General features: G+C 47.6%; 3 protein-coding genes across 4 annotated transcripts in view; 1 reads left to right on the forward strand and 2 right to left on the reverse strand.

Annotated features, from left to right (window-relative positions):
- Positions 1–30,632: 30,632 nt before the first annotated feature.
- Positions 30,633–77,349, reverse strand: LOC147107903 (lysozyme C-1-like). The gene is made up of 4 exons (XM_086007289.1): positions 77,220–77,349; positions 76,247–76,438; positions 34,319–34,394; positions 30,633–30,699 (listed from the first exon to the last, which is right to left on the reverse strand). The coding sequence occupies exons 1-4, from the start codon at positions 77,347–77,349 to the stop codon at positions 30,633–30,635; spliced, it is 465 nt and encodes a 154-aa protein (XP_085863415.1).
- LOC147107904 (sperm acrosome membrane-associated protein 3-like) lies at positions 34,595–51,603 on the forward strand. Its single transcript, XM_086007288.1, has 5 exons — positions 34,595–34,745; positions 36,375–36,593; positions 39,377–39,502; positions 48,266–48,341; positions 50,234–51,603. The coding sequence occupies exons 2-5, from the start codon at positions 36,464–36,466 to the stop codon at positions 50,343–50,345; spliced, it is 444 nt and encodes a 147-aa protein (XP_085863414.1). The 5' UTR covers positions 34,595–34,745; positions 36,375–36,463; the 3' UTR covers positions 50,346–51,603.
- Positions 77,350–110,927: 33,578 nt separating the features above from the next.
- The window catches only part of LOC147107905 (lysozyme C-like), a 38,527-nt gene continuing 5,275 nt past the window's right edge, over positions 110,928–144,179 (reverse strand). For both annotated transcript variants that reach the window (XM_086007290.1, XM_086007291.1), the window contains exons 2-5: positions 142,584–142,766; positions 140,678–140,851; positions 139,048–139,126; positions 110,928–112,191 (exon numbers count right to left, since the gene is read on the reverse strand). In XM_086007290.1, coding sequence (XP_085863416.1) covers positions 112,065–112,191; positions 139,048–139,126; positions 140,678–140,851; positions 142,584–142,713 — 510 coding nt within the window. In that variant the 5' untranslated portion in view covers positions 142,714–142,766 and the 3' untranslated portion in view covers positions 110,928–112,064. The remainder of the gene's footprint in view (positions 112,192–139,047; positions 139,127–140,677; positions 140,852–142,583; positions 142,767–144,179) is intronic.

Here is a 144,179-nt window from a genome sequence, read left to right on the forward strand (position 1 = left end):
GGCGAGTGAACGGAGTTCCTGGTGGGGACCAAAAACAATGGCTTTGGTTTTCTCAAAATTTAATTGGAGAAAATTTCTGATCAACCAGCACTGTATGTCGGACAAGCAGACTGACAATTTAGAGACCGTGGAGGGGTCGAGAGAAGTGGTGGTGAGGTAAAGCTGGGTGTCGTCAGCGTACATGTGGAAACTGATGCTGTGTTTATGGATGATGTCGCCAAGGGGCAACATGTAGACGAGAAATAGGAGGGGGCCATATAGAACTTCAACTAGCGTCCTCTCCTAACAACGACCAGCTGTTTAAAGGAATACTCAACACTTAAAGGGAAACTCACCATTTCATGGTCATTGCTGTTGGAGCTATGAAGAGAATCACTGAAACACATCAGGAGACTTTCTGAGACACTTTGTCAGGTCTACACCAACACTCGAGCAACACTTATTCCGGAAATTCTCTGCGGACTTCAGCTAAAGAGAGTGAGTGCGGAGCTACCCCACCTTATTGGACACCTTATAGGAGTCACCAGGAGAAGGGGAGAGCTTGGCCATAGGCAGCTTGCTAGGGGTCCCCCTCGGTCTGGATGAGGAATGGGAGGAGGACATGAGGCCAGGGTGAGCAGCACCAGCTGTTGCAGGAGAGAGGAACAAGAGGGTGAGCTGGCGTCCTTCCCCCTCCGGGTACAGGACATCCCTCCTCCTCACGACCTCCTCCACCAGGACCTCCAGTGCCGTGTCCCAGAGCCTGTGCGCCCTCACCCGCTGTCCCTGAGCCATGCTGCAATGTGCCGCTGTGTGCCAGCCAGAGCACTCCGCACCTTCAGTGGAAGTGGGTGCGAGGAGCCCACATATACTGCTCCACGAAAGCTGCGTCTAATCAGCACTTGAGTGCTAAACCTCCAGGCAAGGTCCCCAGGACCAGCGTGGCGTCCTTCCCCAGCCGGAAGTCGGCGCAGACCGCGCAGGGAACGCAAGCAGAAGTGGGGTAAGAGGACCGGAATCCAAAATAGGCTGAAGAGGGCCCCACACAAACCCTCCCTCCCAAGTATTTTCCTGGCCAACGTCAGGTCACTAGAAAATAAAATGGATGAGATCAAACTTGATCTCTCCTCACAGAAAAGGACAAAGGAATGCTGCGCCATGATCTTCACAGAGACCTGGTTGAACAACGGCATCCCTGACACCACCATCCAACTAGAAGGACGCACGGTCTTCCGCACCAACAGAACTGCAGACTCCAGTAAGAGCAAGGGAGGCGGTTTGTGCATTTACACTAACAATGCCTGGTGCACTAACACGGGCATAATCGATAGATCCTGCTCGGCTGATTTGGAATTCCTCATGGTAAGATGCAGACCCTTCTACCTGCCTCGGGAATTCACGGCTGTTATCATCACTGCGGTCTACATCCCACCACACGCTAATGCCAAACTAGCACTGAAGGACCTCTACAGGGCCATCAGCGAACAACAAACTGCGCACCCAGACGGAGCTTTTATCGTCGCGGGGGACTTCAACCACATAAACCGAAAAACTGTACTACCGAAATTCCACCAGAATGTTTCCTGCCCCACAAGAGGGGAGAACACACTGGATCAAGTCTACACGAGCATTGTAGACGCTTATAAGGCCATTCCCTGCCCCCACCTTGGGAAGTCTGACCACCTCTCCCTGTTTCTAGCCCCGGCATACAAACCGCTCATCAAAAGAGTGAGAACATCAGTGAGATCAGTGAAAGTATGGCCAGAGGGGGCAGTCTCGGAGCTTCAGGATTGCTTCGAACGCACTGATTGGGGCATGTTTGCCCATAATGACATCGAGGAATATGCATCCACAGTGCTATTCTACATTAACAGTTGCGTCGAGGTCGTCACGACCCATAAAAATATCAGGACATACCCCAACCAGAAACCCTGGATGAACGGAGAGGTCCGCTCGCTGTTGAAAGCACGCGACGCAGCATTTAAATCTGGCGACGCGGCGGCTTACAGTGCAGCTAGGACCAACCTGAAAAAGGGTATCAGGACTGCCAAAAGGAAACAGACACTGCGGATAGAGGATCATTTCCACAACAATTCGGACCCCCGGCGCATGTGGCAAGGCATCCAGTCCATCACTGACTACAAGAGCAAAAACACCAGCCCCCCGGTTAGCGATGCCTCCCTTCCGGAGAAGCTTAACAACTTCTACGCTCGCTTCGACAGGGACAACAGGGAGCCGGCTACCAAAGCCTTGCCACCCCCGGAAGACCAGGTGCTCACTCTGTCGACCTCCGACGTAAGGGGTGTTCTACGCGGAGTGAACATACGAAAGGCTGCTGGACCGGATAGCATCCCTGGACGAGTACTCAAGGAATGTGCCGATCAGCTGGCTGATGTCTTCACCGCCATCTTCAATCTGTCATTGGCCCAGGCAGTAGTCCCTACATGCTTCAAGACCGCTACCATTATTCCTGTGCCAAAACAAATGGCTGTGACGTGCCTGAACGACTATCGACCTGTCGCACTCACACCCATCATAATGAAGTGTTTCGAGAGACTGGTCCTGGCTCACATTAAAGCCAGTGTTCCTGCCTCTCTCGACCAACACCAGTTTGCCTATTGTGCAAACAGATCAACGGAGGATGCAATCACAACTGCTCTACACTCTGCACTGAATCACTTAGATGGTAAAGAGACCTACATCAGAATGCTGTTCATAGACTACAGCTCAGTATTCAACACTATCGTCCCCAACAAGCTGGCCACCAAACTCCACACTCTAGGCATGAACACTTCCCTCTGCAACTGGACCCTGGACTTCCTAACAAACAGACCCCAGTCTGTCAAATTAGGTAACCACACCTCCCCCCCCCCGACCCTGAACACGGGGGCCCCACAAGGATGTGTGCTGAGCCCCCTCCTCTACTCCCTCTTCACCCACGACTGTGTGGCTGTTCATGGTTCCAACACCATCATCAAGTTTGCGGATGATACCACGGTAGTAGGCCAGATCACCAACAACGATGAGTCAGCCTACAGGGAGGAGGTCCAGCATCTCGTGAAGTGGTGCGCCGATAACAACCTGGCCCTTAACATCAAGAAAACCAAAGAAATCATTGTGGGCTTCAGGAAGTCTAAAGGCGGAAGTCACACCACCATCCACATCAATGGGGCTGTGGTGGAAAGGGTGGACAGCTTTAAGTTCCTCGGAGTCCACATCACGGAAGGCCTCTCCTGGTCCCTCAATACCTCCTCTCTGGTGAAGAAGGCCCAGCAGCGCCTATATTTCCTAAGGAGGCTGAAGGGATGTAACCTGTCACCCCTGATCCTCTCTAACTTTTACCGCTGCACAATAGAGAGCATCCTGACGAACTGTATCACAGTATGGTATGGCAGCTGTAGCTACTATGACCGGAAAGCCCTGCAGCGGGTAGTCAAAACTGCCCAACACATTACTGGCACCCGGCTACCGACCATAGAGCACATATACCAGAAACGCTGTTTACGGAGGTCACGGTCCATCATCAAAGACCCTATCCATCCCAGCCACAGTCTGTTCGCCCTCCTGCCATCTGGGAGACGCTACAGATGCATTCGCACCCGTACGACCAGATTTAGGAACAGCTTCTTTCCCAGGGCTGTCATCCTACTGAACTCCACAAATAAACTCTAAAGCCTGCACATCTGCCAATGCACTTTATTATGGTTATGTTTATGTTAATGTCTTACAAGCCAAATGTATGCTGAATGTTTAAATGTCTTAATCTAAATGTACACTCTCGGGAGCCGCAAGCCTACATTTCGTTGTACTGCACTTGTGCACTAACAATGACAATAAAGTTGATTATTATTATTATATGATTATTATTATTAATTATAGTAAGCAGCAATTAGGGCCAAAATTGTAGGCTAAATCCAGACTTTCCAACAGGCTAGTCTTATTAGTGCGGCACCTATTTAGCGCCTCTTTTCACCCTTTGGCCAGAATAACCCCAGTCTCTTTAAGACAGATCCAATATTCCAAGGCACTTAGCAAAGGTATTAGGAAAAAACAGACACCGAACCAAAGAAGGAGAGATGAGGTGGGTTTGAAGAAGGGTCTTAAAGGAGAGAAGAAGGTGAAGATGTAGGGAGGGAATTCCAGAGCATGGGGCCGAGGCCGTGGAAGGCATGGCTGCCATTGGTGGGGTAAAGCCGGGAGAGGGTGCACAGGAGGCTAGAGTCACAGGAAAGAGAGTTCAGGGGGATTGTAGGGCTGGAGGAGTTTGCAGAAATAGAGAGTGCTGAGACCATGGAGAGATTTGATACACCGAGAGACTGGGAGCCACTGTAGGTCAGTGAGAGGTGATAGACAAGCAGTGTGGAATGGAATATGGGCAGCAGTATTTTGGATGAACTAAAGTCTAGGCAGAGTAACGGATCGGAGGTGGGCCGGAAGAGCATTGGAGTAATCGCCCTGGAGGTGACAACGGCATAAATGAAGGATGGAGGTGACAACAGAATGGACAGGAAGTGTGAGCAACATGATCAACTTGAATTTAACTAGATTAAAAAGCAGGACCTCCAGGTCAGTTATCTTCAGACAGCGCCCAGTTTTATGTTCTAAGCTAGATCGGGAGAGGTAGATTAAACATATTAAAGGGTGGCTTGGCAGATGATGTCGAAGGAAGGCTTCATCATTTCTAAGTCATTGCAGGGTGAGCTGTTTGCACCTTCGAGTAACAGGTCTCTGGTAGCCATCATTGTCAGGTAGCCTGCTTACTCCATTTCTCCCCCTCCCCAATCCCGGGGGTGCTGAGGCTAATTATAGTGCACCATCAGCTAGATCAGTTGAGCACAGCCCTGTGCTGGAACTAGGACCGCCCGGTCAGTGTGTCTCAGCTCACACCAAGCAGTGAGCTTAACAACTAAAACCATTGAGAAAAACTACACACGATTCACTTCATACTGAATATAATGTAAAGGAATCAGTACACAAGGACAGCACGGTTAGAGCCTGGTGAGGCGAGGACATTCAGAGACAATATACTAGTGCAGAGAACATGAAACTCACACTGTGCCAGACTCAAACCATCATGTCCATCCATTAGAAGGAACGTCAAATGTATCGCCATCTCGCATTTTGGAATATCCTGAAAACGTGCGACTGTGAGCAGCAAACTTAGAATGAGAAAGGTCTTCATCTTGTTGGTAATCACTCAAAGTGCAGTCTATAAACGAGTCTGCTCTAATCTGGAAACATGCCTCGTGTTTCTCCCTGTTTGCAAAGCTCCTGAAACACAATTATTACCAATCAAAATCAAAACACCTCTTCCACTGTCCCCTGGCAGCAATGCTTTAGTCAGTGCTTTTACAAGTTCATCTCTTGCTGCCGTGGGCCTGGATTACCCTCAGTGCCACGCTGGCCGCAGGTCATCAATGGGCCTTCTGTCCGGCCCCTTGCCTTTGCCTCGGCTCAGGGTAATTTATATAATTAGTCTGGGTGACGGGGTGCTCGTGTTCAGGAAGGTCAGTCAGTGCCAGCTGAAATTGCCACTCGGAATATAATGTGATTTATTATTCATTAATTCTTGGGTTGTGGGCATCGTTGACAAGGCTGTCGTCCCAAGTTGCCCCTGAGAAGATAACACTGGGCCTTCTTCCTCAACCGCAGCTGTCCAATATGGCACTGGTTGATTCTCAGGTGTCCCTGGGGTGCAGTGCATAGCCCTGCCAAATGGATCATTTTTTGGCCCCTGTTTTCCGCCCAGAGAATCAGCGTGCTGGTGACCAATTTCGATCAAATACGACTGGTCCCTGACTCCCTCTGCTCCTGAGTTCCTATATAAATTGGTCAATACCAATATGTGCAACAGTTGCATTTGGGTAGCATATTGGGTGAAAGATATTCACAACAGGGATTCAAAAAAGGAATTTGGGGATAAGCGGTGATTTGCTACAATCTGGAATGCGCAGCCTGAAAGGATGGAGGATCCTCTCTAACTTTTACCGCTGCACAATAGAGAGCATCCTGACGAACAGTATCACAGTGTGGTATGGCAGCTGTAGCTCCTATGACCGGAAAGCCCTGCAGCGGGTAGTCAAAACTGCCCAACGCATTACCGGCACCCGGCTACCGACCATTGAGAACATCTACCAGAAACGCAGTTTACGGAGGTCACTGACCACCATCAAAGACCCTACCCACCCCAGCCACAGTCTGTTCGCCCCCCTGCCATCTGGGAGACGCTACAGATGCATTCGCACCCGAACGACCAGATTTAGGAACAGCTTCTTTCCCAGGGCTGTCATCCTATTGAACTCTGCAAATAACCTCTAAAGCCTGCACATCTGCCAATGCACTTTATTATGTTTATGTTCATGTTACAAGTCAAATGAATGTTAAATGTCTTAATCAAAATGTACACTCTCGGGAGCCGCAAGCCTACATTTCGTTGTACTGCACTTGTGCACTAACAATGACAATAAAGTTGATTATTATTATTATTAAGCAGAGTCAATAGTAACTTTCAAAACGGAATTGGATAAATATTTGAAAAGAGCAGGGATGTGGGGTTAATTGGAAAACTCTTTCAAAGAGCCAACACAGGCATGATGGGCCGAATGGCCTCCTTCTGCGCTCTATGATTCTATGATGAAACACTGGAAGAGCCACCGAGATGAGGGATAAAAACCCAGTAAGAGGTGTCCATTAAATTTAAATTTAGAATGGGCAATATTGAGAGAATGTCATTAAGTTATTAACTGTAAGGAATGAACCATTTGAATAAATTCTGATTAACATACTCGGAGTCACTTACCAGATTGGCACAGTTTGTAACCCAGATACTCCCGCTGATTCACTGCTGATCTTGTCGAGACTGATACCCCTGAGAGCGGCTCCCTCAACTGAACCTAAGGCTGTCCGATGGGACTGCTTTATAGCTCAGCAGTCACGCTGCACAACTGTGAAACAGAGCAGAGAAAACAAATATTTTCCAGAAATTAATTATTCAGTTTACTTCTGGAAATCTGGAGCCCAGCCACATTTTTTTTTTAAAGGACAGAACACACTTTGCCAAACCAAAAAACACAGGCGACAAAAATCAGCATACACTTCACACGTGAACATTCAACTGATTGATTTTAATATCACATTAATATCAGAGGGGGACCCGAGCGGCGTCAGCACTGAGGAGGCAGAACAATTACTGTAGAATTGAAAAACAACAAAGAAACGATGAGTGATGTCACAGGACAGTTGGTAGGTGATTGTTTGGTAAATATTACCGTTTTTCTCTCTCTCTAAGCTAGGACAGTGGTTTAAGCTCAGAGCTGGGAAACTATAACGTACTTTAGTAAATTAATAACAACTAGATAAACTAATTAATCTAACTATAAATAATTGTTCAAATAAAGATTTTAACTAATTAAATAAATAAAACAAGGTTAGACTAAGATATGGCAGAGCAGGTTGTGTGTCTGGACTGCAGTATGTGGGAGTTTGTGGATGGCGAGACTGTCTCGAGCGAACACGTCTGCAGGAGATGTCTCTGTCTCGAATCTCTCCGGCTCAGAGTCATTGAGCTGGAGTGTAAGTTGGAGACACTCCGACACATAAGGGAGGGGGAGGAGTATCTGGACAGTTAGCTCCAGACATCAGTCACACCTCGTAGAGAGGTACAGTATCAGAACGGGGTTGGTGTGACCGACAGTGTGCAGAGTAAGGGGAGCCCACGTAAGAAAGAGAATGAGGATCCACAGAAACTAATACTATCCAACAGGTTAAGTGTACTTGCTACATGTAGGGATAAGGATAAAGACTGTTGGAAGGACAGCCAGAATGCAGACCATGGTGCTTTGGAGCAGGAGGCTGTCCTAAGGGTGGAGGAAGGAGGAGAGGAAGCGTGGTAGTTGTAGGGGATCATATAATTAGGGGGATAGATAGAATCCTTTGTAAGCAAGATCGAGAGCCCCACATAGTATTTTGCCTACCTGGTGCCAGGGTGAGGGACATCTCGAACCGGCTTGAATGGATATTGGAGAGGGAGGGGGAGGATCCAGTTGCTGTGGTCTGTGTTGGGACCAACTGTGAAGGAATAAGCCATATAACCTATTCAGAAAAATACACTGTCTCATGAAAGTATTCTGGGCTTATTAAAGCATGACAAACTGGGTTTGGAAATTTAGAAACCTAACGATGAAATAGCTATGAAAGCATTCTGGCTATTGAGATAAGATAGTTGTTGACCCTGAATAAATAACCTTATTGAAACAGAAGGTTAAAGGCTCCCGACAGGCTGACCTTTGGGAACGAAACAATGGTTCACCCTGGATAAGGTGTTCTAATTTACACTTCGTAAAGAAGCCCATAAAATAAGGAACATCTGCCCTCGTAAACATGACATAAAGTAAGAAACACCTGCTGTCACATTGTTTTTTATATGGTAAACTTAGAACACCTCGAAATGTGACATGAGTCTTGCACAGGTCAGCAGAAAAATGACTAGAGATAATTAGCTTACATCAGCAGAAAACCTTAAAGGAAATACCACTGGAAAAGGGTATAAATATTGAACTCTCAAATGGGATAACAGGCTCGCTTTAATCGGGCAAAGCGATTCTCGGCTTCAGAGGCGGCTCTGTAAGTCTCCAACTCTTTGTACCTTGGGAATCAAAGGTATTTGATTTTGGTGGATATCCTGAATAGAACTTTAAGAACTGTAAAACTGTCGCAAAGTTAAGGTTTGAAAGTAAGGTACTCTGATAATAGGATAGTGAGTTTTCTCTTTTTGGAACTGTTAATGTTGCGATTGACTCACCAACTGTAAACTGCATGTCGGTTCCTTAATAAATCAATATATTTTTAGAATTGTCTCATATAAGACTTCTGTATCAAACTCGCAAACTCAATCTCTGTACACTCTTTGGTGAGGAGTTGCAGAATTTTGGGGGAGTTTTCCGGACCCTCATAATATCCGGAACGTTATAGTCTAGCTAAACTTATTAAAAGTGCTTTCTGGAGGACGGTAACATTTTCAGGTTGTTCCTTTCCTTTAGGGAGAGATAGTCCAGACCTTTAGACCCAATTAAGCGTCTTTAGGATTCGGCTACCTCAAACTTTAGTTGAAAGTGAACGTCTGAGAAATACGCCTGATCCGGGGTAGCCCTAAAGGGGCTAGGACTAGTAATTATCCCTTCACAACAACATAAGGAAGAGAAGGCAAGAGGCCCTGTTTGGGGAGTACCAGGAACTAGGAGCTAAATTAAAAAACAGGACCTCAAGGGTTATAGGGGGAGGAATTCCCCATGAGGGCCGTTTGGGGCACTAAGTGAAAAATGTTTGGAAAGTTAGCGCCAGGCGCTAACCTTTTCAAACGTTTGTTAACTTCCCTCTTTTTGCTCCAAGAGGGAAATGGAATGCTAAATCAAGAGGCAGCGAATGTCCCAAACCAGGAGAGACAAATATGAAACAAGTGAGTAAAACATTAGAGCTGAAGGACAGGCGAGGGTGTGTGGCCCAAATAAGCGTTCTTTGCACAAACGCACAGAGCATAAGGAATAAATTGATTGAACTGCAGGCATGAATTCAAATTGGAGGGTATGACATGTGTAAGATTTGCAAAATTTCTACATTTCCCCAAAGGTTTATTAATAAGAAAAGGGACCCTACACGGACACTTTAATGAAAATGGGTACCCAAGATGGCGTCCGTGCCTCGTGGCAGAAAGCCTGTGAGATTTTAAAACTTGGACTCTGCGACACTGGCAGCTTGTGGAGAAATCGAAACCAAAGCTGCAGTTTCTGTGAAGAGAGACTTTGCATTTTGAAAACCAGACAGGACTTTGAATTATGTATTAGATCAAATTGGAGACAAATCAAAATCCAGTTAGGCCTATAGTTAAGGCCATCAAACAGTTTGCATAAATAATCGGCAACAGATTAAGGAAGCCATCGAGGCTGGACAGGCCCATCAAGGTGCATTCATAACAAAATGAGTCAATTATCGGGCCGGTAGATGCAATTACTGGCCATCTAAAATCAGTTAGTATAGATTGCTACCATTATTTAAAATAGCCCGCCAAGATTAAGACAAAGAACTAACCTGATTTGGCGCGCAGATAAGGGTTTTCGAAAGGAGTATAATTGAAGGCCCCGGGTAGCAATCGCGCTCTGCTCTGCTCTTCTCTTCTCTCTGGCCTCTCCCTGCTCCTCGCCCTCATGGCTGTCACTCTTTCCCCGTCCCGCGCTTACCCCCTGGCCTTTGCCAGTGCCTTTCCCCACTCCATCTGGAATCGCCCAGGCACTGCATCAGGCGGACATGGACAATTCAGGCCAGGCGAGGCGGGACGCGACAAAGGCGAGGAGGCAAGATGAACTGAGGAAGACAACTGAAGATAGGCTTCAAATCATCGGGCCTTCAGTCTCAGCTAACCTGTGACTATCTTCATGCAAACTTCAACTGCCGACCGAGGAAGAGGAACCATCAGCCCTGCAGGGTAAAGTACCCAAGCAGAGACTTTAACTTTGGGGTACTCGAACCTGGACAATGCCCTTGCAGCACCCGGAGACCACGTGATGACGGCAGGCTCCAGAGAGCACCAAAAGCGAACCCCGAACCCCACCGCTGTTTTGAGTTCAGCAGACCCCTTTTGATTGGTGAGCATGAATTCTGGCCCTTCATAGCTTAATCTAGTTAGGTATAGGGGGTGGGATAAGGATAAGGGGATTGTTAAGATAGTGATTTTCCCTCGATGTGCTGTGTGTTCCCCATTCCCTGTATAAGTATAGTTATTTGTATTTGCCTGTAAAAGTGTATACTGGTAACTTTTTCATAAGATTGTGCTAATTTCCTCTTCAATAAAAATCTTGGTTTTTGCTTACATCCAACCACCTGGCTACTCGAGTCTTTTCTGTATCGCCACCTTGTACCTAAGTCCAGTGTCTAGAACCCAGGGGCATGGGAGCGATTCGAACCGCTCGTAAACAGTCAGAGGCATAACTGACTGGGCATACGTGCCACACGACACCACCCCCTACACATGGTAGCCATTACTGAGACATGGCTGCAGGACAGTCAGGACTGGGAACTGAATATACCAGGTTATAAAGTCTACAGGAAAGATAAGGAAAATGGCAGAGGGGGAGGAGTAGCCTTCGTGATTAAGGATGAAATAATTTTAATGACAAGTAAGGATATAAAGGGAGAGGTAAGCAGGCAGTGGAGACTTTATGGATAGAATTAAGAAATAAGAAAGGATTTAAGACAGTAGTGGGAGTTGTGCATAGGCCCCCTGGTAGCAGCTCTGAAGTGCTAGATTGTATAAATGCAGAGATTAGACAAGCGTGTAGCAAAGGCAGAGTAATTTTAATGGAAGATTTTAACTTTCATACAGATTGGGATAAGCAGACTAGCACCTGTCAGAAAAGTAGTGAATTTCTTGAGTGTGTCCGGGATAGTTTTCTACAACAATGTGTCCTAGAGGCAAAAAGGGGGCATGCCATATTAGATTTAGTAATGAGCCAGATTTATTTAACAGCCTAACTGTGCATGAACATTTATCCAATAGCGATCATAACATGATCGAGTTCAACGTAGTGCTTGAAAAGGAGAAACGCGAAACAGCTATGTAAGAATTTCGCAATAATTTTGAAATTTCCTACAGTTCCGAAGATTGAATTTTGATAAAAGAATACCTGGGTAATATACGTTTAATAATCCAGGGATCAAAATGGCCGTCAGACCTCGTGGCAGAAGACAAAAGACATTGAAAAGGCAGCTTGTGTGTGTCTGTGAAAAAGGGGTAATCAAAGATGGCTGCCCGACCTTGTGTCAGGACACAGACTGTGGACATATGAATAGGGAAGATCAAAGATGGCTGACTAAACTGCCAATCAAAGGCAGTTCAGGGAGTTCCCCTCCCTGCAGAGACAATCGACAGAAACTGCTACTATGTTGACACAAAGGATTAACCACTTGAGACTGCGGTTTCAGTTTGACCACAGGACAATGACTTTTGTTTACACTAACTTTCAAAGCTGTTTACTCAGCAATTATAGAAAGGCATGCTTTTTTTCAAACCAAGACAGCCCCATTCAAACCCAGTACGATGAATGGGAATACATTCACAAACCCATCACGATAAATGGGTAATTCATCCAAACCCATCATAGACAATGGGGACAGTTTGGATCCCTTTTGTTCAGCCCAGATGCACCTGGATCTGGGCGGGAAGGTTTCGGCCCCAAATGGGGTATAAGATAGCTTCTCAGGAAGTGATCTCACTCTCTCTCTGCCGCCTCGCCTCCGTGCTCTGCCTACAGAAGAACAGCTCAGAAGCCTGCCTAAAGGAGTGGAAGACCAGCAGTTTGCTTTTAAATACTGGGGTATTCTTCACTTTGGGGCAGTGAAGATCATAGACCGTAGGGGGCATGGAGCAGGCATTCATTGGTGAGCATATAATTTTCTGGCCCATTACAAGGCAACTTAGAATAGGTATAGGGGTGGGAATTAAGGGGAATTTTGTTAGAACTGTAATTTTAGTCGATTTTCCCTCGTTGTGTCCGTTCTCTCCTCCCCTATTTAAGTAACAGTGTTACACTAGCAGAGAAGTGCTGTAGTGAACACTGAGTTCTGTATTAAAAGTGCTGTTTTTGAGTAACAGTGTTGCGCTAAGCAGAAAGGTGCTTCAGTGGACACTAAGCAGCTGCATTAAAGTGCTGTATTTAAGTAAAAGCCACAAAGCAGAGGTGCTGTAGTGGGCAAAGTGTACTGTATTAAAGGTGTGTTGCACTAGTTAAAGGTGCTGTATTTAAGTAAAGCCACTAAGCAAAAGAGTGCTGCAGTAAACGATAAGTGAACTGTGTTAAGCAAAAGTGCTGTACCAGGCATAGGTGTGTTGTATCGATTATTTTTAAGTTGTTTCTTTCTTTCGTTTCAATAAATACTGGTCTGTTTTGCACCCGAACCACGAGTCACGTTTTTCTGTCTACATCGCTACCGAATAAGTCCGGCGGTCAGAACCAGGAATAGGGGAGCGCTTCGAAACCGCACAGGGGTCCCTGGAGCAGCTCAGAGGCTTCTGACTGGCCAGAGACAATAACCATAACCCCAACCCCGCTTGTTTAATTCCTACAGCTACTAAGATTCTAGATTTGGGTAAGGCCGACTTCAAAGAGATGAGACAGAGACTGTCCACAGTAAACTGGGCAAATCTGTTAATGGGCAAAATGACAGAAGATCAGTGGGAGATGATCAAAAAAGAAATTAACGTGATACAGAACCAGTTTATATCCCTAAGGGGCAAGAGCTTTACTTGCCAAAGAAAACCAACCATGGACGACTAAAGAGGTAAGGGACAGCATAAAACTAAATGAAAAAGCATACAAAAATGCAAAAAAAAGTACAGATCCTGGTGAATGGGAAAGATACAAAGAACAGCAAAGGGTCACAAAACAGATAGTAAGAGCTACAAAAAGGGAGTATGAAATGAAACTTGCAAGGGATATCAAAATCAACACAAAGAATTTTTACAATTATATTAGGAAAAGAGCGTAGTCAGGAGCAATGTTGGCTGTGTAAAAACTGAAAGCGGTGATATTTTCAATAATAATAAGAGCAATAATAATAAGCATAAGAACGTAAGAAATAGGAGCAGGATTCGACCATTTGGCCCCTTGAGCCTGCTCCACCATTCAATAAGATCATGGCTGATCTTCTACCTCAATTCCACTTTCCTGCACTATCCCTATATCCCTTGATTCCCTTAATATTCAAAAATCTATCGATCTCTCTCTTGAATTTACTCAACGACTGAGCCTCCACAGCCCTCTGGGGTAGAGAATTCCAAAGATTCACAACCCTCTGAGTGAAGAAATTTCTCCTCATCTCAGTCCGAAATGGCTGACCCCTTATCCTGAGATTGTGACCCCTGGTTCTAGACTCTCCAGCCCGGGGAAACATCCTCCCTGCATCTACCCTGTCAAGCCCTGCAAGAATTTTGTATGTTTCAATGAGATCGCCTCTCATTCTTCTAAACCCTAGAGCCCATTCATTGGACCCACTTGCTGCACCGAAATCATAGCATGTGTTGCTTTTACTCATTAGCTTGACATTGCCATAAGCCTAGTAAGGGGAGTGAAAGGCTAAGCTGCATTTTCCGGAGATGTTAAATCGGTAAAGTTTTGTAATCACTTTCTGTGCAATTGATTGGTGAATGATTGGAACCCACTGTCATATATTCACCATCTTGAAGGAACTGATTTAGTCCAGTAACAGAAGTTTTGCTCTCTGATGTAGACATGATCTACACGTCTTCCCATGTCAGTGTGGAGATGTAGTGCCCCATGTGGGATTGAGAGATTCTGGCCAGGAAGGTCCTAGCTTCAGTCCTTCCGTCCGTGCGATGTTAAGAACATAAGAAATAGGAGTAGGCCATTTGGCCCTTCGAGCCTGCTCCGCTGACCTCATCTGCCTATATCCCTTGTTTCCCTTAATATTCAAAAATCTATCGATCTCTGTCTTGAATATACTCAACGACTGAGCCTCCACAGCCCTCTGGGGTAGAGAATTCCAAAGATTCACCACCCTCTGAGTGAAGAAATTTCTCCTCATCTCAGTCCTAAATGGCCGACCCCTTATTCTGAGACTGTGACCCCTGGTTCTAGACTCCCCAGCCAGGGGAAACATCCTCCCTGCATCTACCCTGTCAAGCCCTATATGAATTTTATATGTTTCAATGAGATCACCTCTTCTAAACTCTAGAGAATATAACCCTAGTCTAGTTAAACTCTCCTGATAGGACAATTCCCCCATCCCAGGAACCAGTCTGGTGAACCTTCGTTGCACTCCCTCTATGGCAAGTATATCCTTCCATAGGCAAGGAGACCAAAACTGTACACAATACTCCAGGTGTGGTCTCACCAGGGCCCCATATAATTGCAGTAAGACGTCTTTACTCTTATACTCAAATCCTCTTGCAATAAATGCCAACATACCATTTGCTTTCCTAATTGCAGAATGGATTGCTGCCTGGCTTCAGGACAGAAAGCAGAGAGCCAGAGTAAAGGGGTACTATTCACAATGGCAGAAGTTGGGTAGTGGTGCTGCACAAGGATCAGAGCTGGGATCACTGCTGTTCACAATTTACATTAATGATTTAGACTCCGGAATCAAAAACACAATTTCTAAATTAGCAGATGACACCAAATTGGGGGGTGGGGGGGGGGGTAGTCAATACTGAGGAGGACTGCATCAAGTTACAGGAGGACATTAATAAACTTGCAGAATGGGCATATAATTGGCAAATGAAGTTCAACACAGATAAATATGAGGATTTACATTTTGGTAGGAAGAATCGGGAGGTCACTTGTCACTTGGAGGGTGTGAGTCAGGGTAGGGTAGAGGAACAAAGGGATCTCAGAGTACAAATACACAAATCACTAAAAGTTGTGATGAAGGTTAGCAAGGCCACAAAAAACCAAGCACTAGGGTTTATTTCTAGAGGGATAGAATTGAAAAGTAGGGAAGTTATGCTAAACCTGTATCGAACCTTGGTTAGACCACACTTGGAGTACTGCGTACAGTTCTGGTCGTCATATTATAAAAAGGATAAAGAGGCACTGGAGAGGGTGCAAAGGAGATTGACAAGGACGATACCAGAAATGCGAGGGTATACATATCAGGAAAGTGTGAGCAGGCTGGATCTCTTTTCTATTGAAAAAAGAAGGCTCAGTTGTGACCGAATAGAGGTCTTTAAAATTATGAAAGATTTTGATAGAGTGGATACAGAGAGAATGGGCTGGATTTTGTCAATGGGGAGCTTTTGGAGGCGGGACTCCCACTTGTCGGGTTGTAGTCCCGCCTCCATCGACATCCAGCCAACCCACGCTATTTTCCCTTTATTGACCTTGTTAAGCTCGCCCAGCGGGCTCAGCAGGCCAATTAAGGGACAGCCGGTTACAGGTGATGTCAGCGAGTGATGTTTCATCTGTCAAGAGCTTTTGACAGATGAAAAGTCATCATTTGAGAGCTCTGTGAAGCTGTCAAACACTGACAATCTATCCTTTTAAGTTCAGTCCTGTCACTCAGGCTGAGTTAGAGAGCTCTCCTGAGCAGAAAGTAGAAGACTGCAGCTTTTGACAGTTCAGCGGCCATTCTGCTTTCTGTGACGGTGAGCTGAGGGACTCCCGAGACCAGAAGGGAGGAAGCCTGCAGGAAGAAGGTAAGTAAAACTTATTAAAACACTTTACACATGCCTCACACACTTACCTCTGCATATATGCACCCATCGCTCATCTGACCACCGGACATCTCGGCCCCTCCGACCCCCGCAGACCCATGGCCCACCTCACTGACTCTGGCGAGGTTTGAAGCCGTCGGGAAGCCCACACTTCAGGGCTCAAAATGGTGATTCTCAAAAAAACTGTTAACTACCTATTAACAGGCAGTTAATTGGCACTAATCCCCTTCCCGCCTCGAGGAGACGGGACCCAGCGCGAGTCGGGTACCCGCCTCCTGGGAAGATGGCCCGGAGGCGGGTTGGGGCGGGGTGGGTACCCGCCCCCAGATTCTGCCATTTTCCCAGCAGTCCCGCCTCCAAACCTGCCTCCCCAGGGTTGGCAAAATCACCCCCAATGTTTCCACTTGTGGGGAAGAGCATAACTAGAGGCCATCAATATAAGATAGTCACCAAGAAATCCAATAGGGAATTCAGAAGAAACTTCTTTACCCAGAAAGTGGTGAGAATGTGGAACTCGCTACCACAGGGAGTGGTTCAGGCGAATAGTATAGAGGCATTTAAGGGGAGGCTAGACAAGCGTATGAGGGAGAAGAGAATAGAGGGTTATGCTGATAGATTTAGATGAGGAAAGACGGGAGGAGGCTCAAGTGGAGCATAAACGCCGGCATGGACTGGTTGGGCCGAATGGCCTGTTTCTGTGCCATATCACAGAAATCACAGAAACCTCACAGTGCAGATAGAGGCCATTTCGGCCCATCGAGCCTGCACCAACACATATCCCACCCGATCCCCGTAACCCCATGTATTTAATCCCCCTAACACTAAGGGTCAATTTATCACAGCCAATCAACCTAACCCGCACATCTTTGGACTGTGGGAGGAAACCAGAGCACCCGGAGGAAACCCACGCAAACACGGGGAGAATGTGCAAACTCCACACAGACAGTCACCCGAGGCCGGATTCGAACCCGGGTCCCTGGCGCTGTGAGGCAACAGTGCTAACCACTATGCCACCATGCTGCCCTATGTATCCTATGTAATCCTATCCCCCTGTAATTGCTTGCTGTACCTGCATGTTAACTTTCAGTGATTCATGTACAAGGACACCCAGGTCCCTCTGAACACCAACATTTCCCAATTTCTCACCATTTAAAAAATACCCTGCTTTTCTATTCTTCCTACCAAAGTGGATAACTTCACATTTCTCCACATTATATTCCATTTGCCATGATCTTGCCCACTCGCTTAGCTTGTCAAGATCCCCTTGAAGCCTCTTTGCATTCTCCTCACAACTTACATTCCCACCCAGCTTTGCATCATCAGCAAACTTGGATATATTACATTTGGTCCCCTCATCTAAATCATTGAAGTAGATTGTGAATAGCTGAGGCCCAAGCACTGATCCTTGCGGTACCCCACTAGTTACAGCCTGCCAATCTGAAAATGACCCATTTATTCCTACTCTCTGTTTTCCGTTAACCAATCCTCAATCCATGCTAGTATATTATCCCCAATCCCATGAGCCCTAACTTTGTTCAATAACCTGTTGTGTGGCACCTTATCGAATGCCTTCTGAAAATCCAAATACGCCACATCCACTGGTTCCCCCTTATCTATTCTGCTAGTTACAACATCAAAAAACTCTAACAGATTTGTCATTATGGCTATTAGACCAAACCTGTTAATTTCTATCTGCGCTATTAATTCATCTATTTTGTTGCGAATGCTTCACGCATTCAGATAGCGTGCCTTTAGCTTTGACTTATTTCTATTTTTCCCTGATGTCACCTTAGTCACTGATGCCTTATTACCTTTGCTACTCTCTCTGTCCCTTCCTGACCCACTCTCCTTATTTTTACCCCAAACTCTGCTCTGCTCTAGAGCCTTGACCTTTCTCTCGCTGCTTCTAAATTTACTCTTTCCTGAATTTTTCTTCATTAGTTTAAAGCCCTGTCGACTGCCCTAGTTATTTGGTTCACCAGGACACTGGTCCTAGCCCAGTTTAAATGGAGCCCGTCCCAATGGAACAGCTCCCTCTTTCCCCAGTGCCAATGCCCCATGAGCTGAAACCCCTTCCTCCCACACCACTCTTTGAGCTATGCATTTATACCTCTAATCTGTTTGTCCCAATGCTCAGATAACAATCAGAGATTATTACCTTTGAGGTGCTGCTTTTTAATTTGGATCCTAGTTCCTCAAATTCCCTCAGCAGAACTTCATTCCTAGTTCTACCTATGTCGTTGGTTCCTACGTGGTCCACGACAACTGGATCCTCCCCCTCCCACTCCAAGTTCTTCTCCAGCCGCGAGGAAATGTCTTTAACCCTGGCATCGGGCAGGCAACACAACCTTCAGAACTCTTGGTCGCAGCTGCAGAGAACAGTATCTATCCCCTGATTGTACTGTCCCCTACCACAACTACATTCCCTTTCACTCCCCCCACTTGAATGACCTCCTGCGCCATGGTGCCATGGTCAGCTTGCTCATCCATCCTGCAGGATTTTCTCTCATCCACACAGGCAGCAAGAACCTCATACCTGTTGGACAAGGGCAAAGGCTGAGGTTCCTCCAGCACTGCACCTGAGGTCCACTTACCTGCCTGAGTTGCAGTCACACCCTCCTGTCCCTGATCACTAACCAGACCTGCACCACTACCTAACCTAAGCAGTGTGGCTGCCTCCTGGATCAAAGTGTCCAGGTAACTCTCCCCATCCCTGATGCCCCACAATGCCTGCACCTCAGACTCCAGCTCAAAGACTCTGAGCTGAAGTTCCTCAAGATGCAGGGACTTACTGCAAATGTGGTTGTCCGGGATCACAATGCTCTCCACAAGGAAATGGTGAACATGTTGAATAATTACTTTGAGTCAGTATTTACAATAGAGGAAGAGGCATGTTGGAAATCTGAAGGAAACTAATATTGAATCGGGGACAGGGAATCAATAAAATTAATGTAAGTAAAATAACAGTAATGAAGAAAGCAATGGCACTAAAGAGTGACAAATCCCCAGGGCCAGATGGTTTCCATCCCAGGGTTTTAAAGGAAGTAGGTGAGCACATTGCAGATGGCCTAACTATAATCTTCCAAAGTTCTCTCCATTCAGGAACCGTCCCTTTAGATTGGAAAATTGTGCATGTCACTCCGCTATTTAAAAATGGTGAGAGAGGGAAACCAGGGAATTAGAGACCAGATAGCCTAACATCTGTTGTGGGGAAATTGCTAGACTCTATAATTAAGGATAGGGTGACTGAACACCTCAAAAATTTTCAGTTGATCAGAGAGAACCAGCATGGATTTGCGAAAGGTAGGTCATGTCTGACAAACCTGCTGAAATTTTTTGAGGAGGTGACTAAAGTACTGGGCAGGGTAATGTCTATAGAAGTTATTTATATGGACTTCCAGAAGGGATTTGATAAAGTCCCACATAAGAGACTGTTAACTAAGGTAGAAGCCCATGGAATTAAGGGCAAATTAGGGTAAGGTGCCACATAAAAGGTTATTGCACAAGATAAGAGCTCATGGGGTGGGGGTAATATATTAGCATGGATAGAGGATTGGCTAACTAACAGAAAACAGAGAGTTGGGATAAATGGGTCATTTTCAGGTTGGCAAACTGTAACTAGTGGGGTGTCACAGGGATCAGTGCTGGGGCCTCAGCTGTTTGTAATCTATATTAATGACTTGGATGAAGGGACCAAGTATAATGTAGCTAAATTTGCTGAAGATACAAAGGTGGGAAAGCAAGTTGTGAAGAGGACACAAAAGGCTGGAGTTTGCCATTGGGGCAGGTTGCAGGTGTGTCAGGTAGTTTTCGTGTCAGGACCCCGACTCCGATGTGAAGTGGGAAAAAAATGTGATTTTCCCCTAATTGGGCACTTGATTTCCAGTGTGTGGGAACCCCTGGCCCAATTAGTCTTTCCATTCTGAAAGTCGCCTCCAAAGACATCATCAGTGCTGCTGGATTTAAGGCCTGCGAGCAGCCTTGCTTCTTCTGGAGACTGGAAACGCTTTGGACATTGTATGAAGGACTTCATTTACCGACCATGTCCACCAGCAAGCAAAAGTGTGCACCTCGATTTGATGCGCCCTCCCTCCAAGCTCTGGTGCAGGGAACATGATCTAATAAGGAGGTGCTCTTCCCTTCCTCAGGGAGAAAAAAGCCACCACAACAGACTAAAGCTGTGTGGCTGCAAGTGGCCCAGGAGCTCAATGCCATCTCTATGTGCCGCAGAACCTGGCTGCAGTGCAGGAAGAGGTTGAGCTTCCAGACTCCTCAGAGGAAGCTGCAACCTCTGAGGGCGCTCCGTCAGCAGAATTAAGCACACCCTGCACTAGCGCAGACACTCACACCTCATTGGGACCTTCAGGACATAGAGTAGTGTTGTCACCTGGTGTATCACAGCACACAAGTGAGCATCAGCAGATGGTGGAGACAGGGACAGCAGTGGAGAGTCCTCGTTGCAGTGAAGAGGATGCTCCCAGCTCAGCTCCGCTGCATGTCGACCCTGTGTCTCCGGGTCCATCCAGAAGAAGAGTGGTGCTGGAACACCAGGAACAGGTGCAGGAGTCTCTGGCAGGTTTTGTCTCCAGGGTCACTGCGAGTGTGGAGCGAATGGAGGAGTCCATCGCGAACATGAGCAGAGCCTTTGCGGAGGCGTTGGCGCATGAACGCATCACCACGGAAAGGATGGCAACCTCCTTGGAAAGGATGGCTACCTCCATGGTATGGCTGGCTACTGTAGAGGAGAGGATGGCTACGGTAGAGGAGAGGATGGCTACATCCATGGAGGAGCTTAGTCGCCAGGGTATGGAAAACATGGTAATTGTTCAGAATAGACTGACATCTCTTGAGGAGCGATGGTCAGCTATTGAGCAAACAAACCAGACCTTCATGCAAGTCCTCTGGAGTAGGACATCCAGTGCAGAAACAGGTACTCATGGCCCCCCTGCAGTGCAGCAAGGTGCTGTCCAGCCACTTGCTAGCTCTGAAGTGGGGTGACCCATGAGAGGGATGTTGGTGGCATACAACAAGGAAGTGGGGGATCCTCTCCAAGCGCTCACATGATCATGCCACTGCAGAGCCCTCAGTCAGAGCCCCACCAGATTCCCCACCCAACTGAGATCGGCGTCTCAACCCCTGCACAGCTGCAGGAGCAGCAGACTGTTGCCGAGCCCTCACAGGTTCGCAACCCCAGAGGACACCCGCCAAAGGTGCCGTGACAAGAGCAGCAAGGAAGTGAGCAAGGGGCCTCCACATCTGCTGAAGCCACAGGGGAAGCGCCACGTAGGAGCACACTTAAGAGGAAGATAAAGCACAAGTAGTCACAAGGGTAGTCACTTGGGTGCAATGTGTTTAATTTTGAAAAGCCATCAGTTGCTTATTGTCATAAAAAATTCTGATGGCAAACTGTTGCAGTTGTGGCGTGTGTCATTTCGCTAATGGGACTTCCACATTGAGGGCTTAGGGCGACTTGCAATTGTCAGTATGGTGGTCAGAGTGATAGGAATCCGTAGGTTCTTGGCCATTGTCGGTGGTCTGATAAGAAGGTGCGAGGCAAAAGTGTTTGATTGCGCAGGCTAAGCAAATCTGGCCAAAATGATTGCGTCCCTTACATCCCGGGCAGCAATGTGGTCGCGCGCTGGCGCCTTCTGGCCTGTGCAGCTTCAGGTGGATGAGCAGCAGCTTGGTGCTCCTGTTGTTGTTGCTGCTGTTGGTGGTGCTGTTGTTCAGGGTTCTGCTGCTGCCACGGCTGGTCTTCGTCCGAATCTGATGTCCAGGAGGAAAGGAAATAAATGGTTCCCATGCTTCTGGTATATGCCTCAGTTGAGGAAGCGCTCAGTCAAGGTGGCGAGAGGGGTTTCCCAGGAGGTCACACTGGAGATGTGTGTCAGGCTCCAAACTTCCATAACAATGGGTATGCCTGCTAAAAGTTCCCCCAGACCTGAGACAACAAAGTTCTGCCACCTGCAAATGAAGATTGCTGAAAACTCCTTTTTAATGATGGAGCTCCAGCTGTTAGTAAGCAGTCCACTTGTGATGCTGCCAGGATTCACTGGCGTGTTCCAGAGGAGACGTGCAGGATGGGGGAAAAGTGGTAAAATCAGAAAGGCCTCTCAAAATGGGATTTTAGAGGCAATTAAGTGGTTGTTAAGGGCCTTAAGGGTCTATCCCGCCTCTTGGAGGCGGGATTGAAACGGGGTCAGAAAACACACATTTGGGAAAATTGCTCGGGGGTGGGATGCAGGCGGGATTGGGCCCGCCCGCCATTTTTTGTGATTTTACTACCTCACACGCCTCCAATCCCGCCTCCTCGGGCCTGGCAAAATCGAGCCCAATGAATCTGCAAAGGGATATAGATAGGTTAAGTGAGTGGGCAAAAATTTGGCAGATCGAGTATAATGTAGGAAAATGTGAGGTTATCCATTTTTGGTAGGAAACATAAAAAAGCAAATTATTTAAATAGAGGGAGAATACAAAATGCTGCGGTACAGAGGGACCTGGGGGTCCTCGTGCATGAAACACAAAACGTTAGCATGCAGGTACAGCAAGTAATTAGGAAGGCAAATGGAGTGTTGGCCTTTAATGCAAGGGGGATGGAGTATAAAAGTAGGGAAGTCCTGCTACAACCGTACAGGGCGTTGGCGAGACCACACCTGGAGTACTGCGTACAGTTTTGGTCTCCTCATTTAAGAAGGGATATACTTGCATTGGAGGCAGTTCAGAGAAGGTTTACTGGGTTCATTCCTGAAATGACGGGGTTGTCTTATGAGGAAAGGTTGAGCAGGTTGGGCCTATACTCATCGGAGTTTAGAAGAATGAGAGGTGATCTTATTGAAATGTATAACATTCTGAGGGGGCTTGACAGGGTAGATGCAGGGAGGATATTTCCCCTCGTGGGGAAATCTAGAACTAGGGGGCATATTTTCAGGATAAGGAGTCGCCCATTTAAAACGGAGATGAGGAGGAATTTGAGGGTCATGAATCTTTGGAATTCTCTGCCCCAGAGAGCTGCGGAGGCGGAGTCATTGAATATATTTAAGGTGGAGATTGACAGATTTTTGAACGATAAGGGAGTCAAGGGTTATGGGGAGCGGGTAGGGAAGTGGAGTTGAGGCCATGACCAGATCAGCCATGATCTTATTGAATGGTGGAGCAGGCTCGAGGGGCTGAATGACCTCCTCCTGTTCCTATGTTCCTATATTTATCTTTGTAGATTTTATCAATGATAATATCACAGCTGACATTGTGTGCGAAAAGTGTAGTGTCATCCCAAGGAATGAATGCCTGGTACATTAAAACTTGTTTACTCTTTTGCCTCTAGGTTGTGTTCAAATACCATTTGCATGTAAAAGTAATTGAACCCTGTAGGTTGGTTCAAGAAGGTGGCTCACCACCACCTTCTGAAGGGCAATTAGGGATGGGCAATAAATTCCTGTCTTGCCAGCAACGTCCACATTCAGAGAATAAATAAAAACTAAACCCGAAGCCTGATATTTGCTGTCTTTGTTTATTTATTGCATACAGCTGAAAAATGTTTGCCCCAAGGTGGCGGGTCTGTGGTTTAACTCACAGCTAGAAGCGTTACAGAGCAGAATTTATTCTTGGATTCACTGTGTAATACATAACAAAATGGATTATAAGCAATAAAAGGACTTAGTACAAGGCTGGGGCAAGTGAATGGTTACCATGACAGCCTCTCACTGTAACAAGCTCCAGTGTTAATGCCGCCATCTTGAAGGAGGTTTGGTGTAGGCCTCAGGCCCTGCTAGAGTCACACTGTCCAACAGATATCATTCACGCGACCTGCTACTGCACAAACGTGTGCAACCAGTTCAGTTAGACTTTGTCTGTGCCAACTGTTAGTTAACCAGTTTGAAAATAATTACAAGCAGCAGATGTCCTTGTTAATGAGGTGAGGCCACCACACCAGTGGTGCTCTGGCTGACCCTCTGCTCTGTGCTCGGTTGTTAAGTGTCTCGAGAGGACTGAAGTGCAGTTCACTGTACCAGACGGAAAGAGCTGATTGCTCGTGAGAAATGAAACACATTCTACATTGCGCTGACAAAGATGGATTTACAAATCATACGCAACGTGAGTCAGTTTCCTCTCCCTCTCCCCAACAATTTTACTCCTTCCTCTCTTGACGGTGGTGACTTGAGCTCGAGTCAATTCCACAGGCTCTGGCTGTTTCCCAGTGTGAGGGGACAAGTGAGTATTCTTCCTGCTTGGCCATTTGTAAAGTCTGTGGGTTGTGCAGTTAATAAATACACAGACTTCAGAAGTAACAAACAAACAGGTCTTTACTATTCGAAGGTCCGGGCGAATCTGCCCCAGCAATCATGCCACAACACTTATATACTGGTGTGGTCACTATCGGTATTACAGTATACAGAAGCCAAACAAATAGTGCCACACCTAAAGTAGTTCCCTTAAAGGTGAACGGTTACATTCAATAGTTCCCTTAAGGGTAGACGGGTACATACACTACAATCCTCCCTTTTTAGCTTATTACTTAGAGTCCCCGTTAAACATACATATCTTCAACTTCCTATAAAACAAATTACAGCTATAATCTCGGTGGAGTCAATGTCATATAAAACAATTTACAAATATAATCTCGGTGGAAACAGTTCACAGGTTCCGTCTCTGCGGAAACAGTTCATAGATTCAGTCTCTGATCTTGACTCGTTCCGAACAACATTTCTTTGGGGTAGCCGGTTCACCTGGCTAGCGTGACTCCTCCATAGCCTTTTTCTTGACGTAGCAGCTTGAACTTTCGTCCTGTTGAACCAGCGGTGCGGACTTTGACAACCAACTGGCTGTCTTGACATTTTCCAGTTTTTCAACTAATTTAGCTCCTTTCGTAATGTCCCGCCTGGAATGGTAGAAGTGCTAATATTTTAGACAGTTATTATCTTCTGCTTCTTCTTTTTCTTTTCTGCCTTTTTGAAACTCTCGGAGCTCCTTTCTCGGTTGCCAGCTGTAGCGCCACCAACTCTCTATGTTCCTTAGACCTTAAGTGCTTCATCCGGATTTCAGCACTTTGAGAGTTTCCATCACAAGCTGGGCAAACCACATCCTCGTAATATTCAGTGTCACTCAACAGGTCATGGTAATATTCAGGTTCGTCCTGAGTTAGGCCAGCGAGAGAGACTTCTTCTTCCTCCTCACCCGTCTGGATGTTAGCTGACGGTGGTTCCTTCCCTAAACATCTTTCTTGAAAAGCCTTCTTCATGCATTCATATTCATCCCGCTCTTCCTGGGTTATCTGCCATTCCTTCACGACGGACCTCATTTGTGAGTTCAATACCTTCCTTTCCACCGGTAATTGCGTTATCAGGCTATTTAACCCTTCTACTGAAGTAACGGTTTCCACCTTCTTCTGTTCACCTTGACGTGATTCAACGTACTTTTGGCATCCTTGTAAAATTTGTGTTGCCACCTCAGCTATCTCCGTGACTTTTGAGAGCTCCGAACTCGTTCCCCCTGAAGATTGAAGCTCGTGTTCAGATTGTTCCCCTTGTAGAGTCTTGTCCTTCAGCATATGAAGGAGTTGGCCGACCATTAACTCTTCCCTGGGAACACGGTGGATCAGAGTCTTCTCCATTTCATCCACCTCTTTCTCCAATACTTCCACCTTACGTTCCTCTTGAACTTTGGCTTTCAGCGCTCGGAAAAGTTGCGCCCTGATGCTCTCTAGTTCATGTTCAGGGGCCATTCTTACAGTGTCCTGTTCTTCCACTGCAAGGATTCCCAGTTGAATCTGTTCTTCAAGTTGTTGAACCTCAGACATTGCCGCCTCATATTTGTCTTGGGTGTCCTTCAATGTTTTTATAAGTTCTTGGACATCCTGTCTTTTATGCTCTGCCATGATTTTCACCTCTAATTGCTCATCTATGGATGGAGCTTCTATCGATGAGTCTGTCTTGGCCTTGAGCTCATCAAGAATTTCCTGCAGCCTTTGGACTTCTTGCTCATGTTCAACCTTTAGTTGTTCATATGCTTCTACTGAAACTAGCTTTTCGGAGGCTGCCAAGTTAACCCCCTCCTGAATTGTAGCCTGGGCCTGTTCATACTGTTCTTTCAACTTCTCACACTCTGCTTGTAAGGAGTCGTAAAGAAGAACTGGAATAAAATCCTGGCTCCCTGAAGATTCCTCTTCCTTTGGTTCATTCTGTAAATATTCTAGTTCCTGAACAGCATCAGGGGAATGTGATTGGTATTTGACCATGATGGCTCTATGGTCGCTCTCTGCTTGAGCTAGCTGTCTCTGTAGTCTTTCCAGGTTCCCCCATTCGGTGTCCCAGAACTTTTCCATATTTTTCATCTCCTGTACGAGACGATCACTCAACTGTTCTAATTGTTGTCGTACTTTGACATAAGTTTGCGTCCGAGCTCGGTGTTTTTCCGTCATGGATGAATCCTTTGCTTGAACAGGCTCAGAATTCTCTGTCAACCTGGAGTTCTGCTCTGCAGCTTTATTCTTCTTGGTACCATAAGTCCTTCTGCCTGTCTTCGTTTTCGACTTGGTCTTATCATCATCCATTTCAGAATCTGAGCTAATAGCTTGCACCGAGTCCTCCCTCATTATGGCTTTTAGGTAATGCCATTCCATGTCTATTTTCTTAATCCACTCCCGTCCTAGAAGTGGTGGTCCTCCCTCAGGTAATACGTACAAGCTCATTCTTGGGTGTTCTTTACCCCTATCTCTCACCTTGACTCTTATTTTCCCCACGGGGTATACGTTATGCCCCGTGTATGTCTGTAATACGAACTTGGTATTTCTTAAAGGTATGTGAGAGAATGGCCGGTGGTAGTCCCTTCGGTTGATAACTGATAGAGCTGATCCAGTGTCCAGCTCCATTCTTATTTGGACTCCAGCTATTTTTAGTATGACCCAGATGGCCTGTAGATCCGTTTCTTTACCCACATTGTGGATTCTCAGACTACCCAGCTCCTGGTTGTTTGGGTCTGAGTCTGAATTCTGATCGTCTGAACTCTTCTCAGCCACCTTGTGTACCTTGTTGTACTTTTCTGGTGGTGGCTTCCTTTGATTATTGATCTTTTTCCCGGACTGGCATACCTTCGCGATGTGACCCAGTTTGCCACATTTCCTACACTCTTGGTTCTTAAACCAGCATTGATTCTGGTCATGCGTTGTCTTCCCACAACGGTAGCATTTTGTTGTGCTTGAAGTAATTTGGTCCACCCCGAGTGCCGCCGCCTTTAGTTGCATTTCCGCCGTTCCTTTCGCTGCGGCTTCGTGCGATGCAGCTATAAGGACAGCCCTGTCCAGTGTGAGGTCGTTCTCTTCCAGTAGTCGCTTCTGCGTCCCTTCTTTGGACAATCCGCATACGAACTTGTCCCGCAGCACTTCTGTCAGATTCCCTCTGAACTGGCAGTATTTCGCTAGCCTACGCAGTTCGACCAAGTATTCCGCATTGCTTTCGTCTTTCTTCTGCGTTCTTGCGTAGAATTTGAATCGTTCAGCCAGCATCAGCGGTGTGGGGTTCAAGTGGTCCTTCAGCACAGCCACAATCTCTTCGAAGGTCTGATCCGCTGGTTTATTTGGTGCTATTAGATGCTTCAAGAGCCCGTATGTTTTTGCCCCCATCGAGTTTAGCAATGTTATCGCCTTGTCGTCTTCCTCTATTTTGTTGGCTTCGCAATAGATCTCTATGCGTTCCACGTACGTGGCCCAGTCTTCTATTTCAGAATTAAAGTCGTTAATATACCCTCGCTTAGGCATCTTTCTTCCCTTGGGAGCAGCACCAGTATTCCTTATTTATTTATTTGTTTCTAAGATGGCGGTTTTCCCGCGAAATCGGCGGTTTCCTGCTCTTTCCTTCTCTCCCCGCCCACTTCAATGGCGGTATGTCAATCAAGATGGCGGTTTTCCCGCGAAAATGGCGGTTTCCCGCTCTTCCTTTCTCGCCCCGCCCACTTCAATGGCGGTTTCCCGCTTCTGGCGTCTTCTCCGCCTAATGGCGGCTTCCCGCGTTTCTTCCCGGTGGAAGGGGTACGCTTCCCCCTCAGCGGACAGGTTCAGCCGCTGGCTGGCTACCGCACAGCTCCCCTTACTCGGCTATGTCTTTTCCTCCTGCCCGCACGGCTCTACCGGCGCTGGGTACACCCCGTTAGCGGAGGACAGTTCAGCCGCTGGACTGGCTCTCGCGCAGTCTCTCTCTCCGTACCCGACTCTGTCGCTCTCACCCGCACGTTCGACGCTACCGGCCCTGGGTACCCCGTTGGTGGAGAACAGCTCACCACTGGACTGGCTCTCGCGCAGTCTCTCACCCCGTTTTCGGCTGTGTCTCTCATCCACTCCCGCACGTTCGGTTTTGCCGGCTCTGAGTACCCCGTTGGTGGAGAACAGCTCAGCCGCTGGACCGGCTCCTCGCAGTCTCTCTCTCCGCACCCGGCTCTCACCCGCACGGTTCCCGTTCGCCTCCCCAGCCCTCTCGCAGACCGGTGTTTCCCTCCCCGGCTGCGGCTGGGTTTCTCTTCCCGCGCCTACTCGCAGGCTCAGCGCTTCGTGGCTGCGGTCGCTGCCCCGATTGTCCCGCCGATCGCAGTCCGGCTGTCACCCGACGCCGTTGGACCCGACTTTTGGCCGGCACAGCTCCCCCTCGACCGAGGTCGAGTGCTCTGCCTTATCCTCCGGATGCTTCTACACCTTCCCCTACTCACAGTCTCTTCGGCCGCCTTGTTTCTTGCTGGTCGGCTCACTCCGCACCGTGGCAGAAGGGTAGTCAGTGCCTGTTGCTGATACAGCTTTTGTTGTTAGTCTTCCTGCTTTCTGTTGTTGCAGCCTCGTGTTTTCTTTTGGTAGCACGACGAGGGCGGTTGTCTCTCTTCGACGCTCTTCGTTGCTTTTGGTAGTCTTGCCGCAGGGTACGATCGGACTCGTCACCACTGTAAAGTCTGTGGGTTGTGCAGTTAATAAATACACAGACTTCAGAAGTAACAAACAAACAGGTCTTTACTATTCGAAGGTCCGGGCGAATCTGCCCCAGAAATCCTGCTACAACACTTATATACTGGTGTGGTCACTATCGGTATTACAGTATACAGAAGCCAAACAAATAGTGCCACACCTAAAGTAGTTCCCTTAAAGGTGAACAGTTACATTCAATAGTTCCCTTAAGGGTAGACGGGTACATACACTACACCATTGACACTGGATGGTTGCAGGATATTCGATGGTGGGAAACATTATCCGATCCTCGGCTAGGATAGAAATGATCATGGGGCCTCTCTCTATCGTTTGACAGAAGTTTGGCAGAAGTCCTGTTTAGAATGTTTATCTGGGGTTTCCGCCAAAGTTATGGCGGCCAATGAGGAGAACCCCATGGAAATTCCCAGCGCTAACGCACACATGTCGAGTTTGGTAGCATTGGTCACTGGATGGTGAACAGGGGTGGGAAGTGTGGCTAATTGTTAGGCTCTCTAGCTCAGGGACACTGAAGTACTACCAATAGCCAACATTAGTACTACCTGCCCTGACCAAGACAGTTAACTGCAATTATATAGGGCCCTGGTGAGACCATATGGAGTATTGTGTACAGTTTTGGGATCCTTACCTAAGGAAGGATATACTTGCCATAGAGGGAGTGCAACGAAGGTTCACCAGCCTGGTTCCTGGGATGGGGGATTGTCCTATCAGGAGAGATTGACTAGACTAGGGTTATATTCTCTAGAGTTTAGAAGAGGTGAACTCATTGAAACATATAAAATTCATATAGGGCTTGACAGGGTAGATGCAGGGAGGATGTTTCCCCTGGCTGGGGAGTCTAGAACCAGGGTTCATAGTCTCAGAGTAAGGGGTCGGCCATTTAGGACTGAGATGAGGAGAAATTTCTTCACTCAGAGGGTGGTGACTCTTGTGAATTCTCTACCCCAGAGGGCTGTGGAGGCTCAGTCGTTGAGTATATTCAAGACAGAGAGCGATAGATTTTTGAATATTAAGGGAAACAAGGGATATAGGCAGATGAGGTCAGCGGAGCAGGCTCGAAGGGCCAAATGGCCTACTCCTATTTCTTATGTTCTTATGTTCTTAACATCGCACTGGTGGAAGGACTGAAGCTAGGACCTTCCTGGCCAGAATCTCTCAATCCCACACGGGGCACTACATCTCCACACTGACATGGGAAGACGTGTAGATCATGTCTACATCAGAGAGCAACATTTCTGTTACTGGACTAAATCAGTTCCTTCAAGATGGTGAATATATGACAGTGGGTTCCAATCATTCACCAATCAAATGCACAGAAAGTAATTACAAAACTTTACCGATTTAACATCTCTGGAAAATGCAGCTTAGCCTTTCACTCCCCATACTGGGCTTATGGCAATGTCAAGCTAATGAGTAAAAGCAACACATGCTATGATTTCGGTGCAGCAAGTAGGTCCAATGAATGGGCTCTTTCAGCCGTTACAAGTTGCACTCACGCAGAAAATTAGCAAGATTTCTGCACTTGCATTTTTTCTTCCAGCCATACCTGCAAAAGAAAAGAGTGTCAGACACAAGAGAACATTGGCAATGACTAACGAGAGTCCCTGCAAAACATTCAAATTTCTTCAGTGGTATCAGGGGGGGGGCTAAGAGCATTTTCTTGCCCAAGATTTGTGTCTCCTCTCCTGAGGGGATTGAACCAGGCTTGGAGTACAATTCTAATGATGCTGGCAGGTTTTCTGCACTTCACTCAAGCAGTCGTTCATTATGGGTGAACCAAGGCAGTGTCCAGAACCAGGGGTCACAGTCTAAAGATAAGGGGTAAGCCATTTAGGACTGAGATGAGGAGGAATTTCTTCACCCAGAGAGTGGTGAACCTATGGAATTCTCTACCACAGAAGGCAGTTGAGGCCAATTCATTAAATATATTCAAGAAGGAGTTAGATATATTTCTGAAGGCTAAAGGCATCAATGGATATGGGGAGAAAGCAGGGACAGGGTAATGGATTTGGATGATCAGCCATGATCTCATTAAATGGCGGAGCGGGCTCGAGGGGTCAAATGGCCTACTCCTGCTCCTATCGTCTATGTTTCTATGTGAGTGTGGAGGGTCATTTCACCATGAGTCACTCACCTGATCATGATGGGCAGAACTGCCCTTGCTTGGTTCCATTCTTATGTATCGAAGCTTGGCCAGAGAATCACCTGCAATAGCTTTTCTTCCCACTCCCGCATCGTTACCTATGCAGGCCCCAAAGATCTTTCCTTGGCCCCCCTCCTATTCCTCATCTACCTGCTGCCCCTCGGCGGCATCATCTGAAAATACAACATCAGGTTCCAAATGTATGCTGACGTCACTCAGCTCTACCTCAACACCACCTCTCTGGACCTCTCTACTATCTTTGATTGAGTTTATACATCGCCCTTTGACATTCAAATGGCATTACCATCACCAAATCCCCCACCATCAACATCCTGGGGTCACCATTGGCCAGAAACCTAACTGGACCAGCCACATAAATACTGTGGCAACAAGAGCAGGTCAGAGGCTAGGTATTCTGCGGCGAGTGTCTGACCTCCTGACTCCCCAAAACCTTTCTACCATCTACAAGGCACAAGTAAGGAGTGTGATGGAATACTCTCCACTTGCCTGGATGAGTGCAGCTCCAACAGCACTCAAGAAGCTCGACACCATCCAGGACAAAGCAGCCCGCTTGATTGGCACCCCCTCTACCACCTTAAACATTCACTCCCTCCACCACCGGCGTACCTTGGCTGCAGTGTGTACCATCTACAAGATGCACTGCAGCAACTCGCCAAGGCTTCTTCAGCAGCACCTCCCAAACCCGCGACCTCTTCCACCTAGAAGGACAAGGGCAGCAGGTGCATGGGAACACCACCACCTCTAAGTTCCCCTCCAAGTCACACATCATCCTGACTTAGAAGTATATCGCCGATCCTTCATCGTCGCTGGGTCAAAATCCTGGAACTCCCTATTTAACAGCACTGTGGGAGTACCTTCACCGCACGGACTGCTGCGGTTCAAGAAAGTGGCTCACCACCACCTTCTCAAGGTCAATTAGGGATAGGCAATAAATGCTGGCCTTGCCAGTGACGCCTACATCCTATAAAAATGAATTTAAAAAAAATAATGTTTGTCAGATATCTAATATTGGATGATCAGAAATTTCCTCCAACTAAATATTGGGAAGAATGAAATCAATATCTCTGGTCCTCGCCACAAACTCTGTTCCCTGGCCATCATTTCCATTCCTAGCAACTGTCTGAATCTGAGCCAGACCGTTTGCAACCTTGGTCTCATATTTGACCCCGACCACATATCCACGCCATCACTAAGATCGGCTATTTCCACCTCCAGAACATCACCTGACTCCACCCCTGCCTCAGCTCATCTGCTGCTGAAAACCTCATCCTTGCCTTTGTTACCTCCAGACTTGACTATTCCAATGCACTCCTGGCCAGTCTCCCATCTTCCACTCTACATAAACTTGTGCTCATCAAGAACCCTGCTGCCTGTATCTTAAATCGCCCCAAGCCTTGTTCACCCATCACCCTAGTGCTTGCTGACCTACACTGGTTCCCGGTCCAACAATGCCATCCTCCAGCCCTACAAGCCTCCAAGATCTCTGCGTCCTCCAATTCTGGCCTCTTGCGCATCCCCGATTATAATCGCTCCACCATTGGCGGCCGTGCCTTCAGCTGCCTGGGCCCTATGCTCTGGAACTCCCTCCCTAAACCTCTGCTTCACTTCTCTCTCCTCCTTTAAGGTGCTCCTTAAAACCTACCTATTTGACCAAGCTTTTGGTCATCTGTCCTGATATCTTCTTCTGTGGCTCAGTCTTAAAAATGATATTTATATCGCTCTTGTTAAGCGCCTTGGGACATTTTGCGATTTTAAATGCGCTATATAAATGTAAGTTGTTGTTGTTACAAGACTAAACACTCAAGTAACTGCTGGTTAATAAGTCACCGTCGACAGACCAGTTTGCATCAGACATTTGAGAGCCAGCGCTAAATTGGGAAAGTAAATCGGCTGAGCAATGTTGTCTGTAACACAGTAATTGGACCATACATGGATTATTCCAATGTTCTCCTATCATGTCCCACCCAACATAAATTTCATCTCATCCAAAGCTCTGGTGCCAATATTCTACCCCATAACAAGTCCCACTCTCATATCACTCATATCCTCTGATCCACATTAGCTTCCAGTCCTCCAACGCCTCGAATTTAAAATTGTTCTCCAGGATCTTACCCGTCCCTATCTCAATAACCTCCTCGAGTACAACATCGGCACACTGCCTGAACTCTCCATTTCAATGACGGCACAATTTTCGCCCCACTATTGGCGGCTGTGCCTTCAGCCAACTTGGCCACACATCCAGAATTCCCTATCCATATCCAATCCAGCTCTCCATTTCCCCCGCCTCCTTCAAGACCCTGCTTTATACCCATTTCTTTGACCAAGCTTGTGGTCACTCCTCCTAATACCTCCTTCTTTTGTTTCAAAGTTCTCTTATATCATCATTCCTCTGCGGGACAGTTCTCTGCATTAAAGGTGGTACAAAGTTCTGCTTGTGGTCCCCAATAACCAATCAATAACCCATTGTGGCCCTCCCTTGGGTGCAGTTGGGTTCTTTTTCCTTTCCTGCTCCCTTGGTGGTTGGGAGTGTGGGGGCATGGAACCTCATTGGCTCCACCTCTGGAGGGGTTGGGTGTGGCGTGTGCCAATTTCGTAATATTCAGCACAGTCCAGGGATGGTTAATCCTGAACAGGAGCAGCCTTCTTCATTTTGCCTTGCCCTTTCTTTTTTTTTAGGTGAATTTATCGTTCACTGCAAGAAGTAGAGCTATCAAGAACCGGCTGAGACCAGGAAGCAAGCATGGCAAGCCATGGTGTGACGTTTAGACACCAAGCCCTTGAGGCATTGATCCATGAATGGGTCTATCAAGCTCGGCTTCCCTCCAACAATGTTGAATGGAGAAAAGTGTCTGATTGTTCTAGTGCATTGAAACTGTGGCTCTTATAGACCGTTCGTAGAGCAAGGCTGCAGTGTTTGCAGACACCAACATACAGAGCTCCATTACTTTATGATATTTGAACACAAACTTGGAGGCAAAAGAGTAAACAAGGTTTAACATACCAGGCATTCATTCCTTGGGGTGTCACCACCCTTTTCGCACACTGGATGTCATCTGCGATGTTATCATTGATAAAAGCTACAAAGAAAAATAAAATGTGATATTAAAATCAATCAGTTGAATGTTCACGTGTGAAGTGTATGCTGATTTTTGTCGCCTGTGTTTTTTGGTTTGGCAAAGTGTGTTCTGTCCTTTAAAAAAATGTGGCTGGGCTCCAGATTTCCAGGAGTACACTGAATACTTAATTTCTGGAAAATATTTGTTTTCTCTGCTCTGTTTCACAGTTGTGCAGCGTGACTGCTGAGCTATAAAGCAGTCCCATCGGACAGCCTTAGGTTCAGTTGAGGGAGCCGCTCTCAGGGGTATCAGTCTCGACAAGATCAGCAGTGAATCAGCGGGAGTGTCTGGCTTACAAATGATGCCAATCCGGTAAGTGATTCAGAGTACGTTCACCAGAATTAATTCAAATAGTTCATTCCTTACAGTTGATAACTTAATGACGTTCTCTCAATATTGCCCATTCTAAATTTAAATTTAATGGACACCTCTTATCCCTCATCTCGGTGACTCTTCCAGTGTTTCATCATAGAATCATAGAGCACAGAAGGAGGCCATTTGGCCCATCATGCCTGTGCTGGCTCTTTGAAAGAGTTTTCCAATTAGCCCCACATCCCTGCTCTTTTCAAATATTTATCCAATTCCTTTTTCAAAGTTACTATTGAATCTGCTTCCACCATCCTTTCAGGCTGTGCATTCCAGGTTGTAGCAAATCCCCAAATTCCCTTTTGGAATCCCTGTTGTGAATATCTTTCGCCCAATATGCTACCCAGATGCAACTGTTGCGCATATTGGTAATGACCAATTTATATAGGAACTCAGGAGCAGAGGGAGTCAGGGACCAGTCGTATTTGGTCGAAATTGGTCACCAGCACGCCGATTCTCTGGGCGGAAAACGGGGGCCAAAAAATGACCCATTTGGCAGGGCTATGCACTGCACCCCAGGGACACCTGAGAATCAACCAGTGCCATATTGGACTGCTGCGGTTGAGGAAGAAGGCCCAGTGTTATCTCCTCAGGGGCTACTTGGGACGACGGCCTTGTCAACGATGCCCACAACCCAAGAATTAATGAATAATAAATCACATTATATTCCGAGTGGCAATTTCAACTGGAACTCACTGGCCTTCCTGAACATGAGCACCCCGTCACCCAGACTAATTATATAAATTACCCTAAGCTGAGGCAAAGGCAAGGGGCCAGGCGGAAGGCCCACTGATGACCCGCAGCCAGCGTGGCACTGAGGGTAATCCAGGCCCACGGCAGCAAGAGATGAACTTGAAAAGCACTGACTAAAGCATTGCTGCCAGGGGACAGTGAAAGAGGTGCTTTGATTTTGATTGGTACCTGGAAGAGAATTAATTTGCATCTCGCTCACCCACCGCAGCAGTATTAATCAAACTTTATGTAAAGAATGAATTCTCAGCATCCACCTGCCATGCCGAAAACACGGGTCCCACAAATCTGGCAGTGAAAACAACGTCCGCACAAGTTGAGCGCAGACCATCCCACTGCTGCATAAGAACATATGATAAGAAATAGGAGCAGGAGCCGGCCAGACAGCCCCTCGAGCCTGCTCCGCCATTTGATAAGATCATGGCTGATCTCCTGCCTCAACTCCCCTTTCCCGCCCAATCCCCATATAACCTGATCCCATTAGTGCCCAGAAATCTATTGACGTCAGTCTTGAACATACTCATTGACTGAGCCCACTGGGACAGAGAATTCCAAAGATTCATTGACCCTCTAAGTGAAGGAAGTTCTCATCTCAGTCCTACGTCGGTATGCTTTGCGCCTGATGTATGCCCTAAAATCGGGTGCAAAGCCGACCATGTTCTACCATGATGTTTACGGGATGTTGAGTAGATTCGCTACTGGCAATCAATGCCTCTTTGTTAGTTTTCCTCATATCACATATCGTTAAATCAGTGTGAAGTTTAGTAACCTTGGTCCAATCTAACAAAACTGGTTTCTCTTTACTTGTTCCCGATTGTATTTCAGGAGCTTTGCAAACAGGGAGAAACACGAGGCATGTTTCCAGATTAGAGCAGACTCGTTTATAGACTGCACTTTGAGTGATTAGCAACAAGATGAAGACCTTTCTCATTCTAAGTTTGCTGCTCACAGTCGCACGTTTTCAGGATATTCCAAAATGCGAGATGGCGATACATTTGACGTTCCATCTACTGGACGGATATCTTGGTTACACTCTGCAACAATGTGAGTTTCACGTTCTCTGCACTAGTATATTGTCTCTGAATGTCCTCGCCTCACCAGGCTCTAACCGCACTGTCCTTGTGTACTGATTCCTTTACATTATTATTCAGCATAAAGTGCACCGTCTGTAGATTCTCTCGATGGTTTTAGTTGTTAAGCTCACTGCTTGGTGTGAGCTGAGACACAATGACCGGGCGGTCCTAGTTCCAGCACAGGGCTGTGCTCAACTGATCTAGCTGATGGTGCACTATAATTAGCCTCATCACCCCCAGGATTGGGATGGAGAAATGGAGTAAGCAGGCTACCTGACAATGATGGCTACCAGAGACCTGTTACTCGAAGGTGCAAACAGCTCACCCTGCAATGACTTAGAAATGTTGAAGCCTTCCTTCGACATCATCTGCCAAGCCACCCTTTAATGTGTTTAATCTACTTCTCCCGAACTAGCTTAGAACATAAAACTGGGCGGTGTCTGAAGATAACTGACCTGGAGGTTCTGCTTTTTAATCTAGTTAAATTCAAGTTGATCATGTTGCTCACACTTCCTGTCCACTCTGTTATCACCTCCATCCTTCATTTATGCCGTTGTCACCTCCAGGGCGATTACTCCAATGCTCTTCCGGCCCACCTCCGATCCGTTACTCTGCCTAGACTTCAGTTCATCCAAAATACTGCTGCCCGTATTCCATTCCACACTACTTGTCTATCACCTCTCACTGACCTACAGTGGCTCCCAGTCTCTCGGTGTATCACATCTCTCCATGGTCTCAGCACACTCTATCTCTGCAAACTCCTCCAGCCCTACAATCCCCCTGAACTCTCTTTCCTGTGACTCTAGCCTCCTGTGCACCCTCTCCTTCCTTTACCCCACCAGTGGCAGCCATGCCTTCCGCTGCCTCGGCCCATGCTCTGGAATTCCCTCCCTACATCTTCACCTTCTTCTCTCCTTTAAGACCCTTCTTCAAACCCACCTCATCTCTCTTTCTTTGGTTGGGTGTCTGTTTTTCCTAATGCCTTTGCTAAGTGCCTTGGAATATTGGATCTGTCTTAAAGAGGCTGGGGTTATTTTGGCCAAAGGGTGAAAAGAGGCGCTAAATAGGTGCCGCACTAATAAGACTAGCCTGTTGGAAAGTCTGGATTTAGCCTACAATTTTGGCCCTAATTGCTGCTTACTATAATTTGACCTTGCCTGGAGGTTTAGCACTCAAGTGCTGATTAGACGCAGCTTTCGTGGAGCAGTATATGTGCGCTCCTCACACCCACTTCCACTGAAGGTGCAGAGTGCTCTGGCTGGCACACAGTGGCACATTGCAGCATGGCTCAGGGACAGAGGGTGAGGGCGCACAGGTTCTGGGACACGGCACTGGAGGTCCTGGTGGAGGAGGTCGTGAGGAGGAGGGATGTCCTGTACCCGGAGGGGGAAGGACGCCAGCTCACCCTCCTGTCCCTCTCTCCTGCAACAGCTGGTGTTGCTCACCCTGGCCTCATGTCCTCCTCCCATTCCTCATCCAGACCGAGGGGGATCCCTAGCAAGCTGCCTATGGCCAAGCACGCCCCTTCTCCTGGTGACTCCTATAAGGTCTCCAATAAGGTAGAGTAGCTCAGCACTCACTCTCTTTAGCTGAAGTCTGCAGAGAATTTGCGGAATAAGTGTTGTTTGAGTGTTAGTGAAGACCCGACAATGTGTCCCAGAAAGTCTCCTGATGTGTTTCAGAGATTCTCTTCACAGCTCCAACAGCAATGACCATGAAATGGTGAGTTTCCCTTTAAGTGGCGAGTATCCCTTTAAGTAGCGTTTGAAATCGACATCAATGCCGAGTTTACTCCTGATCAGCTGGTCGCTGTTAGGAGAGGACATTAGTTGAAGCGCTAGCCTCCAAAATACCGTGCAGCCTCTTCAATGAGTACTAGCGGGCATTTTAAGTGGCAATCAGCTGTTTTACAAGCCTCCGGGTGCCCGTTCCTAGCGCTGGCTTCAACTCCTTTACCAAGATGACATCTTGCACTAAATGTGGGCTAAACTAGCTAAACTAGAGCCTTTTACTACTCCTGTGAAGCACCTTGGGTGTTTTACTACGTTAAAGGCGCTATATAAATACAAATTGTTGTTCTAATCTGGGTCATGCTTATCCAGCATGGTATATCTATGTTCTTGCTCAGGCCAACATCCCCAGCATCGAAGCTCTGACCAAGCTCAATCAGCTCCGATGGACGGGTCACATCGTCCGCATGCCCGATACGAGACTCCCAAAATGAGCGCTCTACTCGGAGCTCCGGCACGGCAAGAGAGCCCCAGGTGGGCAGAGGAAACGCTTCAAGGACACCCCTCAAAGCCTCCTTGAAAAATTGCAACATCCCCACCGACACCTGGGAATCCCTGGCCCAAGACCGCACAACGTGGAGGAGAAGCATCCGGGAAGGCGCCGAACACTTCGAGTCTCTTCGCCGGGAGCAAGTGGAAGCCAAGCGCAGGCAGCGCAAGGAGCACACGTCAACCCAAGCACCCCACCCACCCGCCCCTTCAACCACCGTCTGCCCCACCTGTGACAGAGACTGTAGGTCCCGCATTGGACTCATCAGTCACCTGAGAACTCAGATTTAATGTGGAAGCAAGTCATCCTCGTTTCCGAGGGACTGCCTAAGAAAAAGAAGAATATCTATGTTCTGAAATAAAAGCAGAAGAAGCTGGAACCATACCCCAGACTGACTCTGATGGAGCTTGACGGTGAAGTGCAATGTGAGTCGCTTTTATGGTGTAACACACAAATATGCTTTTGTCTTCCTAGGGGTGTGTTTTGCTTTGTTTATACCAGAACCTGAGTATGAAAAAGGGACCAGAATGCAGTCAACATTTAGGTCAGAGATTCAGATGAACAGAAATTCACCCAATGGATGTGGGAGAAGTTGTGATGGTGAGTGATTCAACACATCATTAAACAAAGGGTCATTTTTCATTCTCTCCTAGGATCCCTTTTTAATAATTGCTCTCAGGCTGTATTTGTGGAGCTGAAAAGATGGTGGTAGACCTTCTCCTTACACTGCTGCAGTTCTTGTGCTGATGGTACTCCCACAATAAAGAAAGAAAGACTTACATTTATATCACTCCTTTCATGACCTCAGGGCGTCCCAAAGAGCTTTACAGCCCATAAAGTATATTTTGAAATAAAAACAGAAAATGCTGGAGATACTCAGCGGGTCAGGCAGCATCTCTGAAGAGAGAAACAGAGTTAACGTTTCAGGTCGAGACCTTTCATCAGAACTGGAAAAAAGCAGGAAATGGAAGTGTAGGAGCTGGGAAAGGGGGGAGGGGATGAAAGAACGACAGGGAAGGTCTGTGATAGGATAGAAGGCAGGAGAGATTAAGAGACATTATTCAAGGCAAAAGGAGATGATAGACAGAATGAAAGATGGCTGCCATGTGGGAGAGAACAAAATATGATAGGGGCCGAGGTTATGATCTGAAATTGTTGAACTCTATGTTGAGTCCAGAGGGCTGTAAAGTGCCTAATCGAAAGATGAGGTGCTGTTCCTCGAGCTTACGCTGAGCTTCAGTGGAACAATGCAAGAGGCCGAGGACGGTGAGGTCTGAGTGGGAGTGGAGCAGAGAATTAAAGTGACAGGCGACCGGAAGCTCGGGCTCCCCACGGACTGAACGGAGGTGTTCCGCAAAGCAGTCATCCAACCTGTGTTTGGTCTCCCCAATGTAGAGGAGACCACATCATGAGCAGCGAATACAGTATACTAAATTGCAAGAAGTACAAGTAAATTGCTCTTTCACCTGGAAGGGGTGTTTGGGGCCCTGGACAGTGGGAAGGGTGGAGGTATAAGGGCATGTGTTGCATCTCCTGCGCTTGCACGGGAAGGTGCCGGGCGAAGGGGAAGGGGTGCTGGGGGTGATAAAGGACCGATTTGAGGTCCGGGGCTAGCGCTACCCCTACATTCTTCTGGATCCCATCCCTGCCTTTTACAGCTGCCACTGGTCCGGACCCGTAGGGGTCCCAGAAAATGCCGGTCTGGGCACCCTCTCTCGCCAGTGCGTCAGCTCGCTGGTTCCCCTGACCGCGAGGTTCTGTGGAGGAGTGAGCCTTCACCTTGTGGAGGAAGACCTCACCCTTCTCCCCCACGGCTGCCAGGATCTTTTCCAGCAGGGGCTTGACCACCAAGGGTCTCCCATCCGCGGAAGTGAATCCGCAACGGGACCAGATGGCCAGGTATTCGGTACACGAATTGCATGTGAACATGCTGTCCGAGCAAATCGTGTACGGGGTAGGGAAAACTTCGGGGTGGGCGACCACATACGCCACAGCAGACAGTTCTGCCTGCTGGGCGCTCATGGTACTGGGGAGTTTAATTGCCAACGCAATGTTTGCCGTCGGGTCATAAACTCCAAACCCCGTTTGCCGTTTTCCAGCAGATACCGTGCTGGAACCATCCACGTAGATCTCACGGCCGGTGGGATGTATCCCAGCCCGGAGACCCACGTCGACCTCCCATACCCCTTCTACAGAACACTGATGGGCTGTCCCAGGGTAAGCCAGGTTGGCGGCTAATCTGGGCTCACACAGGCCTTTTACCCGCAGATCCATTTGGGAGAGGAGTAGGGTCCAGTGCGCAATGCGGGCACTGCTCACGGTCCCATCCTTGATCCTCCCATCCAACAGCATCTTGGTAGGCGTGTGGTGTGTGAGGAGGGTGATGGGGGAGGTGCCTGTGAAGATGGCGGATCTTTTCACAGCCCAGTGTGTGGCCAAGAGGTGCCGCTCACAGACCGAGTAGCTCCTCTCCACGTCGGTGAGCACCCTGGAGGAGTAAACCACGGGTCTCAGCTTGCCATGTCGCTCCTGGAGCAACACAGCACTCAGACTGTCCCCGCTGGCCGCCACCTCCAGGAAGAACTCCCTTCCCCCATCTATCGCTCCCAGGGCCAGTGCAGTCTGCAGCTTCCTTTTTAGGAGCTCGAACGCGGCCTGGCATCCTTCATCCCATGACCACTCCACTCCCTTGTGCAGGAGTCAGAGTAGTGGGGCTGCCATGGCCGCATAGTCCTCCATGGAGTCTCGGCAGTACCCGGTTAGCCCTAGAAACGACCTCACACCCTTTATGGTGACGGGGACCGGTAACTCCTGTACCGCCTCCCTCCTAGCCCTATCGATGGCCCTTTCTCCGGTGCGGATGCTCAGCCCCAGGAACTTGACTTCCTTCTGACCGATCTACGCTTTCTTTGGGTTAACCTTAAACCCCCTTCGGGTCAGCAGTTCAAACAGTTCAGCCAGCAGTGGGCCGTGCTCCCCGACCGTGTCGGTAAACAGGAGCAGGTCGTCCACATACTGCACTAACTGAAGGGGCTGACTGAACTCCTTCAGGCTGTCCGCCATGCATTGGTGGAAAATGCTGGGACTATTGTGGAAGCCTTGTGGCAAGCAATTCCAAGCATATTGTTGCCCTTTAAAAGTAAAGGCAAATTTATACTGGTCCTCCCTCCGCACAGGGATTGACCAGAACCCATTAGAAATATCCAGCACCGTGAACGTGGTCGCGGATGCGGGAATACTCCCAATGAGGTCGGCCACTGCCGCCACTGTGGGGGCACATGCGGGGATGTTGCTGTTCAACACCCGATAGTCCACCGTGGCTCTCCAGGAATTGTCCGGTTTCTTAACCGGCCAAAGCGGAGAGTTCACGTGGGTGGCTATAGGCCTTAGCACCCCCTGCTGTACCAGCGCTGATATGGCCACTTCCATATCAGCCTCTGCTTCCTTTGGGAAGTTGTACTGCTTTTGGGGCCGGGCCATGGGATCCCCATCTACCCTAACCTCAAAGCTGACGACTCTCCCACAGTCGTGTTTGTGCGTGGCAAACGCACCTAACTGAGCCTGCACCTTGGCTCTAAATACTACTGGGATACCCTCCATCATTTCACCGAGGTCGTAACTCCCTTTCGGCTTCATGGTACACAGGGTTCCCTTCCCATCCTTTCCTGGGATTACTACCACTCCATTTTCCCTTCCGGTATTGGCCCCCCAAAGGCAATGATTCCTGAGGTCCACGAGGATCCCATGGCCCATGATGAAGTCGGCCCCTAGGATCCCCTTTCCTCCCTCCACGTCCCATCTCGCCAGGACACACGTCCACTTTGTGTGTAGTGTGCCCAGGCAGATCGAGAGCGGCCTGGAGAACGCACCCGTCTGCTCTGCCCCTGTGAACCCCGATAGGACGTATGGAACCCCGTTAGACAGAGGTGAGGCGGTGGGATTCTCCGTATGAATCACGGTGCATGAAGCTCCCGTATCCAACAGATAAGTCCCTGTACCCTTCTCTACCTCCATCTGCACGAGCGGTCTCTTCCACCCGTCATACTGGAGCGCACATAGATAGACGGGCTGCGCAGGCTCCAGTCATTGCGGGCCACTTTGGGAAGGGGTTGGGGGAACCACTGGACCGGTGGTGGCTGCTATCTTACCCTTAGTGAGGGCCAATGACCTCACTGAAGCCAGCAGCGCGTCCAGCAGCTCTTGAGGAGCAGTTGGCTCCGTCTCTTTCTCTGGGGCAGAGGTCGGGGTTGGAGCCGGGGCTTGGGCTGGGGCTGTTGGGACCTTTTCCCTTGTATCCTTCCAGGGATTTTTGCAGTCCCTGCGCCAATGCCCTTCCTTTCCGCAACCGTAGCATGTTTGCCGGCTTTGGTTGGGACGGCTCCCTTCCTGGCGCCACTCTTTACGGGGCTGGTCACCAGGCCTGACCTCACAAACCTCCCCTTTTTGCTGGGGTGTCTCACTCTCCCTCCTGTTTCTAAAGGTGACAGTGAGTTGGCGGATTACCGTTGCCTCCGTGGTCAGAGGGTTTCGGGGGTCGAACCAGGCCATTGCCTGCATTCGAACGCGGGGCAGGGAGTTGTTCATAAGGCACCTTAGCCAGTGAACTAACTGTTCCCCGTTCAGGCGCGCTCGCGCTGGCATTCCCGGGCACGCATCCTGATAGACTGGCCACAGCCTGTCCGCGAACGCCTGCGGGAATTCCCCGGGGAGCTGGACTGTTTTCTCTACCCGGGAGAACAGACTCCCCTCGTTCATCCCCATGGCCTCCAGGATCTCTTCCTTGAGCTTGCCATAATTCTCCTGACCCCTCTTACACTCATCGGGTAGCGTCTGGAGGAGATCGCTACCCAGGGAGAACAGCATCATTTTGGCCTTTTCTGCCTCGTCGCAGTCATTCACACAGGCCGCCTGCTCTATCTCCCTAAAGTGCAGAGAAGGGTCCCCCTTCATGGTGAGCTTGGGGATGTAGCTCACCATGGAACGCAATTGTTGCGTACCGTGTGGCACCAGGAATTGGTTCTGGATGTCCCCAGGTTCCCCGTCGTCACCGGGTGGTCCGTACCTCCGTTGTGTCACGGGGTACACCGGTCCCAGTCCCTGATTCTCTCTCGGGCTACCCTGGTCTACCTTGGGTTCTTCATCCTCCACCCCCTCCTGATCCCAGACCTCTGGAAAACTAGGGGCTAGGGGTGGTGGCTGTGAAAACTCTGGTTCCCTAACCCGTTTTGTTCTGGGGGCTGCCTGCGGGACTTCCCTGCTTGGGTTACCGTTGAACTCAGCCTGGCCGACCTTGGGGCTAATGAAGCATATCATCCCCTTTGCCCTGGCCAATGCCAGATTCAGGCTTTCTATTTCCTGCCTACAGGTGCCGTGGTCTGCCTCCTCAAACCCTTGAGCGCAGGCCAGCTTATAGGCTGCTTTTACTTCGCCTATCTTTTCCTCCTGTGCCTTCAGTTCCCCAGTAAGGCGGCTAATCTCCGTTTTTAATCTCCTCTCTTTCTCCCTGGATTCTCTTGCCTGATACTCTACGTGTTCTACCCTGAACCTAGCGCTCCCCTCCAGCTCAGCTATCTTGCCCTCCAACCTTTCTACCTTCCCCCGATGGTCCCGGACCATCGCTGCCCTCTCTTGGCTTATGGCCTCCAGAGCCACTAACACTTTCCCTTCCGCTGCAACCTTTTCCTGCAGCTCGTGGGACAAATGCTTAATCTTGGTTTCTTTACTGGCCACCGCGTGGTCCAGTACCAGAACCTGCTTTTTATAGCACATAAGCCACACCGCTTTCTCAATGCCCTTGCGGTGCTCTTTACTAGCCGTCCACTGGGCGGCTGCCTTTAGGGGACGCTCGGCTCCTAACAGGTCATACACCCATTTTTTCGCTACATTTACTTTACCACACACGTAGGAGGCTAACCTATCTTCCATAACATCTGCCTCACCCGAGTCTTTGTCCACCACACAAGGTTTCTGTAGCCAGTGTCCCATCTGGGTCGCCATTCTGTAAGGGGTCGTTTTAACGAGCTTATGGTGTGCTAGATCGGTTTTGATTTCGCACTGCTCATGAGCGGTTCCGAAGCGCTCCCCCCTCACTGGGCTTATTGCCAGACAACCTTGATGTGTGGCCCAACTTGTGACTCGGAAGACAAATGGATCAGGTGAGACAAGGTGAGTTTTAAATCAGAAATATCTTTATTTTCAAGGAGAATAAACACAGAGAATGCAAGAATCAATTTAGACAAAAATCATTAGCACGTCTCCCAATGGGAACTAAAATTTAACACACAAGGAATAACTTTGACTACCTTAAATCATACAACAATTCTTAATCAGCGGTATACTAAAACAGGGGTGGGAAAAGCGCACGGACACATCGAGGGATAAATCACACTCCTGAATTACAAAACCCTTAATGTTACAAACCCTCCCGTTGCTAAGATATACCTCAACTATGTCAGTTAGGTAGAGTTGGGCCTTTATGCTCACCAGAATTTTAAAACCCTCCTGGACCTTGGTACTCCTTGTTACGTCCGGGATCTCCAATCTTCCTTATGGGACCGGCTCCTGGACCCGCTCTCCTGCACAAACTTGGAAGTCCTCCGAACTCCTCGAGCCGTCTCCTCTTCCGCACGGTCTTCGAACTCCTGATGGTATCTGGACTTGGACTTCACTGCTTCTGGTGAATCTTGTGGATCTGTCTGAATCTGGCTGAATCTCTCTCCTGCACAATCTTGAAAGTCCTCCGAACTCCTCGAACCATCTCCTCTCCACTCGGCCTTCGAACTCCTGATGGTCTTGGATCTGGACTGAACTTCTGAATCTGCTCTCCTGCACAAACTTGTGGGTCCTCCTCGCTCTGTCCTTGACCTCGTGTCTGTGTGAATCTGTGATGGATCTGTCTGAATCTCACTGAATGAATAGTCTTGCTGTCGATTTTCCCTCAACAGTTAATACTGTTTCCTTGCCCTTATCTCGGCACCAAATCAGGGGTTTTCTTTTGTCAAGGTAATGGGCAGGCTGCTTTGACAAAAGCAAGTACTTTATTTTAATGTCTTGTAAATGAAACTGATGGGATCTGTCCTGTGTCCCTCTGAGTTTGGTACAGATAATGGTTTTTTTTCTGTGCTCAGCGATTTCAGAGATGGGTTTGCGTTTTGCTAGCAATTAACACACCTTGAGGTGTAAATACTTTTGTTTACGAGTTCGTTACTGCTGTAACCATATTATCATATCAATAGCAGTAAGTTCTGGAATCTTCTAATCGGTGATGACTCAGGCTGCTGTAAGATACTGCTGGTGTGTCCTTTTGAACTGAGCCATGAGAACTGCCAACTCCATCTTGTGTTCTCACAATGTGGCCATTTCAGGGGTTTTACCAATCTAGACTGTATTTTCTGGATTTTGCGAATCCTACAATGGGGTCAGAGGAAAGTGAAGGGAAAGACGGTTCCGGAGGGGCATTGGTGTCCAAGAGTTGTTGAAGCTTGCAATCCTTGACACCTGAAAGGAAGAAAAAAAGTTTCTTGTTAAAGTGCCGGATGAGGCGAAGGATGAAATGGAATTGTGGACCAGGACAGCTTTGAGATAGAGTGAGTCGGTGCTGCTGAAGAGAGAGGTCGAGAGTGTTCATGTGGCGTCGCATAGCATTCAGCGTAGATCTCAGGATACGGACCATTTCCGCCACCTCCAGCGTGATCCCACCACCAAACACATCTTCACCTCACCTCCCCTTTCAGCATTCCGGAGGGACCGCTCCCTCCGCGACACCTTGGTCCAGTCCGCTACACTCCCAACACCCCTTCCCCCTCGCCCGGCACCTTCCTGTGCAAGCGCAGGAGATGCAACACATGCCCTTATACCTCCCCCCTTCCCACTGTCCAGGGCCCCAAACACCCCTTCCAGGTGAAACAGCAATTTATTTGTACGTGCAATTTAGTATACTGTATTCGCTGCTCACGATGCGGTCTCCTCTACATTGGGGAGACCAAATGCAGATTAGGTGACCTCCGTTCAGTCCGTAAGGGGGAACCGAGCTTCCGGTCGCCTGTCACTTTAATTCTCCGCTCCATTCCCACTCAGACCTCACCGTCCGCGGCCTGTTACATTGCTCCACTGAAGCTCAACGTAAGCTCGAGGAACAGCACCTCAACTTTCGATTAGGCACTCTAAAGCCTTCTGGACTCAACATAGAGTTCAACAATTTCAGATCATAACCTCGGCCCCTATCCTATATATATTTTTTTCCACCCTTTTTTTTTTGTTTGTGTTTTCTTTTCTTCTCCCCCACATGGCAGCTGTCTTTCATTCTGCCAGCGCAATTCACACTTCAAGAGCCATCTTTTGTTTCTTAACCTGTCCCATTACCATCTCCTCCCGCCTTGAATGTCTCTTAACCTCTCCTGCCTTCTATCCTATCACAGACCTTCCCTTTTGTTCTTTCATCCCCTCCCCCATTTCCCAGCCCCTACACTTGCTTAAAAATCTGTTCCATTTCCTGCTTTTTTCCCGTTCTGACTAAAGGTCATCGACCTGAAACGTTAACTCTGTTTCTCTCTTCACAGATGCTGCCTGACCTGTGGAGTTTCTCCAGCATTTTCTGTTTTTATTTCAGATTTTCAGCATCTGCAGTATTTTCTTTTTGTAAAGTATATTTTGAAATGTAGGAAATTCAGGCAGCCAATCTGTGTTTACCACATACAGCGATGTGATAATGACCGCATAATCTGTTTTAGTGGCATTGGTTGAGGGATAAATATTGGGGAGAACTCCCATGTTTTTCTTCGAAATAGTGCCATGGGATCCTTTACACCCACCTGAGAGAACAGACAGGGCCTCGGTTTAACGTCTCATCCAAAAGATGGCACCTCCGACAGTGCCGCACTCCCTCAGTGCTGGACTGGAGTGTCAGCCTAGATTGTGGGCTTCAGTTCTAGGAGTTGGATTTCAACTAGGAACCTTCTGACTCAGAGGCTGCCACTGAGCAACTGCTGCACATATGGCGCTCGGTGGGGACCCTGAGAGTAGATCATTTAACCTGGCCCCTTCAAAGAGATGTGTTTCATGCATCCAGTGGATCATCACCTGGGCCTATGATCCTAGGCCTTTCTAATTCTGTAAGAAGTCAGCTCAGGCGTCAACATCCAATGCTTGAGAAATGCTTCCAGTATAGCCCCTCCGCCCCCAGACAGCGAAACTCTCCTGGAAGCGAAAGGGGACAGTCGATAATTAAACTCCGCCCCTTCAAAGAGATTGGCTTTGTGCACTCAGTGACTCACCACCTGGGACTTTCTATCTCAGCCAGCTTACAGTTTACACGTCAACACTCAACTGATTGATTTTAATATCATATTGTATTTTTCTTTGTAGAATTTATCAATAACAACACTGCAGATGGAATACTGCATTCAAAAAGGGTGGTGGTACACGAAGGAAGGATTAGCAAGTATGTTAAACCATGTTTACATTTTTGCCTCCAGGTTTGTGTTTGAATACCATAAAGTAATGGTGCCCTGTATGTTGGTGTCTGCAAACACTGCAGCCTTGCTCTACGAACTGTCCATAGGAGCCACAGATTCAATGCACTAGAACAATCAGCCACCTTTCTCCATTGAACACCCCCCAGACATTGTTGGAGGGAAGCCGAGCTTGATAGACTCATTCACGGATCAATGCCTCAAGGGCTTGGTGTCTAAACGTCACACCATGGCTTGCCATGCTTGCTTCCCGGTCTCAGCCAGTTCTTGATAGCTCTGCTTCTTGCAGTGAGCAATTAATTCATATCAAAAAAAGAAAGGGCAAGGCAAAAGAAAGAAGGCTGCTCCTGTTCAGGAATAACCACCCCTGGACTGTGCTGAATATTACGAAATTGCCGCACATCACACCCAACCCGTCCAGAGGTGGAGCCAATGAGGTTCCACGCCCCCGCACCCCCAACCACCAAGGGAGCAGGAAAGGATAAAGAACCCAACTACACCCAAGGGAGGGTCGCAATGGGTTATTGATTGGTTATTGGGGACCACAAGCAGAAATTTGTACAATCTTTAAAGTACAAACATTTTTCACAGAGGGCTATGGGTAGAATGAATGTCAGGTCAGAGAAGCAGATATTAGATAGGGTTTTAAGAGGTTTCTTAAAGAGAAGGGAGCACAGAATCAGGAGGAGGCCATTCAGCCCCTCGGGCCTGTCCCACCACTCAGTTCATTGCTGATGTGTAGCTCAACTCCTTTTAGCTGCCTTTGCTCCATATCCTTTTATAGCATTACCCAACAATAATCTATAGATCTCAGTCTTGAATATTTTATTGAGCCAGCAACCACAGACTTTAAGCAGAGAGAGTTCCAGATTTGCATTACCCTTTTTGTGCAAAAGTGCTTCCTGATTTTACACTTGAACGGTCTAGCCCTCAATATTATCTCTCTTGTTCTGGATGCCCCACCAGAGGAAATAGCATCTCTGTATCTACCCTATTGAATCCCTTTATCATTTAAATCCCTCAACCTTCTAACCTAAGGGAATACTAGCCAAGTCTAAGCAGGGAAAAGGAGAGACGGAAGGGTTTGGAGATGGAATTCTGGATGTGGAGACACGATGGATGAATGTATGGCCACCATTAGTGAGAGGAATCTGAGGAACGAGGGGTGGGAAATGGGGTTGTAGTACTGCATGAGATTGGAGAGATAGAAAGTACCGTATGCAAGGAAAGATTTAAATGCAAGGAAATTTAAAATTGAGGTGTTGGTGAACTGGAAGCCAATATAGGTCAACGAGGGTGGGTGTGGTGGGTGAGTGGGATGGGCGAGTGGGACTTGCTATGGGATAGAATGTTGGCAGCAGAGTTTTGGATGAGATGAAATTTATGTTGGGTGGAAGATGGAAGGAGAGCATTGGAGTAATCAATGTGCGCCCAATTACTGTGTTTCAGTGAATGTTGCTAAGCCATTTGCTTTCAAGAAACTGCATTAGCTCTCAAATGTCTGATGCAAACTGGTCTGCCCATGGGTGACTTCACCATCAGCACTTGCTGGAGTGTTTAGTCTCATATCCTCATACTCACCATGAGCAGGAGATCGACCCATTGGAAATGACCCTCCACACTCACTGTCTTGGTTCACTCACAGTGAACGGCTGCTTGAGTGAAGTGCTGGAGACCTGCCAGCATCATTAGAACTGTACCGCCAAGCCCAGTTCAACCCCTTCAGGAGAGGAGGCACAAAAACTGGGCAAGAAAATGTCCTTAGGCCCCCCGATACCACGAAACAAATATGAATGTTTGCTGGGACTCTGGTTAGTCAATGCCACAGTTCTCTTGTGTCTGACGCTCTTTCATTTTGCAGGCGTCACATCAGGTATGATTGCGAGAATATGGACCTTACATATTTCCTGGATGACTGTGACTTGGCCCTGGACTACACGATCGCCGATATAAAGACCAAGAAAAAAGACTAAATGCCGGCATGGACTGGTTGGGCCGAATGGCCTCTTTCTGTGCTGTATATCCCATGCAATTTACTCCGTGAATGCAACTTGTAACGGCTGAAAGAGCCCATTCATTGGACCCGCTTGCTGCACCTAAATCATAGCACGTGTAGCTTTTACTAATTAGTTTCACATTGCTAAAAGCCCAGTAAGGAGAGTGAAAGGCTAAACTATATTTTCCGGACATGCTAAATCGGTAAAGTTATGTAATCAATGTCTGTACATTTGATTGGTGAATGATTGGAACCCACTGTCATATATTCACCATCTTGAAGGAACTGATTTAGTCCAGTAACAGAAGTGTTGCTCTCTGATGTAGACATGATCTACACGTCTTCCCATGTCAGTGTGGAGATGTAGTGCCCCGTGTGGGATTGAGAGATTCTGGCCAGGAAGGTCCGAGCTTCAGTCCTTCCACCCGTGCGATGTTAACTGTCTTGGTCAAGGCAAGTAGTACGTCCTGACGAAGGGTTCCGACCTGAAACGACTCTATTTCTCTCTGCACGGATGTTGCCTGGCCTGCTGAGTTTTTCCAGCATTTACTGTTGTTATTTCAGGTAGTACTACTGTTGGCTAATGGTAGTACTTCAGTGTCCCTGAGCTAGAGAGCCTAACAATTAGCCACACTTCCCACCCCTGTTCACCATCCAGTGACCAATGCTACCAAACTCGACATGTGTACGTTAGCGCTGGGAATTTCCATGGGGTTCTCCTCATTGGCCGCCATAACTTTGGCGGAAACCCCAGATAAACCGTGTAAACAGGATCGGCCAATCTTCTCTCAAACGATAGAGAGAGGCCCCGTGATCATTTCTAGCCTAGCCGAGGATCGGATGAGGCTTCCCAGAGTCGAATATCCTGCCACCATCCAGTGTCAATGGCCAAGCAGGAAGAATGCTCACTTGTCCCCTCACACTGGGAAACAGCCAGAGCCTGTGGAACTTGTAGTGTATGTGCTTTAAGTCAGAACTACTTTTTACAGCTCCTGTATACTGTAGTACTGGCAGTAACCACACCGGTATATAAGCTGTGCGCATGCCTCTGTACTCCAGTCTAGAGATTGCCCTCCTCCAGTAAAGACCTGTTATTTGTGTAGTGTATGTGCCTTTAAGAGCCCCATGTGTACTGTAATGCCGGTAATGGCCACTCGGGCTATATAAGCCTGTATATTGTGTTGTATCAGTTAGTTCCCCTCCAGACTTTGTTTAGTAAACACCTCTGAAACCAACTCCTGTCTTCAGTGTCTCTATCAACACACAGACACAACAGTGGTGACGAATTGGAAACGGACTTACCTGCAATTCGGCAGCACCTCAAGGACATCGATTCCTCTGCGTCCAAAGTTGAAGAAAAATCAAGAAAAAGAAAAAGCTGTGGTTTCACCAGCTAGCCAAGCTGGTGGCAGGTACTGCAATAATCCTTCCTGGGCGTCGGGCTGGGGCTCCAGCGGCTGGCTCTACAGCTGGGCCAAGCAGCGAAAGCGGAGGCAAGCAGTAACAGACGGGGAGGGAGCACTCGGGAGATGGCCGGCGCTGCAAGCAGGTCGGCGTTCAGACCTAGAGAGAGAGTCCAGCGGGAACAAGTCTCCAACTGTAAATAGATAAATAAAAAGAACGGAAACCGCGGGAAACAGCGTTGTCATCGGCAGCAGCGGCGGGGAAGCGCGGGAAGCGCCATATCTTTTCTGCAGAAAAGAAAGAAAAGCGCAGGAAGCGCCATTTTATTTCTAGGATGCCTAAGTCTGGCAATATTGATGCTTTTGATAACGAGATAGAGGATTGGACCACATATGTGGAAAGAGTGGAGGTATTTGGAACCGCAAATGGAATAGAAGATTAAAAAAAAGCTTCAGTACTGCTAAACCTAATGGGCGCAAAGACATACGGGCTGTTACGAAATGTAATCACTCCAGCCAAACCAAAGGACAAGAATTTTAAAGAAATTGTTGATACCCTACAGGAGCAGTTAAACCCAACACCGCTGCTGATAGCGGAACAATTCAAATTCTTCAAGAGAAATCAACACAAGAATGAAAGTAACGCTGATTACCTCACCGAATTAAGAAAGCTATCAAAACACTACCAATTCGGGGCAGGACTAGCAGATTATCTTCGAGACAAATTCGTCTGCGGTCTCTTAAGTGAAGGAACACAGAAAAGGCTGCATTCTGAAAAAGATTTAACACTGGACAAGGCTTTCAATATGGCTGTATCATACGAAGCAGCCGCAAGAGAAGCTGCAGAGATACAACAAAAGACACAGGACTTCGGCACCCATGAAATGACACAGGGTTTCGAGAGATGTTATCGCTGCGGCAGATCCACCCATGACCAGGGGGACTGCTGGTTCAAGGACAAAGCATGCAGGCAATGCGGAAAGATTGGACACATTGCACGGGTATGCCGATCTGGACAAAAAAAATCCACAGACAGGGAAAAAAAAATCAATAAAGAAAAGTACACAAAGGTACAAATGATGACGGACAGTAGCTCCGAAGACCAGAAGAGCGATAGCGACTCCGAAAACAAGAGACTAAGCTGTCTCAAATTACATAATGTAATTGCCAAAGATGATTACCAGACCATTTGGGTTACCTTCACGATAGCAGGGTCCCCAGTTAAAATGGAGCTAGATACAGGATCAGCTCTGACCGTCATAAATCGACGGGATTACGAGCGGCTATTTCCGCATATACCTTTAAAAGACACATCCATTATCTTGAAAACATATACGGGGCAGAAAGTATACCCCAAAGGAAAAATAAGGGTGCCTGTTGTATACAACGGCAAGGAAATACAAAAGTTGTATTTATACATTCTAGAAGATGGTGGTCCACCGCTGTTGGGACGTGAATGGATCAGGAAAATACGTTTAGACTGGCACTCCATTCAGGCACTGACGGTGACCAGTAAGAAAAAAAACGATGATGACGTCATACCTGAACGATTAAAAGACATCTTGGCCAAAGCCAAAGAAGTGTTTCAAGAGAAACTAGGAACCTTGAAAGGCATCACCGCCTCTATAAAAGTGGAAGATGCAGCAATTCCCAAGTTTTTTAAGGCAAGACCGGTGCCATACGCAATTCGTCCAGCAGTCGAGGCAGAGCTGGAGAATTTGGAAAAGGCAGGCGTATTATCCAAAATAGATTGGAGCGAGTGGGCAACATCCATCGTTCCAGTCATGAAGAAAGCATTGAATAATGATAAATCTGAAGAACAGAGAAAAATTCACATCTGTGGAGACTTCAAGGTGACTGTAAACCCGGTCCTTCACACGGTACAGTATCCTCTTCCGAGGATAGAAGATATTTTCGCCTCACTATCCGGAGGGAAACGTTTCACCAAAATTGACTTGGCACAGGCATATCTACAGATGGAGGTTGAAGAGACCTCTAAAAAATATCTCACGATAAATACACACAAAGGTCTGTACCAGTACAATCGACTGGTTTTCGGAGTAGCATCCGCTCCAGCTATCTGGCAAAGAGCTATGGAGCAAGTCCTCCAAGGGATTCCGGGGACTCAATACTACCTAGACGACATCCTTGTAACAGGAGAAAACGACGAGCACCTTGCCAATTTGGAGCAGGTGCTCACTAGGCTGAGAGAACGGGGCCTACGAGCAAATCGCCCCAAGTGCGAATTTTTCCAAAATCAAATATCATATTGTGGCCACATAATTAATAAGGAAGGGTTGCATAAGTCACCTGAAAAAATTGAAGCGGTCATAAAAGCTCCAGCACCTGAAAATGTTTCACAATTAAGGTCGTTCCTGGGGTTAATAATTTACTATCATAAATTTTTACCGAACTTATCAACTCTTCTACACCCTCTTAATGAACTGCTACAAACAGGAGTAATTTGGAAATGGAGCGAAGACTGTAAACGTGCCTTCCATAAATGCAAAGACTTAATCACGTCCAAAGAAGTTTTGGCTCATTACAACCCATCACTGCCAATCAGACTGGCGTGCGATGCATCCCCTTACGGCGTAGGAGCAGTATTATCGCATAAATTCCCTGATGGCTCGGAACAGCCGATAGCTTTTGCGTCACGCTCATTGAACTCAGCTGAGCGTAACTATGCCCAAATCGACAGGGAAGCACTCAGCCTGGTATGGGGAGTGAAGAAATTCAACCATTACCTACACGGACAAAAATTTACCTTGTTGACTGACCATCAACCCCTCATCTCCATATTCAACCCTAAAAAGGGTGTTCCCATTATGACAGCGCAAAGGCTACAGAGGTGGTCCCTTTTTCTAGGGGCACACCAATACAACATAGAATACAAAGGATCAAAACAACATGGGAATGCTGACGGGTTATCGCGCCTACCGTTGCCAACGGTAGAAGAAGCACCTACCGTAGACCCAGTGGAGATTTTCCACTCTACCATAGTCGAATGTTTACCAGTAACAAATTCTGCCATTGAAAGGGAAACTAGAAATGACCCGACTCTCTCACGAGTCTACGATTTAACAGTGAAGGGATGGCCAGCACATGGCGAACCACTGTTGCCAGCATTCTCGCAAAGAAGAGAACAGCTGTCAGTGTGCCGAGGAACCTTGATGTGTGGATCCAGAGTGGTGATTCCACCCAAACTCCAGGATAAAGTTCTAAAGGAGTTTCACGAGGGGCATCTGGGTGGAGTGAAAATGAAGAACCTAGCCAGGGCATTTGTATGGTGGCCAGGTATCGATGGAGACATCGAAGAAATGACCAAGAGCTGCCTAGGATGCCAGAAGGTCCAAAATGCTCCACCCCAAGCCCCTTTACATCCATGGGAGTGGCCCTCATCTCCCTGGCAAAAGGTACACATCGACTTTGCTGGTCCATTTATGGACTCAATGTTCTTAATCGCGGTTGATGCACACTCCAAGTGGCCGGAGGTAATAAAGATGTCCTCCACCACCACGGAAAAAACCATCACAGTATTAAGGACCATATTTGCCAGGAATGGGCTGCCGGAACAGATCTGTTCTGATAATGGATCGCAATTTCTGTCCGAAGAATTCAGGAAGTTCTTAAAAAACAATGGGGTTAAGCACTACACGTCCGCCCCATACCATCCCGCCACCAATGGATTGGCTGAAAGGTTTGTCCAGACCTTCAAAAAGGCCATAAAGGCCATGGGTAATGAAGACATAAAACTTCAGCACAAGGTGGATAACTTCTTGTTCGCATACAGGAATGCAACACATATGGTTACAAACTAAACTCCCGCCATGATGTTCTTCAATAGAAGCCTAAGATGCCGGCTGGATTTGATCAAGCCCAACATCAGAAGGGACGTGGAGAACCGGCAATTTCAAGGCATGAATGAAAGGCCAACTAGAACCTTCCAGATAGGTCAACAAGTTTTGGCCCGGGACTACTGTACCGAGAAATGGCAGCCTGGAACTATCTGCACATGACGAGGACCGCTGATGTATACCGTGGACATCGGAGAAAGCATAATAAGGCGCCATGCTGACAAAATCATAGAGTCATCTGAAAAGGGACAACCTACACCACAACTCGATACGCCTAACGATGAAGTAGAGATACCCATATCTACCTCTGATCCGGTGATACTGGAACCCGATGAACCCGACACTGGCATTCAAGCCGAATCAGCCTTGCCAAAAGAACCTACTACACCACCAGAAACTACTACACCACCGAGGCATTATCCGGACCGAGTCAGGAAGCCTCCAGAGAGACTGACTTATAATTAATTAACTGCAGCAATGTGTAGATTATTTTTCTTGTAACATGTAATTAATAATTACTTAAAATATTATGTACCGGTTGGCTAAAAGGGGAGGAATTGTAGTGTATGTGCTTTTAAGAGCCCCATGTGTACTGTCATGCCGGTAATGGCCACTCGGGCTATATAAGCCTGTATATTGTGCTGTATCAGTTAGTTCCCCTCCAGACTTTGTTTAGTAAACACCTATGAAACCAACTCCTGTCTTCAGTGTCTCTATCAACACACAGACACAACAATTTGTTTATGTACAGCATCCGTGTAATTATTTATCCACTGAACCACGGATCTAACAGTGGCGACGAGTGTTGATGCGAATCTACCTGCAACATTAAACAAAAAAAAACAAAAAAATAGTCGAGTCCAGGAACACGGGCGTCGACAGCGAGCAACCGCCCAGCAGTCAGGCAGAGATCCAACTTCACTGGGGAGGCTGTGAAGAGCTGGGCTTGGTTCCCCAGCCACAACGAGCAGTAAGAGACCGACGACAGGTCCAGAGCAGACCCTTCCCGAGCAGCGGCGGCTGGAGCCGACCGACGGCAGAGAGAGAGAGCCGGGCAGCGTCGACGGGGTAAGAAAAAGGGTGAAGAGAGCAGGGAGCAGCCAGGGGTTGATCACCGAGCGGCGTTGAGGAAAAATACTGCAAAACCGGAGAGAGGGTAAGAAACAGCCGGGTTCTAGACTGAGCGGCGTCGACAAATATCAAGAGAAGAACGCACAGAGCACAGCCAGGGATCACGGGCTGATCAGGGTCCGCGGGGCGAAGCAAGGGGAGACGCCATTGAGTCGCGGAGAAGCAGGGAGAGCGCGGGAGACACCATTTTGTGCCAGCGGAGAAGAAGGGGAAGCGCGGGAGGCGCCATTGGTGATAGTTAACGCACAACCAAGGATGCCGAAGAGTGGCAGTATCTCTACGTTTGACAATGAAGTCGAAGATTGGGCGACATATGTGGAACGTATTGAGGTGTACTGCAGGGCGAATGAAGTGCCAGATGCTAATAAAGCACTGGTTCTGTTAAATTCCATGGGTGCAAAAACTTATGGGTTACTGCAAAATCTAATAACCCCAGAGAAGCCGGTAAACAAGAATTTTGAAAGCATAGTAGAAATCCTACAGGACCACTTAAACCCCACACCGCTGCTGATAGCAGAACGATTTAAGTTCCATAAAAGGAACCAACACAAAGACGAAAGCAATGCTGAGTACCTAATGGAACTGCGCAAGCTATCGAAATACTGCCAGTTTGGAGTGGGACTAGCAGACACGTTAAGGGACAAGTTTGTGTGTGGGCTACAAAGTGAAGGAACCCAGAAACGGCTTCTATCAGAAAAGGACCTTACGCTGGACAAAGCTTTCAGTATGGCAGTACCACACAAAGCAGCCTCAAGGGGCGCTGCAGAGATACAACGGAGACCGCAAGAATATGGCACCAACGAAATGACCTATGGAACAGGGAAGTGCTATCGCTGCGGCAGAACAACACATGACCAGAAAGATTGTTGGTTCAAGGACCAAGTGTGCAGACAGTGTGGGAAAGCAGGACACATAGCAAGAGTCTGCAGGTCTGGGAAGAAAACCAACAGTAAGAAATCTCCACAGGAGAAGTACAAAAAGGTACACCAGGTGATGGACAGTGGTTCAGACGAACAGAAAAGTGACACAGACTCCGGAAGCAAGGAGCTGGGTTGTCTGAAACTACATAATGTAACCGAAATGGAGGATCACCAGACTATCTGGGTTACACTCAAGATAGACGGAGTCCAAGTGGAAATGGAATTGGACACAGGGTCAGCTCTAACAGTCATAAATCAAAGAGACTACAAGCGGCTATTTTCACACATACCCTTGAAAGCTACAGAGATTGTCTTGAAGACGTATACGGGGCAAAAAGTCTACCCCAAAGGGAAAATAAGGGTGAAAGTGACATATAAAGGTCAGGAAATACCTAAAATGGATATATATGTATTGCCAGATGGAGGACCACCACTGCTAGGACGTGAATGGATCCGGAAGATACATTTAGATTGGCATTCCATACAGGCACTGAAGGTGGAGGCCAAAAAGGATGACGACGTTACACCTGGACGACTGTCAAAAATGCTAACTGACGCAAAAGAAGTGTTCCAGGAGGGACTAGGAACACTAAAAGGAATGACAGCAACAATTAAAATAGAGGATAATGCAAGCCCAAAGTTTCTGAAGGCCAGACCAGTGCCTTATGCGATCAGACCAGCGGTTGAAGCAGAGCTGGAAGCGTTGGAACGTTCAGGAGTACTGTCCAAAGTGGACTGGAGCGAGTGGGCTACACCCATCGTTCCTGTAATGAAGAGGTCATTGAGTAATATGCCTGGGGAACCAAAGAAGGTCCGCATCTGTGGGGATTTTAAGTTGACAGTGAACCCAGTCCTTCACACGGTGCAATATCCGCTTCCACGAATTGAGGATATTTTCGCCTCGCTATCTGGTGGTAAATGTTTCACCAAAATTGATCTAGCCCAGGCGTACTTGCAAATGGAGGTAGAAGAAGCTTCGAAACATTACCTTACGATCAACACCCATAAAGATCTCTATCAATACAACCGGCTGGTGTTTGGAGTAGCCTCGGCTCCGGCTATCTGGCAAAGGGCGATGGATCAGGTCCTGCAAGGGATTCCAGGGACCCAGTGTTATTTGGACGACATCTTGGTCACGGGCAAAAATGACGGTGTTCACCTCGCTAACTTGGAGAAGGTGCTCGCCAGATTAAAGGAATATGGGCTACGAGCTAATCGCCACAAGTGCGAGTTTTTCCAGAAACAGATCTCGTATTGCGGCCACGTCATCGATGAAGAGGGGTTACATAAGTCCCCTGACAAGATAGAGGCAGTAGTCAAGGCTCCAGCACCGGAAAATGTGTCACAACTGAGGTCGTTCCTCGGGCTGGTAAACTATTACCACAAGTTCTTACCAAATTTGTCTATGGTATTACACCCACTGAACACCCTACTGCAAACAGGGGTACCATGGAAGTGGGATGACGAACGTAGACGAGCTTTCCAGAAGTGTAAAGAATTGATCACATCAAAAGAGGTGTTGGCCCATTTCAACCCAGCACTACCAATTCATTTGGCATGTGATACAGCACCCTACGGCATTGGAGCGGTGCTGTTGCACAAATTCCCGGACGGTTTGGAGAGGCCAGTAGCCTTTGCGTCTCGGTCACTAACCTCAGCCGAGCGCAACTACGCCCAGATTGACAGGGAGGCCCTCAGCCTAGTATGGGGAGTAAAAATATTCAACCACTATCTGCATGGACAGAAGTTCACCTTGCTGACTGACCACCAACCACTTGACTCCATCTTTAATCCTAAGAAGGGCATGCCAGTAATGACTGCACAGCGGTTACAAAGATGGTCCCTGTTTCTAGGGGCGAATCAATATGAAATAGAATATAAAGGCACGAAACAGCATGGGAACGCTGATGGGCTATCGCGCCTGCCACTGCCTACTGTGGAGGAAGCACCAGCAGTGGACCCTATCGAGATATTTATTCGTCGATAATTGAACGATTGCCAGTAACAAACGCGGATACAGAGAAGGAGACCCGCAATGATCCGACGCTGTCACGGGTATATGAATTGACGGTGAGGGGATGGCCAACACATGGCGACTCACTGTTGCCAGCATTCTCATCCAGAAGAGAACAGCTGTCAGTATGCCAGGGAACAGTGATGTGTGGATCCAGAGTGGTGATTCCACCCAAGTTAAGGGAGAGAGTGCTAAATGAGCTACATGAAGGTCATCTGGGGGGAGTGAAAATGAAAAGCCTAGCTAGGGCTTATGTGTGGTGGCCGGGAATCGATCAACAAATCGAAGACCTAACTAAGAGCTGCTTAGGATTCCAGAAGGTCCAAAATGCACCACCACATGCCCCTCTACACCCATGGGAGTGGCCCTCCTCTCCATGGCAATGGGTGCACATTGATTTTGCTGGTCCATTCATGGACTCAATGTTCTTAACAGCAGTGGATGCTCATTCAAAGTGGCCTGAGGTGATAAAGATGTCTTCAACCACTACAGAGAAAACGATTGCAGTCCTACGGACCATATTTGCCAGAAACGGGTTGCCAGAGCAGATCTGCTCTGATAATGGACCACAGTTTGTGTCCGATGAGTTCCAAAAATTCATGAAAAGGAATGGGGTAAGGCATTACACATCCGCCCCGTATCATCCAGCCACCAATGGATTGGCTGAGAGTTTCGTACAAACCTTTGAGAAGGCGATAAAGGCCATGTGCGACGATGAAATTCCACTACAGCATAAGATGGACAATTTCTTATTAGCCTACCGAAACGCGACACATGCAGTTACCAACCAGACCCCGGCCATGATGTTCTTTAACCGAAGGTTGAGATCTCGTCTGGACTTGCTCAGACCAAATGTGCGAAGAAATGTTGAGGACAAACAATTCCAGCACATCAACGAGAAGCCGACAAGGAGCTTCAATATAGGGCAACCAGTCTTGGCCCGCGACTATCGAACAGAGAAGTGGCAACCCGGAACAATATGTACAAGGCAGGGGCCATTAATGTACACAGTGGATGTCGGGGAGAACATTGTGAGACGCCACGTCGATCAGATCTTAGCATCACAGGAATGCGTCAACCCCATGTCTCGAGTACCTGGGGATGAACCCGACATACCGGTAGTATCTACTTCAGACCCAGTAGCAGTGGAACCCGATGAACTACCCGATGAAAGGGGGTCAGAATCGCCTCTGCACCAAGAACAAGAACCTCCGGAAAGGCGCTATCCCGAAAGGGTCAGGAAGCCGCTTCAAAGACTGAATCTATAAATGGACTTTTGTTATTAAATGTACATGTAAAAATGTAATTGTTATTTGAATATTAAGGGGGTATTAATAATCTAAAAAGGGAGGAATTGTAGTGTATGTGCTTTAAGTCAGAACTACTTTTTACAGCTCCTGTATACTGTAGTACCGGCAGTAACCAGCTGTGCGCATGCCTCTGTACTCCAGTCTAGAGATTGCCCTCCTCCAGTAAAGACCTGTTATTTGTTTATGTACAGCAGCCGTGTAATTATTTATCCACTGAACCACGGATCTAACAGAACTGACTCGAGCTCAAGTCACCACCGTCAAGAGAGGAAGGAGTAAAATTGTTTTGGAGAGGGAGAGGAAACTGACTCACGTTGGGTATGAATTGTAAATCCATCTTTGTCAGCGCAATGTAGAATGTGTTTCATTTCTCACGAGCAAGCAGATCTTTCCGTCTGGTACAGTGAACTGCACTTCAGTCCTCTCGAGACACTTAACAACCGAGCACAGAGCAGAGGGTCAGCCAGAGCACCACTGGTGTGGTGGCCTCACCTCATTAACAAGGACATCTACTGCTAGTAATTATTTTCAAACTGGTTAACTAACAGTTGGCACAGACAAAGTCTAACTAAACTGGTTGCACACGTTTGTGCAGTAGCAAGTCGAGTGAATGATATCTGTTGGACAGTGTGACTCTAGCAGGGCCTGAGGCCTTCACCAAACCTCCTTCAAGATGGCGGCATTAACACTGGAGCTTGTTACAATGAGAGGCTGTCATGGTAACCATTCACTTGCCCCAGCCTTGTACTAAGTCCTTTCATTGCTTATAATCCATTTTGTTGTGTATTACGCAGTGAATCCAAGAATAAATTCTGCTCTGTAACGCTTCTAGCTGCGATTTAAACCACAGACCCGCCACCTCGGGGCAGACATTTTTCAGCTGTACGCAATAAATAAACAAAGGCAGCAAATATCAGGACTCAAGTGTTTCATTCTCACTTCACACACATCCCTAACCGTTATAATCTCACAGTCACTGAACCTGAGTGGTGGGTGAACGAAACAACTAACAGCTCAAAGGAGGTAAAACAGTGGGCTGATTTTCTGATCACTGGGGTTGATGATTCAGCTGATTGAGGGTCCAGGAAACAGCATTATTGTGTTTGCAAAGATAATCCAGAGACCGTCAGTGAGTTCAGTTCATACTGCTTTAATCATGGCTGCCACACACACACACTTCCAGGCACAAGCAATCGAATACCTATACACAATACAATGATCACAGCACTATCAAACTGCATGTGCTCAGGCTAAGGCAATCGAGTACCTATCACCAAATGTCAGACATAACATTTCCTCCCCTCTCACAGAATTTCAAACATGAAATTTAGTGACAAAGTCCTGTAGGTGGCCAGGGCGAGAACGTGTACGAACAGGCCGAGGTGTGGACTGGTGAGGAGCAGGCTGAGGCACAACATCTGCTTGAGGGTTGGTTGGCTGAGCCACATGTGCATCCCACCACTCTGGGGGTAAGGCTTGGGGATTAGGTCCGTATAATCCCGCATCAGGGGGTGCTGGCACCTTCCGAAGGCGGCTGGCATGCCACCGAGAGCCGTCAGTGAGGCAGAAAGTGGCTGGTCCACGTTGGCGGCTGATTTGGAGAGGGGAGGACCAGAATGATGCCATCTTATTATTGCGGTGAGGCCTGCGGACTCTGACCCAATCGGAGACTGAGATGTTGGGCGCCTTGGCCCTCTTCGACTGGTCGAAGCGGAGTTTCATCTTCTCCTGCTGTCTAGCGACTGTGGCTTGAGCCAGTGGAGCAGGGCTCTGAGCTAGCGAGGGGCGGAGCCTGCCAAGGGGCAGCATGAGCTCACGGCCTAGTATGAGGGATGCGGGTGAGACCCCTGTAGGGGAATGCTGGGAGGCTCTGTAGTGCAGCAGTGTCTGGAGGAGGGCCTTGTCAAACGCACACCCCTGGGATAGGTGTGCTCTGAGGCCATTTTTCAGTGTCTGGTTAAAACGCTCCACCCCCCCATTTGACTCGGGGTGGTAGTACGCTGTGTGTATGTGACGGATGCCCTTGCTCTCAAGGTAAGAGGGGAGTTCCGAAGAGACCATTTGGGGGCCATTGTCTGTGGTGATGGCCTTTGGATGCCCCCAGCGGGAGAAGAGGGACTCAAGAATATCAATGATGACCCGAGAGGTGACGGAGCCCACGGCAGTGACCTCTGGCCATTTTGAGTGCAGGTCATAGGTCACCACTAGGAACCGTTGATGGTGGGGGACACCATGGACCTCCCCGCAGACGTCCAGTTGCAGGTGCTCCCAGGGCTGAGAGGGCCAGGCAAGGGGTTGCAGGGGTGGGGGAGCTTGGTGGCCAGTCTTGCCACTTACAAGGCAGGCTGCACAGTCCTTGACCAGGGCCTCGATTTCCCTGTCGATACCCGGCCACCACACTGGGTCTCGGCATCGTTGTTTGAGCTTCACTATGCCCAAGTGGCCCTCATGCGCCATGGATAAAACACGCGCACGAAGGGCACTTGGGACCACAGTGCAGAGCCCACATGCAACACAGGAGTCATTCCAGCAGGAGAGCTCCTCTTTAACTCTGGATTAGGCAGATAGTTCCTCAGGCACCTTGCGAGGCCAGCCATCTCTGATGAAGGTGCACAGCTAGGAGAGGGACGGATCCTGTTCAGAGGCCTCTTTGAGCTCCTGGAGAGAGACTCTGGTTTGGAGAGGCATGTGTAGCATCTGGACCATATCCTGTTCCATTTGTTCCGACCCGACGAGTGGGGCTGGGGCAGGGACAGTGCGGGAGAGCAGATCTGCAACAACATTGTCACGTCCTGGTGTGAACTGGAGACTGAAATTGTATTGGTGGAGGCGGTCAGACCAGCGGTGTAGACGCAGTGGTCTGTGGCCCATGCCGGATGTCAACAGCAGGGCAGTGAGAGCCTGGTGATCGGTTCGCAGGGTGAAGGCATGGCCATACGTGTACAGGTGCCACCGCTCACATGCCCAGACGCACGCCAGCGCCTCACGCTCGCCTACTGAGTACTTCTGTTCGGTGGGGCTAAGGGCTCGGGAGGCAAAGGCGATTGGTTTCTCCACTCCATTCTGTACCTGCAATAACACTGCCCCCACAGCTGCAGCGGACGCGTTGCAGGTGATGAGGGTGGGGCTGGCGACGTCAAAGTGAGCCAACACTGGAGGCGACGTGAGCTGCGATTTGAGGAGGTGAACAGCTTCCGTACAGGCTTGTGACCACACCCAGGGCTCATCCTTTCGCAGGAGCTGGCGCAGTGGGGCTGTGGTGGCTGAGTACTGGGGCAAAAACTTCAGGTAGTACCCAGTCATGCCAAGGAAGGAGGCAACCTGTGCTGCAGAGCTGGGTTCTGGGATGCTGTGAATGGCATCCACGTTTGACTGGAGTGGGGATATACTGTCAGCCGACAACCGAAACCCCACAAATTCGATCTCTGAAACAGCAAAGACACACTTTTCGGCATTCAGTGTGAGCTTGTGTTTTGCTAGAGCTGTGAAAACTCTGTGAAGGCGTTCGTCGTGAGTGGAGGTCGAGGGCCCATGCACGACGTTGTCATCCAGGTAGATGGCCACCCCAGGAATGCCCGCGAGCACAGAGGCCATCACCTTTTGGAAGCAGCTGGGTGCAGAGCTAAGTCCAAATGGCCTCCTGGTGTACCGAAAGACGCCAGCATGTGTCACAAAAGCAGTGAGGTCCCTGCTGCTGGGGTGGAGGGGAACCTGTAGATAGCCCTGTCGAAGGTCCAGTTTTGAGAACAGGATGGAACCATAGAACTGCGCTGTGAGTTCCTCTGACGTGGGCAGTGGATACTTGTCAGGGATTATGGCCTTATTCACTGCTCGAAGATCGACACAGATGCGTAGACCACCTGACTTTTTCGTTGCGACCACCAGGTTGGAGACCCATGGAGAGGCATCAACTGGTTTGATGATGCCGGCTTCCAGTAGCTGCTTTAGTTCAGCTGTGACCCCATCACGGAGAGCAAGTGGGATGCGGCGCAGTGGCTGAATGAAAGGGGTAACAGTGGAGTCAACCATGGGCTGGTGGGTGAAGGCAGTCAGGCAGCCCAGACCCTCGAAGAGTGCTGGCCATGTTTGGCGCCACGGTGAGGCGACGTGCAGAATCGCAGACCCGCCGGTGTCCAAGAGAGAAAAACCCAGGTCAGTGAAAAGATCCAGTCCTATCAGGTTAGCTCCTTGGCGTGCCACATGAAAACAAAAATCTGGCAAAACTTTTGTTCCATAGCGTACAGTGAGGTTGACTGAGCCCACTAGTCCAATTTTCGAATTACCATACCCGCAAAGGGTAGTGGAGGGCGCAGAGAGTGGCAGGGAGCTGAAAAAGCGTTTGAATGTGTCCACATTCAGCAGTGAGACGCTGGCACCGGTATCCAACAACAGCGGGATGCACACATCATTCAGGTTAATTGTGCATGATTTGAAAGCCACTACCAGCCCAGCGCTCACGTTGTGAACTATAGTGTTTGAGGACTGAGAGTGTTCATTTGTAGCAACCGGGGCAGAGCGGCAGACATTGGCAAAGTGATTTTGTTTTCCACAATTGCGACAGGCTTGGCCGCGCGCGGGGCAATTCTGCGCTCTGGTAGCATGTGAACGAGATCCGCAGTTTCCACACTGTTGCCGCGGTAGCGCGCGTTGCTGCCGTCGCGCGAGCATTACCGTGTCAGAGCTGTCGGGGCCGAGGGCACTGTCACTGGGTGTGTGTGCTAGTTTCGCTGCACATTCGGCTGCAGACTCCACTTGAAAGGCAATGTTGACTGCCTGTGACAACGACAGATCGTCGGACTCGAGTAACAGTCTTTCACGCACTCTCACGTTGTTGGTGTGCTCTATTATTTGATCACGCACCATCTCATCTTGTAATGCACCGAACTTGCACGAGCTAGCTAACCCCCTCAAATTAGCCACGTATTGATGCACTGACTCGCCGGGGAGTTGGTGACGCTGTCTAAAAATGAATCGCCGCAGGAGGGCACTTTGTGGGGCAGAGAAGTGTGTGCTTAACAGAGCCACAGCCTCATCATATGTTTGGATTGAGTCTGCTGTGCACAATGTCCCAAGAACACGCTGGCCCTCCGCTCCCAAGCAATGGGATAACAATGCCTTTTTCCGAGCCGTACTCACAGTTTCTAGTCCAAGAGCAATGAGATAGGTTTCAAAGGACTGTAACCAGCGAACCCATGGGATCGGGGGCTCACCTGGTAGTGCAAGGAAGGGAGGAGGTGGTGGAAGAGAGATTTCAGCCATCCTTGTCGCCAAATATTGTGTTTGCAAAGATAATCCAGAGACCGTCAGTGAGTTCAGTTCATACTGCTTTAATCATGGCTGCCACACACACACACTTCCAGGCACAAGCAATCGAATACCTATACACAATACAATGATCACAGCACTATCAACCTGCATGTGCTCAGGCCAAGGCAATCGAGTACCTATCACCAAATGTCAGACATAACAAGCATGTTGTTGAATTTTACCAGCGCACGTGTTTCCATTTCTGGCTGACCACCACTGCTGATTGTTCTCACACACAATGTGCTGGATTTTGTGGGGTCCCATCCGCACGGTGCCAGTTGACCTGGGAGATGGCAGGAAACCCGGAAGGTCGCATTTCCCAGCCCGCTGCGGAGTTTTAATTTCAGAGCGTGCGTGCGACGTCTGGGGTGGGTTCCCCAACCGGCGGTCAGCCTGATTGACAGGCTGGCTTCCATTTGTACGGGGAACTCAGAGAAGGATGCTGCAGCAACAGGTAAGTTCTGGGTCCAGGATGGTGGGGTGGGGGAGGCCCGATCCCCCGGACTGGGGTCTGATCACCCGGAGAGTGGTGGGGGGGGAGCGTTTCCAAGCCCGAGGGGAGGTGCGGGTGGGAGTTGCATTCCCTGGGGGTGGGGGGTGTTCTTGGCTCAGGTTGGGTGGGGGTCCTATCCCTGGGGGGGGCGGTCGGATCTCTGACCCCGGGGGTGGGGGGGGTGGCCTGATGGTGGAGGTGTTTCGGGGGCCGGGAGACACTCCTGCTCCTCCCAGCCCACAAGGTTTGCTCCCCAAGGCTGAGGCCACCTTGTTGCAGCCACCAGGAATCCCGAGCCCCATGGATCCCTGTCTGCCTGTAGTAAAACCTGCAAAGCAGGTTAAGGTAGAGCCTTCAGCCTCATTATAATACAGGAAACTCTCGATTTACCGGCACCTAAATAACCGGAAATCTCTGTTAACTGACAAAATTCAGGAGTAGGTTCAGGTAAGTTTTACTTCATATTAGTGGCCGTTACTGGATCTGTGGCTGTGTGACCGGGGTTCCTGCACCTGTTGTGTGGTAAACCACGTTCACTATCGTATCACTGTTAGTAGTTAGCACTGTTCACCACTGTTCGTTATAACTGTATCACTGACCACTATTGTATCACGGTACGACAAGATTTTGAGATGGAGAATCGAGCTCTCCACCTACGATTATGAGATCTTGTACCGGCCAGGCAAGCTGAACGAATCCCCTGATGCCCTTTCACGAATGACATGCGCCAGCGCGCATATCGATAGGCTTCAGACCCTCCACGACCAGCTCTGCCACCCCGGAGTCACCAGACTCTACCATTTCATTAAGGCCCGCAACCTGACCTACTCCATCGAGGAGGTCAGGACCATGACCAGGAACTGCCAGACCTGTGCGGAGTGCAAACCGCACTTCTATAGGCCGGACCGAGCAAGCCTGATCAAGGCCACCCGCCCCTTCGAGCGCCTGAGCATCGACTTTAAGGGGCCCCTCCCGTCCTCTGACCGTAATGTGTACTTCCTCAACATCGTTGATGAGTACTCCCGTTTCCCCTTTGCCTTCCCCTGCCCCGACATGACCAGTAGCACGGTCATTAAGTGCCTGAATGCCCTCTTCGCCTTGTTCGGGTTCCCGAACTATATACACAGCGACCGGGGCTCCTCCTTCATGAGCGAGGAACTCCGGCAATTCCTCCTAGAGAGAGGTATTGCAGCAAGCAGGACCACCAGCTACAACCCCAGAGGTAACGGTCAGGTGGAAAGAGAGAACGCGACGGTATGGAAGGCCGTCCTCTTAGCCTTAAAGTCTAAGGGCCTCCCAACCTCCCGCTGGCAAGAAGTCCTCCCGACAGCGCTGCACTCCATCCGGTCATTACTTTGCACGGCCACTAACACCACCCCCCATGAACGAATGTTCGTTTTCCCCAGGAAGTCGACTACGGGAACCACTCTACCAACCTGGCTGACCGCCCCGGGGCCGGTCTGGCTGCGGAAACACGTGAGGACCCATAAAACGGACCCTCTGGTCGAGAGGGTGAACCTCCTGCACGCCAACCCCCAGTACGCCTACGTGGCGTACCCAGACGGGCGGGAGGACACTGTCTCCCTACGAGACCTCGCACCCTCAGCCGATCCGGAAACACCGCCACCACCCCCCCCAACCTCAGTCCAGGTAGACGGCATGCCGGAACCCCATGAGCCCTCGCCGACCACGCAAACACCAGCATCAACACCGGATAAGGCACCAGCACCGGATAAGGCAACACCACCGCTGCGGCGATCGGAGAGGCTTACGAAGCCTCCGGACAGACTGACCTACCAGAATTGGTAGTACACTTCACCCCGCCGGACTTAATTCTAAACAAGGGGTGAATGTGGTAAACCACGTTCACTATCGTATCACTGTTAGTAGTTAGCACTGTTCACCACTGTTCGTTATAACTGTATCACTGACCACTATTGTATCACGGTACGAGGTCGCCTCTTGCCACACTGCTATACCTGGGATGACCACTGCCGACTCCGCCTTGGCTCCACCCACCAGGCCAGGTATAAAGGTGAGCGACTGGCTGGTATTCCTCCTGCTTGGATCGGATCACCCACGAGAGTGGGCTCTGTTATTTAGTCAATAAAAACCTTTAGTCACCTTCGTAACTCTTCGCCTTTTATTGGAGGAATTGATAGGTATATCATGTTGCTAAGCAGCAGAGCTGCTTGTTCTGTGGCAGGGGTTCCTGCACCTGTTGCTAAGCAACAGGGAAGCCTGGATCTGTTGCTGTGTACAGAGCTCTCGTACCTTTTACTATACCTCTCTGTAATCCGGACTTTTTGATAAACCAGCACCACGTCGGCCCCGTCGGTGCCGGATTAGAAAGAGTTTCCTGTGTGTAAATTGCCAAACTGTCTCTTACCTCAGAAAATTCCAGCCCATGTGCAAGTGGTTTATTTAAATGGCCAATTACACCTCAGTCATATTTAAATGGGTCCTAGTTGCAATTTCCACCTTAACTTGTTGGAACTCAGGAATGGGAACGATGGGGAGTAGGAATGGCAAGGAATTTTCACCCCCCGGGATGAGCAGGAGATGGAGTGGTGGGAGGTAAATTTTTATAAAAATTGGAAACCCGACTCCACTCCACAGTGTGATCGTGCCTTCTTCTGGTTTAGCCGGGACGGGTTGGGGGGTCAAGCGAGTAACCAGCTCTCGAGAGCCTGTAAGAATAAGCCATTTGCTGTAAGAATTCGCTATAACTTTGACCAAGTGTAAACCTGTGTATGCTTAGATATAATCGGGAGTATTACATACAACAGTTTTGTGTGAGCGTACTTGTAACCTCTTGCTGAATTTAAGTAAAAAGAAAGATATTCCCGAATCCTTGTGTTTTGTGTTGTCTGTTCCACGGGTCTGAACTTTGGAAACTGTTTGACCGGTTAAAGGATAAGGGTGAATGTAAACGTCTTACAAAGCAGGGCATGAATTGTAATATTTAAATGACAACATACAGGTTTGGTCTGATGTGTGGCGCGAATGTTACCTGCCACAGAAGTGCCAGTCAATGACCATCTCGAACAATACAGAGCCTAATCGCCGCCCCTTGACATTCAAAGGCATTACCATTGCAGAATCCCCCACCATCAACATCCTGGGGATCACCATTGACCAGAAACTTAACTGGACCAGCCACATAAATACTGTGCCAACAAGAGCAGGTCAGAGGCTGCGGTGAGTGTCTCGCCTCCTGACTCCCCAAAGCCTTTCCACCATCTACAAGACACAAGTCAGGAGTGTGATGGAATACTCTCCACTTGCCTGGATAATTGCAGCTCCAACAACACTCAAGAAGCTCGACACCATCCGTTTGATTGGCACCCCATCCACCACCTTAAACATTCACTCTCTCCACCACCGGCGCACCGTGGCTGCAGTGTGTACCATCTACAAGATGCACTGCAGCAACTCGCCAAGGCTTCTTCGGCAGCACCTCCCAAACCCGTGACCTTTACCACCTAGAAGGACAAGGGCAGCAGACGCATGGGAACACCACCACCTCCAAGTTCCCCTCCAAGTCACACACCATCCTGACTTGGAAGTTATCATTGGTCCTTCATCATCGCTGGGTCAAAATCCTGGAATTCCTCCCTAACAGCACTGTGGGAGTACCTTCACCACACGGACTGCAGCGGTTCAAGAATGCTCGGGACACATTCATCTGCCCTTATGATGTGGTAGAAAATGCAGCCCCTGCATGCGGGTTTGATTGGGATGGGATAGCCATGGAACTGCACCATTAAAGCGATTGCGGGAGAGCATTCCCCCGTACGATCTACGTTTCGAGGGAAGGGTGAACATTGTGTCACTACAATGCACCGGGAGTACCAGTACGCTAACAACCTGACTTGTCCTATTGCGGCGAGATCGTTTTATTTTACCCCAGTCCAACCTGTGAAACTTGGGGCGTGGGTTTTGTTAATTATTTATTTGCATAGTCAAGTAGTTATCGATGTAAAAGATGAGTTAAGGGATCAACTACACCAGTATGTGATTTGGTTCGGCTATGACATTCCACCTCTGTCGGAACACTTGGTAGAATTAATGAGACGCGAGAGTCAGTTCCAAAAGCACTTTTATACCTTGGCTCGGAAAACCGTGAGCTGCATAAAGCAATCCCTAATGTCGGGGACGATTCGTCCTCGTGGGATATCGGTACGAATATCAAAATTCATCCTTGGATTAAGAGGATTATTACTACTCCTAGCCTCTTTCAGGCGACCCCGGATCAGGCGTATTCCCCAGACGTTCACTTTCAACTAAAGTTAGAGGTAGCCGAATCCTAAAGATGCTTACTTGGGTCTAAAGGTCCGGACTATCTCTCCCTAAAGGAAAGGAACAACCTGAAGATGTTACCATCCTCCAGATAGCACTTTTAATAAGTTTAGCTAGACTGTAGCCTTCCAGGTATTATGAGGGTCCGGAAAACTCCCCTAGAATTCTGCAACTCCTCACCAAAGAGCGTACAGAGATTGAGTTTGTGAGTTTGATACAGAAGTACTATGTGAGACAATTCTAAAAATATATAGATTTATTAAAGAACCGACATGCAATTACAGTTGGTGATTCAGTCGCAACATTAACAGTTCCAAATACAAAAAACTTACAATTCTATTATCAGAGATCCTTATTCTCAAATCTTAACTTCGTTACATTTATACATTTCTTAGTCTTATTCCAGGATATCCACCAAAATCAAATGCAAGTACCTTTTTGATCCCCGAGACTCAAAGGGCTGGATTTTCAATCAGGGGACGTGATGGAGGCAGGACTACAACTTTTGGGGATGCGGCCAATCCACGCGATTTTAACTTGATTGACCTTGTTGAGCACGCCCAGCAGGCTCAGCAGGCCAATTAAGGGCCACCCAGCAACAGGTGATGTCACAGACTGAAATTTCATCTGTCAAGAGGTTTTGACAGATGAAATATCAGCGTTTGAAAGCTCTTTGAAGCTGTCAAACACTGACAGTCTTACTTCTAACATGAGTCCTTCTCCACAGACTCAGTTAGAAATCTCTCCTGCACAGAAAGCTGCAGGCTGTCACTTTTGACAGTTCGCAGTCATTCTGCTTTCTGTGCCGGTGAGATGAGCGACTCCCGAGGCCTAAAGGAAGGAAGGCTGTAAAGGTAAGTGAAGGTAATTTAAACTTCTTTAAACACTTTAGCCACAACAAACACACTTACCTTTGCAATCATGCACACATCACTCACCTGAACACCGACATCTCGACCCCTCCAAGTCCTTCAACCCGACGGCCCGCCTCGCAAACTTGGTGTGGTTTGGAGCCATCAGGAATCCCACACTTCAGCATTAAAAATAGGGATTAGGCTAAAAACTGCCTGTTAACTACCTGTTAACAGGCAGTTAATTGGCACTAATCCCTTCCCACCTCGGGTAGGCGGGTCCCAGCACAGGGCGGGTACCCACCTCCTTTGAAACTGGCATGGAGGCGGGTTGGGGGCAGGATGGGTTCGTGCCCCCCGAATTCTTGACTTTAACCCCCCACACAGCTCCAATCCTGCCTCTAAGGCCCAATGAAAATCCTGCACAAAGAGTTGAAGACTTGCAGAGCTTGCCTCTGAAGCTTAAGCATCACTTTGCCCCTTCAAGCGAATCTATCTTCCTATTTGAAAGTCCAATTTTTATACTCTTTCTCGGTGGTATATCCTTTGAAGTTTTCTGCTGATGTAAGCTAATTATCTCTAGTCATTCTTCTGCTGACCCCTGCTATTCTTACAGTCAGTTCAGCTGGTAGCTTGCAGAATTATGTCTGCTGTGTAGGTGTCTCAAGCTTATCATAAAAACTGTTGTAACAGATGTAGCTATTTGATGTCATTCTTATCAAAGTCTTCTGTTTGTATCTTTTGCATTTAGAACACCTCAACTGGGTGCAACACAGACTTCGTGTCTCCTAGGTGTTCCACGTTCAGCACAAAAACAATGTGATGGCTGGTGCCTCCCATGTTTCATTTGATGTCATTTTTATGAAGGCATATGTTTCTTTAATTTTATGTGTTTCTTTCCCAAAGTGTTGGTTTAAAACACTTTAACCAGGGTATACCATTGTATTCTTCCAAGGCTTCAGACTCTCTGGAACCTCTAACCTTCTGCTTCAATAGGGCTATTGTTTCAGTGTCAACAACTTACCTTATCTCAAAAGCCTGTATGCTGTTTACAGCTTTAGATTGTTGAGGCTTTTAGATTTTCAAACCCAGTTTGTCATGTTTTAATAAAGTCAGAATTCTGTTCATAGGATGGCGTATTTTACTGAATATGGCTATTCCTTCACAGGATAAGGAGTATTTCCCATGTTTTGGTCATTATTCAATTGGTGATTGTGTTGTATCTATTGACACTAACCTGCCATGTTAACAGACAGCGCAAGCAACGAGAGTGGATCAAATTGTTGCAGAAGGCGCCAAGGGTAGAAGACCATGCCTACAAAGTGTAAGTGCCTGTGGGCTGAAGATTCGGGTGCACGGCCACGTGAGGACTGTAAGAATAAGCCATTTGCTGTAAGAATTTGCTATAACTTGACCAAACTTAAAAAGTTGACCAAATTTAATACCCCAGCATGCTTCGGGAGGTTGAGAGCTGGGTTCCTGAGGGAACTTTGTACGAAAGCTGTTAATCAGACATGGAAGCGACAGACCCAGAGCGGGAACAAACGGTTGGGCCTTACAAAGACAGGAAAACCTTCAGGCAAAAGGCGTGAACGGCTTTGGGGCCCACTGGTAAGAAGAGGAAAACAACTGCCGACCACTTGTCACACAGCTTGGGACACATACGCATTGAGGAGCCTGCCCAGGTTTTTAGGGTATAAAAGATGCTATCTTATGACACTTGGGGCTGCTGCAGTCAGCGGGGGAAACTTGGACAGTTGCCAGTTAAAGTCGTATTTCTGGCCATCGCCGAACTGACCACTCGCTGGTGTCAGTATGTATGTAGTGTTGGCTTATAATCATTTGAGCTTAAAGTAAGGGAATAAACCTGTGTATGCTTAGATATAATCGGGAGTATTATATGCAACAGTTCTGTGTGAGCTTACTTGTAGCCTCTTGCTGATTTTAAGTAAAAAGAAAGTTATTCTCGAACCTTTGTGTTTTGTGTTGTCTGCTCCACGGGTCTGAACTTTGGAAACTGTTGGACCGGTTAAAGGTCAAGGGTGAATTAAAACGTCTTACAAAATGGGGCATGAATTATAATATTTAAATGACAACACACAGGTTTGGTCTGATAAGTGGCAGGTAACATTCATGCCACACAAGTGCCAGGCAATGACTATCTCGAACAATACAGAATCTAACCACCTCCCCTTGACATTCAATGGCATTACCATCAGCGAATCCCCCACCATCAACATCCTGGGAGTCACCATCAACCAGAAACTTAACTGGACCAACCACATAAATACTGTGGCAACAAGAGCAGGTCAGAGGCTAGGTATTCTGCGGTGAGTGTCTCACCTCCTGACTCCCCAAAGCCTTTCCACCATCTACAAGGCACAAGTAAGGAGTGTGATGGAATACTCTCCACTTGCCTGGATGAGTGCAGCTCCAACAACACTCAAGAAACTCCTCATCCTGCTGCTTCTTACAACGGTAGTGTCTGGCGATTTCTACTACTAGCATTGCCAGTTGGTTTACTCTTCTGTCGGCACGCCTTCGCAAGATGCCCAGTTTTCTTGCAGTAGAAACAATCTGCCTTCACATATGGACAGCTTTGAGCGATGTGTTGTCCCAGGCACCGATAGCAGGACTTCAATGCACTGTTACCTTGGCCAGTTGCTGAGGCCTTGCAGCCCAACTGCCTTTTACTTTTAGCCTGCGGCCGATTCACCTCGGTTGTCTGACAACTGGAAATGGCGCGAAACTCTCAGGGGTATCGGTCGGCCATATCCATCGACATAGCTGTCTGACAAGCTAAGTCAAAAGTCAACTTAGGGGTTGTCAACAATTTACTTCTGATACGTTCATTTTTCAACCCACAAACAAAGCGGCCACGCAAAGCTCGGTCCTGAAAGATTCTGAAATGACAGTGAATGGATAGCTTTTTTAAAGCTACAATGTACTCACTGATACTCTCGTCATTTAATTGATCACATGTTCCAAAATGATAACTTTCAGCAATTTCCAGGGGCTCAGGACAGTAGTGCTGTTCTAACATGGTTCGGATCTCCTTCAGTGGCGTGTCCTTCGGCTTGGCGGGAACAAGCAAAATTTTCAGGGTTTCATCCACCTCAGGGCCTGCTTCAATTAAAGAAAATAGCCTGTTTCATTTCTAAAACCGCCCGGTTACGGTTTACATCATCGGAGACTTCGACGATACTATTCGCGCTGAAAAACATGTCTTTCCATGCCACATACGCTCTGAAAGTCTATCGGTCATGATGGAACTCACCCAAGCGCCCTATTATTCCCATAGGCGCGGCCATCTGGACTCTGGCAATGTCGACAATTCAGCCACGTGTGCTCGAAATTTATCTCGGATTTTTAAGTTTTGCTGCAAAACGAAGAACCTCTAACAGTCCCCCCATCGGTTGCCAGGATTATCCTCCAACAAAAATTTCAATTAGGGAATCCTCAATCACTTCCTCATTGCCAATTCTGTGATATCTTGAGACACAGCATATATATATATACAACAGCACAACATGGCTTCCAGTAAGAACTGTACTGCACATGGCTTTATTATTATATATATCAGTCGTCCACCAGATAGCTCTATTACGCTCAGATTTAAAATTAACAATTGATCTCGCATCAATTGCCATTTGTGAGAGAGAGGTCTGAACTTCTACCACCCTTTGTTTGTAGAAGTGCTTCCTAATTTCAATCTAATTTTTAGCCTAGTCCTAGACTCCCCAACCAGTAGAAATAGTTTCTCTCTATCTACCCTATCTGTTTCCCTTTATATCTTGAAAACTTCGAACAAATCACCCCATTACCTTCTAAATTCAATGGAATACAACCCTAATTTGTGTAATCTCTCCTCGTAATTTAACCCCTGGGGTCCAGGTGATATTCTGGTAAACCTACGCTGCACTTCCTCCAAGGCCAATATATCCTTCCTAAAGGGTGGTACGGCCTGAGAACAACTAATAAAAGAAATGCTAGGAGAGAATGGAAACTGAGCCTAAGTTACAAAATTGACGGGCAGACAAAGACCAGCTGGCCCATCAAACCCATCCCATATTCAAGATGGCCAGAGGTATCATGACTAAACTCTCCTTCCCTCCTTCCACCCATCCCCCCAACCTACCTCCTCAACCCCATTTAAACTCCTAGGAGAGGCAAAAAACCAGGACCAATAAGGGAAAAAATACTCTGGGAAAATCCATCTCCAACCCCCTCAGGCGATTGAAACCAGTGGAGATCACATGGAGAGTTTTAACGATGTGTTGAATCACTTACCATTACAGTTCTTCCCACACCCATTCTTTGAATTCTTTGAATTCTTTGAATTCTGAGTCCGTCCATCATCACACCACCTGATGCTACTGATCTGAAAGAGCCCATAGTCTGATGACACAGTCCTTCCGTCTCTCCTGTTGCGTCCGATTACTCTTGCGTTATAACTGCTTTCATATTGAATCAAACACATCCCTAAAGCAAAGGCAAAATCACATCTGTGTTACACATTTCCTCTGATGCCCCCTCCTCCCCACCCGCTTCCCAATGCCCACCACCCTGCCCACACACACCCCCTGTGATAAGGATCTATTCAGTCTCGCTGAGTTCTATTTACAATTGCAATTGTTCCTTTTTTAACCTGAGAAATTTAGATGGTGGGGCAGGGCTGGGTTGAAAAGAATCCAGTCCACGGCAATGGAAACCAAAAGTTGCGTGGAACTTGCGGGAGTTCCTACAAACCATGCTTCACGCCGAGAAGTGGGAGGTGTCCGGCTCACAGTCACCAAGCCTGGGAAACAGCTGGAGTTGCCCAGTACAAACCTATGACAGAGCTGTTCGACCTTTGAGCCCAAGGCTTTTCCCTCAGGATGTACGCATGCACGCACCTTCCAACAAGAGGTCACTGGTAGCCACCATTGGCAGGTATCCTGCTTTCTCTGTTTCTCCCCCCCCCCCACCCCACCCCACCCCACAACCACCCCAGCCTGGAGGTGCTGAGGCTAATCATAGTGCGCCATCAGGTAAGATCAGTTGAGCACAGCCCTGTGCTGAAACAAGGACCGCCCGGTCAGTGTGTCTCAGCTCACACCAAGCAGTGAGCTTAACAACTAAAACCATCGAGAAAAACTACAAACGATTCACTACATACTGAATATAATGTAAAGGAATCAGTGCACTAAGACAGTGCGGTTAGAGCCTGGTGAGGTGAGGACATTCAACTACAATCTACTAGTGCAGAGAACGTGAAACTCACAGTTTGCCAGATTGTAGCCACGATATCCGTCCAATCCATTTTTGCGTAAAAGGCGGGCAAGCTCGCATTTCTCATAGACGTAAGGACTCGCGACTGCCAGCAGGGCACTGAGAATTAAAAAGGTCATCATCCTGTTGGTCACTGCACTGCAGCCTTTAAAATGGAAATAGGTCTTTGGTTTCTCTCTTTTGCTATTGGGTCAGGAATCTGGGCCCCACCCCCAGCCCTCCCTCCCACCACCCCCAGCCCCCACCTCAATCCCTGTCGTTACCACACACACGAAAAAAACCTTATAAAAACCCAATCGATCTCTGACTGGTCTCTGGATTTTGGCTCTGATTCATCAAGAACTTCAGATTTCCAGGAAAATTTGTTTTTTTTTCTCTTCCGGTTCTGTCAGGGAGATCTGCCATCCTTCTTTCTCTGAAAACGACTGCTTGGTTATCAGAAGATAATGGAGACCATTTGGACACTTCAATTCCCCCAACACTGACTTCCAACTGGATGAAGAAGTCCAGCGTTTCTCGACCAGGCAGATTGGCAACAACAACAACTTGCATTTATATAGTGCCTTTAACGTAGTAAAATGTCCCAAAGCGCTTCACAGGAACGATTATCAGGCAAAAATTGACACCGAGCCACATATTAGGACAGGTGACCAAAAGCTTGGTCAAAAAGGTATGTTTTTAAGGAGCATTTTAAAGGAGGAGAGAGAGTTGGAGAGACAGGGAGGGAATTAGAACATAAGAACCTAAGAAACAGGAGCAGGAGTCGGCCAATCCGCCCCTCGAGCCTGCTCCGCCATTCAATAAGATCATGGCTGATCTGATCCTGGCCTCAACTCCACTTTCCCGCTCTCTCCCCATACCCCTCGACTCCCCTGTAGTTCAAATATCTGTCAATCTCCGCCTTGAATATATTCAATGACTCCGCCTCCACAGCTCTCTGGGGAGGAGAATTCCAAAGATTCACGACCCTCTGAGAGAAGAAATTCCTCCTCATTTCCATCTTAAATGGGCGACCCCTTATTCTGAAACTATGCCCCCTAGTTCTAGATACCCCCACTAAGGGAAACATCCTCTCAGCATCCACTCTGTCAATCCCCCTCAGAATCTTATATGTTTCAATAAGATCCCCTCTCATTCTTCTAAACTCCAATGAGTATAGGCCCAACTTGCTCAACCTTTCATCCTATGTCAACCCCTTCACCCCAGGAAACAACCTTCTCTGCATTTCCTCCAATGCAAGTATATCCTTCCTTAAATATGGAGACCAAAACTGTATGCAGTACTCCAGGTGCGGTCTCACCAGCGCCCTGTACAGTTGCAGGGCTTAGGACCTAGGAGGCAGAAGGCATGGCCACCAATGGTGAGGTAAAGGAAGTGGGCCAGAGCAAGTGTGCAAGGGGCCAGAATTGCAGGAGCGCAGAGCTCTTGGAGGGTTGTTGGGCTGGAGGAGGTTGCAGAGATAGGGAGGGGTGAGGCCACGGAGGGGATTTGAACACAAGGATGAGAATTTTAAAATCAAGGCTTTGGTGGACCGGGAGCCAATGTAGGCAATTGTATGAGGTACTGGCCTAGAAATTCAGTTAGGGCGCCCAGCTCGCCTGGGCGCCGGAATTACCGCTGCGCGCGGAGCCACTTGCGCCAGCGGGATATTCAGTTTCAGCGCCCCAAGTGGAAGCCGGCCGCTAAACAAGGGTTTCGGCGCCCCGCTTGGGGCGCTGAAACTGAATATCGGCGTGCAAAGTGCCACAGCGCCACCCGCTGCGGCATGGCAGCCTGCGGTACTGCAGGCCTTCCTCTCACTCTTAAGGGGGAGGTGCCTGCAACAGCGCGATCCCCGCTCGCAAGTGCCGGCAAATGAGCCCGGCACCAAGGAGAAGTGCCGGGCTCTCTGGAAACAGCCGGCAATGCCGCGGGGGGGGGGGTGTAGGAGGCCGGGGACGGAGGAGCGGGCAGGCGGCTGCCGAAAAAGCGGCCGGCCGCACCTCCACCTTAACTCGCCCCACTACCGGCACAGGTAGACCCCTGTGTACCGGTCGCTGTTTGCGGCCGGCGCGGAGGAGGCGGCAGCGACCAAATATGGCCAGCGGGGCGATAGCGGGGCGCTGCGCACACCGATGACGTCATCGGTGGCGGTGCAGCGCTACAGGCTAACGCCGCCATTAGCACCCCGCTAAATATCGCGGTAGGTTTGGACAGTGGCGCAAAAGCCCTCTTTGGGCGCAAACTGGTGGCACAGGCCACTGAATTTCTAGGCCACTGTCTTTAGGTGCGTCTGCTCGAATATGTCGTGGGTTTAACCTTTTGGCAAAGCTCTTCAAATGAGCCAGGTACCTGGGGACTTATCACTGCCAACTCTTCGCCCCCAGTGCCGGTTGTTAATAAAAAAAATTCTAAAGAAACACACTGATCTCTAATTTCTTAAAAAGATTTTTTTTGGATCGATAAAGTTTGTTTTCTCCGTACTGTGACTTCCATCGGTGTTTCCTGGAGTGCCGACAAGAACAAGTTATTTCTAAGAAATGTTGCTCTTCTCCTCTCTTCTCAAGGTCATGTGCCATCCCTTTTTTCCCGGAAAGACAGCCGCACATTGTGACTGCTTAGTTGTCGAAAGATAAGGAAAGGAACAGAGGAACAGGAACTGTTGAAACTCAAGCCTCTAAGGCCCTAACGCTCCTAACACAACACTCAAGTGGACCTTGAACTGGTCCACTATTTCTCTACCTGGCAGATTGCCCCAAACACTCATTCAGTCCTTCAAAATATCTATTTATCAAATTACTTTTAAATAATTTCCATTTACGACCCTGTGTTCTAATTTTCCTTCCTTTATTGGAGTAGTCGGGCAGGATTCTCCATTTAAGAGCATAAGAAATAGGAGCAGGAGGAGGCCATTTGGCCCCTCAAGTCTGCTCCGCCATTCAATGAAATCATGGCTGATCTGATCTTGGCCTCAACACCACTTTCCCTGCCCGCTCTCTCCCTATAACTCTTGACTCCCCTGTTGCTCAAATATCTGTCTATCTCCACCTTGAATATATTCAATGACTCCGCCTCCACAGCTCTCTGGGGCAGAGAATTCCAAAGATTCATGACCCTCGGAGAGAAGAAATTCCTCCTCATCTCCGTTTTAAATGGACGACCCCTTATGCTGAAACTATGTCCCCTAGTTCTAGATTCCCCCATGAGGGGAAACATCCTCCCTGCATCGACCCTGTCGAGCCCCCTCAGAATCTTATATGTTTCAATAACATCACCTCTCTAAACCCCAATGAGTATAGGCCCAACTTGCTCAACCTTTCTTCATAAGACAACCCCCAACCCCTTCATCTCAGGAATCAACCTCGTGAACCTTCTCTGAACTGCCTCCAATGCAAGTATATCCCTCCTTAAATAAGGAGACCAAAACTGTACGCAGTACTCCAGGTGTGGTCTCACCAGCGCCCTGTACAGTTGTAGGAAGACTTCCCTATTTTTATACTCCATCCCCCTTGCAACAAAGGCCAACATTCCATTTGCCTCCCTAATTACTTGTTGCACCTGCATGCTAACTTTTTGTGTTTCGTGTATGAGGACCCGCAGATCCCTCTGTACCATCGCATTTTGTAGTCTCTCTCCATTTAAAAAATAATTTGTTTTTTTATTCTTCCTACCAAACTGGATAACCTCACATTTTCCCACATTATGCTCCATCTGCCAAATATTTGCCCACTCACTTAACCTATCTATATCTCTTTGCAGAATCTTTGTGTCCTCCTCACAACTTGCTTTCCCACCTATCTTTGTATCATCAGCAAATTTGGCTACAGTACACTTGATCCGTTCATCCAAGTCATTAATATAGATTATAAATAGTTGAGGCCCCAGCACTGATCCCTGTGGCACCCCACTAGTTACAGTTTGCCAACCGGAAAATGGCCCATTTATCCCAACTCTTTGTTTTCTGTTCATTAGCCAATCCTCTATCTATGCTAATATAATACCCCAACCCCATGAGCTCTTATCTTGTGCAGTAACCTTTTATGTGGCACCCTATTGAATGCCTTCTGGAAATCCAAATACACTACATCTACTGGTTCCCCTTCATCCACCCTGCTCGTTACATCCTCAAAGAACTCTAGCAAATTTGTTAAACACGATTTCCCTTTCATAAAACCATGTTGACTCTGCTTGATTGTATTATGATTTTCTAAATGTCCTGCTATTACTCCCTTAATAATGGATTCCAGCATTTTCCCAATGACAGGTGTTAGGCTAACTGGCCTATAGTTTCCTGCTTTCTGCCTCCCTCCTTTCTTGAATAGGGGCATTACATTTGCGGTTTTCCAATCCAGGGGCCTTGTCCACCTTTAGTCCCATTAGTTTGCCTCGTACTTTTTCTCTAGTGATAGTCACTGTTTTAAGTTCCTCCCTCCCTATAGACCCTTGGTTATCAATTATTATGGGATGTTGTTAGTGTCTTCTACCATGAAGACTGATACAAAATATTTGTTCAAAGTCTCTGCCATTTCCCTGTTTCCCATTATTAATTCCCCAGTCTTATCCTCTAAGGGACAAATGTTTACTTTAGCTACTCTCTTCCTTTTTATATGCCTGTAGCAGCTCTTGCTGTCTGTTTTTATATTTTTTGCTAGTTTACTTTCATAATCTATCTTCTCCCTCTTTACTATTTTTTTAGTCATCCTTTGCTGGTTTCTAAAAATTTCCCAATCCTCTGGCTTACCACTAATCTTCACAACATTGTCTGCCTTTTCTTTCAATTTGATACCATCCTTAACTTCCTTAGCTAGGCATGGATGGTTCATCCCTCTCATAGAGTCTTTCTTTCTCACTGGAATAAACCATTGCTGAGAGTTATGAAATATCTCCTTAAATGTCTGCCACTGCTTATCTACCGTCTTACCCTTTAATCTATTTTCCCAGTCTACTTTAGCCAACTCTTTCTTCATACCTTTGTAATTGCCTTTATTTAAGTTTAGGACACTAGTTTCAGGCCTAAATTTCTCACCTTCTAATTGAATTTGAAATTCTATCAGCTATGATCACCCTTCCCTAGGGGATCCTTTACTATGAGATCATTAATTAATCCTGTCTCATTACACATTACCAGATCTAAGATAGCCTTCTCCCTGATTGGTTTCACAATGTATTGTTCTAAGAAACCATCCCAAATACATTATATGAACTCGTCCTCAAGGCTACCCTTGCCAATTTGATTTGTCCAATCTATATGAAGATTAAAATCGCCCATGATTATTGCAGTACCTTTCTTACAAGCCCCTATTATTTCTTGACTTATACTCTGTCCTACAGTGTAGCTACTGTTAGGGGGCCTATAGACTACTCCCACCAGTGACTTCTTTCCCTTACTATTTCTTATCTCCACCCAAACTGATTCTACATCTTGATCTTCTGAACCAATATCATTTCTCACCAGTGCACTGATCTCATCCTTTATTAACAGAGCTACCCCACCTCCTTTTCCTTTCTGCCTATCCTTCCAAAATGTCAAATACCCCAGAATATTCAGTTCCCAGCCTTGGTCACCTTGCAACCACGTCTCTGTAATGGCTATCAGATCATACCCATTTATTTCTATTTGTGCCGTCAACTCATCTATCTTGTTACAAATTGTAAGGGGTTTTCCTCGAGAGGTTTCCCTGAGGTTTCTCTCTCTAGAGGCCTCTCTCTCTTGCACAGTAAAACTTTGAGTGGTTTGACCCACTCACCCCTTAGATTCTATAATCTGGACTTAGGTGCAGGAACTGCAATGCAGAGAAGACTCTTGTAGACCAAGTTTGATGAATAAAAATGAAATTTTATTGCAAATGGAAAAATATCAAATCAAATGCAACAAAGACAAGAATACGGTACATGGGAGGGAAAAACAAATACAAACAAATCATAACGACATTATACTAACTAAGGCAAATATAGGCATCTTATACTCTACAAAGATCATCATAAAATAAAGAAACACATGGAACATCGAGGGACAACAACTCATATTAATTGTACCCTTAAATCCACCCCCTTATTAAACCTAACTAGATCTGATTGTGAAGGGCCAGAAACATGCTCACCAATCCCACTAGGAAGTGCAAAGTTTTGAAAACGAGGCTGCTGGGGCTGCTGGGGCTGCAACGACTGTCCGATTTTAAACTGTCCTTTTTCTCCGCTCTCTTTGTGACCGTCCGAGCTTGTTGATTCAAACTTCCTCCAACGTCTTCTCCCAAGCTATGTCTTCCTCCTCAAGCTGCGTTCCGGGGTGCTGCGTCCTGGTCCTGTATCTCAACTCGTCCAAGCTGTCCCTGGGGTCGTTGCCCCTGTCGCGTCGTGTCCCACTGCCGTGTCCTCCAAGCTGCTTGTTCAGCTTGCCTCGAGTGTCGCTTCCAACCCGGTGCTTCTGCTTGTTTCAACTGCTGAAAAGTCTCTTCAGTTATATCTTTCTTCCCGGGGCTTCACTTCCCCCCCAAAATCAGGTGAGTCTTTGTTTTAACTTTTGGTGGGCTTTGAGCACAGCGGGGCAGTTATTATATTTTAAATCATTTTAAGCGGCTGGTAACAGGCCCATCTCTGGTTTGAAATGGCTTTCATTGTTTTTTAATTTCGTGCTAATCCTGTTACCGAGCCCTTGGTGTTGTCCTCATGAATAAGTTATTGTCTCTTTCATCTGGGTCAACATTTAGATGGCCTCTGTCTCCAGCCAGATCTTGAGTGGATCTGCATCTAATCCATATGCATGCGTGTGGGTCTGGCTTTGTCCTCTCAGAAACAGCTTCCAGAACTTGCTATGGGTTCAATCCACATAGTTGTCTGAGGTTGTGCAGGAACCATTTTAAAGTGTCCCAATAAGCCGGTCACATGATACAGCGGCCATTTTGTATGCCCCTTTTTCTGGGCTTCTTTTAAAACAGTCTTTAAAATCATGGCCTCTTCTACCCATTGATCCTTATTAATATGAAATCCAATTTTGCGAATCCTACAGAATGCTGCATGCATTCAGGTAAAGAGCTTTTAATTTTGTCTTTTTACCATTTTTCCCTATCCTGATTCTATTTGCTGGTGCACTCTTATGTTTGTACGCTCTGTCTCCTCCTGTCACACTCTAGTTATCATTATTCCCCCATCGCTACCCTGCTCTATTGCCTTCTCCTTTCTCTTTGACTTTCTAAATTCCCCTTCACTTGAACACCTGTGTTGTATCCGTGTGTTAATGGAGACACGGAATGCAGGAGTTGGTTTAACAGGTGTTTACTGAACAAAGTCTGGAGGTGAACTAAAAGATACAAGACACTATACAGGCTTATATACCCGAGTGGTCACTACCGGTATTACAGTACACAGGGGCTCTTAAAGGTACATACACTACAATTCCTCCCCTTTTAGATAATTGGTACATAACATTTTAAGTAATCATTAATTAACATGTTTACAAGAACAATAATCTACACATTTGCTGCAGTTAATCAATTATAAGTCAGTCTCTCTGGAGGCTTCCTGACTCGGCCAGGATAACGCCTCGGTGGTGCAGTAGTTTTCGGTGGTGTAGTAGGTTCTTTTGGCAAGGTCGATTCGGCTTGAATGCCAGTGTCGGGTTCATCTGGTTCCAGTATCACCGGATCGGAGGTAGATACCATGGGTATCTCTGCTTCATCATTAGGCGTATAGAGTTGTGGTGTAGGTTGTCCCTTTTTGGATGACTCTATGATCTGGTCAGCATGGCACCTTATTATACTTTCTCTAATGTCCACAGTATACATCAGCGGTCCTAGTCGTGTGCAAATAGTTCCAGGCTGCCATTTCTCGGTACGGTAGTCCCGGGCCAAAACTTGTTGACCTATCTGGAAGGTTCTAGTTGGCCTTTCATTCATGCCTTGAAATTGCCGGTTCTCTACGTCCCTTCTGATGTTTGGCTTGATCAAATCCAGCCGGCATCTTACTCTTCTATTGAAAAACATCATGGCGGGAGTTTGGTTTGTAACCACATGTGTTGCATTCCTGTACGCAAACAAGAAGTTATCTACCTTATGTTGTAGATTTATGTCTTCATTACCCATGGCCTTTATGGCCTTCTTGAAGGTCTGGACAAACCTTTCAGCTAATCCATTGGTGGCGGGATGGTATGGGGCGGACGTGTAGTGCTTAACCCCATTGTTTTTTAAGAACTTCCTGAATTCTTCGCACACAAATTGCGGTCCATTATCAGAACAGATCTGTTCAGGCAGCCCATTCCTGGCAAATATGGTCCTTAATTGATGGTTTTTTCCGTGGTGGTGGAGGACATCTTTATTACCTCCGGCCACTTGGAGTGTGCATCAACCGCGATTAAGAACATTGAGTCCATAAATGGACCAGCAAAGTCGATATGTACCCTTTGCCATGGAGATGAGGGACACTCCCATGGATGTAGAGGGGCTTGTGGTGGGGCGTTTTGGACCTTCTGGCATCCTAGACAGCTCTTGGTCATTTCTTCGATGTCTCCATCGATACCTGGCCACCACACAAACGCTCTGGCTAGGTTCTTCATTTTCACTCCACCCAGATGCCCCTCGTGAAGCTCCTTTAGCACTTTATCCTGGAGTTTGGGTGGAATCATCACTCTGGATCCACACATCAAGGTTCCTCGGCACACTGACAGCTGTTCTCTTCTTTGCGAGAATACTGGCAACAGTGGTTCGCCATGTGCTGGCCATCCCTTCACCGTTAAATCGTAGACTCGTGAGAGAGTCGGCTCATTTCTCGTTTCCTTTTCAATGGTAGAATTTGTTACTGGTAGACATTCCACTATGGTTGAGTGGAACATCTCCACTGGGTCCACTGTAGGTGCCTCTTCTACTGTTGGCAATGGTAGGCGCGATAAACCGTCAGCATTCCCATGCTGTTTTGATCCTTTGTAATCTATGTCATATTGGTGTGCCCCTAGGAAAAGGGACCACCTCTGTAGCCTTTGCGCTGTCATAATGGGAACGCCCTTTTTAGGGTTGAATATGGAGACGAGGGGTTGATGGTCAGTCAACAAGATAAATTTTTGTCCGTGTAGGTAATGGTTGAATTTCTTCACTCCCCACACCAGGCTGAGTGCTTCCCTGTTGATCTGGGCATAGTTATGCTCAGCTGAGTTCAATGAGCGTGACGCAAAAGCTATCGGCCGCTCTGAGCCATCAGGGAATCTATGCGATAATACCGCTCCTATGCCGTAAGGGGATGCATCGCACACCAGTCTGATTGGCAGTGATGGGTTGTAATGAGCCAACACTTCCTTGGACGTGATCAAGCCTTTGCATTTATGGAAGGCACGTTTACAGTCTTCGCTCCATTTCCAAATTACTCCCGTTTGTAGCAGTGCGTTAAGAGGGTGCAGAACAGTTGACAAGTTCGGTAAAAATTTATGATAGTAATTTATCAATCCCAGGAACGACCTTAATTGTGAGACATTTTCAGGTGCTGGGGCTTTTATGACCGCTTCAATTTTTTCAGGTGACTTATGCAACCCTTCCCCGTTAATTATATGGCCACAATATGATATTTGTTTCTGGAAAAATTCGCACTTGGGGCGATTTGCTCGTAGGCCCCATTCTCTCAGCCTACTGAGCACCTGCTCCAAATTGGCAAGGTGTTCGTTGTCTTTTTCTCCTGTTACAAGGATGTCATCTAGGTAGCATTGAGTCTCCGGAATCCCTTGCAGGACTTGCTCCATAGCTCTTTGCCAGATAGCTGGAGCTGATGCTACTCCGAAAACCAGTCGATTGTACTGGTACAGGCCTTTGTGTGTGTTTATCGTGAGATACTTTTTAGAGGCCTCCTCAACCTCCATCTGTAGATATGCCTGTGCCAAGTCAATTTTGGTGAAACGTTTCCCTCCGGATAGTGAGGCGAAAATATCTTCTATCCTTGGAAGAGGATACTGTACCATGTGAAGGACCGGGTTTACAGTCACCTTGAAGTCCCCACAGATGCGAATTTTTCTCTGTTCTTCAGATTTATCATTATTCAATGTTTTCTTCATGACCGGGACGATGGGTGTTGCCCACTCGCTCCAATCTACCTTGGATAACACGCCTGCCTTTTCCAAATTCTCCAGCTCTGCCTCAACTGCTGGACTAATTGCGTATGGCATCGGCCTTGCCTTAAAAAACTTGGGAATTGCCGCATCTTCCACTTTTATTGAGGCGGTGATGCCTTTCAAGGTTCCTAGTTCCTGTTGAAACACTTCTTTGGCGTTGGCCAAGATGTCTTTTAATCGTTCAGGTGTGACGTCATCATCATTTTTTTTCTTACTGGTCACCGTCAGTGCCTGAATGGAGTGCCAGTCTAAACGTATCTTCCTGATCCATTCACATCCCAACAGCGGTGGACCACCATCTTGCAGAACGTATAAATACAACTTCTGTATTTCCTTGCCGTTGTATACAACAGGCACCCTTATTTTCCCTCTGGGGTATACTTTCTGCCCCGTATATGTCTTCAAGAAAATGGATGTGTCTTTCAAAGGTATATGCGGAAATAGCCGCTCGTAATCCTGTCGACTTATGACGGTCAGAGCTGATCCTGTATCTAGCTCCATTTTAACTGGGGACCCCACTATCATGAGGGTAACCCAAATGGTCTGGTAATCTTCTTTGGCAATTACATTATGTAATTTGAGAGAGCTTAGTCTCTTGTTTCCGGAGTCGCTATCGCTCTTCTGGTCTTCGGAGCTACTGTCCGTCATCATTTGTACCTTTCTGTACTTTTCCTTATTGATTTTTTTTCTGTCAGTGGATTTTTTGTTTCCAGATTGGCATACACGTGCAATGTGTCCCATCTTTCCGCATTGCCTGCATGCTTTGTCCTTGAACCAGCAGTCCCTCTGGTCATGGGTGGATCTGCCGCAGTGATAACATCTCTTGAAACCCCGTGTCATTTCATGGGTGGCGAAGTCCTGTGGCTTTTGCTGTATCTCTGCAGCTCCTCTTGCTGCTGCTTTGTATGATACAGCCACACTGAAAGCCTTGTCCAGTGTCAAATCTTTCTCAGAAAGTAGCCTTTTCTGTGTTCCTTCACTTAGGAGACCACAGACGAATTTGTCTCGTAGAGAATCTGCCAGTCCTGCCCTGAATTGGCAGTGCTTAGACAGCTTTCTTAATTCGGTGAGGTAATCAGCGTTACTTTCATTCTTGTGCTGATTCCTCCTGAAGAATTTGAATCGTTCCGCTATCAGCAGCGGTGTTGGGTTTAAGTGCTCCTGTAGGGTATCAACAATCTCCTTAAAATCCTTGTCCATCGGTTTGGCTGGAGTGATTAAGTTTCGTAACAGCCCGTATGTCCTTGTGCCCATCAGATTTAGAAGTACCGATGCCTTTTTATCATCCTCTACTTAATTCGCTGTGCAATATACCTCCACTCTTTCCACATATGTGGTCCACTCCTCTATATCACTATCGAAAGCAGTAATATTGCCAGTCTTAGGCATCCTGAAAATCAAAAATGGCACCTCCCGCGCTTTCCTTTCTTCGCTGCTGAGAAAAAAATGGCGCCTCCCGCGCTTTCGCGCCGCTGCCGCTGCTGACAACGCTGTTCTCCACGGTTTTTATTTACACAGATATTTTTAATAGTTGGAGACTCGTTCCCGCCGGACTCTCTGGGACTTTTCCCTCCCTCTGCTTGGTCCGAACGCCGACCTGCTTTGCAGCGCCGGCCGTCTCCCGAGTGCTCCACCCTCCGTCTCTGTTTGCCTCCGCCTTCCGACTCGCTGCTCGGCCCCGCTGCAGAGCCACCTGATCGAGCCCCAGCCCGCCGACCAGGAAGGATTAGTGCAGTACCTGCCACCAGCCCGGCTAGCTGGTGAAGCCACAGTTTTTTGGGGTTTTTTCGGTTTTTTTTTCTTCGACCTTCGTCTGAGGAATCGATCTCCTTGAGGTGCTGCCGAATTGCAGGTAAGTCCGTTTCCAATTCGTTGCCACTGTTGTATCCGTGTGTTAATGGAGACACGGAATGCAGGAGTTGGTTTAACAGGTGTTTACTGAACAAAGTCTGGAGGTGAACTAAAAGATACAAGACACTATACAGGCTTATATACCCGAGTGGTCACTACCGGTATTACAGTACACAGGGGCTCTTAAAGGTACATACACTACAACCTGTAAGGGGTTTTCCTTGAGAGACTTCCCTGAGGTTTCTCTCTCCAGAGGCCTCTCTCTCTTGCACAATAAAACCGTGAGTGGTTCGACCCACTCGCCCCTTAGATTCTATACTCTGGACTTAGGGGCAGGAACTACAATGTAGAGAAAACTCTTGTAGACCAAGTTTGATGAAACAAAACGAAATGTTATTGCTTAAGGAAAAATATCAAATCAAATGCAAGCAGATAAGAGAGTACATGGGAGGGAAAAACACACAAACAAATCATAACGACACAGTAGTAACTAAGGCAAATATAGGCATCTTATACTCTACAAAGATCATCATGAATTAAGGAAACACACGGAACATCGAGGGACAACAACTCATGTTAATTGTACCCTTAAAATCCACCCCCTTATTAAACCTATCTAGATCTGATTGTGAAGGGCCAGAAACATGCTCACCAATCCCACCAGGAAGTGCAAGGTTTTGAAATCGAGTCTGTGTTTGGTCCTTTCAGGCGTTTCGTCTCCACGTGGATCGTGGAGCCCCTGCGAGCTGCGCCACACCTCTCTCCTGAGGTGGGGGTCGGGAGCGGCTGGACACCGGCGGGCCTGGATGTCGGCGGGGTCGAGGTTCGTCGGCTCAACCCTGGTTAGAGGAGCCTTGGGCTGGCTCCCATCGCTTCTTCAGTTTCCTTTTCTCTCTTCTCCCGAGCCAGGGTGGCTGGAAGGTTTCTCCTCTTGGGGTTTACATTTTTTTTGTCTCTTCTCCCAAGTTGGGTCGATGGCCTCTCGTTCCGGCAACGGCCCGGGGATGGTCAATGATCTTCCGATGTGTTTCCCCGGGGCGGGACGCTGGCTTCGAGACGGCCTTCTCGATGTTGGCTTTCTTCTTCCTCCTGCGAGTGCCTGCTTCTTCTTCTGAGTGTCCGGATTCAAACTCTCCACACAAGCCTGCCCCAACTGCCGAAAGTCTTCCAGATATACTTTTCTTCCAGAAACTTCCGTCTCCCGCCCAAAATCAGGTTAGTCTTTGTTTTACTTTTGGCGGGCTGGGAGCACAGCGGGGTAGTTATTATATTTTAAAATGTCTTAAATGGCCGGTAAAGGCCCATCTCTGGTCTGGAATGACCTTCATTGTTTTTAATGTCCTGCTGATCTCGTTATCTAGTCCTGGGTGCTGTTCTCATGAATATGAAATTGTCCCCTTTTGTCTGGGTCAACATTTAGATGGCCTCTGTCTCCAGGCCGATCTTGACTGGATCTGCATCTAATCCATATGTATACGTGTGGGTCTGGTTTCATTCTCTCAGAAACGGCTTCCAGAACTTACTGTGGGTTGAATCCACAAAGCTGTCTGAGGTTGCACAGGAACCATTTTAAAGTGTCCCAATAAGTTGGTCACATGGTACGGTGGCCATTTTGTATGCCCCTTTTTCTGGGCTTCTTTTAAAACAGTCTTTAAGATCATGGCCTCTTCTGCCATTTGACCCTTATTAATACAAAGTCCAATTTTGCGAATCCTACACACCCCCTCCCCCATCCCTGTCCATTTAAAATAAATGGGGGGTGTGGTCAATTTCTGCCTCATTCCTTCAAAGTCTGCCTTACCTAACTTTAAAACCTTGGTTCGTGACTCACTCTTCTCCCTCACAAACCTAATATTGAATTCTATCATATTATGTTAACTGTTAGCTATGTCTTCTTTCACTGTTAGATTATTGACTAATTCATGTCACTAGATCTAACATGACCTGTTCTCTTGTTGGTTCAAGAACAAACTGTTCCAGGAAGCCGTCTCGAATACACTCGAGCTGTTCTGCTTCTCCCAGCCTATGTGGAAATTAAAGTCTCCCGTTATAACCACACTGTTTTTGTAACAAGCTTCTCTGATCTCCACGTTTATGTATCCCTCGACTTTAACCCTGCTATCTGGAGGTCTCCTACTGAAGTCTTGTATCCCTTTCTATTCCTCAATTCTACCCATAGTATTTCTACTCCCTGCTCACCCTTACTGACCAGCCCTCTTTCTAAAGCTGTAATAGTGTCCTTTGTCAATATTGTTACTACTCCTCCTTTTCCAATTTCCCCCTCCTTTCTAAAGAACTGATAACCTGGAATATGTATCCCCCAATCTTGCCCAGCTTGTAGCCAGGTCTCAGTGAGACCACGCCTGGAGTACTGTGCACAGTTTTGGTCGCCTTATCTAAGGAAGGATATACTTGCCTTAGAGGCGGTGTGACGAAGGTTCACTAGATTGATTCCTGGGATGAGAGGGCTGTCCTATGATGGGAGATTGTGTAGAATGGGCCGATACTCTCTGGAGTTTAGAAGAATGAGAGGTGACATCATTGAAACATATAAGATTCTGAAGGGGATTGACAGGGTAGATGCTGAGAGGTTGTTTCCCCTGGCTGGAGAGTCTAGAACTAGGGGGGCATAGTCTCAGGATAAGGGGTCGGCCATTTAAGACCGAGATGAGGTGAAATTTCTTCACTCAGAGGGTGGTGAATCTTTGGAATTCTCTGTCCCAGAGGGCTGTGGATGCTGAGTCTTTGAGTATATTCAAGGCTGAGAGAGATAGATTTTTGGACTCTAGGGGAATCAATATGGAGATCGGGCAGGAAAGTGGAGTTGAGGTCGATGATCAGCCGTGATCTTATTGAATGGCGGAGCAGGCTCAAGGGGCCGTGTGGCCTACTCCTGCTCCTAATTATTATGTTCTTATGGCCACACGTCGTGTCCTTTAAGCTGAATTTGTATTTCTAATTCACTTGTTTTATTTCTTATGCTGCGTCCATTGTTGTAGAGAACTTCTAATTGGGCAACAGACCCTACCCCGCCCTTTTGCCCCAATGCTGCTTCTCCCACATATCTTAACTCCTCACACTCCTTGTTGTTCATTGCTCCTGTCATATTTTTATCAGTTAGTTTATTATTATTTCCTTTTTTTTTCCCTCTGGGCCTGAAGTATTTAACACTGTTTATGGTCTGGAATTTGCTCTCCCGTCCCTCTCAATGGGAGGTAACAAATGAGAAAAGTTCCTCTGGACTCCCAGCTCTGCATGGGGGGGACAGGGGCCCACACCTTAGGGAGCTCAGGTACAAATACAGGAGCCACCTGTTTGCAGATTGTGTACGCAACAGTATATACCTGATATACCTCAACAGGCCGGAGGTCCCTGGTGCAAGTGTTGGAGATAATTCTGTGTAACAACTACTGTAGAGTACAGTGAATGGCCCCTGCTTTATTAATGGAGGAGATCTATCTCACTCTTTAGCAACACGTTGTACTACTATAATGTTTAAATATCAAGCTGTTCGGGCTGGGACATGGTATTCCCTCCTGTCCAGGATATTGAGTTAATGATTGAACATCTAAGCTGGGACAGGATGTTTCATCCCGTACTTTGAAGCACTGTTGCTCAGCGCGTACTGCGGAGTAGGTCTACAGTACAGTAACTTCCCCTGGCTCTCCCCACACCGCACCCCACCCCCCCCTCCCCTCCCACCCCAAAGAAGGGACAAGCTGCCAACTTCAGGGTTCGGGCAGCGGAAGCATCCCATTGGCTCAGGCTGGCAGAGGGGGAGGGATATGCTGTTTTGCAGTTGGGAGGGGTGGGGGGGAGCGATTATTTTGCAGGGATGAAGAAAGGGGCATTACAAAACTTCCCATTCATTTGAAGGTGGGGCGCGCAGTCGCTCTTACCCACAGAAGCAAGGCTGTGGGACAGCCTGTTAACCGAGCCTGCTTTAAGAAATCTTTGGCTTCCTTCAAGCACAGGGTGAGTCAGTACAATTACCCTTATCGCTACCTGGGCTGCAGGTTGGGAAGAAAATCCTTATGAGATTATTGTTGATGCACCTTGTTTGGTCGTTTTAAAGAAATCTACGTCTAACCGTGTTAATTGCTTTGCATGATCTGAATTCAGAACCTTTTTTTTTTATTCATTCATGGGATTTGAGAAGATGGTGGTGAGCCACCTTCTTGAACCGCTGCAGCCCGTGTGGTATAAGAACATAAGAACATAAGAAATAGGAGCAGGAGTAGGCTATATGGTCCCTCGAACCTGCTCCGCCATTCAATAAGATCATGGCTGATCATTGACCTCAACTCCACTTTCCCGCCCGATCCCCATATCCCTTGATTCCCCCAGAGTCCAAAAATCTCTCTATCACAGCCTTGAATATACTCAACGACTCAGCATTCACAGCCCTCTGGGACAGAGAATTCCAAGGATTCACAAACCACTGAGTGAATAAGTTCCTTCTCATCTCAGTCCTAAATGGCCGACCCCTTTTCCTGAGACTAGGGCCCCTAGTTGAAGGTGTTCTCACAGTGCTGTTAGGGAGGGAGTTCCAGGACTTTGACCCAGCGACGATGAAGGAACAGCAATATATTTCTAAGTCAGGATGGTGTGTGACTTGGAGGGGAACTTGGAGGTGGTGGTGTTCCCATGCACCTGCTGCCCTTGTCCTTCTAGGTGGAAGAGGTCACGGGTTTGGGAGGTGCTGCCAAAGAAGCCTTGGCGAGTTGCTGCAGTGCATCTTGTGGATGGTACACACTGCAGCCACGGTGCGCCGGTGGTGGAGGGAGTGAATGTTTAAGGTGGTGGATGGGGTGCCAATCACACGGGCTGGTTTGTCCTGGATGGTGTCGAGCTTCTTGAGTGTTGTTGGAGCTGCACTCATCCAGGCAAGTGGAGAGTATTCCATCACACTTCTGACTTGTGCCTTGTAGATGGTGGAAAGGCTTTGGGGAGTCAGGAGGTGAGACACTCGCCACAGAATACCTAGCCTCTGACCCGCTCTTGTTGCCACAGTATTTATGTGGCTGGTCCAGTTATGTTTCTGGTCAATGGTGACCCCCAGGATGTTGATGGTGGGGGATTCGGCAATGGTAGTGCCGTTGAATGTCAAGGGGCAGTGGCTGGACACTTTCTTGTTGGGGATAGTCATTGCCTGGCACTTGTGTGGCGTGAATGTTACCTGCCACTTAGCAGCCCAAGCCTGAATGTTGTCCAGGTCTTGTTGCATGTGGGCATGGACTGCTTCATTATCTGAGGAATTGCGAATGGAACTGCAATCATCAGCGAACATCCCCACTTCAGACCTTATGATGGAGGGAAGTTCATTGATGAAGCAGCTGAAGATGGTTGGCCCTAAGACACTGCCCTGAGGAACTCCTGCAGCAATGTCCTGGGGCAGAAATGGCCTCCAACAACTACAACCATCTTCCTTTGTGCTAGGTATGACTCCAGCCAGTTTTCCACCTGATTCCCATTAACTTCAATTTTACTAGAGCTCCTTGATGCCACACTCAGTCAAATGCTGCCTTGCTGTCAAGGGTAGTCACTCTCCCCTCACCTCTAGAATTCAGCTCTTTTGTCCATGTTTGGAGCAAGGCTGTAATGAGCTCTGGAGCTGAATGGTCCTGGTGGAACCCAAACTGATCATTGATGAGCAGGTTATTGGTGAGTAAGTGCCACTTGCTAGCACTGTCGACGACACCTTCCATCACTTTGTTGATGATTGAGAGTAGACTGATGGGGCAGTAATTGGTCAAATTGGATTGGTCCTGCTTTGTGAACAGGTCATACCTGGGCAATTTTCCACTTTGTTAGGTAGATGCCAGTGTTGCAACTGTACTGGAACAGCTTGGCTAGAGGCGCGGCTAGTTCTGGAGCACACGTCTTCAGCACTACAGCCGAGATATAGTTGGGGGCCATAGCCTTTGCTGTATCTGTGAAGCTGGCTCCAAATCTATCCTTGTCATGTGGACTACAGTCTCTTACAACTTGTATAGGGCATGGAATGATTGCATAGCCTGACAGGTTCAAGTCCTCCAGCTCAGTGGGCAGCACTGTCCCCTTTGAGTCAGAAGGTCTTCAGATCAAGTCCCACTCCAGAGACTTGAGCCCATAATCCAGGCTGACACCCCGGTGCAGTACTGAGGGAGTGCTGCACTGTTGGAGGAGCAGTCTGACAATTTAAACACCGTGGAGAGGTCTAGAGAAGAGGTAGTGAGGTAGAGCTGGGTGTCGTCAGTGTACATGTGGAAACTGACGCTGTGTTTTCGGATGATGTCATCAAGGGGCAACATATAGATGAGAAATAGGAGGAGGCCAAGGATAGATCCTTGGGGGTCACCAGTGGTAACGATGCGGGAGCGGGAAGAGAAGCCGTTGCAGGTGATTCTCTAGCTACGATTAGTCCATCCAATCCCGCTTTCTTATACAATGTACCGCATCTGTCCATCAAATCCCCCTTTCTTATACAATGTACCACTTCTATCCATCCAAACCCGCTTTCCTATACATTGTACAGCTTCTGTCCATACAATCCCGCTTTCTTATACAATGTACCGCTTCTGTCCATCCAATGGATATGGAGATCGGGCGGGAAAGTGGAGTTGAGATCGATGATCTGCCATGATCTTATTGAATGGTGGAGCAGGCTTGAGGGACCGTATAGCCTACTCCTGCTACTATTTCTTATGTTCCTTTCAGATGAGACATTAAACTGAGGTCTCATCTGCCCTCTTGGGTGGATGTAAATGTTCTCACGGCACTATTTTGAAGAAGAGCAGGGGAGTTCTCCCCAATGTCCTGGCCAATATTTATCCCTCAACCAACACCTAAAACAGCCTCCCACAACCATGACTATCGCTCAGGAGATAGATGGTGTTTATTCCAGAGTGTGAAGCATTGACAATCATTATAAGGGACTCACTGGAGACGGGAAAGGCACCAGCAGATTGGAAACAGTGCAATGCAGTCCCCACGTCCAAGAATGAGGATAGCAACATAGAAACATAGAAGGTAGGAGCAGGAGTGGATAAATCAGATTTGGGCATGTACAGGCCAAAGAAGGCAAAGAGAGAGCAGATGATCTGGGGTGTGGGGGGCGGGGAGGGAACAGAATTGAGGCTGTGCCCAGATACCTCGGGATTCTGCGCTGTGCAGAATAAGCAGAGGAAATTCCAGTCGGCGATCGTGGGTGAGTCTTCTGCTCATTTCCAGTACGTCAAACTGTACAGTGCCTTGGTCAGGCCGCACCTTGAGTATTGTGTCCAGTTCCCCTCATCAAGACACAATGGAGAACCTTCAAACATTGCAGGCCGATCCTTAGTCCTAGAGGACTGCGTTACGAGGAGAGACTGGAGAGACTTGAGGGGCAAAATTAGGCTCGGTAGCGCCACTTTTTGGGGAGCTACGAGGCCCCTTAAGGTTCCAAAATGGCGTCCGTGGTGCGTGCACACCTCTGACGCAAAGTGCGCTGGACCCCATATTGATAAAGGGCACACCTAACATCCATCAGAAGCATGCAGAGCAGGCAGGTTATGACGCAAATCAGTGCGCTGCCATTTTGGAGCTCTACGCCCTCTCTTAACCTCACACAGCTGAACATGACGTTAAGCAGTAGGAAGGACCTGGAGCAGCTCCAGGCCTAGAAGGCGCGGCTTTGGACTACACCATCTCGGCATGGGCGGCGGCAGTCTAGGCTGGCTGGCTGACAGGCAACAGCAAGGGCAATGGCAGAGTGGCAAGAGAGGCCAGCAGGTTCATGCTCCATGGAGCCACTACCACTCTCCCAGGGTGGAGCCTCAGCAATCCTAGTAATCTGTTACAGAACAGATTGATGGCCTGCTGTGATGCCCTGGAAGCCTCTTTGAACACTGGTATCCAGAGCCATGATAAGCTTCCACTACAGCACTCAGACGTCGGATGGCTGCGGCTTGTGTTGCAATGGAAGCTGGGACATCGGCCATCAGACGCTGCATGATGGTTGGCTCCACGTGTGTTGATGGAGGTGGCCATCTGTTCTATGCTGGAAAGGATGGGCTCCAAGCTCTGTACAAAGCCCTGTGCCAAGTTGGTGTCAGACTCCTCCATGCTCCTTGACATTGAACACATGCTTTCTGGCAGGCTTCCCAATGCACCAAGCATGTCGGTGTGTACACCCATCAGCCTTTTTCTGTAGCCTGGCCCATCGATTTCCTCATTTGGGTCCCCTGCAGCAGAACTCGTGTGCGCCCTCGACCTCTGGTGAGCTGACACCTGCGCTCTCCTTTCCCCCTGCCCTGGCTGCAGCACACTTGTGCCTGGTGTCTCACCACTTGCAGATCCCGCCTCTATGCTATCTTCTAAATTACATGCCGTGTCAGTATCTGAGCTGGTGGCTGCGAGTGTGAAATCAAGTGACAGTGTGGGCTGGATTTTCATTGAGGAGTCGGGCTGGAGGCGGGGCTACAACTTTCGGGGTTGTAGTCCCGCCTCCATCGAGTTCTAGCCAACCCACACGATTGTGACTTGATTGACCTTGTTGAGCCTGCCCAGCGGGCTCAGCAGGCCAATTAAGGGCCACCCGGCAACAGGTGACGTGACAGATTGACATTTCATCTGTCAAGACTTTCTGTGCCGGTGAGATGAGGGACTCCCGAGACCTGAAGGAAGGAAGGCTGTAAAGGTAAGTAAAGGTATGTAAAATTTCTTTAAACACTTTACACAGACCAAACACACTTACCTTTGCACTCATGCACCCATCACTCACCTGAACACCGGACATCTCGACCCCTCCAAGCCCTTCATCCCGACGGTCCGCCTCCTCTAACTTGGCGTGGTTTGGAGCCGTCGGGAATCCCACACTTCAACATTAAAAATAGGGATTAGGCTAAAAACTGCCTGTTAACTACCTGTTAGTTAATTGGCATTAATCCCCTTCCCGCCTCGGGGAGGCGGGTCCCAGTGCAGGGCGGGTACCTGCCTCCTTTGAAACTGGCATGGAGGCGGGATGGGGGTGGGATGGTGTCGGGACCCCCAATTTCAGGATTTTAACCCCCCGCACGCCTCCAATCCCGCCTCCACGGCCCAATGAAAATCCTGTGTCTTTATCTTCACTATCTTCCTGCTCTTCCACCACTGCCTGAGCCGGTTGCAATTCTTGGGAATCTGAATTGAAATAGGGGCAATGTTTGGGTTGTGGTGAGGCGAGAGGAGAAAGTAAGGAGTGCATGCTTACACCATCTGCAGCTTGTATGTCAGAAGAGATTGAGGGATGAGGGAGAAGTGGGACGTGGGAAGGAGGATTAGGTATGGCGATGCCATCATCTTCAATGGCTTCAGTCCCACGACCTTAGCAATGGCCCTTTCCATAATGGCCAGCACCATTTCCTCCATGGTGCGCCTCTCCCCCTTCAGTTAGCTCCTACAGCCTCTGGTTGTGCCGATTAACCATTTGAGCTTGAAACCTGTGACACAGTGAATTCTCCAGCCTTGTATCGTAAGTGGGACTCCAAGTGTATGTGTAATGATTAATAATATAAGTTATCATTCAGTGCTTAATTCCTATGAAAGCCAATAAATGCCTTTGAACTCTATTATCTTGTGGAATAACTTATAAGAACATCCAGTCCCTGACACATGAACAATTTATAATATCTCGTTTCTTTCAAACGTGCTTGGAACAAGCAAAGAATTTCTCAAATCATCACCAGAAAAAGGGGTCGGCCATTTTGGATGAGAGGAGGAGAAATTTCATCACTCAGAGGGTTGTGAATCTTTGGAATTCTCTACCCCAGAGGACGTTGAATCGTTGAGTATATTCAAGATCATTAGATTTTCGAGCACTAAGGGAATCGAGGGATATGGGGATAGGGCGGGAAAGTGGAGTTGAGGTTGAAGATCAGCCACAATCTTATTGAATGGCAGAGCAGGCTCGAGATGTCGTATGGCCTACTCCTACTCCTGCTTCTTATTTTTTTTAATCATTCACAGGACGTGGACATCACCAGCAAGGCCAGCATTTATTGTCCACCCCTAAACTTCCCTTGAGAAGGTGGTGGTGAGCTGCCTTCTTGAATACATCTGAATGGCCACATATAGGCCAGACCGGAAGGGCATTAGTGAACCAGATGGGCTTTTACAGCAATCCAGGAGTTTCATGGTCACCATTACTGACACTAGCTTTTTATTCCAGATTTATTTAATTAACCATCTGCCATGGTGGGATTTGAACTCATGTCATCAGATCATTACTTTGGGACTTCCTGGATTACTGGTCCAGTAACATATTCTACACCTTAAATTATGAGGACTTATATTCCCTTGAATATAGAAGATTAAGGGGTGATCTAATTGAGGTGTTTAAGATGATTAAAGGAGTTGATAGGGTGGATAGAGAGAAACTATTTCCTCTGGTGGGGGGAGTCCAGAACAAGGGGGCACCACCTTAAAATTAGAGCCAGGCCGTTCAGGGGCGATGTCAGGAAGCACTTATTCACACAAAGGTTGGTGGAAATCTGGAACTCTCTCCCCCAAAAAGCTGTTGAGGCTGGAGGGTCAATTGAAAAATTTCAAGACTGAGACTGATAGATTTTTGGAATGGCTGTTAAGGATTACAGAACCAAGGCGGGTAAATGGTGTTAAGATACAGATCAGCCATGATCTAATTGAATGGCAGAACAGGCTCGAGGGGCTGAATGGCCTCCTCCTGCTCCTATGTTCCTGAGTCTTTCTTTTTGTTTCACAGACCAGCCGCACACATGAAGAAAGCTCCATCTGGGCAAGGTAGTGAGGCCTGCTGGTGCCCATGGGACTGTGTCCAGCAAGAGCCAGGGCTTTCAGGAAGGGAGTGGAGAGAATTGAAATGCGCCTGCCCTGGTTGCAGCCTCTAACTGTTTCTATTCCTTCTCCTTGCACCACAGATGATTGTTAAATCAGTGGGACATTTGGTAATTCAAAAACCAATTTGTTTTACTTTCTTTATATTCCAGAGTTGTGTTTGAGGGACTTTGTGAGCCGAACACAGTGTTTCTATATAAAGGCGGAATCGATACCAGACTCCAGCCTGAGCCGTTCGTGACAAGATGAAGACCCTCACTGTTCTCAGTCTCCTGCTGTGGCCACAAGTGCCAAAGTCTATGAGAAATGCCAGTTTGCCCAGCTTTTGAAGGCACACGGTTGAGATGGATTTCATAGAAACATAGAAACATAGAAGATAGGAGCAGGAGTAGGCCATTCGGCCCTTCGAGCCTGCTCCGCCATTCAATGTGATCATGGCTGATCATCCAAATTCAGTACCCGGTCCCTGCCTTCTCCCCATATCCCTTGATCCCTTTAGCCTTAAGGAATATATCCAACTCTTTCTTGAATATATTTAATGAACTAGCCTCCACCGCCCTCTGTGGCAGAGAATTCCACAGGTTCACCACTCTCTGGGTGAAGAAATTCCTCCTCATTTCAGTCCAAAATGGCTTACCCCTTATCCTTAGACTATGACCCCTGGTTCTGGACTCCCCGGCCATCAGAAACATCCTTCCTGCATCTAGTCTGTCCAGGCCTGACAGAATTTTATAGGTTTCGATGAGGTCCCCTCTCAATCTTCTAAACTCCAGCGAGTATAAGCCCAATTGACACAATCTCTCCTCATACGTCATTCCTGTCATCCCAGGTATCAGCCTGGTGAATCTTCGCTGCACTCCCTCCATGGCAAGAACGTCCTTCCTCAGGTAAGGTGACCAAAACTGCACACAATACTCAAGGTGCGGTCTCACCAAGGCCCTGTACAACTGTAGCAAGACATCCTTGTTCCTGTACTCGAACCCTCTTGCTACGAAGGCCAACATACCATTTGCCTTCTTAACCGCCTGCTGCACCTGCATGCTTACCTTCAGCGACTGGTGCACAAGGACACCCAGGTCTCTTTGCACTTCCCCTTCTCCCAATCTATTGCCATTCAAATAATAATCTGCCTTCCTGTTTTTGCCACCAAAGTGGATAACCTCACATTTATCCACATTATAGTGCATTTGCCATGTTTCTGCCCAATCACCCAACCTGTCCAAATCGTACTGGAGTTTCCCCGACATCCTCCTCGCAGCTTACCCTCCCGCCCAGCTTTGTGTCGTCTGCAAATTTGGAGATATTACATCCAATTCCCTCGTCCAGATCATTAATATATATTATGAACAGCTGGGGTCCTAGGACTGATCCTTGCGGTACCCCACTAGTCACTGCCTGCCACTCGGAAAACGACCCGTTTATTCCAACTCTTTGCTTTCTGTCCGCCAACCAGTTCTCTATCCAAGTCAATACCTTGCCCCCAATCCCATGTGCCTTAATTTTGCACGCTAATCTCTTGTGTGGGACCTTATCGAAAGCCTTCTGAAAGTCCAAATATACCACATCCACTGGTTCTCCCTTATCTATTTTACCAGTTACATCCTCAAAAAATTCCAGTAGATTAGTCAAGCATGATTTACCTTTTGTAAATCCATGTCGACTTTGTCCGATCCTGTCACTGCTTTCCAAATGCTCTGCTATTACATCTTTTATAATAGACTCTAGCATTTTCCCCACTACCGATGTCAGGCTTACCGGTCTATAATTCCCCGCTTTTTCTCTACCACCTTTTTTGAATAGTGGGGTAACATTAGCTACCCTCCAATCCATGGGTACCGTTCCAGAGTCTATCGAGTTCTGGAAGATGACCAGTAATGCATCTACTATCTCTAGGGCCACTTCCTTAAGTACCCTGGGATGTAGACCATCAGGCCCTGGGGATTTATCGGCCTTCAGTCCCACCAATTTTCCTAACACCATTTTCCTACACAGTCTGGCTAACTGTGAGTCTCACTGCGGCAGGGTTAGTTAAACATAGCCGAGCGCACTCGTATATCCCCGCTGGGTCTGGGACTTTCCCTTGACCTCATCCCCTTCCATAATGGTGATAATTTAAAACCGCAGGTTTCTGGATTTCTCAGTGGCTGACAGAATGAACACAGCCCAGAAGGACCAGGGTTCCAACTCATTCCCTGACCTCAGCTTGGGTGAGGTGCCTGATGGCCCATGGAAGTGTACCCTAGTAAGCGTCAGGAGGAAAAGGGGAAAGACCTGGAAACAGTCTTCCTGGTTGTATCTTCCTCCATAGAATCATAGAATCATAGAAACTTACGGCACAGAAGGAGGCTATTTTGGCCCATCATGTCCGTGCCGGCCGACAAAGAGCTCTCCAGCCTAATCCCACTTCCCAGCTCTTGGTCCATAGCCCTGTAGGTTACGGCACTCCAAGTGCACATCGAAGTACTTTTTAAATGTGGTGAGGGTTTCTGCCTCTACCACCCTTTCAGGCAGTGAGTTCCAGACCCCCACCACCCTCTGGGTGAAGAAATTTCCCCTCAAATCCCCCCTAAACCTCCTACCAATTACTTTAAATCTGTGCCGCCTGGTTGTTGACCCCTCTACTAAGGGAAATAGGTCCTTCCTATCCACTCTATCTCGGCCCCTCGTAATTTTATACACCTCAATTTGGTCTCCCCTGTCAAACTGTAAAGTCTGTGGGTTGTGCAGTAAATAAATACACAGACTTCAGAAGTAACAAACAAACAGGTCTTTACTATTCGAAGGTCCGGGCGAATCTGCCCCAGCAATCCTGCCACAACACTTATATACTGGTGTGGTCACTATCGGTATTACAGTATACAGAAGCCAAACAAATAGTGCCACACCTAAAGTAGTTCTCTTAAAGGTGAACGGTTACATTCAATAGTTCCCTTAAAGGTAGACGGGTACATACACTACAATCCTCCCTTTTTAGCTTATTACTTACAGAGTCTCCGTTAAACATACATATCTTCAACTTCCTATAAACAAATTACAGATATAATCTCGGTGGAGTCAATGTCATATAAAACAATTTACAGATATAATCTCGGTGGGAACAGTTCACAGGTTCAGTCTCTGCGGAAACAGTTCATAGATTCAGTCTCTGATCTTGACTTGTTCCGAACAACATTTCTTTGGTGTAGCCGGTTCACCTGGCTAGCGTGACTCCTCCATAGCCTTTTTCTTGACGTAACAGCTTGAACTTTCGTCCTGTTGAACCAGCAGTGCGGACTTTTACAACCAACTGGCTGTCTTGACATTTTCCAGTTTTTCAACTAATTTAGCTCCTTTCGTAGTGTTCCGCCTGAGATGGTAGAAGTGCTAATATTTTAGACAGTTATTATCTTCTGCTTCTTCTTTTTCTTTTCTGCCTTTTTGAAACTCTCGGAGCTCCTTTCTCGGCTGCCAGCTGTAGCGCCACCAACTCTCTATGTTCCTTAGACCTTAAGTGCTTCCTCCGGATTTCAGCACTTTGGGAGTTTTCATCACAAGCTGGGCAGACCACATCCTCGTAATATTCAGTGTCACTCAACAGGTCATGGTAATATTCGGGTTCGTCCTGAGTTAGGCCAGCAAGAGAGCCTTCTTCTTCCTCCTCACCCGTCTGGACGTTAGCTGACGGTGGTTCCTTCCCTAGACATCTTTCTTGAAAAGACTTCTTCATGCATTCATATTCATCCCGCTCTTCCTGGGTTGTCTGCCATTCCTTCACTACTGACCTCATTTGTGAGTTCAATACCTTCCCTTCCACCGGGGATTGCGGTATCAGGCTATTTAATCCTTCTACTGAAGCAGCTGTTTCAACATTCTTCTGTTCACATTGACGTGATTCAACGAACTCTTCATAGAGTAAACTGTAACACAAAATCTGTGTTGCCACCTCAGTTATTTCTGTAACTTTTGGGAGCTCCGAATTCCTTCCCTTTGCAGATTGAAGCTCGTGTTCCCATTGTGGAGTCTTGTCTCTCAGCATGTGAAGGAGTTGGCTGACCGTTAACTCTTCCGCGGGGACTCTGTGGATCAGAGTCTTCACCATTTCATCCACCTTTCCCTCCAATGCTTTCACCTTCCTTTCCTCTTGTACTTTGGTTTCAAGCGCTCGAAGAAGTTGCGCCTTGATGCTCCCAAGCTCATGTTCAGAGCCCATTCTTACAGTCTCTGTGTTTCTTACAGTTTCCTTCCCTTCCACTGAAAGGATTCCCAGTTGACTCTGCTCTTCAAGTCGTTGAACCTCGGTCATTGCCGCCTCATATTTGTCTTAGGTTTCCTCCAATATTTTTATGAGTTCTTGGACATCTTGTCTTTCATGTTCTGCCATGTCTTTCACCGCTAAATTCTCATCTATGGATGGAACTTCTACCGATGAGTCTGTCTTGGCCTTGAGCTCATCAAGAATTTCCTGCAGGCTTTGGACTTCTTGCTCATGTTCAACCTTTAGTTGTTCATATGCTTCTACTGAAACTAGCTTTTCGGAGGTTGCCGAGTTAATCCCCTCCAGAATTGTAGCCTGGGCCTGTTCATACTGTTCTTTCCACTTCTCACACTCTGCTTGTAAGGAGTCGTAGAGAAGAACTGGAATAAAATCCCGGCTTCCTGAAGATTCCTCTTCATTTGCTTCTTTCGCAATTTCCTGTTGGAGTTCAGCCAAGGCTGCTATGCTATCTGCCTCTTGAAGTCTCACTGCCATCAAATCTTCTTTATTCTTGCAGTCTATCTCAGTCATTTTCCCTTTATTTTCATTTAACTGAGTGATAAGCTCCTCTTGCAACATGGCCACATTATTCACATCAGGTAAAGAAGCGTTTCTCTTTTCCATGTCCAAGATTTTTTTCTGCATCTCTTTAAGTGCACACTGCGATTCAGCTTCTCTTAACCTTGCCTGCACTAGCTCCGTCTCCAATTGCAGAACAAAATCCTCAGTGTAGCGTGGTTTGCCTTTATGCTGTATCTCTAGATCATGCAAATATTCTAACTCCTGAACATCATAAGGGAGGTGTGATCGGTAATTGGTCACGATGGCTCTATGGTCGCTCTCTGCTTGAGCCAGCAGGTTCTGTTGTCTTTCCAGACTCTCCCATTCGGTGTCATAGAACTTTTTCATTGTTTTCATCTCTTGTACGAGACGGTAACTTAATTGTTCGAATTGTTGTCATACTTTGAAATAACGTTGAGTTCGAGCTCGGTGTTCCTCCGTAATGCATATGTCTGTGACTTGAACAGACTCAGAATTCTCTGTCTTTATGCACGCCATCGTTTTTCCAACCTTAGTCAGTGAGTTCATGTTAACCTTGTTTTTCATACGTGGGCTGGACTTATCGTCTTCCGGCTCAGAGTCTGAGCTGCTTGTCTGCACTGAGTCCTCACTCGTCATTGCTTGTAGGTAGTGCCATTCCATGTCTATTTTCTTGATCCACTCCCGTCCTAGAAGTGGTGGTCCTCCCTCATGTAGTACATACAAGTTCATTCTTGGGTGTTCTTTACCCCTATCTCTCACCTTGACTCTTATTTTTCCCATGGGGTATACTTTATGCCCCGTGTATGTCTGCAATACGAACTTGGTATCTCTTAAGGGTATGTGTGAGAATAGCCGGTGGTAATCGCCTCGATTTATGACTGATACAGCTGATCCAGTGTCCAACTCCATTTTCACTTGGACTCCAGCTATTTTTAGCATGACCCAGATAGTTTGTAGGTCAGCTTCCTTACTCACATGGTGGATACTCAGACTACCCAGCTCCTGGCCGTTTGGATCTGAGTCTGGATTCTGTTCGTCTGAACTCTTCTCAGCCCCCTTGTATACCTTGTTGTACTTTTCTTGTGATGGCTTCCTTTGGTTGTTGGTCTTCTTCCCTGACCGGCATACCTTAGCGATGTGACCCAGTTTGCCACATTTCCTACATTCTTGGTTCTTAAACCAGCATTGATTCTGGTCGTGTGTTGTCTTCCCACAACGATAGCATTTTGTTGTACTCGAGGTAATTTGGTCCACCCCGAGCGCCGCCGCCTTTAGTTGCATTTCCGCCGCTCCTTTCGCTGCGGCTTCGTGTGATGCGGCTATAAGGACAGCCCTGTCAAGTGTAAGGTCGTTCTCTTCTAGTAGGCGCTTTTGCGTCCCTTCCTTGGACAATCCGCCTACGAACTTGTCTCGCAGTGCCTCTGTCAGATTCCCTCCGAACTGGCAGTATTTCGCTAGCCTACGCAGTTCGACCAAGTATTCTGCGTTGTTTTCGTCTTTCCGTTGCGTTCTTGCATAGAATTTGAATCGTTTAGCCAACATCAACGGTGTGGGGTTCAAGTGGTCCTTCAGAACAACCACAATCTCTTCGAAAGACTGATCCGCTGGTTTAGCTGGTGCTAGTAAATCCTTCAAGAGCCCGTATGTCTTTGCGCCCATCGAGTTTAACAATGTTATCGCCTTGTCGTCTTCCTCTATTTTGTTGGCTTCACAATAGATCCCGATGCGTTCCACGTACGTGGCCCAGTCTTCTATCTCAGAATTAAAATCATTAATATTCCCTCGCTTAGGCATCTTTCTTCCCTTGGGAGCAGCACCAGTATTTCTTTAAGTATTCTTATTTATTTGTTTATTTCTAAGATGGCGGTTTTCCCGCGAATATGGCGGTTTCCCGCTCTTCCTTTCTCTCCCCGCCCACTTCAATGGCGGTATGTCAATCAAGATGGCGGTTTTCCCGCGAAAATGGCGGTTTCCCGCTCTTCCTTTCTCGCCCCGCCCACTTCAATGGCGGTTTCCCGCTTCTGGCGTCTTCTCCGCCTAATGGCGGCTTCCCGCGTTTCTTCCCGGTGGAAGGGGTACGCTTCCCCCCACAGCGGACAGGTTCAGCCGCTGGCTGGCTACCGCACAGCTCCCCTTACTCGGCTATGTCTTTTCCTCCCGCCCGCACGGTTCTACCGGCGCTGGGTACACCCCGTTAATGGAGGACAGTTCAGCCGCTGGACTGGCTCTCGCGCAGTCTCTCTCTCCGTACCTGGCTCTGTCGCTCTCTCACCCGCACGTTCGGTGTTACCGGCCCTGGGTACCCCGTTGGTGGAGAACAGCTCAGCCGCTGGACTGGCTCTCGCGCAGTCTCTCACCCCGTTTTCGGCTGTGTCTCTCACCCACTCCCGCACGTTCGGTTTTGCCGGCTCTGAGTACCCCGTTGGTGGAGAACAGCTCAGCCGCTGGACTGGCTCCTCGCAGTCTCTCTCTCCGCACCCGGCACTCACCCGCACGGTTCCCGTTCGCCTCCCCAGCCCTCTCGCAGACCGGTGTTTCCCTCCCCGGCTGCGGCTGGGTTTCTCTTCCCGCGCCTACTCGCAGGCTCAGCGCTTCGTGGCTGCGGTCGCTGCCCGGATTTTTCCCGCTGATCGCGGTCCGGCTGTCACCCGACGCCGTTGGACCCGACTTTTGGCCGGCACAGCTCCCCCTCGACCGAGGTCAAGTGCTCTGCCCTTATCCTCCGGATACTTCTACACCTTCCCCTACTCACAGTCTCTTCGGCCGCCTTGTTTCTTGCTGGTCGGCTCACTCCGCACCGTGGCAGAAGGGTAGTCAGTGCCTGTTGCTGATACAGCTTTTGTTGTTAGTCTTCCTGCTTTCTGTTGTTGCAGCCTCGTGTTTTCTTTTGGTAGCACGACGAGGGCGGTTGTCTCTCTTCGACGCTCTTCGTTGCTTTTGGTAATCTTGCTGCAGGGTACGATTGGACTCATCGCCACTGTAAAGTCTGTGGGTTGTGCAGTTAATAAATACACAGACTTCAGAAGTAACAAACAAACAGGTCTTTACTATTCGAAGGTCCGGGCGAATCTGCCCCAGCAATCCTGCCACAACACTTATATACTGGTGTGGTCACTATCGGTATTACAGTATACAGAAGCCAAACAAATAGTGCCACACCTAAAGTAGTTCTCTTAAAGGTGAACGGTTACATTCAATAGTTCCCTTAAAGGTAGACGCGTACATACACTACACAAACAACCCCAGCCTCTCCAATCTTTCCTCATAGCTAAAATTCTTCAGTCCAGGCAACATCCTTGTAAATCTCCTCTGCACCCTCTCTAGTACAATGACATCTTTCCTGTAATGTGGTGACCAGAACTGCACGCAGTACTCTAGCTGTGGCCTAACTAGTGTTTTATACAGTTCAAGCACAACCTCCCTGCTCTTGTATTCTATGCCTTGGCTAATAAAGGCTAGTATTCCGTATTAACAACAGAAAATGCTGGAAAAACTCAGCAGGCCAGGCAACATCCGTGGAGAGAGAAAATAGAGTCAACGTTTCAGGTCAAATCCTTCATCAGGACTGAAAAAACACAGGAAATGAAACCGATTAAAAGGCCAGTTTGGGGGCTGGGAAATGGGGGTGAAAGAACAAAAGAGAAGTGAAGAGACATTAAGAGGTATTCAAAACCAGACGAGATGGTGATAGGACTGGTAAAGAGACAAAAGACAGCTCTAGATGTTTATTAAATGGATGCGGTGTGAAGTGTGAAATGCGCTGGCAGAATGGGAGACAGCTGCCATGTGGGAGAGAGAAAGGGGGAAGGGCACAAAACAAAGGTGTGGATAAAAAAAATATTAAAATGTAATAGGGGCCGAGGTTATGATCTGAAATTGTTGAACTCGATATTGAGTCCGGAAGGCTGTAAAGTGCCTAATCGGAAGATGAGGTGCTGTTCCTCGAGCTTACGCTGAGCTTCACTGGAACAATGCAAGAGCCCGAGTACAGTGAGGTCTGAGTGGAAATGGGGCGGTGAATTAAAATGACAGGCGACCGGAAGCTCGGGGTCACCCTTACGGACTGAACGGAGGTGTTCCACAAAGCGGTCACCCAATCTGCGTTTGGGCTCCCCAATGTAGAGGAGACCACATCGTGAGCAGCGAATACAGTATGCTAGATTGCAAGAAGTACAAGTAAATCGCTGTTTTACCTGGAAGGGGTGTTTGGGGCTCTGGACAGTGGGAAGGGGGGAGGTATAAGGACAGGTGTTGTATCTCCTATGCTTGCATGGGATGGTGCCGGGCGAAGGGGAAGGGGTGCTGGGTGTGATAGAGGAGTGGACTAGGGTGTCTCGGAGGGAGAGGTCCCTACGGAATGCTGAAAAGGGGAGGGGAGGGGAGGGGAAGATGCGTTTGGTGGTGGGATCACGTTGGAGGTGGCGGAAATGGCGGAGGATGATCCGTTGAATGTGGAGGCTGGTGGGGTGAAAGGTGAGGACAAGGAGAACCCTATCGTGGTTCCAGGAGGGAGGGGCAGGGGTGAGGACAGAAGTGCAGGAGATAGAACAGACACGGTCGCGGGCCGTGTCAACCACGGTAGAGGGGAATCCTCGGTTGAGAAAAAAGGAAGACATGTCGGAAGCACTGGTGTGGAAGGTGGCATCGTCGGAGCAGATGTGGCGGAGACGGAGAAACTGTGAGAATGGAATAGAGTCCTTACAGGAAGCGGGGTGGGAGGAAGTGTAGTCCAGGTAGCTGTGGGAGTCAGTGGGCTTGTAGTGAATGTTGGTCAATAACCTATGCCCAGAGATGGAGACGGAGAAGTCGAGGAAGGGAAGGGAAGAGTCGGAGATGGACCATGTGAAGGTGAGGGAAGGGTGGAAATTGGAGGCAAAGTGAATGAAATTGTCTAGTTCGGGGCGAGAGCAGGAAACGGCACCGATACAGTCATCAATGTACTCGAAAAAGAGGTGAGGGAGGGGACCCGAGTAGGACTGGAACAAAGAATGTTCCACATATCCCACGAAAAGACAGGCATAGCTAGGACCATGCGGGTTCCCATAGCAACACCTTTAATTTGGAGGAAATGAGTGGAGTCAAAGGAGAAGTTGTTCAATGTGAGAACAAGTTCAGCCAGGCGGAGGAGGGTGGTGGTGGATGGGGACTGGTTGGGCCTCTGTTCAAGGAAGAAGCGGTGCTGTTAGGGAGGGAGTTCCAGGATTTTGAGCCTGTGACGATGAAGGAATGGCGATATACTTCCAAGTCAGGATGGTGTGTGACTTGGAGGGGAACTTGGAGGTGGTGGTGTTCCCATGCACCTGCTGCCCTTGTCCATCTAGGTGGAAGAGGTCACAGGTTTGGGAGGCGCTGCCAAAGAAGCCTTGGCGAGTTGCTGCAGTGCATCTTGTAGATGGTACACACTGCAGCCACGGTGCACCGGTGGTGGAGGGAGTGAATGTTTACGGTGGTGGATGGGGTGCCAATCAAGTGGGCTGCTTTGTCTTGGATGGTGTCGAGCTTCTTGAGTGTTGTTGGAGCTGCACTCATCCAGGCAAGTGGAGTGTAGTCTATCACACTCCTGACTTGTGCATTGTAGATGGTGGAAAGGCTTTGGGGAGTCAGAGGGTGAGACACTCGCCGCAGAATACCCAGCCTCTGACCTGCTCTTGTTGCCACAGTATTTATGTGGCTGGTCCAGTTAAGTTTCTGGTCAATTGTGACCCCCAGGATATTGATGGTGGGGGATTCGGCGATGGTAATGCCATTGAAAGTCAAGGGGCGGTGGTTAGATGCTCACTTGTTGGAGATAGTCATTGCCTGGCACTTGTGTGGCGCGAATGTTACCTGCCACTTATCAGCACAAGCCTGAATGTCGTTCAGGTCTTGCTGCATGCGGGCATGGACTGCTTCATTATCTGAGGAGTTGTGAATGGCGCTGAACAGTGTGCAGTCATCGGCGAACATCCCCACTTCTGACCTTATGATGGAGGGAAGGTCATTGATGAAGCAGCTGAAGATGGTTGGGCCTAGGACACTGCCCTGAGGAACTCCTGCAGCGATGTCCTGGGGCTGTGATGATTGACCTCCAACCACCACAACCATCTTCCTTTGTGCTAGGTATGACTCGAGCCAGTGGTGGGGAATAAATGCCGACCATGCCAACGATGCCCACAGTCCGAAGATTGATAAAGTAAAATGGGAATGAAACACTCGAGGCCTGATATTTGGTCAGTTTATTTATTTACCAACTCTAGTACGCACAGATGTAAAAATAATCGCACAAAGGTGTTAATGTCACTATCTTGAGGGGGGTTCTGGGAAGAACTAAATGATACAATTTTAAGGGTGATGCAGTAACAGAGGTGTGGGGGTTCACATACACGAATCTTTGAAGGTGGCAGGACAAGTTGATAAATCTGTTAAAAAAGACATACGGAATCCTTTGCTTTATAAATAGAGTACAAAAGCAAGGAAGTTACGGCAAACCTTTATAAAGCACTGGTTAGGCCTCAGCTGGGTATTGTGTCCAATTCTGGGCACTACACTTTAGGAACGACGTCTTGGAGAGGGTGCAGAGGAGATTTACTAGAATGGTACCAGGAATGAGGTTTGTGGAGAGACTAGAGAAGTGGGATTGTTCTCCTTAGAGCAGAGAATGTTAAGCGGAGATTGAATAGAGGTGTTCAAATTATGAGGGGTTTTGATAGAGTAGATAAGGAGAAACAGTTTCCAGTGGCAGGAGGGTCGGTAACCAGAGGACACAGATTGAAGATAATTGCAAAAGAACCAGAGGGGGAGAGGAGTAGACATTTTTTTTACGCAGCGAGTTGTTGTGATCTGGAATGCGCTGCCTGAAAGGGCGGTGGAAGCAGATTCAATAGTAACTTTCAAAAGGGAATTGGATATATACTTGAAAAGGAAAATTTTGCAGTGCTATGGAGAAAGAGCAGGGGAGTGGGACTAATTGAACAGCACTTTCAAAGAGCCGGCACAGGCACGATGGGCCAAATGGCCTCCTTCTGTGATGTATGGTTCTATAAACTTGAAACCCTTCTGGCCAGTGTGACTCAGTCCCAGAATGAGCTGTGTATTTACACATTGATGTGATCTGGTCTGTCTGTCAGACGTGAAGATTGGGTCCACAATTGTAGCTGTCCCAAATTACCTCCCTAAAAATGGTGAACAGATGAGGTCACAGCATCTCGCAATCACTCTCCCACCAATCAAAGGCGTGGAAAGTGACCCCAAGGGGCTGAACCATTAACATCTCCGGTTAAGTGCAGGTTAATGTGACGTGAAAGGACCGCCCGCCACTTTCACTCCTTTATAGGGTACCAGCAGTGCAAAGCTAACTAGTATAAGCACCATGAGCCGCCGATACAAACTGCTCCAATCAACAGGGTCTCGGCCCGCTCTACAAGTTGCATCCACTGACGAAGTGGTCGATGTCTTTCCCATTGCATCTTAGTCCAGGCAACCCTGCAAAAGGCAAGAGACAACAATCAGTCAACAGCTAGTCCCCTGATATTTTTATTGATCTGCTGATGGTGGAGTCTTTGACTCCACTCTCCTTTGCAAACACCCGCCCCCTTCAAGACCGTCTTTGGTGACAGACCTTTCAAAGCTACCTTGGCTCTGAACTCGCTGCTCCATCGTGCAACCTCTTCCTCCGCCTTCAAGGCAGGTATGGGGATCCAGAAGGTAGCATTGGAGGAGCCTCAGCCCTTGCACTTGTCCAACAGGTACGAGGTTCTTGCTCCCTGTGTGGACGAGAGCAGGGACTGCAGGGAGGATGAGCAAACTGACCATGGTACCATGGTACAGGGGGCTATTCAAGTTGGAGGAGTAAAAAGAAATGTAGTAGTGGTAGGGGACAGTATAGTTAGGGGGATAGATACTGTTCTCTGCAGCTGAGAGCATGAGTCCCGAAGGCTGTGTTGCCTGCCCGGTGTCAGGGTTAAGGACATCTCCTCTGGGCTGGAGAGGAACTTGGAGTGGGAGGGGAAAGATCCAGTTGTCATGGTCCACATAGGTACCAGTAGAAGATAGGAGCAGGAGTAGGCCATTCGGCCCCTCGGGCCTGCTCCGCCATTCAATGAGATCATGGCTGATCATCCAAATTCAGTACCCTGTCCCTGCTTTCTCCCCATATCCCTTGATCCCTTTAACCTTAAGAAATATATCCAACTCCTTCTTGAATATATTTAATGAATTGGCCTCTACTGCCTTCTGTGGTAGAGAATTCCACAGGTTCACCACTCTCTGGGTGAAGAAATTCCTCATTTCTGTCCTAACTGGCTTACCCCTTATCCTTGTGATCCCTGGTTCTGGACTCCCCGGCCATCGGGAACATCCTTCCTGCATCTAGTCTGTCTAGTCCTGTTAGTATTTTATAAGTTTCAATGAGATCCCCTCTCATTCTTCTAAACTCCAGCGAGTATAAGCCCAATCGCCCCAATCTCTCCTCATACGTCATTCCTGCCATCCCAGGTATCAGCCTGGTGAATCTTCGCTGAACTCCCTCCATGGCAAGAACATCCTTCCTCAGATAAGGCGATCAAAACTGCACACAATACTCAAGATGTGGAGATATTTCATAACTCTGAACAAAAATATATACCAGTGAGAAAGAAAGATTTTAAGAGAAGGGAGCACCATCTGAGGTTAACTAAGGAAGTAAAGGATGGTATCAAATTTAAAACAAAGGCATACAATGTTGCCAAGATTAGTGGAAGGCCAGAGGATTGGGAAATTTCTAAAAACCAGCAAAGGACGACTAAAAAAATAATAAAGAGAGAGAAGGTGGGTTATGAGAGTAAACTAGCAAGAAATATTAAAACAGATAGTACGAGCTTCTACAGGTATATAAAAAGGAAGAGAGTAGCTAAAGTAAATGTTGGTCCCTTAGAGGATGAGACTGGGGAATTAATAATGGGGAACAGGGAAATGGCAGAGACTTTGAACAAATATTTTGTATCAGTCTTCACGGTAGAAGACACTAAAACCATCTCAATAATACATAATCAAGGGGCTATAGGGAGGGGGGAACTTAAAACAATCACTATCACTAAAGAAAAAGTACTCGGTAAAATAATGGGACTAAAGGTGAACAAGATGGCCTGCATTCTAGGGTCTTAAAAGAAGTGGCTGCAGAGATAGTGGATTCATTCGTTGCAATCTACCAAAATTCCCTGGACTCTGGAGAGGTCCCAGCAGATTGGAAAACTGCAAATGTAACACCCCTATTTAAGAAGGGAGGCAGACAGAAAGCAGGAAACTATAGACCAGTTAGCCTAACATCTGTCGTTGGGAAAATGCTGGAGTCCGTTATTAAGGAAGTAGTAGCTGGACATTTAGAAAATCATAAAACAGTCAAGCAGAGTCAGCATGGTTTTATGAAAGGGAAATCATGTTTGACAAATTTGCTGGAGTTCTTCGAGGATGTAACGAGCCGGGTGGATAAAGGGGAACCAGTGGATGTGGTGTATTTGGATTTCCAGAAGGCATTCGATAAGGTGCCACATAAAAGGTTACTACATAAGATAAGAGCTCACGGGTTTGGGGGTAATATATTAGCAAGGATTGGCTAACTAGCAGAAAGCAAAGAGTCGGGATAAATGGGTCATTTTCAGGTTGGCAAACTGTAACTAGTGGAGTGCCACAGGGTTCAGTGCTGGGGCCTCAACTATTTACAATCTATATTAATGACTTGGATGAAGGGACCGAGTGTAATGTAGTCAAATTTGCTGATGATACAAAGATAGATGGAAAGCAAGTTGTGAAGAGGACACAAGGAATCTGCAAAGGGATATCGACAGGCTAAGTGAGTGGGCAAACATTTGGCAAATGGAGTATAATGTGGGAAAGTGTGAGGTTATCTACTTTGGTAAGAAAAATAAAAAAGCTAATTATTATTTAAATGGAGGGAGATTACAAAATGCTGCCGTACAGAGGGACCTGGGGGTCCTTGTGCATGAAACACAAAAAGTTAGCATGCAGGTTGCAGCAAGTAATCAGGAAGGCAAATGGAATGTTGGCCTTTATTGTAAGGGGCTTGGAGTATAAAAGCAGGGAAGTCCTGCTACAACTGTACAGGGTATGGGTGAGACCACACCTGGAGTACTGCGTACAGTTTTGGTCTCCTTATTTAAGGAGGGATATACTTGCATTGGAGGCAGTTCAGAGAAGGTTCACGAGGTTGATTCCTGAGATGAAGGGATCGACTTATGAAGAAAGGCTGAGCAGGTTGGGCCTATACTCATTGGAGTTTAGAAGAATGAGAGGGGATCTTATTGAAACATATAAGATACTGAGGGGGCTTGACAGGGTAGATGCAGAGAGGATGTTTCCCCTCGTGGGGGAATCTAGAACTAGGGGGCATAGTTTCAGAATAATGGGGCGCCCATTTAAAACTGAGACGAGGAGGAATTTCTTCTCTCAGAGGGTCGTAAATCTGTGTCATTGAATATATTGAAGGTGGAGATAGACAGATTTTTGAACAATAAGGGAGTGAAGGGTTATGGGGAGCGGGCAGGGAAATGGAGCTGAGCCCAAGGTCAGATCAGCCATGATCTCATTAAATGGCGGAGCAGGCTCGAGGGGAAAAATGGCCTACTCCTGCTCCTATTTCGTATGTTCTTATGTTCAAACACCTTCTCAAGACCTTTCTTTTCACCATACCTTCGATCACCTCCTCCTAATTCTCCTACTGCTTGCCATCCGTTATATCCTCTATTAAGCATTTTGAGTCTTTCTTGTGTTAAATACAAGCAGCTGTTAATGCTGCTGTTTACAAAATCCAAGACGAGGTATTAATTGGCCAGCTCCTGCCCCCCAACCTTGATATCGATCTAACTTCCTGCCATATCACTCACTCTTGCTGTATTCCATAGCTCACCTGCTGACTGGTTCAACTCAGGGATTCCCCAGAGCTCGCTCCTCTCTTCCAGTCTGTTCATTTTTCACATCATCAACGAAAACTTGCATTTAAATAGCGCCTTTAACGTAGTAAAACGTCCCAAGGCGCTTCACAGGAGTGATTATCAGACAGAATTTGACACCGAGCCACAGGAGGAGATATTAGAACAGGTGGCTAAATGCTTTTCCTAAAATTCATTCACACGATGTGGGCTTCTCTGGCCAGGCCAGCATTTATTGCCCATCTCCAATTGCCCTTGGGAAGGTGGTGGTGGGCCGTCTTGGTCAAAGAGGTAGGTTTTAAGGAGCGTCTTAAAGGAAGGTAGAGAGGCGGTGAGGTTTAGGGAGGGAATTCCAGAGCTCAGGGCCTAGGAAGCCTAAAGCACGGCCGCCAATGGTGGAGTGATGGAAATCGGGGACCTTCTCCACTTCCCACCCAACCCTATGCACTCTTTCGGTGGTGATTCCGTTCTACATTCACCACTTCCCTCAGTGCTCACAATCCCCAGTAATCTTGTACTGCTGAATCAACACTTGCCCTTCGATGAGGGGAATGAAATGTTTTTCTCTGAATTTCTCAAAGGCATATTGTCTTCATATCTTTGAAGGCCTGACAAACAGCCAATGCCTCCATCTCTGATAGCTCCAAATGTTAGTTCTTTACTGCCTATTGATATTCTTGGATCAATATTTTCTCGAACTGAGTCTGGAGTAAAACTCTCACCTCTACTCCTAGTGCTAAAGTTGTCTCCAAGCAACTTGGGTTCCTTGATCATGCCAGACATTCCTTTTCCCCTCAATAAATCTCAACTCCCTATAAAGTCCAAGTCCGTCCAAAACTGGAATACTGTCCGCATATCCGAGAGGGTCTTGTAATGCCTCACTTGCACTGTTGGATAGGGTGCAAGAAACCATCCATCTTCATCAGCATCGGCTTCTCACACACACACTCTCAACTCACTCTCACAATCTCTCACACTCTCTCTCACACGCCCTCACACACTCAACTCTCCCTCACACTCTCCCTCACACTCTCCCTCACACACTCTCTCTCACTTTCCCTCACACTCTCTCTCTTACACACTCTCTCTTACACACTCTCTCTTACACACTCTCTCTTACACACTCTCTCACTCTCACGCACTCTCTCTCACGCACTCTCTCTCACGCACTCTCTCTCACGCACTCTCTCTCACGCACTCTCTCTCACGCACTCCCTCACACTCTCTTGTAGTGTATGTGCCTTTAAGAGCCCCATGTGTGCTGTAATGCCGGTAATGGCCACTGGGCTATATAAGCCTGTATATTGTGTTATATCCGTTAGTACCCCTCCAGACTTTGCTTAGTAAACACCTATGAACCAACTCCTGTCTTCAGTGTCTCTATCAACACACGGACACAACAGTGGCGACGAAGTGGAAACGGACTTACCTGCAATTCGGCAGCACCTCAAGGACATCGATTCCTCTGGCGTCCAGAAGACTCAAGAAAGTGAAAGAAACTGTGGTTTCACCAGCTGGCCAAGCTGGTGGCAGGTACTGCGCTAATCCTTCCTGGGCGTCAGGCTGGGGCTCCAGCGGCTGGCTCTACAGCTGGGACAAGCAGCGAAATCAGAGGCAAGCAATAACAAACGGGGAGGGAGCACTCGGGAGACGGCCGGCGCGGCAAGCAGGTCGGCGTTCAGACCTAGAGAGAAAGTCCGGCGGGAACGAGTCTCCAACTGTAAATAAATAAATATAAAAAGAACGGAAACCGCGGGAAACAGCGTTGTCATCGACAGCAGCGGCGGGAAAGCGCGGGAAGCGCCATATCTTTTTTGCAGAAAAGAAAGAAAAGCGCGGGAAGCGCCATATCTTTTCTAAGATGCCTAAGTCTGGCAATATCAATGCTTTTGATAGCGAAATAGAGGATTGGACCACATATGTGGAAAGAGTGGAGGTATATTGCACTGCAAATGGAATAGAAGATGAAAAAAAAGCTTCAGTACTGCTGAATCTAATGGGCGCAAAGGCATACGGGCTGTTACGAAATTTAATCACTCCAGCCAAACCAAAGGACAAGGATTTTAAAGAAATTGTTGATACCCTACAGGAGCACTTAAACCCAACACCGCTGCTGATAGCGGAACGATTCAGGGTCCCCAGTTAAAATGGAGCTAGATACAGGATCAGCTCTGACCGTAATAAATCGACGGGATTACGAGAGGCTATTTCCGCATATACCTTTAAAAGACACATCCATTATCTTAATATATACGGGGCAGAAAGTATACCCCAAAGGAAAAATAAGGGTGCCTGTTGTATACAACGGCAAGGAAATACAAAAGTTGTATTTATACATTCTACAAGATGGTGGCCCACCGCTGTTAGGACGTGAATGGATCAGGAAAATACGTTTAGACTGGCACTCCATTCAGGCACTGACGGTGACCAGTAAGAAAAAAAACGATGATGACATCATACCTGAACGATTAAAAGACATCTTGGCCAACGCCAAAGAAGTGTTTCAAGAGAAACTAGGAACCTTGAAAGGCATCACCGCCTCAATAAAAGTGGAAGATGCAGCAATTCACAAGTTTTTTAAAGCAAGACCAGTGCCATACGCAATTCGTCCAGCAGTCGAGGCAGAGCTGGAGAATTTGGAAAATGCAGGCGTATTATCCAAAATAGATTGGAGCGAGTGGGCAACACCCATCGTTCCAGTCATGAAGAAAGCATTGAATAATAATAAATCTGAAGAACAGAGAAAAATTCGCATCTGTGGAGACTTCAAGGTGACGGTAAACCCGGTCCTTCACACGGTACAGTATCCTCTTCCGAGGATAGAAGATATTTTCGCCTCACTATCCGGAGGGAAACGTTTCACCAAAATTGACTTGGCACAGGCATATCTACAGATGGAGGTTGAAGAGGCCTCTAAAAAATATCTCACGATAAATACACACAAAGGTCTGTACCAGTACAATCGACTGGTTTTCGGAGTAGCATCCGCTCCAGCTATCTGGCAAAGAGCTATGGAGCAAGTCCTCCAAGGGATTCCGGGGACTCAATGCTACCTAGACGACATCCTTGTAACAGGAGAAAACGACAATGAGCACCTTGCCAATTTGGAGCAGGTGCTCACTAGGCTGAGAGAACGGGGCCTACGAGCAAATCGCCCCAAGTGCGAATTTTTCCGAAATCAAATATCATATTGTGGCCAGATAATAAATAAGGAAGGGTTGCATAAGTCACCTGAAAAAATTGAAGCGGTCATAAAAGCCCCAGCACCTGAAAATGTTTCACAATTAAGGTCGTTCCTGGGATTGATAAATTACTATCATAAATTTTTACCGAACTTATCAACTCTTCTACACCCTCTTAATGAACTGCTACAAACAGGAGTAATTTGGAAATGGAACGAAGACTGTAAACGTGCCTTCCATAAATGCAAAGACTTAATCACATCCAAAGAAGTTTTGGCTCATTACAACCCATCACTGCCAATCAGACTGGCGTGCGATGCATCCCCTTACGGCATAGGAGCAGTATTATCGCATAAATTCCCTGATGACTCGGAACGGCCGATAGCTTTTGCGTCACGCTCATTGAACTCAGCTGAGCGTAACTATGCCCAAATCGACAGGGAAGCACTCAGCCTGGTATGGGGAGTGAAGAAATTCAACCATTACCTACACGGACAAAAATTTACCTTGTTGACTGACCATCAACCCCTCATCTCCATATTTAACCCTAAAAAGGGTGTTCCCATTATGACAGCGCAAAGGCTACAGAGGTGGTCCCTTTTTCTAGGGGCACACCAATACAACATAGAATACAAAGGATCAAAACAGCATGGGAATGCTGACGGTTTATCGCGCCTACCGTTGCCAACGGTAGAAGAGGCACCTACAGTAGACCCAGTGGAGATGTTCCACTCTACCATAGTGGAATGTCTACCAGTAACAAATTCTGCCATTGAAAGGGAAACGAGAAATGACCCGACTCTCTCACGGGTCTACGTTTTAACAGTGAAGGGATGGCCAGCACATGGCGAACCACTGTTGCCAGCATTCTCGCAAAGAAGAGAACAGCTGTCAGTGTGCCGAGGAACCTTGATGTGTGGATCCAGAGTGGTGATTCCACCCAAACTCCAGGATAAAGTGCTAAAGGAGCTTCATGAGGGGCATCTGGGTGGAGTGAAAATGAAGAACCTAGCCAGGGCGTTTGTATGGTGGCCAGGTATCGATGGAGACATCGAAGAAATGACCAAGAGCTGCCTAGGATGCCAGAAGGTCCAAAACGCTCCACCACAAGCCCCTCTACATCCATGGGAGTGGCCCTCATCTCCCTGGCAAAGGGTACACATCGACTTTGCTGGTCCATTTATGGACTCAATGTTCTTAATCGCGGTTGATGCACACTCCAAGTGGCCGGAGGTAATAAAGATGTCCTCCACCACCACGGAAAAAACCATCACAGTATTAAGGACCATATTTGCCTGGAATGGGCTACCGGAACAGATCTGTTCTGATAATGGACCGCAATTTGTGTCCGAAGAATTCAGGAAGTTCTTAAAAAACAATGGGGTTAAGCACTACACGTCCGCCCCATACCATCCCGCCACCAATGGATTGGCTGAAAGGTTTGTCCAGACCTTCAAGAAGGCCATAAAGGCCATGGGTAATGAAGACATAAAACATCAGCACAAGGTGGATAACTTCTTGTTCGCATACAGGAATGCAACACATATGGTTACCAACCAAACTCCCGCCATGACGTTCTTCAATAGAAACCTAAGATGCCGGCTGGATTTGGTCAAGCCCAACATCAGAAGGGACGTGGAGAACCGGCAGTTTCAAGGCATGAATGAAAGGCCAACTAGAACCTTCCAGATAGGTCAACAAGTTTTGGCCCGGGACTACCGTACCGAGAAATGGCAGCCTGGAACTATCTGCACACGACTAGGACCACTGATGTATACCGTGGACATCGGAGAAAGCATAATAAGGCGCCATGCTGACCAAATCATAGAGTCATCCGAAAAAAGACAACCTACACCACAATTCTATACGCCTAACGATGAAGTAGAGATACCCATATCTACCTCTGATCCGGTGATACTGGAACCCGATGAACCCGACACTGGCATTCAAGCCGAATCAGCCTTGCCAAAAGAACCTACTACACCACCAGAAACTACTACACCACCGAGGCGTTATCCGGACCGAGTCAGGAAGCCTCCAGAGAGACTGACTTATAATTAATTAACTATAGCAATGTGTATATTATTTTTCTTATAACATGTAATTAATAATTACTTAAAATATGATGTACTGGTTAGCTAAAAGGGGAGGAATTGTAGTGTATGTGCCTTTAAGAGCCCCATGTGTGCTGTAATGCCGGTAATGGCCACTGGGCTATATAAGCCTGTATATTGTGTTATATCCGTTAGTACCCCTCCAGACTTTGCTTAGTAAACACCTATGAACCAACTCCTGTCTTCAGTGTCTCTATCAACACACGGACACAACATCTCTCACACAAACACTCTTTCATCCTTCTCACTCTCTCAAACACTCTCTCACATACTCTCTTTCTCACTCACTCACTCTCTCATTCTCTCACTCTCTCTGTTGGGGAAGGTTTAAACTAGCTTGGCAGGGTGATGGGCACCAGCATATAGGAGTAGAAAAGAAGAATAAGGTGCATAAAAGAGTGATTGTGTTGGATAGTACTGGAGAAGATAGAGGCGGTAGTAGTACCATATTAGATAGGAACAGACTAAAAAAGACTACGAAAATTTCAAAAATGGGTTTAGAATGCATGTACATAAATGCACAAAGTGTGGTGAATAAGGTTGGTGAGCTACAAGCACAATTAGAGGAGCAAATCTGCAGGGAAATCACAGAGATATGCAAGAGCTATAGGCCTAGAAATTCAGTTGCTTGCGCCACCAGTTTGCGCCCAAAGAGGCCACTCAGAGGCTTTAGCGCCACTGGCCACAACCACCGCGATATTTAGCGGGGCGCTAATGGCGGCGTTAGCCTGTAGCGCTGCGCCACCACCAATGACATCATCGGTGTGCGCAGCGCCCCGCTACCGCCCCGAGCACCATATTAGGTCGCAGCCACCTCTTCCGCGCCGGCCGCAAATAGCGACCGGTACACAGGGGCCTACCTGTGGCGGTAGTGGGGCGAGTTAAGGTGGAGGTGCGGCCGGCCGGTTTTTCGGCGGCCGCCTGCCCGCACCTCCGTCCCCGGCCTCCTACACCCCCCCCCCCCCCCCCGCGGCATTGCCGGCTGTTTCCCGAGCGCCCGGCACTTCTCCTTGGTGCCGGGCTCATTTGCCGGCACTCGCGAGCGGGGATCGCACTGTTGCAGGCACCTCCCCCTTAACAGTGGGAGGAAGGCCTGCAGTACCGCAGCGTGCCGTGCCGCAGCGGGTGGCGCTGCGGCACTTTGCGCGCCGAAATTCAGTTTCAGCGCCCAAGCGGGGCGCCTAAAGCCTTGTTTAGCGGCCGGCTTCCATTTGGGGCGCTGAAACTGAATATCCCGATGGCGCAAGTGGCTCCGCGCGCAGCGGTAATTCCGGCGCCCGGGCGAGCTTGGCGCCTCAAACTGAATTTTTAGCCCATAGAGTGGTGATATTGGGGGACTTTAATTACCCAAATATCGATTGGAATAATGCTAGGGTAAAGGGAAAGGAGGGGGAGGAATTTCTGAAATGTGTTCAGAAGAATTTTCTTGACCAGTATGTTCTTGGCCCAACTAGGAAGGAGTCATTGCTGGATCTGGTGCTGAGGAATGAGGTGGGCCAGGTCGACCAAGTGTCTGTGGGAGAACACTTGGGTACGAGTGATTGTCGTATCCTAAGATTTAGATTAGCAAAGGAGAGGAGCAAGGAACAATCTAGAGTGGAACTTCTAAACTGGAATAGGGCTAACTTCAATGGGATGCGAAAGGATCTAGCCAGGGTAAAATGGAACCAAAGACTGACAGGAAAAACTGTAATGGAACAATGGGTGATCGTTAAGGAGGAGATGTTCCAAGTACAGGCTAGGTACATTCCAACAAGAGGGAAGGGTAAGGGAACCAAAGCAAGAGCTCCTTGGATGACGAGGGAGATAGAGAAGATGATGAAACAAAAAAGGTGTGTGATGCATGTCAGGTGAATTCTCCAAGGGAGAACCAGACCAAATACAATAAGTTGAGAGGGGATGTGAAGATGAAACTAAGATTGGCAAAGAGAGAATATGAGAGCAGAATGGCGGTTAACATAAAAGGGAACCCAAAAATCTTCTACCGGCATGTAAACAGTAAGCGGGTAGTAAGAGGCGGGGTGGAGCCTATTAGAGACAAAGGAGGTGATATATGCTAAGATGCACAGGGTAAGGCTAGAATACTCAATGAGTACTTTGTATCGGTGTTTACTAAGGAGGTGGATGATGACAAAATATCGATAGAAGTGGAAAAGGTAGAAGCAATGGAAGGGGTGAAAATTGATAGGATGTACTAGAAAGACTGGGTATGCTTAGAGTGGATAATTCGCCTGGTCCAGATGGCTTGCATCCCAGGTTGCTAAGGGAATTGGGGGAGGAGATAGCGGAAGGGCTTGCCATAATTTTCCAATCTTCCCTAGATGCGGGGAGGTGCCCGAGGATTGGAAAGTGGAAACTGTGACACCATTGTTCAAGAAAGGGTGTAAGGACAATCCCAATAACTACAGGCCGGTCAGTTTAACATCAGTGGTGGGTAAAGTTTTAGAAACAATAATCAAGGAAAAAATTAACGGATACTTGGAGAGGTTTAAGCTAATTAAGGAGACCCAACATAGATTTGTAAAAGGCAGATCGTGTTTGATTAATCTAATTGAATTTTTTGATGAAGTAACAGGGAGGATCGATGAAGGGAATGCAATAGATGTTGTCTACATGGATTTTAGGAATGCGTTTGACAAAGTACCACATAAAAGGCTGGTTAACAAAATTGAGGCTCATAGAATAGGAAAAGGCAGCTTGGAAAAGGAATTGGCTTAAGGACAGAAAACAGCAATTTGTGATAACTGGCTGTTTTTCAGACTGGAGGATGGTAGACAGTGGTGTTCCCCAAGGGTCAGTGTTGGGGCCACTGCTTTTTTTAATATATATAAATCTCCTGGATATTGGAATAGAGAGTAGAATTTCTAAATTTGCCGATGACACCAAACTTGGGGGTGTGGCAAACAGTGAGGATGATACCAATCGACTGCAACAGGACATAGAAAGGCTAGCAGAATGGGCAGACAAGTGGCAGATGGAATTTAATACAGAGAAGTGTGAGGTGATGTATTTTGGCAGAAGGAACAGGGAGAGGCAATATACACTTAATGGCAGAGTTTTAAAGAGTGTGCAGGGACAGAGGGACCTGGGAGTTAATGTGCATATGTCCCTGAAGGTGGCGGGACATATTGAGAGAGTGGTTAACAAAGCATATGGGATCTTGGGTTTCATAAATAGAGGTATTGAGTACAAAAGTAGAGAAGTTATGCTGAACCTTGATAAAGTGCTGGTTAGGCCACAACTGGAGTATTGCGTCTAGTTCTGGTCACCACACTTTAGGAAGGATGTTAAGGCCCTTGAGAAGGTGCAGAGGAGATTTACCAGAATGGTTCCGGGGATGGGGAAGCTTAGCTACAAGGACAGGTTGGAGAAGCTGGATTTGTTTTCATTAGAGCAAAGGAGGTTGAGGGGTGATTTGATAAAGGTGTACAAGATTATGACGGGTTTGGGTAGGCTAGACGGGGAAAGGCTGTTCCACTAGTTGAAGGTACAAGGACTAGGAGACACAGATTTAAGGTTTTGGGCAAGAGATACAGGGGGGATGTGTGGAAAAACTTTTTTACGCAGCGAGTGGTGATGACCTGGAATTCGCTGCTGATGGAAGTGGTGGAAGCGGACACACTCAATGTTTTCAAGGGGAGACTGGATAGACACTTGAGGGAAATAAACTTGCAGGGCTACGGGGATAGAGCGGGGGAATGGGACTGACTTGATTGCTTTACAGAGCCAGGATGTACTCGATGGGCCGAATGGCCTCCTTCTCTGCCGATATGACTCTATGACTCATTCTCTCACTCTCACACTCTCTCGCACATTCTTACTCTCACTCTCTTACACACTCTTTCACACTCTCTCGCTCTCATTCTCACATGCTCATGCTCTCACTCTCACACACTCTCTCACTCTCACACACACTCTTTCACACTCTCACACACTTACACTCTCTCACACTCTCACTCTCTCACACTCTCTCACACACTCTCACACACTCTCACACACTCTCGCAATCTCACACACACACTCACACACTCACACTCACACCCTTTTGCTCATTCTCACTCTCTCAAACACTCTCTCACACATTCGCTTACACTCTATCTCCCACTCTCCCACTTTCACACACACTCTCTCCCTCACACACTCCCACTCTCTCTCACACACTCTCTTTCTCACACACTCACATGCTCTCTCACACTCTTTCTCGCTCATTCTCAACCACACTCTCACACACACACACTCTCTCACTCATTCTCTCACTCACACACTCTCACTATCACACACACTCTTTCACACACTCACACTCTCTCATGCTCTCTCTCACGCTCTCCCACATACTCGCAATCTTGCACTCTCACACACTCACACTCTCTCTCACGCTCTCTCTCATGCTCTCTCTCACGCTCTCCCACTCCACACACACGCACACTCTCTCTCACACACACACTCTCACACACTCTTTCTCGCTCATTCGCACTCACTCTCTCACACTCACTCTCACACTCATTCTCTCACACTCTCACACACTCTCTCTCACACTCACACACTCTCTCACACTCACTCACACACACTCTCACTCTGTTTCTTGCTCATTCTCACTCACTCACACACACTCTCTCTCACACTGTCTCACTCTCTAACATTCTCTTTCTCACTCACTCACTCGCTCTCTCACTCTCTCACACACTCCCTCACAACACTCTCACTCTCACACACAATCTCACTCACACACTCTCTCTCTCGCTCATTCACACTCACTCTCTCAAACACTCTCTCAATCTTTCTCTCGCTCTCACACTCTCTCACTCACTCACTCTCTCACCGTCACACACATTCTTCTCTCACTCATTCTCACTCTCTCACACACTTTCACACTCTCACTCTCACACACTCTCACTCTTTCACTCTGTTTGACTCTCTCACACACTCACTTTCTCGCTCATTCTCACTCTCTCTCACACACACTCTTTAACACTCTCACTCTCTCTCTCACACGCTCTCACTCTCTCATACACACTCTCACTCATTTTCACTCTCTCTCTTTCACACTCTTACACATTCTCACACTCACACACTCTCACACTCGCACACTCTCGCACACTCTCGCACACTCTCGCACACTCTCGCACACTCTCGCACACTCTCTCTCTCACACACACTTTCACACTGTCTCACAGCGGCAGTGGCGAGAGGATAAAGAGCGGCCCGAGAGCAGCCCTGAATTAAAGCAGCGGCAGTGGCGAGAGGATAACGAGCAGCCCAAGAGCGGAGCTGAATTAAAGCAGAGGCAATGCGAGGCTCTGATTCAAAAACAACATCAAAGAGTGATGTCACAGGAGAGCAGGTGATTGGTTGGTGAGTATTACAGCTCTTTTTGCTCTCTAAGTTAGGGAAGGGGTTTAAATTAAGAGCTGAGAAACTGTAACTTGCTAGTACTTATTAGATTAATAACTTAAATTAAATCATCAAACAATAAACCTAAAATATCAATTGAATAAAATCTTTAACTAATTAATTAATAAATAAAACAAGGTTAGAGATGGCAGGGCAGGTGGTGTGTCGTATCTGCAACATGTGGGAGTCTGTGGAGAGCATCGTGATCCCGAGCAACCACATCTGCAGTAAGTGTCTGCAACTCGAGGGACTTCGGCTCAGAGTTGCTGAACTGGAGTACGAGCTGCAGACATTGCAATGCATCAGGGAGGGGGAGAGTTACCTGGACACTTTGTTCCAGGAGGCAGTCACACCCTTTAGGTTAAGTAGTACTTTAGAGTTGGTCAGTGGTCAGGACAGGAGGGTGTGACTGCAAGTCAGGAAGGTATGGGGACCCACGATGTAGTGATGAAGGAGCCTCAGCCCTGGACCTTGTCCAACAGGTATGAGGTACTTTCTACCTATATAGATGAGGAAAAGGACTGCAGGGAGGATGGGCAAACTGACCATGGCACTGTGGTACAGGGGGCCATCTAAGCAGAGTGTGACAGGAAGGGTCAGAAAGTTTAATGGTAGCAGTGCAGCAGAGAATAAGGTCAAAGCAGGGAATAATGGTAAAAAACATTGAAGTAAAGGCTCTTTATCTGAATGCACGAAGCATTTGTAACAAGATAGATGAGCTAGTGGCACAAATGCAGATAAATGGGTTTGATCTAATAGCCATTACAGAGACATGGTTGCAAGGTGGCCAAGGTTGGGAACTAAATGTTCCAGGGTACTTGACATTTCGAAAAGACCGGCAGAATGAAAAAGGGTGAGTAGCCCTGATAATAAAGGATGACATAAGGACAGTAGCGAGAAAGGATCTCGGCTCAGAAGATCAGGAAGTAGAATCAGTATGGGTGGAGATAAGGAATAACAAGGGGCAGAAAACACTGGTAGGAGTAGTATATAGGCCCCCTAACAGTAGCTAAACCATTGGACAGAATATTAATCAAGAAATAGTAGGAGCTTGCAACAAAGGTAATTCAATAATCTTGGCGACTTTAATCTTCATATAGACTAGACAAATCAAATTGGCAAAGGTAGTCTGGAGGACAAGTTTATGGAATGCATTCAGGACAGTTTCCTAGAACAACACATCATGGAACCAACCAGGGAACAGGCTATTTTAGATCTTGTATTGTGTAATGAGACAGGGTTAATTAGCAATCTCATAGTAAAGGATCCTCTGGGGCAAAGTGATCATAATATGATAGAAATTCACGTTAATTTTGAGAGTGACTTGCCTAAGTCCGAAACTAGAGTCTTAAACTTAAATAAAGCCAATTACATAGGTATGAGGGGCGAGTTGGCTAAAGTAGATTGGAAAAATAGATTAAAAGGTATAGCGGTAGATAAGCAGAGGCCAGCATTTAAAGAAATATTTCATAATTCTCAACAAAAATACATTCCATTGAGAAACAAAACTCCATGGGAAAAGTGATCCAACCATGGCTAACTAAAGAAGTTAAGGATAGCATTAGATTGAAAGAAGAAGCTTATAATGTTGCAAAGAATAATAGTAAGCCTAAGGATTGGGAGAGTTTCAGAAAACCAGCAAGGGTTGACCAAAAAATTGATAGAAAGGGAAGAAATAGAATATGAGTGAAAACTAGCAAGAAATATAAAAGCAGATTGTAAGAGTTTCTACAAGTATGTAAAAAGGAAAAGAGTAGCAAAAGTAAACATTGGTCCCTCAGAGGCTGAGACAGGAGAAATTATTATGGGGAATAAGGAAATGGCAGAAACGTTAAACAAATATTTTGTATCTGTCTTCACAGTAGAAGACACAAAAAGCATACCAAAAATGGTGGGGAACCAAGGGTCTAATGAGGGTGAGGAACTTAACGTAATTAATATAAGTAGAGAAAAAGTACTAGAGGAACTAATGGGACTAAAAGCCGACAAATCCCCATGACCTGACGGCCTACATCCTAGGGTTCTAAAAGAGGTGGCTGAAGAGATAGTGGGTGCATTGGTTTTGATCTTCCAAAATTCCCTAGATTCTAGAACAGTCCCAGCAGATTGGAAGGTAGCAAATGTAACACAAGAAAGGAGGGAGAGAGAAAACAGGAAACTCCAGACCAGTTAGCCTGACATCAGTCGTCGGGAAAATGCTGGAATCTATTGTTAAGGAAGTGGTATCAGGGCACTTAGAAAATCATAACATGATTAGGCAGAATCAACATGGTTTTATGAAAGGGAAATCGTGTTTGACAAATTTATTAGAGTTTTTTGAGGATATAACTAGCAGGGTAGATAAAGGGGAACCAGTGGATGTAGTATATTTGGATTTCCAAAAGGCATTCGATAAGGTGCCACATAAAAGGTTATTACGCAAGATTAGGGTTCATGGGGTTGGGGGGTAATATAGTAGCATGGATAGAGGATTGATTAACGGACAGAAAACAGAGAGTAGGGATAAATGAATCTTTTTCAGGTTGGCAGGCTGTAACTAGTGGGGTGCCGCAAGGACCAGTGTTGGGGCCTCAGTTATTTACAATCTATATTAATGACCTAGATGAAGGGACCGAGTGTAATGTATCCAAGTTTGCTGATGATACAAAGCTAGGTGGGACAGTAAGCTGTGAGGAGAACACAAAGAGTCTGCAAAGGGATATAGATAGACTGAGTGAGTGGGCAGTAAGATGGAGTCTAATGTAGGGAAGTGTGAGGTTACTCACTTTGGTAGGAAGAATAAAAAAACAGAATATTTTTTAAATGGTGAGAAACTTTCAAATGTTGGTGTTCAGAGAGATTTAGATGTCCCCGTACAAGAAACACAGAAAGCTAGCATGCAGGTACAGCAAACAATAAGGAAGGTAAATGTTGGCCTTTATTGCAAGGGGGTTGGAGTATAAGAGTAAGGAAGTCTTGTTACAATTGTACAGGGTCTTGGTGAGACCACACCTGGAGTACTGTGCACAGTTCTGGTCTCCTTATTTAACGAAGGATATACTTGCCTTGGAGGCGGTGCAGCAAAGGTTCACTAGACTGATCCCCGGGGTGAGAGGGCTGTCCTACGATGAGAGATTGAGTAGAATGGGCCGATACTCTCTGGAGTTTAGAAGAATGAGAGGTGATCTCATTGAAACATATAAGATTCTGAGGGGGATTGACAGGGTAGATGCTGAGAGGTTGTTTCCCCCTGGCTGGAGTGTCTAGAACTAGGGGGCATAGTCTCAGGATAAGGGGTCGGTCATTTAAGATCGAGATGAGCAAGAATTTCTTCACTCAGAGGGTTATGAATCTTTGGAATTCTCTGCCCCAGAGGGCTGTGAAGGCTCAGCCTCTCTCACACTCTCTCATTCATTCTCTCACTCTCTCATACTCTCACACACTCTCTTTCTCGCTCACTCTCTGACACACTCTCTTTCTCGCTCACTCTCACTTACTCTCTGACACACACTCTTTCTCGCTCATTCTCACTCACTGCCTCGCTCTCTCAAACACTCTCTCTCTCACTCTCACACACTATTTTGCTCATTCTCACTCTCTCACACACTCTCTCACTCTCTCACACTCACTCTCACACTCACTCTCACACTCACTCTCACACTCACTCTCACACTCACTCTCACACTCACTCTCACACTCACTCTCACACTCACTCTTGCTCTCTCTCGCTCTGTCTCTCACACTCTTTCTCAAGCTCATTCTCACACTCTCTTGCACTCCCTCGCACATAAACGCACTCTCTTTCTCGCTCATTCTCACTCTCTTGCACACTCACTCTCACACACCCTCTTGCACTCTCAATCACACTCTCACTCTCACACTCACTTTCTCACTCATTCTCACTCACTCTCTCACACACTCTTTCACACTCTCTCTCTCTCACACACTCTCATTCTCTCTCTCTCTCTTGCACACACTCTCACTCTTTCACACACTCTCTCACACTATCTCACATACTCTCACCCACTCTCTTTCTCGCTCATTCTCACACACACACTCTCTCACGCACTCTCTCTCGCACACTCTCTCACTCTCTCACTCATACACTCACACATACTCACTCTCTCACTCTATTTCTTGCTCATTCTCACACTCTCTCACACACTGTGACACACTCACTGACACACACTCCTTCGCTCATTCTCACTCACACACTTTCTCACACACTCTCACTCTCGCTCATTCTCCCTCTCGCATACTCGCTCACTAACTCAATCTCTCTCACGCTCTCTCTCATACTATCTCGCATTGTCTCTCGCACTCTCTCGCACTCTCTCACTCTCTCTCTCTCTCGCTCATTCTCACTCTCTCACACACTCACTCTCACACACACTCGTGCTCTCTTTCACATTCTCCCAATCACACTAGCACTCTCTCTCTCACCCACTCTCTCACTCTCACACACTCACTTTCTCGCTAATTCTCACTCACTCACACACACTCTTTCGCTCATTCTCACTCTCTCAGTCTTTCTCACACTCTCACACACACTCACTCACTCTCGCTTATTCTCCCTCTCACACACTCTCTCACTAACTCCCTTAATCTCTCACACGCTCTCTCTCACATTCTCTCTCGCACTCTCTCCCACACTCTCACTTACAGTCACTCACTCTCTCTCTCACATTCTCTTACACTCTCGCTCATTCACGCTCTCTCACACACTCACTCTCACACACTCTCTCACTCTTACACTCCCTCTCGCACTCTCTCTTTTGCACTCTCCCAATCACTCTCACACACTCTTACTCTCACCCACTCTCTCACTCTCATACACTCACTTTTTTGCTCATTCTCACTCACTCTTACATACTCTTTCACACTCTCACTCTCTCTCTCTCACACTCTCTCACACACTCTTGCTCATTCTCACTGTCACACACGCTCTCACACACAATCTCACTCTTTCTCGCTCATTCTCACACACTCCCTCGCACACTCTCTCTCTCACATGCTCTCACTCTCTCACACACTCTCGCTCGCTCATTCTCACTCTCTCACACATACTCTCTCACACTCCCTCACTCTCACACTCTCTGACTCTCTCACCCTCTCATACTCTCACTCACACACTCTTTCGCTTATTCTCACTCTCTCAAACACCCTCTCAGTCTCTCACTCACTTTCTTGCACTTTCTCACACGCTCTCTCACACACTCTCTTTCTTGATCATTCTCACTCTCACACACTCTCTTTCACTCTCACACAATCTCACTCTCACACTCACTCTTTCTCACTCATACACTCTCACACTCTCTCTCTCACACACTCCCTCACTCTCACACTCTCACTCTCTCTCTCACACTCCCTCACTCTCACACACTCTCTCTCTCACACTCTCACACACTCTCTCTCTCACACACTCCCTCACTCTCACACTCCCTCACTCTCACATTCTCACACACTCTTTCTCTCTCACACACTCCCTCACTCTCACTCTCACACACTCTTGCTCATTCTCACTGTCACACACGCTCTCACACACAATCTCACTCTCTTTCTCGCTCATTCTCACACTCCCTCGCACACTCTCTCTCTCACATGCTCTCTCTCTCACACTCTCGCTCGCTCATTCTCACTCTCTCACACATACTCTCTCACACTCCCTCACTCTCACACTCTCTGACTCTCTCACCCTCTCATACTCTCACTCATACACTCTTTCGCTTATTCTCACTCTCTCAAACACCCTCTCAGTCTCTCACTCACTTTCTTGCACCTTCTCACATGCTCTCTCACACACGCTCTCTCACACACTCTCTTTCTTGATCATTCTCACTCTCACACACTCTCTTTCACTCTCACACAATCTCACTCTCACACTCACTCTTTCTCACTCATACACTCTCACACTCTCTCTCTCTCACACTCTCTTTCTCTCACACACTCTCACACTCTCACACACTCTCTCTCACTCACACTCTCACACACTCCCTCACTCACACACTCCCTCACTCACACACTCCCTCACTCACACACTCACACACTCTCACTCTCTCACTCTCTCACACTCTCACACTCTCAGACTCTCAGGCTCTCTCACACACTCCCTCACTCACACTCTCACTCTCTCACACACTCTCTCTCTCTCTCTCTCTCACACACTCTCACTCACTCTCGCTCTCTCACACACTCCCTCACTCACACACTCTCACTCTCTCTCACTCTCTCACACTCTCTCACTCTCTCACACTCTCTCACGCTCTCTCACACTCACTCTCTCTCTCTCACACACTCCCTCACTCTCACACTCTCTCTCTCACACACTCCCTCACTCTCACACTCTCTCTCACACACTCCCTCACTCTCACACTCTCTCTCTCACACACTCTCTCTCTCACACTCTCACACACTCTCTCTCTCACACACTCCCTCACTCTCACACTCTGTCTCTCTCTCACACACTCCCTCACTCTCACACTCCCTCACTCCCTCACTCTCACACTCTTTCTCTCTCACACACTCCCTCACTCTCACACTCTCTCTCTCTCTCACACTCCCTCACTCACACACTCTCACACTCTCTCTCTCACACACTCCCTCACTCTCACACTCTCTCTCTCACACACTCTCTCTCTCACACACTCCCTCACTCACACACTCTCACTCTCTCACACTCCCTCACTCCCTCACTCTCACACACTCTTTCTCTCTCACACACTCCCTCACTCACACACTCCCTCACTCACACACTCTCACACTCTCTCTCTCACACACTCTCTCTCTCACACACTCCCTCACTCACACTCTCACTCTCTCACACTCTCACACACTCTCTCTCTCTCACACACTCCCTCACTCACACTCCCTCACTCTCTCTCTCTCACACACTCCCTCACTCTCTCTCTCTCACACACTCCCTCACTCTCACACTCTCTCTCTCTCTCACACACTCCCTCACTCTCACACTCTCTCTCTCACACACTCCCTCACTCTCACACTCTCTCTCTCACAATCCCTCACTCTCACACACTCTCTCTCTCTCACACACTCCCTCACTCACACACTCTCACACACTCTCTCTCTCACACACTCCCTCACTCTCACACTCTCACACACTCTCTCTCTCACACACTCCCTCTCTCTCACACTCTCTCTCTCTCACACACACTCCCTCACTCTCACACTCTCTCTCTCTCACACACTCCCTCACTCTCACACACTCTCTCTCACACACTCCCTCACTCACACTCTCTCTCACACTCCCTCACTCACACACTCTCTCACACACTCCCTCACTCTCACACTCTCTCTCTCTCACACACACTCCCTCACTCTCACACTCTCTCTCTCTCACACACTCCCTCACTCTCACACACTCTCTCTCTCACACACTCCCTCACTCACACACTCTCACTCTCTCACACTCTCTCTCTCACACACTCAAATTCAAATTCAAATTCAAATCGCTTTATTGGCATGATAAGGTACATCTTATGTTGCCAAAGCATCAAAATACATTCATGGTTGAACACATAAACGCAGTTCTATTCATACAGTGTATAAACAGGTATATCCCTGAGTGTATAAATATACATTCGCATTATTTATATATACTCTTTTCTTAGTTTACTGGTTGTCCCTCTGTTCATGGCAAGCTGTAACATAGTGTGCTGCCAGTGCTACACAGCTTCTCTCCTCCCCCAGTAGGTATGGGAGTTTTTGGTTGTCATTCAGATTTCTGAATTCAGGGCATTTTTGTGAGAATTTTTGGTAGAAATTCTCCCTGATGCCCTGATATTTTCCACAGGCCGTGAGGAAGTGCATCTCTGTCTCCACTACTCCCTGACTGCAGTGAGAGCATATCCTGTCCTCTCTTGGCAGCCTGGTCTGCCTGTGTCTGCCTTTTTCGATCGCTAGGCTATGTTCGCTAAGTCTGTACCTTGTCAAGGTTTTTCTCAGTTTGTTATCCTTTACCATGGTCAGGTAATCAACTATGTTGTATTGTCTGTTTAGGGCCAAGTAGCAATTGAGTTTGCTTTGGGTTTTTGTTGTTTCTGCCCAATATGTCAGATATTTTTCCTTTTGCTTAGCGACGATTGTGTTGGGTCGGATTCTTTGTGTTACGCTGTCACTGTCCTGGGGCTGGTTATTGTTAGTAGTGTTAGTAGTTACTTCACTGAGTCCCAGGACTAGTTGACTGAGGGTATTCTTCTTTATGGTCATCTCTTGGCATTTCAGGGCGGCGTAGTGATAGCATTGGTAGTTGCTCATTTGTAGGTGATTCCAAAATTTGGTGGCTCTTTTTTGGATAGTGATTATTAATGGATATTGGCCTAGTTCCGCCCTGCATGCATTGTTTACTGTTTTCCTTTGAGTCCGGAGGATACTTTTACAGAATTCTGCATGTAGGATCTCAATTGGGTGTTTGTCCCATTTTGCAAATTCTTGTTGTGTTAGCGGTCCCCATACCTCACTGCCATAGAGTGCAATTGGTTCGATTACTGATTTGAAAATTTTTAGCCAAATGCTAATTGGGATTTCTATTTGGATTGATTTTTTAATGGCATAGAAAGCCCTTCTTGCTTTCTCTTTCAGTTCATTCACAGCCAGTTTGAAGTTTCCCGTAGAACTGATTTTTAAGCCCAAGTATGTGTAGTTAGTGGTTTGTTCAATTTTGGTTGTTCCTATTGTGAAATTTAATTTGGGTCCCTGAGGTCTGGATCTTTGCTGGAACACAACGACTTTGGGTTTTTTGGGATTTATTGTCAGGGCCCAAGTCTGGCAGTACGACTCCAGCAGATCCAGGTTCTGCTGTAGACCCTCCTTAGTTGGTGACAGCAGAACCAGGTCGTCTGCATAGAGGAGGAATTTAACCTTGGATTCATATAGGGTGAGGCCGGGTGCTGTAGATTGTTCAAGTAGTTTTGCCAATTCATTTCTCTCTCACACACTCCCTCACTCTCACACTCTCTCTCTCTCTCTCACACACTCCCTCACTCTCACACTCTCTCTCACACACTCCCTCACTCTCACACTCTCTCTCTCTCTCACACACTCCCTCACTCTCACACTCTCTCTCTCTCATACACTCCCTCACTCTCACACTCTCTCTCTCTCACACACTCCCTCACTCTCACACTCTCACACTCTCTCTCTCTCACACACTCCCTCACTCTCACACTCTCTCTCTCTCTCACACACTCCCTCACTCTCACACACTCTCTCTCACTCCCTCACTCTCACACACTCACACTCTCTCTCTCTCTCACACACTCCCTCACTCTCACACTCTCTCTCTCTCTCACACACACTCCCTCACTCTCACACACTCTCTCTCTCTCACACTCTCACACTCTCTCTCTCACACACTCCCTCACTCTCTCTCTCACACACTCCCTCGCTCTCACACTCTCACTCTCTCTCTCTCTCACACACTCCCTCACTCTCACTCTCACACACTCCCTCACTCTCACACTCTCACTCTCTCTCTCTCTCACACACTCCCTCACTCTCTCTCTCTCACACACACTCCCTCACTCTCACACTCTCTCTCACACACTCCCTCACTCTCACACTCTCACACTCTCTCTCTCTCACACACTCCCTCACTCTCTCTCTCTCTCACACACACTCCCTCACTCTCACACTCTCTCTCTCTCACACACTCCCTCACTCTCACTCTCTCTCTCACACACACTCCCTCACTCTCACTCTCTCTCTCTCACACACTCCCTCACTCTCACACTCTCTCTCTCTCACACACTCCCTCACTCTCACACTCTCTCTCTCTCTCACACACTCCCTCACTCTCACACTCTCTCTCTCTCACACTCCCTCACTCTCACACTCTCTCTCTCACACTCCCTCACTCTCACACACACTCTCACACACTCCCTCACTCTCACACACTCCCTCACTCTCACACTCTCTCTCACACACTCCCTCACTCTCACACTCTCTCTCTCACACACTCCCTCACTCTCACACTCTCTCTCTCTCACACACTCCCTCACTCTCACACTCTCACACACTCTCTCACTCTCACTCTCTCTCTCTCACACACCCCCTCACTCTCACACTCTCTCTCTCTCACACACCCCCTCACTCTCACACTCCCTCACTCTCACACACTCCCTCACTCTCACACACTCCCTCACTCTCACACACTCCCTCACTCTCACACACTCCCTCACTCTCACACACTCCCTCACTCTCACACACTCTCTCTCTCTCACACACTCCCTCACTCTCACACTCTCTCTCTCTCTCACACTCCCTCACTCTCACACACTCTCTCTCTCACACACTCCCTCACTCTCACACTCACACTCTCTCTCTCTCACACTCTCTCTCTCTCACACACTCCCTCACTCTCACACACTCTCTCTCTCACACACTCTCTCTCTCTCACACACTCTCACTCTCACACACTCTCACTCTCACACACTCTCACTCTCTCACACTCTCACACGCTCTCACACGCTCTCTCTCTCTCACACACACTCTCTTTCTTGATCATTCTCACACACACTCATTCTCTCTCACACACACCCTCACACTCTCAAACACCCTCTCTCACTCATACTCATAAACTCTCTCAGCTCTCTCTCACTCTCTCGCCTCACACAATCTCTTTTTCTCACTCTCACTCCCTCTATCCCTCCTTCCATTTGAATCTTACCCTCTCTTTATGATCACTTGGCTATTGATCATTACTTCCCTTGTACTGCCCTCTCTTGCTGTCCTGCATGCTCTCCCTCCCTGGAATCCCTACATTCGCTCTACGTTGAAATCAAGAGTCTCTTCCTCTAACTCATTCTGAAAAGCCGTTTGGCGTCACCTGATCACTATTTTCTGATTTTCTCTGTTACAATTTTCGGCCTTGGTGATGTCCTCCATTCTGGACCTCGGGGTCTCATTTAAAAATGTTTTTTCATCATGCCAATTTGAGATTTGTTTATATATAATTTGCACAAGTTTAACTTCTTCAAAAGTATAAAATTGCACCGTAATCGAGGGGCCAGTGAGTGAGTGACTGAGACAGTAATGCATTGTTCTGTAATCTAGGGACCAGCGAGTGAGTGACTGAGGCAGTAATGCATTGTTCTGTAATCTAGGGACCGGCGAGTGAGTGACTGAGGCAGTAATGCATTGTTCTGTAACCTAGGGACCAGCGAGTGAGTGACTGAGACAGTAATGCATTGTACTGTAATCTAGGGACCAGCGAGTGAGTGACTGAGACACTGAGACAGCAATGCATTGTAGTGTAATCTAGGGACCAGCGAGTGAGTGACTGAGACAGTAATGCATTGTAGTGTAATCTAGGAACCAGCGAGTGAGTGACTGAGACAGTAATGCATTGTAGTGTAATCTAGGGACCGGTGAGTGAGTGAGTGACTGAGACAGTAATGCATTGTAGTGTAATCTAGGGACCAGCGAGTGAGTGACTGAGACAGTAATGCATTGTACTGTAATCTAGGGACCAGCGAGTGAGTGACTGAGACAGCAATGCATTGTACTGTAATCTAGGGACCAGCGAGTGAGTGACTGAGACAGCAATGCATTGTACTGTAATCTAGGGACCAGCGAGTGAGCGACTGAGACAGTAATGCATTGTACTGTAATCTAGGGACCAGCGAGTGAGTGACTGAGACAGTAATGCATTGTACTGTAATCTAGGGACCAGCGAGTGAGTGACTGAGACAGCAATGCATTGTTCTGTAATCTAGGGACCAGCGAGTGAGTGACTGAGACAGCAATGCATTGTACTGTAATCTAGGGACCAGCGAGTGAGCGACTGAGACAGTAATGCATTGTACTGTAATCTAGGGACCGGTGAGTGAGTGACTGAGGCAGTAATGCATTGTACTGTAATCTAGGGACCAGCGAGTGAGTGACTGAGACAGCAATGCATTGTAGTGTAATCTAGGGACCGGTGAGTGAGTGACTGAGACTGTTATGCATTGTACTGTAATCTAGGGACCAGCGAGTGAGTGACTGAGACAGTAATGCATTGTAGTGTAACCTAGGGACCAGCGAGTGAGTGACTGAGACTGTTATGCATTGTACTGTAATCTAGGGACCAGCGAGTGAGTGACTGAGACAGTAATGCATTGTAGTGTAATCTAGCGAATCAAACCTTGACTCGACCACACTTGGAGTACTGCGTAAAATTCTGGTCGCCATATTATAAAAAGGATAGAGAAGTACTGGAGAGGGTGCAGAGAAGATTCACAAGGATGATACCAGAAAGGAAAGGATAAACAGGCTGGGTCTCAAAAGAGAAGGCTGAGGGGTGACCTAATAGAGGTCTTTAAAATTATGAAAGGTTTTGATAGAGTGGATACAGAGAGAATGTTTCCACTTGTGGGGAAGAGCAAAACTAAAGGCCATCAATATAAGATAATCACCAAGAAATCCAATAGGGAATTCAGAAGAAACTTCTTTACCCAGAGAGTGCTGAGAATGTGGAACTCGCTGCCACAGGGAGTGGTTGAAGCGAATAGTATAGATGCATTTAAGGGGCGGTTAGATAAGCATATGAGGGAGAAGGGAATAGAGGGTTACGCTGATAGAGTGAGATGAGGAAAGACGGGAGGAGGCTCGAGTAGAGCATAAACACCGGCATGGACTGGTTGGGCCGAACGGCCTGATTCTGTGCGTATATCCTATGTAACCCCACGTAAAAAACTAAATCTATTCAAAGATGTAGCTAGGGGCAGAGACAGAAAGCAGGCTTCATTGTACCAGGCTTTCATTCCAGGATGCAAAGTGACTATGGACTTGGCACATTGAATGTCATCAGTCAGATCATCGTCCATAAAAGCTGCAATAAAAATATTAAACATCATATTAGAATAATAAAAAGAAATAGAAAGAACTTGCATTTATATAGCGCCTTTCACGACCTCAGGACGTCCCAAAGCACTTTACAGCCAATGAAGTACTTTTGAAGTGCAGTCACTGTTGTAATGTAGGAAACGCAGCAGCCAATTTGCGCACAGCCAGCTCCCACAAACAGCAATGTGATAATGACCTGATAATCTGTTTTAGTGATGTTGATTGAGGGATAAATATTGGCCAGGACACCAGGAGAACTCCCCTGATCTTCTTCAAAATAATGCTGTGGGATCTTTTATGTCCACCTGAGAGAGCAGACGGGGCCTCGGTTTAACGTCTCTTTCAAAACATGCCACCTCCGACAGTGCAGCGCTCCTTCAGTACTGCACTGGAGTGTCAGCCTAGATGTTTGTGCTCAAATCTTTGGAGTGGGACTTCAATCCACAACCTTCTGACTCAGAGACGAGAGAGTGCTACCCACTGAGCCACGGCTGACACCTATTTTTTGGAGGGAGTTCCAGGCCGCCTCCCTGAAGCCAATGAGGTAATGTCAACCCATAAACCCTCTAACCGCTGGCGTGCCTCCAATGACCCATTAAATTTGGTAGTGGCTTCCGCCTCGCTTAGCAACATTGGATGCCTGCAGTAGGCATAACGATCAGCGTCACCCAAGACGACGGTGACGGAAAATGCAGCTTAACTGCCACCACTGCCTCATTAGAGCAGACCCGCCGTAGTTTTGAGCGCGCACTGCCAGCTTCTGCAGTCACTCCCTGCGGAAACGGCGATGCGCCAATTTTGCCGCCGAGGCTCGTCCCCTCATGATCGCAGTGGACAAGGACAGGAAAATCCCTCCGCTAGTTTAAGTGGGCGGAACGTCAAGCCGTGCAGGCCTGTGGACTCCCCCGACCAGCGATCGCTGTCCCTCACCCACTCGGGTTGCCAACTCTGGTTGGACACATTCCTGGAGATTTTATCACACGACCTCTGGTCTCCCATAGCCCCGCCCCTCCCAATGGTCGCCCCATGCACCCGTCCCCGTGGCGGCCCCACCTTCCCACGGCCAATCGAGAAGCCAACAGACTCTTCATTACCCGACTGGCTGATTCACAACTTCAGTCAAACGGCCCTTTTCCCCCCTCTCCAATGTTTTTTTTTAATATAACTAATTATCAAAAGTGTTCCAAGAAAATTTTTCAAAAGCACACGGTTTTTATTAACGCCCCTCCATGATTTTTCTCCCCGGGTGTTGCTCGCAGCAGTTGCCCTGGAGATCATTCCCGGAGACTCCAGGGCAATCCTGGAGACTCCAGGGCAATCCTGGAGGAGTTGGCAACCCCTATCCGTGACCGGGAAAGATGGATTGGGGAATCAGCCCAACGGAGAAAAGAGAGGCAGAGGGGTTTAGGGAGGGAATTCCAGGCGATTTCTTTTCCGGCGGGGATAGCGTCGGCCACCGTTCAGAAACCTGGGGTCAATTCTGCGCCCATCGTTTTAACCAGGAAAGGTTGGAGAAGCGCTGACCGAGCCCACCTACCTGAGCAGCTCATGCCGCAGTTCCTTTTGGTGACCGGAGTCGCCTCGTCCAGGCACCACCAGAAACTATTGATCTGAAACAGGCCGCAGTCTACGGACATGATTTTTCCACTGTTCCAGTTGATGTTGATGGCCGCTGTGTTGTAAGTGCTTTCATAGAACGCCGTGCACACCCCTGGAAACCAATGCAAAAAAAACATTCAACGCCAACAACAACAACTTCCATTTATATAGCGCCTTTAACGTAGTGCAGCGTCCCAAGGTGCTTCCCAGGAGCAATTATCAAACACAATTTGACACTGAGCCACATAAGGAGAAATTAGGGCAGGTGACCAAAACCTTGGTCAAAGAGGTAGATTTTAAGGAGCGTCTTAAAGGAGAGAGAGGCGGAGAGCTTTAGGGAGGGAATTCCAGAGCTTAGGGCCCAGGCAGCTGAAGGCACGGCCACCAATGGTGGTGCGATTGAAATCGGGGCTACTCAAGAGGTCAGAATTAGAGGAGCGCAGAGATCTCGGAGGGTTGTAGGGCTTGTTTAACCAGGAGACAATATACGTCAGCGAGCACAGGGGGTGGTGGGTGAACGGGACTTGGTGCAAGTTAGGACACGGGCAGCAGAGTTTTGGAGGACCACAAGTTAAGTAGAGATGAGCAAGGCCATTCAGCCCCTCGAGCCTGTTCCGCCATTCAATCAGATCATGGCTGATCTGCATCCTAACTCCACTGACCCACCTTGGTTCCGTAACCCTTATACCTTTGCTGAACAAAAATCTATCAATCTCAATTTTGCAATCCACTCGGCATGGGCTATAAATACTGCCAGCGACGCAGATACCCAAGAATGAATATTACAAATTATAAAAAAACATATAGGCCCAGACCGGGTAAGGACGGCAGGTTTCCTTCCCTAAAGGACATCAGTGAACCAGTTGGGTTTTTACGACAATCCGACAGCTTCATGGTCACTTTTTCCGATACCAGCTCTTTATTTCCAGATTCTTTAAACTGAATTCAAATTCTCAAACTCACACTCTCCGGATTATTAGTTCAGGTCTCTTCTGGACTACTAGTTCAGTAACATAATCACTACACCACCGTTTACCTAGTTAGGCGGTTAAAAGAGGTTTTTAAAAAAAATGCCATTCTTAGGATGTGGGCATCGCTGGCAAGGCCAGCATTTATTGCCCATCCCTAGTTGCCCTTGAGAAGGTGGTGGTGAGCCACCTTCTTGAACCGCTGCAGTCCGTGTGGTGAAGGTGCTCCCACAGTGCTGTTAGGGAGGGAGTTCCAGGATTTTGACCCAGCGACGATGAAGGAATGGCGATATATTTCCAAGTCAGGATGGTGTGTGTGACTTGGAGGGGAGCTTGGAGGTGGTGGTGTTCCCATGCGCCTGCTGACCTTGTCCTCCTAGGTGGTAGAGGTCGCGGGTTTGGGAGGTGCTGCCGAAGAAGCCTTGGCGAGTTGCTGCAGTGCATCTTGTAGATGGTACACACTGCAGCTACGGTGCACCGGTGGTGGAGGGAGTGAATGTATAAGAGAATGCAACCCATTCTCTCTGTACGAGTCTGTACAAAGGGGTTTGTTAGGCCTTTTGAGTTAAGCTACGTGCACTTGCAGCTCGATGAGTGAAACATTTCCCAGATTAGACACTTCAGAAGGTGTGAAAGCAGCAAAATAGAGGCGGGTCCAGATTGGCCAGTTTACATTAATTAATGCAAACAGAGAATATATCCCTAATTTTTTAAAAAACATATAAATTTGTTCTCAGGATGTGGTAAGGCATAATTTATTACCCATCAACCACAATGAGTGTCATGCAAAGTAATCAGGACAAGGGGAAACCACAGACACTGTTGGGATTAAATGGGGCATTACCACTTGGCTGTGTTTTAGCTAGAGAGACTCACATTCTTTCAGACTGTACCCCTGAAAACCGTCCAATCCGGCATTCTTGAAAGCGCGGGCTAGCTCGCACTTTTCAAAGACTTTGGCACTTGCGACCATGAGGAGGATGGTCAGAGTTATGAGCATCTTCATTCTGCTGGTAATGGCTCTGGTCGGAGTATCTTTTTTTGGTTGTCAAGGTTCCTCTGGGGAGAAAAGAAAAAGTGACTGAATCTTTGATGTAACAATGATACAAGGCCTATTCCCCCCACAATGGCCTGACATAGAGTTAAAGTGGGTCAGAAGGACCCAGGTTCGATGCCTACGCTGTGCGCTTTGATGGGTGAAAACCAGCTTGGTGTGACGCTCTCTAAGAGAGAAAGAAAATCTATTCCTGGTTTCTCCCTCCCTCCTTAAATACTGGAGTAGCATTTGCAATTTTCCAACCCATTGGCACAATTCCTAAATCTAGAGAGCTTTGTAAAATTAGGATTAACGCATTTATGATTTCCTCTTTTAATACCCCTGGGGTAAAAACCATCAGGTCTTGGAAATTCGCCTATCTTAAGTCCCATTACTTTCTCCACTATCATTTAAAAAACTTATTTTAAATCCACAAAGTCCCAAACCTTAAATGATTTTTAGATTCCCTTGTTCCACTGAGACTTTGTCCTCTTTCTCCACTATCAAAACGGATATCAGGTACTCATTTAACAAGTCTGCCATTTCCTTACGATCCATTATGGTCTCATCTGCATCAGTGTATAATGGCCCCACATTCCTCTTTACTCTTTTTCTCAACATATTTATAATAATCTTTGCTGTTAGCCTTGCTATCCTTGGCAAGTTTTTTTGGTCATTATCTCATTGCTGTTTGTGGGAGCTTGCTGTGCACAAATTGGCTGCTGCGTTTCCTTCATTATACAATATTTAGCAAGGATCGGCAAAAAGGTAGGGGAGGTGGGGTAGCATTGCTGGTAAAGGAGGGGATTAATGCAATGGAAAGGAAGGATATTAACTCGGATGAAACGGAATCTGTATGGGTAGAAATGAGAAATAGCAAGGGGAGAAAAACGTTAGTGGGTGTGATATATAGGCCTCCAAATAGTAATATGGAGGTGAGGGAAGGCATAAAAAGGGAAATTAGAGAAGCGTGCGATAAGAGCACAGCTGTCATCATGGGTGACTTTAATTTACATATTGATTGGACTACCCAAATTAGTAAAAATTCTGAGGAGGAGGAATTCCTGGAATGTTTTCGGGACGGTTATCTGGACCAATATGTCGAGGAGCCGACTCGAGATCAGGCCATTTTAGACTGGGTATTGTGCAATGAGAAGGGACTTATCACCAATCTTCTTGTACGAGGCCCCTTGGGTCAGAGCGATCATAATATGATCGAGCTCTCAGTCGAGATGGAGAGTGAGGAAATTGAATCAGAGACTAAGGTCCAGAACTTAAATAAAGGGAATTACGAGGGTATGAGACGGGAATTGGGTAAGATTGATTGGGTGGTGTTTCTGGGGGGATTGACAGTGGATAGACAATGGCAAGCATTCAAAGATAGAATGGAAGAATTCCAGAACATGTTTATACCGGTTTGGCATAAAAATAAACCT

Source organism: Somniosus microcephalus, chromosome 14 (assembly GCF_052327205.1).
Source record: "Somniosus microcephalus isolate GS21.2 chromosome 14, FLI_Smic_1.0, whole genome shotgun sequence".
Taxonomy (NCBI): Eukaryota; Metazoa; Chordata; class Chondrichthyes; order Squaliformes; family Somniosidae; genus Somniosus; species Somniosus microcephalus.

Coding starts and splice junctions, on each gene's coding strand:
- LOC147107904 (XM_086007288.1), top strand. CDS start 36,464: ATGAAGACCTTTCTCATTCTAAGTTTGCTGCTCACAGTCGCACGTTTT. Junction 36,594..39,376: donor TGGTTACACTCTGCAACAAT/GTGAGTTTCACG, acceptor TTGTCTTCCTAG/GGGTGTGTTTTGCTTTGTTT. Junction 39,503..48,265: donor ATGTGGGAGAAGTTGTGATG/GTGAGTGATTCA, acceptor TTTTCTTTGTAG/AATTTATCAATAACAACACT.
- LOC147107903 (XM_086007289.1), bottom strand. CDS start 77,349: ATGATGACCTTTTTAATTCTCAGTGCCCTGCTGGCAGTCGCGAGTCCT. Junction 76,439..77,219: donor TGGCTACAATCTGGCAAACT/GTGAGTTTCACG, acceptor CCTTTGCTTTAG/GGATGTGTTTGATTCAATAT. Junction 34,395..76,246: donor GTGTGGGAAGAACTGTAATG/GTAAGTGATTCA, acceptor TTTTCTTTGTAG/CTTTTATCAATGATAACATC.